The sequence below is a fragment of the Scatophagus argus genome, chromosome 11 (assembly GCF_020382885.2).
Source record: "Scatophagus argus isolate fScaArg1 chromosome 11, fScaArg1.pri, whole genome shotgun sequence".
Taxonomy (NCBI): Eukaryota; Metazoa; Chordata; class Actinopteri; family Scatophagidae; genus Scatophagus; species Scatophagus argus.
In genome coordinates this window covers 4,438,086-4,581,115 of record NC_058503.1, presented here as the reverse complement: position 1 = coordinate 4,581,115, position 143,030 = coordinate 4,438,086, and the positions used below count along the sequence as shown (strand labels likewise).

General features: G+C 40.0%; 5 protein-coding genes across 18 annotated transcripts; 4 read left to right on the top strand and 1 right to left on the bottom strand.

The window, feature by feature from the left end:
• The first annotated feature begins 27,258 nt into the window (after positions 1-27,258).
• Positions 27,259-48,568, top strand: rnf17 (ring finger protein 17). 4 transcript variants are annotated; one of them, XM_046403712.1, is made up of 38 exons: positions 27,259-27,417; positions 28,700-28,815; positions 29,494-29,591; positions 29,811-29,898; positions 30,854-30,940; positions 31,015-31,118; positions 31,309-31,477; positions 31,624-31,700; positions 32,059-32,133; positions 32,370-32,644; positions 32,744-32,830; positions 33,455-33,613; positions 34,003-34,174; positions 34,282-34,423; positions 35,304-35,491; positions 35,658-35,787; positions 35,983-36,145; positions 37,829-37,944; positions 38,022-38,139; positions 38,247-38,364; positions 38,822-39,079; positions 39,565-39,712; positions 39,995-40,107; positions 40,619-40,709; positions 40,976-41,097; positions 41,468-41,666; positions 42,021-42,132; positions 42,680-42,843; positions 43,574-43,693; positions 44,123-44,203; positions 44,323-44,445; positions 44,545-44,598; positions 44,860-44,970; positions 45,146-45,269; positions 45,491-45,626; positions 46,622-46,808; positions 47,735-47,869; positions 48,318-48,568. In XM_046403712.1, the coding sequence occupies exons 1-37, from the start codon at positions 27,348-27,350 to the stop codon at positions 47,828-47,830; spliced, it is 4,791 nt and encodes a 1,596-aa protein (XP_046259668.1). In that variant the 5' UTR covers positions 27,259-27,347; the 3' UTR covers positions 47,831-47,869; positions 48,318-48,568. The 4 variants fall into 4 exon arrangements, with proteins under 4 accessions (XP_046259668.1, XP_046259664.1, XP_046259667.1 ...); XM_046403708.1 differs by lacking the exons at positions 47,735-47,869; positions 48,318-48,568 and having other exon boundaries at positions 38,022-38,146; positions 38,224-38,364; positions 41,468-41,513; positions 41,664-41,666; positions 46,622-46,880; XM_046403711.1 differs by lacking the exons at positions 47,735-47,869; positions 48,318-48,568 and having other exon boundaries at positions 38,022-38,146; positions 38,224-38,364; positions 41,468-41,513; positions 46,622-46,880.
• Positions 48,569-48,726: 158 nt separating this feature from the next.
• cenpj (centromere protein J) lies at positions 48,727-61,356 on the bottom strand. 6 transcript variants are annotated; one of them, XR_006844660.1, is made up of 19 exons: positions 61,119-61,356; positions 60,172-60,581; positions 59,185-59,311; positions 58,214-58,358; positions 57,962-58,055; positions 56,862-57,629; positions 55,797-56,640; positions 55,320-55,452; positions 54,770-54,935; positions 54,247-54,378; positions 53,996-54,133; positions 53,644-53,746; positions 52,693-52,856; positions 52,367-52,456; positions 51,934-52,074; positions 51,465-51,549; positions 51,037-51,099; positions 50,820-50,887; positions 50,678-50,726 (listed from the first exon to the last, which is right to left on the bottom strand). XR_006844660.1 is itself a non-coding variant. In XM_046403714.1 (18 exons), exons 2-18 carry the CDS (start codon positions 60,544-60,546, stop codon positions 50,094-50,096), a joined length of 3,819 nt encoding a protein of 1,272 aa, XP_046259670.1. In that variant the 5' UTR covers positions 60,547-60,602; positions 61,119-61,355; the 3' UTR covers positions 48,727-50,093. The 6 variants fall into 6 exon arrangements, 5 of the variants coding, with proteins under 5 accessions (XP_046259670.1, XP_046259669.1, XP_046259671.1 ...); XM_046403714.1 differs by lacking the exons at positions 50,820-50,887; positions 51,037-51,099 and adding an exon at positions 48,727-50,286 and having other exon boundaries at positions 50,606-50,726; positions 60,172-60,602; positions 61,119-61,355; XM_046403713.1 differs by lacking the exons at positions 50,820-50,887; positions 51,037-51,099 and adding an exon at positions 48,728-50,286 and having other exon boundaries at positions 50,606-50,726; positions 61,119-61,354.
• A 288-nt stretch (positions 61,357-61,644) lies between these two features.
• ttf2 (transcription termination factor, RNA polymerase II) lies at positions 61,645-75,794 on the top strand. 2 transcript variants are annotated; one of them, XM_046403718.1, is made up of 23 exons: positions 61,645-61,762; positions 62,015-62,120; positions 62,549-62,635; positions 62,829-62,898; positions 63,373-64,233; positions 65,118-65,238; positions 65,421-65,603; positions 65,780-65,937; positions 66,972-67,053; positions 67,249-67,365; positions 67,555-67,705; positions 68,170-68,275; positions 68,442-68,626; positions 69,179-69,332; positions 69,549-69,640; positions 70,084-70,169; positions 71,080-71,222; positions 71,357-71,536; positions 72,009-72,067; positions 72,487-72,640; positions 73,050-73,132; positions 73,388-73,462; positions 75,320-75,794. In XM_046403718.1, exons 1-23 carry the CDS (start codon positions 61,735-61,737, stop codon positions 75,462-75,464), a joined length of 3,426 nt encoding a protein of 1,141 aa, XP_046259674.1. In that variant the 5' UTR covers positions 61,645-61,734; the 3' UTR covers positions 75,465-75,794. The 2 variants fall into 2 exon arrangements, with proteins under 2 accessions (XP_046259674.1, XP_046259676.1); XM_046403720.1 differs by lacking the exon at positions 73,050-73,132 and adding an exon at positions 72,958-73,014 and having other exon boundaries at positions 61,709-61,762; positions 75,320-75,393.
• Positions 75,795-77,081: 1,287 nt separating this feature from the next.
• Positions 77,082-105,691, top strand: mphosph8 (M-phase phosphoprotein 8). 4 transcript variants are annotated; one of them, XM_046403515.1, is made up of 14 exons: positions 77,099-77,369; positions 79,329-79,490; positions 83,761-84,786; positions 87,016-87,112; positions 87,995-88,255; positions 88,474-88,596; positions 89,881-89,969; positions 99,230-99,370; positions 99,732-99,818; positions 100,405-100,559; positions 101,084-101,235; positions 101,414-101,538; positions 101,964-102,047; positions 102,698-105,691. In XM_046403515.1, exons 1-14 carry the CDS (start codon positions 77,268-77,270, stop codon positions 102,737-102,739), a joined length of 2,646 nt encoding a protein of 881 aa, XP_046259471.1. In that variant the 5' UTR covers positions 77,099-77,267; the 3' UTR covers positions 102,740-105,691. The 4 variants fall into 4 exon arrangements, with proteins under 4 accessions (XP_046259468.1, XP_046259469.1, XP_046259471.1 ...); XM_046403512.1 differs by lacking the exons at positions 99,230-99,370; positions 99,732-99,818; positions 100,405-100,559; ... (2 more) ...; positions 101,964-102,047; positions 102,698-105,691 and adding exons at positions 92,263-94,645; positions 94,979-98,605 and having other exon boundaries at positions 77,082-77,369; XM_046403513.1 differs by lacking the exons at positions 99,230-99,370; positions 99,732-99,818; positions 100,405-100,559; ... (2 more) ...; positions 101,964-102,047; positions 102,698-105,691 and adding exons at positions 92,263-92,638; positions 94,979-98,605 and having other exon boundaries at positions 77,088-77,369.
• Positions 105,692-112,013: 6,322 nt separating this feature from the next.
• Positions 112,014-142,629, top strand: zmym2 (zinc finger, MYM-type 2). Of its 2 annotated transcripts, none has more exons than XM_046403872.1 (25): positions 112,014-112,136; positions 118,777-119,487; positions 119,924-120,092; positions 121,852-122,006; positions 122,225-122,373; positions 122,619-122,781; positions 125,016-125,228; positions 127,390-127,540; positions 128,426-128,541; positions 128,873-128,998; positions 129,229-129,379; positions 129,720-129,892; positions 129,991-130,156; positions 130,451-130,479; positions 130,787-130,928; positions 131,194-131,315; positions 131,559-131,709; positions 132,046-132,234; positions 133,764-133,897; positions 133,995-134,184; positions 134,297-134,439; positions 135,715-135,829; positions 136,618-136,860; positions 137,066-137,210; positions 138,278-142,629. In XM_046403872.1, the coding sequence occupies exons 2-25, from the start codon at positions 118,792-118,794 to the stop codon at positions 138,513-138,515; spliced, it is 4,269 nt and encodes a 1,422-aa protein (XP_046259828.1). In that variant the 5' UTR covers positions 112,014-112,136; positions 118,777-118,791; the 3' UTR covers positions 138,516-142,629. The 2 variants fall into 2 exon arrangements, with proteins under 2 accessions (XP_046259828.1, XP_046259826.1); XM_046403870.1 differs by lacking the exon at positions 112,014-112,136 and adding an exon at positions 112,189-113,101.
• Positions 142,630-143,030: the final 401 nt, after the last annotated feature.

The window sequence follows — 143,030 nt, the reverse complement described above, 5'->3', positions numbered from 1 at the left end:
AGATTGTTGGGTCAGTTGTTGCAATAACATAGCTAGTGTTAAGTTTGATTCCCACTATGGCCGTCCATATTAAAAAACATATCCATTCACTGGACTGCAAGGCGCCGTGGATAAAAACACCCACAAAATGGCATGCCTTGTGTTATTCATGTTGTGCAATGTTATTACAAAAGACTTGAGGACGGTAAACAAAAGACATTCTTTGGGTTTACGAGACCCGTGGAGGAGAGCTAAAGAGTCAGCGGAGACTAGCGATAGGCCTACTGCAGTCATATTCCTATGATACTTATCTGTTGGACTCCACTGATTTTCTATGCATCAGTGCAGGTTAAAGCCTTTTTGATGTATGCGTTTGAGAGAGAGCCAGGAAGTGAACTGGAACCACAAGAACAGAACATTTGGATAAGGTACAGGTTACAGTTGTGTAAGCATGGTGGGTCAGGTCCCTTCAAAGGGATACCTAGATCAGCATGTGATAGTGCGAGATGATTAATATATTGAAAAGAAAATGAGAATTTTCTGACTGGTCAAAAGTATGTGGACATGTATTGTCAAGTCATGTGCTGTGTGTGTTTTTCTGTTGCGCTGTTTTTGTCATTTTCAATAAATAAATCCTGCTGTCTTCTGTGTCTTGCCATAGCTCATTTCAAAACCAGAATCAAGCTTTATTGACCAAATATGTGTACATGTACAAGGAGAAGAATGTAACAAATAAAACATAACACTGACCAACAACATAATAACTTTAAAAGTCAAGTGCTTCTGCAAATTGTGAACAAATACGAGTGGTGCAAAAAAAAAATAATACTGAATGGTGAAAAATAAAAATGGTACTGTTATGACACAGTCAGTGAAAACTACTGTTCAATGACAAAATACACTGGGAGTCTTTTAAATTACATTTAGTAAGAAATAACACAATATCACAAAATAAAAAAACAAAATTAAAACGGAATTACAAAATGGACAAACAAGTTAGCATAATCAGATATTTCCTGCTCATTTGAAACTGTTTGACTGCTAAAACCCCAACAGACATATTTCTCCAGACACAGAGATACTTACATTTACAAATGAGTGGAAGTTACAATTGATCACTAAAAATGTTATTTTTGTAGTTGTTACCAGTAAAGACAGTTTTACCTTGCTATAGGCCTATGCTGCCAGGGGACACAAACATGATCCACCGAGCAGTTTCCCCACCTTCCCAATACTTCCACCATCTCTACTCCCCCACCTCCTGTCCCCTTGTTTCTGTCCCCTCCTCTCCTTGAATTTTGAAGCCTGATTTGCTAATTTACTAATTTGACTCTTGCTTCAAGCTACTAAGACCTTAAGAAAGATTTAACATTTGCAATGGATTTATTTACAATTAACTGGTGCAACACAATACTGTAAAGCTCGTAGCACACTGTAACATTCATATCATTTTCATACTCATCAAGCTGCTCAGCGACCATTCCTACTCTGTATGATGGCATCTGCATTTCCGGTGTTCCTTTACTGTGAATTCAAGTTCTATAGCATCTACCCCTTTTGGCATCAGGCAATAAATTATCATCTAAATTAGAGAGAGACGGTCACATACGGTACACATAAGTGAGTTGGCTGCCTTTGCTGTGAAGCAACCACTATTTTGGGTCAGTCCTATTTGCCCCGGGGTTTATTTTAGGAGCTGATTTGGTTGTACATTCAGCATGTTTTCAGGTAAAGTCAGGATAACCTGCAGTACTCACCTGCAACTGAGGACTGAATGCAAACACGCTCTCACACACACCCTTTCAATCAGCTCTGGTGGTGCTGCAGCTTTGTAAACAACTTTTTGTATCTTTCTGTGCAAGCCTCATGCAGGTTAGTGTGAGAAGTCTGTTTGTGTTACTTGTGACCACATCTTGGCCTGACCAAGTGTGAATGTATGGCTCACCATTGAGACTCATGGTGACTATGTATATTGGTTTTTATACCAGCACTCATCATAACCAGTAGCAGTGTGTCTTCTCTGATCCCGTTTTCTTTATTTATTGTTTCTTTTAGATCTGATTTATTTAATACAACTAACTCACACATCCTGTACCGGTCAGGGTTATTCTACTGATCTGAAGATAAGTCTAATGTTTTCATCCAGCAACTTCGGTTTAACCCGCCAATATTGTCATATGGTGCTCAGAGCCAGATCCATCTGAAACATTTAGAATTTTAAAACACAATTTCAAGGTTCAGCAGTCTTCACAATGAATATGTTTACTTTGATTGTCTACTTTCCTTTTATTTTACATATTTGTTAGCATGGAACATTTGAATTCATCTGTGGTGTGGCATGTTTCCATTGAAATATTTTAATGTTTAACATTTGCATCAGTTTCTGCTGGCTCAACAGCAAAAAATAATCCAAAATATACTGCACTATTCACATATTAGATAACATTTTACATCATAAGTATGATCATTAATACAGTTGTTGCCTTTTGTGCATCAAATTACTTTTTCTGAACAGAAATGTGGATAGTATATTTTTCTAAATCCTTATTACAACCAAATAAAATTTGCATGTTGATTATTTTCAGGAAGACTGAGAAACTGAGTGAAAACATGTTTAAAACAATTGGGAAAAGTGTAATGCAATAGAACCATGATTAACAGAATTATGGGTGATTAATTCCACTTGTGCTTTTCCTGCTTTGACAATTTCAGTAAGCAAATAAGAAGCAAACTGAAAAGAGGGATGAAAAGAGCATCAGGGAGTTGAGTTAACTGGTCTATAACCAGATGGTGGATGTGGCATTTATTGGAGTTACGGATGTTTCACATTTCCTGAATACTCAACAGAGACAAACCTCAGCCACTGCTTGTTTGAGTTCAAAGAATGGAGAAATCTGTTCAAAATTAAGACCCATTCATTAAATCACTCCTCAAAGCAAAGGTCTTCATCAGTGTCGTAGTCAAGACCACCTAAACCGAGACCAAGTCATGACCAAGACCAGAGAACACTAAAACTATCAAAATTTTATGAGTAAAATCTGCAGTGGTGTCCCAGCTTTCATCTCATGAGTTTGACTTTAAATTACTTTCTTTGGAATAAAACAATTCCATTAACTGCCTGATAACTTTATCTGCCATCATTTGTATCATATTTGCACCTCATAGGAGCTGTAGTCATATGCGTAGGAGTAGGTTGTTACCCTAATTTTTTTTCATTAGAAATTTCTTCATGACATTTCTTTTCAAATCTCAAATATTACAGTAACATTCAGATAATAGACCTTGCTATAAAGCAAACACTATCCTGGTCAGTTTGAAGAAATGTCAATTTGTCCTATATTCTCAGTACTGCAGGTTATTTTTAAGCCAACTCAAAAAATGTCTTTCAAAAACGCATGCGTTTCACTTGGACTTTTTTAAGACTTTGTCCTGACAACGTTTGTCTTTCTCACAGACAATTTTTCAGTCAATTCATGGAGGCTTCTCCATCAGCATCCACTCACCTGCTGCACTGAGTCCTTTTCTCCTGGGCAGCCCAGAACAGCATCATTACAAACATTCATCGCGGTGCACAGCCATTCTGCGTTAATGCAGCCCTGTCAGCCTTTAAACCTATTTATCCACCCCATGCATGTTACTGTACATGTTACATAACTTCAGTAACCCAACATCACATCGTGTTCTGCTTCAGTAAGAGTGTATAGAGACACAAGTTAATTGTCACTGTTCCCAGCATGTTTGATGTACACATGCAGCTATGATGTTCTGTAAAACAGTCTCGCACACACACACACACACACACACACAAAGACATACATAGATGTTGTTCTCTCTGTTGTGTTGCCACTGTACCCACATATACTGTACTGTGTATAATGTATCCATACAGTGAGACAATGCATCAATGCTTATAAAATATGAAGCCAGTAATTGCTGAACAATTAATTGGAGCATGTTTTGTGTAACTAAACACGAAGCACTTTCACCATGCTAAAAACACATTTATGCAACTGCATGCTTTTTCAGTGCCTGTGCTTCTCAGCTGAAAGGATTTGAACTGCCGTTTTTTATCATTACATTGACAACAAGAAGTAATCGCAGATCAATGAATCACAAAATAAAGATTAGCTGCCACTACCAAATACCTTTATGGAATAGTGATTGTGTACAGTGTTTACACCAAGATGCCATTCTGTGTTGGCTTAAAATGGAATTCACATAAAGATGTTTAAAGGCTTAGAATAATATTTAAGGGTTATACATCAGCCTTAATGAGAATATACTGTATATGAACAACTAAACTGCAGTAGGTGTTTATAAAGCAGTCAAAGAGTTTTTCACAGCTGCAGATGCGAACTTCTTAGTGGCTGCTTTTAGAATTGTTTACACAGAGATTTTGATACAGTTGATTTAAATGTTAATGGTGTAATAAGCATGTCAGTGTTCTTTAATGACTGGACACAACCTGGTTGGTGGTCACAAGATTGAGCTTGTTCAAGCACACGCTTTCAAGCATACAGACACACACAGAGCAACTGTGCATGACAGGGCTGCTGTTTGCATGAAGATGAAGGCTGATCAACACATCATTTAGGTGAGACTTTTGGAATCGGCATTAAACCATAAACCATGCAAGAGCAATCTGACTACTCCACCACTTTAGTATTGCACTGCTGCAACGTTTTCAGGCTCATCGTGGGAAGTTTTTAAAAGGGATCAGAGGTGTCATCTTTTTCATTTTACACACAAAAACACAGAGAAAAAAAAAACCACATACCAGATGCTTTTTCAACCCAATTTGTCATACACAGGTTTCCTGCCACAAATCCTTCCTTCTTATACAGAGCAAGAATTTGGATTAAATGTGTGCACCGACACACACAACGTCAGCTACTATTCCTGTACTTTAGTGAAAATATTTTCTAATTGAGAAAACAATGATAATTGCCACAGTTTTTAGTGAAGCGTTTCATTATTGACACCCTGTGGTTTAGAAATAGTTTTACATTCGGAAATGACAGAGTACTTACACAAGCACTACTGACAGCAGCCTTTGTAGGAAGGTCAAGCTACTAAGTCCTCCCTCTCTTTTTACTATGGAGCCATGTTACCTTCTTAACATTTCAAACATTTCTTCAGGCTCTCCCCTAAAGAAATGTTGGAGAATGAGGGTCAGGGCAGTCTCATCCCAAAACAAACAAACTCTCCTGATATCGCTGACCTCTCACCACAAACTGTCTTGAGATTCTCAGACACCTCCGATGTCCTCCCATGACTCTTGTATAACAGCTATTCCATTAATTAGCATCAATTTCGTAACCATTTGCCTTTGGCTTATGAAGCAGTGATCCACCAGGGAAGTCTGGAGGAGGAGGAAAAGGCAACTAAATTATACAAATAGGCATCATTATTATTATTATTTTGAAACCTTTTCTGTTAAAGAATTTTAAAATCCTGCAACTACTACAGTGAATTTTATCCCGCTATTTACATTTCTGTGGGTGTTCGACAAAAAATCCACTTGACTTAATCCAATCTGATGTACTGCAGCTTCTACATGAAGCTGAAGGTACAGACAAAGCTGGGTGGGTCTGTGAAGACAAAAACAACAAGCGGCAGACATTCTTGCTCGAGGGGAAAGCATTGCGTCTTGTAGATGTTGATTAGTGCGAACAGACGTTTTTACAAGCTGAACAGACAGAGTGAGAAGAATGTTCCAAAGTGTTTAGTCATTGTACTCTGCGGGGTTGCACAGTTAAACATGGGTCATCATAATTTGTAACAATAACAAAAATATTAGACATGAACACAGTACAAAGGACTGCGTGAAGTGTACATGTGTGCAAGTCCAGATGAGTCCAGCAGAATACAGTAGTACAATATTATACAATAAATACAGTAGTGCAGTGCAGATAAATATGCAGGCAACCGAATATGAGGTGCAGTGTGTTTAATGTATATGTTGAGCTTTATGAGTAGAGCTGAGTGTGCATGTGATGAAATTCTATTATAAATACACAGCGATATTGTTGTGATTCATTTCTTCATTCTTAAAAACATTAAACTGTAGAGCTTTTGGTAAAGGTTAAGCTTAGGCCGAAGGTCTCCAAGGAAATAATGTAAGTCAATTCCATGTCCTGCAAGTGTGTGTGTGTGTGTGTGTGTGTGTGTGTGTGATGAAATGCATGTTGACATCATTTACACTCAGTAATCTTGCGATGTGTTCCCTTACATGTGTGCTGATAACACACACATGCACACATGCATACACAGACAGAGAGAAGTTGCTGTAGGGTGAGTGTGTCTTCATTAAAACTACTTCACAGGCTGTCAGCATGTATCACTTCATCCACCATCATGACTTTGTTAATGTGGTCCATTTATGTGATCTATCTATCCATCTTGACCCTTTACTGCACAATCCCTTGATATTCTTTAAGAAAATGACCAATAAAGTCACAGTAATTCTGCATTTTTCCACTGGGGAGTTTTTCTTCACTCATATCGATGGTCTAAGGACAGATGTCCCATATGATCCACATACAGAGGGTGACATCATTCTGCATTCAGGACGCCACTACTTACATGTAACCATTAAACATTTTGTTGATAAAGCTGTGTCACACATGCATGTATTTTCCTTCTCATTCAACAAACGCTTTATACCACATATAGACACATACACCCTTCTTCCATTCCGCTATGTTCATCCCTCCATTCATTCCCTCCCTGCCTTTAAGTCTTCCCCTTATCCTCCTTTTGTCATGCTGCTCTTTCAGATGCACCTTGCCACAGGTTTTACTGGCATTACAATTACAGACTAGAACAGTGATTACTTACATTTGCCTGCAAACAAGGCTGTTTCACATGCCTCTCCTAACTGTAATGCTCACCTCCAAAAAGGCTGATCTGGTCAGATTTGACACAGAGGCTGGTGTTTGGGAAATAAAGCATTTTTGCTCCTTCATCCAGCTGTCACATTTGAAGTTAATTACAGGGATATATTTCATAGTTTGACCTAAATTCTATGGTACTCTGTGAAGTTACATTTCATGTTATAACCTAAATTTTGCAGGTAATTGTAGGTATACATTTCACAGTTTAACCTAAATACTCAGTTAATTACAGGGATACATTTCATAATTTGCTTTAACAAGCAGAATATCCACGCAGTAGTCCTCAAATGGTCTCTTGAGCCTACATGTTACAACTATTACAAGAGAGAGAAAATGCCGCAGCTGTTTTACTGTAAGCCCATGAAGCGAGCTTAATTTTCAAAGGCTAAGCAAGTGAGAAAGATTTAAAGAGAAAAGCAATATTATGTCACTAAAAGAATGACAATGCTCCTGTCTCAGATTCTGGTCAGAGCAGCAGAAGTTTTAATGAAGTGACTTTTCTGCTTGACACAGACAGGTTTCGGATTCATATAATTCATGTAATTGTCTAGAATCAAGTGTCATTTCTTTTGATACTAATTCAGTGATCTTTGTCCAGTTAGAATTTATATCAGATTTAGATTTCTCATGAATGAATGTGATATGATTGGGACAGCCATAAATGAATAATTTATAGTTGTTTCTTGCCAGTGAGCGCCTACAGTATGATATTCCCAACTTCCTGTCTCTGCACAGATTTTCCCAGCCAGTCCTGGGATTTAGAGGGCAGTTTTCTGTAACCTCTTGGACTACTGTTTCCAAACTGAGTATGAAAACTCCCAGGGGTCCCTGAGAGGTCCTCATGGAAGCATAGAGCATAATTTCAATTTAAATAATGCCAGAAAAGAGTGGCTGTTTTAAGAGGTCTCCTTTCCAGAACTGGCCCAGTTCTACCTAACACCGTTCTGTATGCTACCTTAATGTTCCCAGATGAGAATTTTACTGAATCTATCTGACCAACATTTTGGCAAGAAAACGTGGGAATCCCTGCCTCAGGATCCACATCACCATTAAAGTGTATAAATGCACGCAGTTGGCAGCCCAGTGGCCCAGTGGCCAAGTGGCCCAGTGTTCTAGTAGCAGATGGACTTTAATATGTTGACTGCTCAGTCAGGAGAGCTTTTTTGGCTGTAATCTCCAATACATTCACACATCAATACACTGTCATTTACTGGCAACCAGAAATAACTCTGCACTAGCCCAACTTGAAAATTAAAGCCATAACAATTAGATTTTATCCATATCTAGAGACCCACATTCCCATGTTTTTACAACAATCAGATGAATTTTATTTATTTAGTTATTTTGAAAAAGACAGTTGTTCTAGCTGCAAAGTGGGGACAAACTTCATGTTATATATGTACAACTAAAGTCTTTGTATTTAGTAGTGCATGATTATGTATAGTATATGAATGTGATGTCATTAAAGTCCCTGTTAGTGTAATGGTCAGGTGTCTCAATACTTTTGTCTTACTTACCTTTTCAACATTAAGGTGGGCAGCAAGCAATCAATATGCAGATTAAGTTGCTGCAGTTGTAGTAGAGGTATTTTTTTTACTATACTTTCATTCTACCTTCTCAAGTTCCTCAGTATATTTTGAGACCTACCCTATTTTGTTTTTAACATCTTAATATCACAATTTATAGTCACAAATTACAGACATTTGTATTATATTTACAGTACATACATAGGAGGATAGGCCATGTTATCAAACTCAACTATCTTTGACTTGTGCACTTATATCTGTAGTCTGATCTGAACACACAGCTGATAGGTACATGGCTTGTTTACATGATGTATTAGAACTGCATAGTAACAGATTCACTATGGACAGAAAGCTTCCATTCCAGTGTCAGATACTCACATGCATTTAGGACATGTGTTCTTTTGACAGTATCTGCAAACATATTCTAGCAGTGTAAGCAGCGAAAGTATCATTAAGCAAATTTATTTTCCAGTTCCAGTTTACCTTGACATATTATGTTATAGTCTTACATGTAATGCAGTCACATAGATTTCAGCAGGCTGTGATATAACCACAGGAAAGCAAACAGTAACGCAGAAATACAGTAATTATGAAGGAAAACAGCAAGTCTTACACTTAAATCCCATAACTGATAAAACAGACAAACCACACAGACACAAAAAAACTGCACATACAAATTTCCCACAGAAGGCTTCCAAGAGGGTGATTGATTTGAACCGGCAACCTTCTTACTTTGAGCTAACACTAATCAGTGAGATTCTGGCCACCTGGTAAGGATGACATAGCTTACTTTTCTTTTTTTAAATTTTACTATGATGGAAAATAATCCACAACAATCCATCTGCTCTTGCCAAAAAGCCCTGCCAAGGAAAGCACTTTTTAAGAAACAAGGTTCTGCAGACTGATTTTCAAATAAAATCTTATTTTAACTGTGTTTAGGGTGACATTTAGGGTTGTTCGTATTACACAAACAGGTTTTTCAGCTGCATTTAGGAAACATTTCTATCCTATTTTAGAAAAGGTTCATTACAGAATTGTTCTAGGAATCATAAGTTAGGATGGCGCAGAAAACAGCAGCAAACATTACTGTTGTTCTGTATGGCAATGACAACATAGATGGGGAACATGAATACTGAAATATTTTGATTAAAAGGCTACTCAGAGTGTAACTGCTGAAGAAGTTAACACTGGACAAGCTAATATCAGTGAGCTGATTTAAGTTTCCCTGACCTCCACCAGCACAAACATAATGCCTCTGAGTCTGAATTATCAGAGTTAAAACTGAATGCCCATCTTTTCTTATCCATTACAGCAGGATAGCTAGCAGGTGACGAGTGGCACAAGAAAGCCCTCTCTAGCCCTCTTTTTTATTCTTTTATTATTTCATAATTAGACAAATAAAAATACAATTACCTCCATGTAAATAATTTGAAACAATAACCACAATGTCAAAGATGCAGATTATGTGTTATTGAAATAATAATGATATTTTTTGTCATTATTATTATTATTATTATCAACCAAAGACACCCCGCCATCAGCTGGTGTTTCTATCATGCTCTGTGGGTGTTAGGTAAGTATTATGTAACTTTGGGTGCTAGTCCTTTAGACCACCACTTATGAAACTTTGACCTGGTGGGTATTTGTGTGTGTGTATGTGTGTGTGTGTCGACAGCACACACAGGTCTGTGCTGTGTTTATCAAACATATGACTCCCCCTGAAAAGGATGTCTGCTCTTTGGGGATTCTACACATTACCTAACTGAAGGTGTTTTTACAACACTTTCTTGGAAAGGAACCACATGACCCTTGAAACTAGATCAGTATGAATTACCTTGATGATGATTTTCACTCCAAAATATCTAGCTATGTTGTTTTTTTTCTTTTTGAAAGAAAAACAAAAAGGAGCTGACACAGTGTATGGACTTTAAGGATAGCCTATGAATGTCTGGATGAGCACACGAAAGAAACAGGTGGCCTTCATATTTATTCTACAATATATGACATAAACTGTGATGACATGCACCACTTTCAGTTGTCCCCAGGCACACATATTTAAATACATATTCAATCTAATACAGTGCCTTGATGTACTCCATGCTTCCTGTTTACATAGCAGCAGGACCAAAGTGACACTGTCACAGGTGAATGGTACAAGGTTCTCTTCTTGTTCTCAAAGTTCTCACAAAAAAAAGTCACTTCAGGACAAATTGTAAGACCAGACTTTGTACCACCTATTCGTAAGAAAATTCACAGCTGAGCTTCAGAAAGATCCTAATATGAAATTGCTGATCTGAACATGAGCACAATTCAGTAAGTCATCCATTCTCTTTTGTTCTAAAAAGGTCATCTCAAGGCACCTACAGCTTATTTTTCCCTTTGACCTAGAACACAGGATCTTATGCTTGGCCCTGTGCCTGTGCATATCCCTGAGCCTTGTTTTCCCCTCAGGAGCATGACAGAGACAGGTATGCATCATCAGTCATCACAAGTTGTTGGCAGGCATAAAGTATGTGGTCATTCACTCTATACCCCAATTATAATAATCAGAAAGGAAGTTTGCTTTCATTTCTTTCCTGGTGGACAAGAAAGCAGACTGGTTCACTGATTTGCTCATTGTTCCCATTAAAACTGGAGAAGCTGCTTTTAGCTGTTATGCTGCAAGTGATTCTGTGATTCTGCTGTATGTAGGCACAACAGTGTTTTTAGCTTAATGCAAATGTTGACAAACTAATATGGTCACAATGTCAATTCTAATATGCTGTTTTCTGTATGCTAGACTGGGATATGGGGGAATGGGAAAAATACCAAATAAGACATCTAAGATAGTGTAATCGATGGGATGTGTAGCCATAATTAACAACAAGTTTAAAAAAAAATGATACTGTCAGATGTTTTAAGGTGCTTTTACTCATTCAACAACCTACTAGATGTCAGATGTTGTCTTGAATATTTCTTAGTTTTTTTCCTTGTAATTTCACCAGGTTTGAGCCATTTATTGTCTCTAGGGTTGCTGTTTTACTGTCTTTTGTAAGCGCTTTGACTGACCTTGCAGAAATGTGCCTTACAAATAAAGCTGCCTTGCCTTCCAATTACAGCAACAAGGGACACAGGAATTGTCTGGTATGGTTTTAACTTGCAAGTCCTACACAACACCAGTGGTATTGTAGTTGGTTTTGGTCCAACTGGAAGCACTGGATGTATCTTCTTCTAAGAAAGATAAAATGAGGGGCTTGTTTATAAGAAAAAAAGCAGAGCATGTGTGTGGTAGAAAAGATGCAACATACAACAGAAAAGAAAAACAAGCAAAGGGAGGAAATGAGGGAAAGAGAGGACAAGCGGGCAAGCAATGCAAGAGGGTAGAGAAAGAAAGGTAGAAAAGTGAGAAAAAAGGGCAGGTGAAAATGATGGAAGGGATAGAGGTGAAGGAAAGAGAGAGGAAAGAAGTTAAAGGGGAAAAAGAGGAGAGATTTGAAAGGAAAAGGTAGTCGGGTTCTATTTTGGATCTGTTTTGATCTCAGGTCAGTTTCAGCCAGCACCAGTCATCCCCGGTTAGTCATCATCCGTCTGGACTCTGGCACTCAGAAAGGCCCGGAAGCAATCTGTGCCGGTCCACTGATCTGTCCACAAAACACCACATCTTCTCCCCCCAAAGTCTGGGCAGCTGTACCAACCAACCCTTAGAAATCTATTTTCACCTCATCCCAAGGTCTACATCCTGTGGAGTTTGCTACACCATCGACTTGCCTTAACATCACAGCACTCTACTGTTTCTCTGACATGGTGCCATGACTCGGCGGAATCCCTGTTCAAAACTGATCTATATCTGATTTACAGCAGAGTTAAGCATTAAACACAGAGGAGGGCCAGCTCAGGAATGCCTATTGTGTGCCTTTTAGTCAGGTGTGTTGTAATACCATGCTATCAACAGTCAGACCCAATTCTTGACATATGTTATCAACAGAGCTCAAAGCCAAAGTCAACTCTTTTTGTGTGTAAAATTCCTGAATGTGCAGCATGCACTAGTCATGATTGCATCATTACTGTACACACAAAACAAAGATCTTCCCAACAATGAAGGACAGAAGAAGAGGTCACATACCATTTTGTCTTTGTTTCAAAAGGCCTGTAAAATATGCAGGGCGTGTATGAGTGAATTTACAGTTCAAGGTTTTATTGTGATCTTAAGGTTAAAATGTGGGATTAAAGAAACGTGAGGGCTCTGGCATCGGAGAATGTGGTCGCACAAGGCACTGATCGGGACAAAGTGTTTATTTTACACACTGTGAAACGGGCCCTGTTCATTGAGCAGCCCCGCTGACCTAGATTTAGCAAGACGGTACGAAAATCTGACGTTTCATTGCACGGGCAGTATTCTCATGTGGCTCCTCATTCCACACAGTAAAGCAAAGTAAAGACACACCAGGAAAAACCCACACTTTGCTCAAATATTTACAGTATGATTCAAGCAGCGACAGCCAGTGCTGAGGAGATTTTATGATAGCAAGTTCAGTGTTTTTCCAAAGGCTCTTTTCCCCCTGTTGTCTTTGCCTGGTAAAGTAAGCCATTCCACTGATGTTACAGTGTTAATTTGACAGGAAGCCTAAGCCTATAGAGCCTTAATACATATTAATACCTTGGACTCATTAAATCTTTCTCTAAACAGTTTTCTTGGCACGTGCAAGATGATATCTGCAACACTTCACATTTTGACACAAGGTTTTAACAAAAGCCCAATAATAGAAGCTACACGTAAGCTGGCCAAGACTAACACAATGACTCCATTTCTAGATCATGTGCACGTGCGAATACTGATGTCATCCTTACTGCATTTCTCCAAAGGTCTCATTGGCTCATACACACTTGTTTCAGTGATTGTCCGCTTATAATCAACTCCTGCTCCTGGTCAAATTATGGATGTGTCCAACACCACCTGTTGCTTTGGTAACACATTGTTTTACAGGATGATGCTGGCGGAATAATCCAGCAGGCGGTGTTGTGCACAGACAGAATTAGTTCCATGTGTGGTTGGCTGTGGCGAGGCTGGAGCGAAGGACAAGTTATTAGTGTCAGTGTAAACAGGGAGGGTGTGGGCCTGTTCTGACTGGCTTGTGCTTCTTCTCAGTCTAATAGATACTGAAGGTTCTGGAAGAAAATAAAGGAAAATTCATAGTGGATTAACTAATGCAAGAATTCCAGCTGATTCTGCACGCTGGATTCCATTAATCCAAAAATAACACAACGCTGCTGTCAAGGCTCCCTATTGCGTGAACATTCAACAACTGTATTCTTCAAGACGTGTTAATCAAGCAGTGTTCAGTCAAACAAAGCATGGCACTCAGTCACTCGCAGGTGAATTTCTCAGGAACAATACCCTCTCTTTGAAAGATATATATAAGATATATATAGGCCATTGTAGCATGGCAGGAATCATTCTGCATAAGTTTTTACAACAGCTGATGGATTGCTTCAACATCAGGGCTCGACATTTGTGCTAGATTATTATTATGTTAAATGGTTCTTAACATTTATTTACAAGTACAAGAAATGTGCACTGGAGTCATAAGAAGAACAGAAAGATCACTTCACTGTTCTCATGGTTCTTAATTCTGTTTAATTAGTGTAAGCTGCCCTTCATTGCTGCCATTGTTTTGTCATGACTGCATTGCACGTTTTGTTTGTACACTGTGTAAACTTCATCAGTTCCAAATCTGAAATCTTAAGTCCCTTCTCTGAATATGTCTACAGAGGTTTTCTTTGAAATAAGAATTCCAGCAGTGCTTTGTAATAAAAAAGGAGCTTAAAAAACTCAACCAATAGGCTAGTTTTACCATCAAAAGCTGCAATATTAAATGTGCATTTGAATGAAACTTTTCAAAGCACTGCATAACATATGGACCAACCCTGAATATAATTTAATATCAAATTTTGTGAACATTTTTATGCATGTGTTTGATTCTCAAAATATTGAATTTCAGTGGAGTATTCCTTTAAGGGCCATGTTGTGTGCATAATGTGAATGAGTTAGGAAGGACCTGACAGGCATTTTATCAAACAGACAGCCTTGTCTGTTTATTTCGTCAAGCATCTTGGTGTTGATTTTTTCATTACACTGATATCCATTTCTCTGAGTCAAATATGCAAGTACACACACGCTTGACTACGCGTGTCTGTTGCACGTGTATGTCAGCACTTGCATTACTGTCATGCAGCAAAGCAATGTGCCTCCTTGTTTGTGTGCTTCAAGCAACAACATAATTCACGTAGGAAACAAGTGTTGAGCCTGAAGCTGGCAGCCCAAGAACTGCACGCTGAAATTAACATGAGGGGACGTCTAGTGGAGTCATGTTAGCGGTTACGCCAGTGCCAGTGGGTGATGAAGGCCCATTTATGGGAACATATGAAACGTGACTGGCAGAGAGCAGCTCTGGGATGGGGGGAAGGAGACCGTTGGGGCAGGAAGGTCAAGTGAGAGCCTGGAGAATTCATAGGCCGAGGAAAAAGAAAAAGAAGAAAAGAAGAAGAGAGCCGATGGCGATGTACAGACTGAAGCGAAAATGAGGAAACATAGAGAAAACCTATTAAATATAAGAAATTTCTTATCATTACCATTAAAGCATACATTAAATCCCCATATTAAATGGCAGCAACATTGAACAATGGAGATACCATGTGTGCTCAGCTCAACTGCCAACACCTCTAAATGACTGTGAGTCTTATGAAAAAGATCAGAGGGTCATCACTGACATCTAGAAGACGTTCCAGCGTTCTTCATTTACAGAATCTCTGTCTCAGGGCTGACAAAACGTTTGACCTCCTTGTCTGGATTTAAAAACTTTGATACCAGATCACAGCACAGGTTAGTTTTAGAAGTACAAGTTCTGAACTGAGAATAGATTAGTTTCTAGTACTGAGCATCTTCCAACTGAAAAGAACAACTGCAGGTCTAATATTTACATTTATTTCAATAAGTGCGTCTGAGGGTGCCATTTTTTTTTTTAGTTGGCTGATCTTGTGTCCATCTATGCAAATTCAAGCTTGCCTGGAGCAACAGCAATGAAATCTAGCTGTTGGTTTTTCTTCAAATAACTAAATATTTTCATGAAATAATGGTGTCATGTCATACTCCAAACAGAGACACACTTCCATTGTTCAGATTTTGTTAGTTAATGACAAAAAAAAGATAACTTAGGGAAAGAAGAGGAAAATAAACAAAAATCAAGTTCTTGTGTGTTTAATTCTGATGACTGATCCAAGCTTGTGACATCTATGCTGCACTACAAATTGCTCCGTGATGCTTTACATGCTATGCATTCCTCTGTGACTAGTGGAAGCACATCTGGTGTTCACACTGCAAAGAGTTCATTCATTGAGAAGAAAATGAACTACGGGCTGTAAGATCCGTGCAACATGTTATTAGAAATGAAGATTTAGAGGAAATAAGTGCACTGTCAAAAATCACAGATGAAATAGTTGCTATTACAAAATGCAACAACTCTTTCCATATTGTGTATATTTCACATCTAAGGCTACAGGTACATCATATTATTCAAGGCCTTTTAATGTTATTAATCATGTCTTGGAAACATTCAAAACAAGCTTCTCTGAATACTTTCATAATGACTGGACTGTGGTTTACAGAGTATGGCCTTGGGAGAGGAGACAGCACTATTTATGATTGTGTAAATGCTAATCTAACGTTTCAGGAAGTCATTCTGTCAGCCCTTCCCTCCAGCTTCCCCAGATTACAGGGCCACGAGTGTGCTGGTGGCACGGCGCCACACTTCACCACCGCATTAACCTTTCGTCACCTCCAAGACATCCACCCAGGTGTTTCTCTGCGGTCACTGTCATGGTTTATTGTGGTTCTGACTGACAAGAGGGCGGTCCGCCTCTCTGTAAGAGGTGTAATTATTGTTGTGGGTTTGGCAGCGGATGGCATTGCTGTCATTGTCTGTCTACAGTGACACAGAGTGAGAGAGAGAGAGAGAGAGAGACAGATAGACAGAGAGAGAGAAGAGGGGTGATAATAGAGACTCACTGTCTGGTAAAATGAAGAGGGAAGAAGAGGAGGAGAGCTGACAAACAAAAGGATGTTTGAGATGACAGCAGAGAACAACAGAATTCCAGTAATATATAGGTGCAGATGTTTGTCTGTCTGTGTGTGTGTGTGTGTGTGTGTGTGTGTGTTTGTACATGTATGTGTGCTCCTCTTTCCAGGAAGCCTTTACCATGGCATTTAATCTCACCTCATCCATCTTTATTCAGTGTCACTGAAGCCTACTGTAAATCCAGAAAACAGTGTTGTTATTTGCAGTTTCACAGCCAGTGCAGTAATTTGCACAGAACACCTTCCAGGCTACAAGAAACTCTTTACTTATTAGTTATATAGCGGAAATGTGGTGATAGAGAGATGGGGAATAGGAAACAAATATTCCAGGTCAGACACACATTTGACGTGTTCATGGTTGTGTCCTTAACACCTACAAAACCATCTTCTTTTCTTAAAAAGTAACCACTTTAAACCAAAAAAGTTCCAAGTGCGCATTATTCAGCTGAAGACTTGACAGACAGCCTTAAGTCAAAAATGAGGACATGAGACTTCACTTGGTCTTGACTGCTATACATGTGATGAAATTCATCTTACAGGTTCGTCACATATCACAGATGTTTCTGATAAACACATTGCGTCTTTTAAGCATATTAATCACTTAAGCAGTGTATATTCTTTAAAATGCATAAAAATGCATAACACTTTAGTTACCACCAGTAATGAAACACTATTATGAAGCATGCAGTATTGCAGAACCATCAATACATAGTTCACTTTTCTCAACACATACAATGTTAACCAATGCTACTGCACATAAGGTACTTCAACTTATAATTCACTATAAGTCACATTATGACTGCTGACATAGTGTATCAGAAAGGATTATCTGATGATTATCTGTGTTTATGAGTGTGGTCATAAAGCATTACGAAAACATTATAATGAATGACTATGAATGCTGCATCTGCTGTGAAATGATTTGGAAGCATCCACCATACAGTATTTGCACGTGTCACTGTGAAGTCATGATAGAAAACTCTGTAATGTCAAGATGAAAAATCAAGCTATTCACCTGAAGGATCATTACCGAGAAGTCTCCTTCACAATTCCTCCCGCACACAATATATCTAATCTCGCCTACTTGGAAGCCAGAAAAAAGTAACTTTAATATCTCTCTTTAGCTGCTCACATACATGACAATTCCAACTTTCCTCTTATTTGTCTCCATAGTCCTGGCTAAAACTTTCTCACTCCTGTATGTGAGTGTTTACTGTAAATCCCACTTTGTTTGAAACAACAGTTTGATGGTTAACAGGGTCTCTGTGCTTTTAGTTCACAGTAAAGCAGATCCAAAGAGACAAATAGTGGTTTTATCAGCATCTTTTATGCACCTGTCAAGCGTTTGACATTTCCAAGCAGTGTTTTGAAGCAGCTCACCACTTTTACCAGGAAAAAAATAGTAACTGCTGATTCCTGCCAATAAGCCCAGGTGTGCGTCTTCTGCCCCAGTTACCAAGAAGGGCAGGTGACCTTGCGGTTGATTCAGAATCATGATGAGTAGGAGTATTCATAACTCATTCTCTGTAGCCAACATTTTCTGCCGCTGCAGTGAAAGCACTGGACTGACATGCGTGCTCCTTCATTTGATGTCTGGCATTCTTGTCACTTAAATCAATTTATATATATTTGAACAGTTGTGAGGTATACTGAAAATCTGCTCAGAATTAGCAAACTAATCACAAGTACTCATATAAATTATTGAGCCAAATTTAAACACGTGTATAGAAATTTTTATCTTTTTTTTATCTTATATCATGTTCTCTGCAGTACAGCTGGATACAGTACTTTAGTCTTGTTTTAAAGTATCTAATAAATAATTGAAATACCTTTTAATTAGGTTTACAGTTATATGAAAATTTGAGGTGAAGAACATGACGAACATGAGCCATGGGACATTTATTCTTTCTTCTTGATTTGGATATCCATTAACTTCCACAAAGAGACTGCTAGTCTTCATGGAGTCCACAAAAATAAATAAATAAATAAATAAATAACACATGCATTAAACAAAGTCATGTTTCACTTAAACAACACAGTGATACTTCAGCACATATAGTGCAAGGAGACTAAACTCTTGCCAAAGTATTTTCTGTTATAAATTCTAGATGTGTCACCCAAACAGCTGTTAATCCATTTGATTTACGGGGGAATAATGAAGAAGAGCAGTTTCTCAGTACTAATGATGATATGTATCCCAGCCAAATCACGTCTTCTGACACGTTACCTCTTGACAAACAGGAAATCTGTTAGGAGTACCATCAGTCACATAGCATGAAGGCTGGATGGAAGGTATGCTGCTCTACTGAACAGAAACAAAACAAAAGAATCACAAAACATAATTTTGTGTCTCAAAGTGAACATAATAATACTTTTGTCCATCAGGAGCTTTTCCAGTAGTGCAGTTATATTCTTCTGCTTGTTTTCTTCAGAAAATATTCTTAATTGCTGTAGTTAACACATCAGTGTTGCATTGCTGGCAGGAATAGTACATAAAATATTATAATAGTAACAATTTTTTAACAAGCAGAGAAGAAAGTTATAAAACTCATACAGGTCAAAGGAGGAAGGTCTGAAGCCCTGACCAACTGTTCCAACAGGTATTGTTTCCCTCTAACAAATCATTGTCTGGCAGACTTTGAGGCTAAGCTGTCTACACAGCAGGCCCCATACTGTTTTGAAGTACTTATACTTTACTAGGGTATTTCCATTTTCTGCTACTTCTACTCCACTATAATTCAGAGACAAATATGGTGCTTTGATCCTTTAGGTAGAATTCACAAGCTATGCAGGAAGCTAAATTGTATCACATACTTAAGTCACCTTTACCAGCTTCAACATTCAAGCCATCAATAATTATAATTAAATAATATATTATTCTTTAATATGCCATTATGCACAACTACTTGAGTAAACATATGAGTAATACTACACTATGTTTTTACTTTTACTTAAGCACGAGATCTGTGTACTTGTTCCACCACTGACTGCAGGCCAAATGATCTCTGAGGCATCCACTAAAGTTTTCTCTTGCACTTGGTACACCAAGTCAGTTCACCCAAAAATGTTCAGATATACAGTATATATTTTAAAAAACAAACAACAACAAAAAAAAAAACAACAACTTTATTATGGGTTTTATTTGCCCACGTTTTGTGAGCTCCAATTCTAATTTGACTATAACAGAAAGTAGCTGAATAATACCACTATAAACTACTGGAAGTAAGTGAGACAATATGTTTTTGCTTGTTTGTTTTTTTACTGTAATAATAAATATAGAAAGCATTTTCATCATAAGGTGGCAAACCAATGGCTGAGGAAATATCATATTCTTATAAAGTATGTTCATATGACAACATAATTCAGCATCTTTGATATGTTTCTTAGCAATATGCTGTTAATATAATATGAAATAATATGAGTGTGTATTTTGCCCTAGTTCTGAAAGAATAGGGTGCTTTTCTTGTATTTGGGTCTTGTGATAAGGTAAATCAGCCAACACTAACTTTGCCTTCTTTCCAACCTTTTCACCCCTCCTATCGCCCACCCAGGAAGACTGAGGCTCTCACGGCCTCAGTTCCACCACAGGGCAGATGACAGGTAAAAAAAAAAGACACACACACACACACACTATCACACTGCATGTTCTATCTCACACTCTATCTCCCTTTCACACGCACACTCCCATGTAGATCTGAACCCTCTATGCTGACCCCCACCTTGCTCTGAGAAATGTGCCATATCAATGCTGAGAAGCAGGTCAAGCATTCTGTAAGTGCAACAAAGTGAGATAATTGCAACATAGATTGGCCTCAGCTTAATATTAACCCCCCCATCACCCAGTCTCCACCCATTTAGACCAAACACACCCGTTTAGACTCAACTCGCGCAGCATCCATAACAACCTGCTTCTCCAAAGACAGCAGCCTCTGGTGTACAAAGTTGAGTGGCTGAGGTAGTGAGTTGATAGTGTTTTTGATGGACAGGTCATGAAATGCGCAGCGACAGAGCGATTAGCGAGCCAGACTAACGAGCTGTCTGATTGGTCTGATCTCCTGCTTTCTCCCACCTTCTTCCAATCCCTCCCTTGATGTGGATCTGTGTGATGTTTGACGGGTAGTAGGTCACAGAGGCAGCAAGGCTGGTCCTACAAATGCACTGGCTTTTAGAGTTACTCCCAACGACTGGTACCTTGTCCTCCGCAGCCGTTACTATTTCAGCCTTCTAAGTATGCCTTTGAACAAAAGGGATGAAGGGTTGAAAGCGCAAGGAACCGTGATCATGTGTATGTGCGAATGAGTGTAAGTGATCGAACGCATGTGAATGTATGTGTAGGTATGGATGGGTGTGTGTGCGTGTGACTGTGTGTGTTTGGGGTGGGGGTGTGACTAAGGGTACAAAGGGTTCACAGAAAGTATCCATGACTTTGGGTTGTTTTTAATGAGGGATTGCTGGGCCTGGAGCCCTCTTTTAAGATTAGCTGTAGGCTGCTAGCACTGGTTTGTTGTGGGATTAAGGCCATGCGCTTTGATGTAGCTACACCAAGTGACCAGAAAAACCAAAACTATTGTACACACTAAAGCAATTAGTACAGGTCTGTAATAGGTCCTACTACACCATCTCACACTTGATTTACATGGATGCAAAGAAGAAACATATATGAAAGAAACGTATTTGGTTGATCTCTACCAGGTGGAGTCTTCCAAAAGACATGCCCTCATTTGGTCTTTTTCAGCTTTTGAATGCATTATCCAAAATCTCAAATAGGTGATCAGTTAAGTTGAAATTTGGAGGGGGCAAAACCCATGTTATTCACATAGCTTTCATCATTGTTAGCAATAACAGTTCATAGCAATGCATTACACAGTATTTTGAACAAACACAAAGCAACAAAGCAACATTTCTACAAATAAAGGTTGCATTGTACTGTGAGTATGTCTGATTCAATAAGACACAAATAAGACTGAATTGCTAATAAACTGTATAAACTGCAGCTTTCACTGGGGTTTTGAATTTTGAGGTTAATGAGGTTCTCCTCATTTTCTCAGTGTAGTTTATGAACACTTGGTTACAGCATATCTATGGATATGTACACAACAGCTGTATCTATACACCAGAGCTTCACTATAAAGACAAAAGTATATACCAGACCGTTACAACAGGGACTTGCATGACATTGCATTCTAAATATATACATAGACAGCTTTGCAGCTATAACAGCTTCATCTTGTCTGGGAAGGCTTTCCACAAGAGTTTGGAGTGTTTCTGTGGAAATTTTTGCCGATTCATTCGGTAGAGCATTTGTGAGGTCAGCCACTGATATTGGAGGAAAAAGCCTGGCTCACAATCTCCATTCCAGCTCATCCCAAAGGCATTGGATGGGGTTGAGATCAGGCCTCTGTGCGGACCAGTCAAGTTCTTCCACACCAAACTCATCCAACCAAGTCTTTGACATGACTGATTCACAGTCATGCTGGGATAGAAAAGGGCCTTCCCCAAAACTGTTGCCACAAAGTTGAAGCATAGCATTGTCCTAAATGTTTTGTTATGCTGAAGCATTAAGATTTCCCTTCACCCCTGAAAAACAACCCCATAAACATGTTTGTCTGGATACGTTTGTCTATATAGTGTACTGTGGAGGAAACACCTGGCAACTGCAAGAACTGTTATTGGTTGGCTGGGTTTTCTACAAGTTGCAGATGCAGATGAAGACTTGGGAAAGTGAAGACAATGAAACAAGTTGAGAAAAGTCTCAGTTATCTTCTCAGTGACACACACCTAGCAAAGCAATTTTCATGCAACACCAATAATTACCATGACCCCTACTCAACTGAAAGAAATGTTGTGAAAATGGTGACTACAAGAAACTATCTCATCATCAGTGATGACACAAAGCAGACCATCCCACCATAGCTCATATCACTAAGTTAAGGAAAGAACATAAACAGTCTAGGGAATATAATTAATACACAATGTGGCCTGATCCTGTACAATATATTATTCAGTGCTACAGTGGTACCACCAAGAGAAGAGCCAGATGCTGAACTATAAATTTAAACATGTGCTAACCTATATCTATCTGTCACAGGACTCCCCTTAACCCCTTACATCAACAGTAAATCTGGCTTTAGCAGGGAAAGAGAACTGTGCTCTTCAACCTGGGATACAATCGTGCTGAGTCAGCATACCAACAAATGAAATTCAAAAGCAACTGAATATCTAAAGTATTTTGGGTGGGATGGTACATGGTAGTCAATATATGGTATTGCAGTACTAAAGCATTACAGTATAAAGATCTTTCTATTTTTCCCATCACCCAGTGTATGTCTCCAAAATCACATCGGTATCTAGAAAAAGAAAAACAGGAAAATATGTTTGGCTTCAACCTTGCTACAGAAGGTCAGACAGAAAAAGAGCTCAGAAAACTGCTATTGAAATGGTCCCTAGCCTTAAGGATGTCAGTTGGAAATCTGGAACCTCTGGATATAATGGGTCCATTTTGATTGTATTGTGAACCAAAAAGCATCCCCCACTCCCAACGTGATCATCATTGCGCATCATGTGTATAGATGTGGCCACTCCATGTAAAAAGAGCAGTCCTGTGTGTGTTTGTGTCAGCTGACCTGGATCTAATTATAACCACTACCATCGAACAGATATTTGCCAAGCAAACGTTGACTTCAGAGATGCAAAGCAAAAAAATAAATAAATAAAAAGTGTATGAGATTAAATGAATCACAATGACTTCCTTTACTGCCAGATGTACTGACACTGTTTTCTTTAGGCTGAAAGCAGATCTCTCACTCCTGGAGTATCATTCTCCTTTGTGTGATGGCAGATCTTTCTTTTACCAGACAAAGAGATGAGGGAAGGTATAAAGCGAATGTCATTTGCAGTCGTCCCTTCCCTCTTCATGCTGGGAACAAATGGCCTGCGGGGGGGGCAACCACTTAAAGCCAGTCCATGAGTCTCCTGGCATCTCCTTGCATTTCTGCTGACCTCTCATTGTTTTTATTTTTCTTTAGTTAGGAACCAACCTGAAAAGGAGGAAGAGGTTATTACCACACCATGCTCACAAAGCTGCAGAAAAAAAATCCATAATGTTTCCTTAGAAAAAAAAATGTTTATGTTGGAGGCTTGTTAACGGAACAAAGTTAACAACTAAAATAAATGGTATTGTTAATATACCTTACAGGTCTGATTGCATTCTGAGAGCTCCCAGGAGACATTTGACATCAGTCCAATAAATTCAATTTTCCTACTGCATATTGGGACACACACACACACACACACAAACACACACACAAATAGATGGCTTCCTATAGACATCATCTGCTGTCACAAGAGCTGACCCACAATCATTGATTAAGGAAATAGTCAGATAACAACAATGAAGCGGATGGATGGTTGTACATGGCCCATGTGAGACAGGAGGAAAAAGTTAATGAGACAACACAGTTTAATTAAGAGCATCATTAATGAGTAAGTGATTTGATAAGGGTTTGGGGGGGGGGGGTATAGGAGGGTTATTATTCCTATGGAAACACGGGAAATCACTCGAGGGTGGGAAGTGACCCACATTTTGGAAGAGCAAAGATGGGGCACAACCCCCATTCCCCTAACAGGCACCCCCACATGCCCCCCTGGGCGGCCCGCTGATTGGTTCATTACCCACAGTAAACATGTCTACCACCCCCCACCATGGTACACACACACACAGACACACCCTGCCCCCTCTTCCAGTCTGTCTATGATCATACTGCCTTTTGAAGACCAATGGCCAGATTCCACCAGTATTCTAATTAGATTCATACATAACTCCACACTCCATCTGCATCAATCTAGTATTCAGGATGGAAGAATAATAAATATTTTTTTGTTTGGCAGAAAGTGTGTAAAATCTCTTCAAAGAACATATATCTCTAGAGCCAATAATTGATGTAAAAATGTTTTCATTGATTAGATTCTTTTACACATGATGTAAATTGTGCCGTAAGAAGACACGTTTTTTCAGCCTGCCTATATTATCAGTTTACAAAGGAAAACCTCAATCATTCCAAATAACATCCACAAAATATACTATGCAGCATACACCATTACATGAAAATGTAAAGTGGATCTAAACTTAAATAAGTGATGCGGGGGAGGGGAGGTTGGCTCCACAGGTTTTTTTCTTGCAGGCATGAACAGAAACTACACAATTTCATTGCAATGTTGAGTCTTAAGTTTTTCAAACATGTACAGTAAAAGATGGTATGTTCTTTCATTTGTTATGCTAAAATGTGCATGTATGAGAATTATTGGCACCATTAGTGATTGTCTGTGTGGTATCTAGTGATTAAAGAAAAGAAGAGGGTGTGTTAGATACATGTGAAGTGATGGACATCCTTGGGCCAATGTGTAAACTGATCTTGGATGTTTTCCTCCTTCCTATTAGCAGACAGGTGTATTTTATGCCTGCAGGCCCTCTGACACCCCACACCATGGTGGTCTACTTTCACCTCTGATCAACACCAAGAGCTGTATTCATTTGGACACTTATGTAGAGGTGGGAGTCATACTGTTAAAACACATGTATTTCAAGTTGTTCTTTGGGGCTGCATCCTGCCAGCTCTAAATGGAAAGACCCCCCTTGATGAGCTGCAATTTCTTTCCCCCCTCCAGGGATCTGGATGGATGCTCTGTAAAGGTTAAGGTTTTGGCTGTGTTGCATACTAGATGATTTACCTTTACCATCTGATGTCTGTGTCTCTCTGCCCTCCATTGGACGTCAGTCCTGCTTACTGCTGCTTCACTGGGTGGTTAGCCATTGTCCTCAGGCAGCGGTACTGCTGGCAGCTGCGCTCAGATGGAAGAGAGGACCGACATGCTGTCGTTAGGTCTGCTGTGGAGCCTTGCACTTGGTTCAATAGGAAACAAAGGTATAAATCATAAAATGCAACATGCAAGAGAAATGTATTTTGTGACAGAGTACAGGGATAAAAAATAATAATAATAATAAGTGAAGTAAGTATTAAATGAGATTTCCTTGCAAACACAAACATCTTCCGAACTGTCCATACCAATAACATGCAATACTTGACCCAGAGACTTCCCAGGGACTTAAAGACAAAAGGATGTCAAACTGGGTTTTCCCCTTCAAGGCACAGATCACCGGTGTGTCTGGCTTAGTCTCTGACACCCCCAAGTGTCCACAGAAAAGACTACACGTCAGTTCTCTTATATGATATTGTTCGTCGTTTTTAACTTGAACTCCAGCAGGTGCTGATGATCACATACATTATTAATGTGTACTTTCAATTTGTAATTATTGGTCAGTTGCTATGCTCAGTTATGGCAGCTGTCCCCTCCATGCTTTGACAAAATGAAAAGTGAGTGTTCAGCATGTCTGAGTGTTCAGTTGTCTTAGTAACTGTTTAGATAATAGAGAAAATGATGTCATTATTGTGGATTTTTTTTCAAACTTTTTTTTTGTTGTTCAACTTCTAATTTAATAAAGTAAGTTTGAACTTTATTTATACATATTTTGTATTGATTTGATATTTGTTATTCAAAATACACTTATAAACACTGAGTGAGATTTTATAATTGGAGCTACTTCTGCTATTGCCAGGGGGCACAAGGCGAGATGTTTAGTAATTTGAAAATGTATAATCTGATAAACGTACACAAAAAATACATTCACATACTGAATCAGATTTTACAATTAATTTAGACATTTTACATTGTCTCACTTGAAGTTAGGGAATACGAAAACTAGTTAGCAAGCCAGCAGAGGAGATAAAATAGTTAATTTAATTTATGAATAAATTCAATAATTTGCCAAATGTAATAGATACGCTGTTGAAATAGACCGCTTAAAGCAATAGAGTAATGGCTTCTGGCTTTTGCCACTCCATATAATTGTGGCATAAATGCAAACTTGACCAAAACAAACTAAACACTGAGACATCAATTTATGAAAACAATACAAGATATTATATTGACTTTTTGTGATCAATAGTTAAATTACACCGAGTTTGAAATTAATTGAGCACAATGAAGAAAACTGAATGATGATGAATGGGTACTTGAAATAATTTGACAGGGCTGTGGGCATTTTAGAATCAGAGTCAGAATCAGAAAGCCTTAATTGCCATTATATAGAAGAAGAAGAAGAAGAAGAAGAATCACTTTATTGACAGTATATGTATTTTTACAAACACACACTGAATTTGTCTTCTGCATTTGACCCATCCTTAGTTGAACACACACATACAACACCCAGCAAATTACATGCAGTGAAACACACAGGAGCAGTGGGCAGCATCAGCGCCCGGGGAGCATATTGGGGGTTAAGTGCCTTGCTCAAGGGCACATCAGCCGGCTAATCACTCCATCACACCCAAATTTTTCCTGCCCGTTCGGTAGGAGATTCGAACCGGTGACCCTCCGATCACAAGCCGCTTCTCCAACCTCCAGACCTTTACTGGTGTTCAGAGCACTGATGGCTCTGGGGAAAAAGTTGTCCCTGAGTCTGTTTGTGCGTGTTTTGTGGGCTCTGTAGCGCCTGCCAGAGGGCAACACGTGTAACAGGTGAACATTAACAAGAACGTTTGGGATGCACTCATCTACAAGGAGAATATTACCTGGCATAGTGAGCTCTGAGAGGCAACGTAAAAATGATACGCTGAATTATCAATACCACAGCGATAATTAAAACACACAATCGATCTTTTAAAGATGCGTTGACTCCTGCCGTTGGACAATGAACGCACCTGTGTTGTCACGTGACCAAGACGAGTTGCTGCGCCCTCCAGTGAGAGGCGGAAAAAAAGCACTTTAACAAAGGCGTTAATGATGGACAGAGACGAAAACAAGAGCGCTGTTGTTTGCAGGTTCTGTGGAGAACCATTCACTCTACCTGGTAGGGTATTTCCATCCCTCTTCAGTGAAACAGCCCGTTTTACCGTGTTTTAGGTTGAATTAAGTTGTGTTTGGCGTTAGCTAAAACAAGCACGCCTGCTAGCTATTGTTAGCAAGACTAGCAGCAGCTAACTAATTTTAGCTAATTTAACAGGTGTGTTGGCAGGTCCTTAAGGTCCTCTTTATATTTTTAGAACCCAAGACTTAAGTGTCTTAAATACAACTAATCATAATATTTTTTAAGGTCAATCTTGGTCAGGTGTCAGGTGTTTTTTGTGGGACGGGATAGCAAATTAACATCAGTTAATTAACCATGACAACGATCCCAAGGGCCTGAAAGTGTCGCGCCAATTGAACGGCAAATGTGTTGCAGATGAACACTTCATTTAATGTCAAGATTTGGTGTAGGAGCAAGCGTGGTATTTAGGCCCTGATTCAAATGATTGATGTCAAGTTACTTGTAAGCAGAACTAACCCTGGTCTGTGAAAAGTTCTGTTAATTGACTGTCAAACCGGATCATTAATGTCAACCTCACCGCCCATTTTTGCCGTCCTCGTACTATTACTGCTGAACTTTTACATTGGCAAGTTCATGAAATATTTGGGGATTTTATTCTTTTCTATCAGTTTGCTGTCATCTAAACAGAACTTTTTATTTTAAAGTGTTGAGGGTGTCAACAATCAACATTTCACGTCAACATCAAACGAATATGTTCGTTATCGATTATGCTGCTCATTATTTTCTGGATTAATCTTTTGTTCTTTAAATTGTAAAAAAAACAAAACAATTAACTAATTAATAAATCGTTGTAGCCTTAAAAACTAGTTTTGTAAACAGTCAAAAGTAGACATAATCATTTTCTAGAGTGTATGCCTGTATGGAGTGGAGTGGATGATTCAGATGATCATAAACTTAAAACCGGGAATTAACAAGGAAATTACCATAATGACAAGACCCGGGTTTTAAAGTAAAACTGTTTTGGTCATTAGAGAACAACAAGTTAAAAAAATAACCTTTTCTTTATGAAAACAAACCATTTGTGTACCATCTGTGCCAAAATGACAGCAAGTAAAAGTCATTGTACATTTTTTAACTCTTTATTGAACATTTGAGTAAAGACAAGATGACATGGTCAGTTCCCTTTTCTGTGCAGGAATCCTTCATGTAGGTTTGAGAATAAATATGCAGGTTAAGTAACCATTCTCTGTGACAACTCTTGCATTCATCATTTACACTGGCATTGCATCATACATGGTTATCTTTATTGGGTTTTCTTTTTCAGAGGAGGATAAAGTTGACAGCAACCTCCCTCGTGTGCTCTTCTGTGGCCACATCTACTGCACATCCTGTCTACTGTCTATTCAATGTGACGATGTTATTAGATGTCCAGAGTGTGAGGTAAAATTACCGGTTTTTGTCCTCTTGCACAGTGCTATAACTCAAGTTTTGACCAAAGCAAATTTTTCCCATTCAGTGGAATGAGTTAATTCAGGATCATTTATAATTTGTGAAAACTTTCTCACACATAGATGCATTTTGAATTCTGGCCTGTTCTCCTAATAATCTGACTATTGTAACTTGTTGATATTTGTCAAGAAATATTTCAAAAAGGTAAAATAGGTGAAACAAGTAAATCACATATTTTCATGTACTGTGGCCTAGTGGTCAGCTTTTGTTAAAAATAAATGTGAAGGTAAGCAGCCTTGTGCTGCGTAGCATTTATTTAGTTTTGTGATGGCAGTAGGAATAGATCACAGTTTGACTAGAAATGCAGCATGTGAAGGGCTGTGGTACCGTTAAGATGCTGAAGGATTTCCCAGAGCTTTAGGAGCATTTTGCATCACACATCTGCCTGCTCTGATAATCTGATTATCTTCTAGTTGTGTATTTTTGGTTTGGCTTGTTGTGTGACCAAACTATGCATAAAATGCAGATCTTCTACTTTCTGGCTGGCATGGTTGGTAATCATCTGGCCTTTTGTTTAATCTTGTCAAATTTGTAATTTTTCTCAAGTTCAAGGCTGCCAATATTGAAGTGGCAGAATGTTAGTAAAAAAACAAAACCCACTGTCTGCAGGTTGAGTCGACTGTTCCTAAAGGTGGGGTTTATGCGCTTCAGGAAGACAGCAGAATCATAGGCCTCATCTACACTGCTAAAATGAATAAGATGAAAAGGTAAAATTCAGTTCTGTATGTTAAGCAGAAACACACTACTTATACAGGTAGTGTGTCAAATCTTTTGAACATCCTTTGCCTCTGGGTCTTTTTGTGCTAGAAACTAAATTAAAGAGTTTGGTTTAGACCTGCTCTATTTGTAAAGTGCCATTAGATAACTTTTGTTGTAATTTGGTGTTATATAAATAAATTGAATTGAATTGTTGTAATCTCCTGCAGCCTCCGGTCTAACAGACCAAAGAGTCACCGAAGGAACAAAGTATCAGCATCGGCAGGCATGAATGCCAATACCGAGAACATGGAGCAGGTATGTGTGGCTGGCTGGTTGGGAATGAAAGTTGTCATATCAGTGTAGTTGGACATTAGGAACCAGTTCCAGTAAAATCATTGAGAAATTCAATTTTTGATTCTGATGATTGGCTCACTCATACTAGTTTCAAATCAACAATGTACTGCCCACACCTACTGTATATCCACCAGGACTATGCTATATGTCTTATTAAATTGTAGCTCTAGTGTTATTGTCAGTTAAAATTCTTAGCAGTTTCTTGATTAGCAGGTGAATAACACAATGTATGTGATTTTCCTGTAACAATCACCTTAATATAACAATGTCTGTGCTACAAAACCCATTACAAGGATTAGAATAAACCCCAAATATTCACGAAAGCAGAAAAGAAAAACAGAGAAAATGTATTAATGCAAAAAATTAACTGCATTGTTCATAACATACCATAGGGTTACACATAAAGCATCCCTTATTTCTCCGAAACCCCATGAAAAGTTCATTCTGTTTGTAGTGTGTGAATACATAAACATGGCTTCCTCTTGTGCTGTCCACACAAACGCAATTGACATTAAAAAACTTATACTGCAAGTGTTCTTGATAACATCCAAAGAGAGAGCTCATTAGGCTTGTTACAACTAGGCCACAAATTCTAATGTCTTGTGTTATCAGGCTACACACTGGCAGGGAAAGTAGCAAATTACATATACCTGTGTCATGTTAAGTCATGTTTGTGTACTTGTATGTTTAAAAATAGGTAATTTTACTTCTATTTAAGTAATTTTATTACAAGTATTGCACTTTGTTACATTGCCGGTCATATCTTGGGCAAGCAGTTAGTGAACAATCAAACAATGTGCAGCTACCAACCCCTATAAATTCTGCCCTTTGCTTAAATTCAGTTGAAAGGAACGACGGGTGTACAGTGAACATAAATTTATTTAGATGAAAATGTTTTCAATTTTGACTTATTCAGCTGGCTGATATCGAGAAGATTGAGAAGGTGGATGAGGCGTTGGCCCAGGCTGCAGAAAATCTTGCCCAACTGGAACACATCCATGAGGTGAAAAACTGCACACACCTAATTGAAAAGGAGATTGTTGTTGCTTATCCTGTGTCTGTGTTTCATCTGTGCAGACTCTGACAACTGGTCTGGCGGAACAGGTGAAGAGGGAGCGAGCTCGGCTCGACATGGAGATCAAGCAAGCTGCTGACAAAGCTTTGCATGCTATTCGAAAGTGGTACGGACATAAACTGTCAAAACATGCATAAATATTTAAAAACTGTATAATGAGCTCCGGTGTTCTGTTGAGCACTGGACTCAAATAGTTTTATTCTCCTGAAAAAACAGACGCTAATATCAGGGTTATGATGTTTGCAAATTCTACAATTCAACTTTTAACCACATGCCTGTAATTTCTTCATCAACAGGAAGGATGTGCAGTTGAATCAACTGACAAAGCTGGAGGCGCGATTCTCCACCAGCCAATCACAGGTGTGTGCTGTCCAGGACAGGATAAAGGCCCTGGAGATTTCCATGCAGATTGCCAGAGAAGTCCGCCGTGTCCCTTTCTTGGAGCAGTACTGCACCCTTGATAAGGTGTCAAATGTTATGGTTATATACCTGCATGCCAGCAGATAGTTCCTAGTGAGCACACAATGCACTGACAGATACTTTAGAACGACCACTAAGTAAATGCTGGCAAACTGTGGCTGTAGCTTCTTGTGTATTTGGGTGTGTGATAGGTTCTGGAGACATTGCAGGCTCCTGTGGATAAACAGTCCTTCAATATGAAATGTATTGCTGTGGGCTCTGGAATGAGGTTTGTCACTTGTCACCCTTATTTTTGTTTGTAGTGTTTTATGTTGAACCTAATCTTCTGTACTGACAAGTGTTATTTCTTCACTGCAACAGTATGTGCTTGATTCAAATTAACATTACGAAGAACATAATACTAACATATAATATGTTCTGTAAAACCTAAACTAGCTTTTCTGTTGCATCAGCTTCTGTATCTGGTGATCAAATTGTGTTTTAATATGAAATAAATTGCCATAATAGAAGAAGCGTTTCAAACACGTGCCTGCGGTGCATGGCGCCTGACTTAAAGTAGTTACAGGCTTTAGCTTATGCTATTGAATTTGGGATGGTTATGTTTATGTGTGGATGTTGTATCCTAGCTGTGTCCTCCAGTCAGAAAGTCTGAACCAGAGTCTGTCATTGTCTCTGAAGATGGAAGTCGGCACCCCAAAGCGGTGAGTCCTTCAATATCTAGTAAGTCATTTGGTTTGATTTAGGCTTGTAGATGGAAGATGCCAAAAGTCCAAACTTTTTTCCTAGCAAAAAAAAAGAAGAAAAAACTCATAACATTTATTTGGAAATATCACATAAAGTATAGTGTGTATATATTTTAAATTAGATTCTCCTGTTATATGGCTCCTCTTGAGGCATCTATGTTTTGAAATCACACCCTCTTACTCTTGCATTTTAGCATTTCCAGGTCTCTAGCTAAAGAGCACCAGTCAGGCAACTTCAGAAGTTCCCCCTGGCAACATGTGGAGTGCAAAAGCATCAGCTGTTCTCCACCCACTTGCAGCAAGCTCCCCACCCCACAAAAACAGAACCAGGAGAGCACTGGAGCTAGCAGAGTGTTGTCACGGGGCTCCACTTCAGGCCCCAGACCTCATTGTAGCTACAGCTTGGTCTCAGACCTTGAAACTCCAGACGTAATTATTGAGGAGATTTTAGATGAAGGACAAGAGAACGGTGTGTGTGGCTTTGTCACAACTGATTTTGTTTTTTTTGATTTTTCAGATCCAGTTAAATTTAATTTAGTCCAGTTAAATACTTTGTGTCTTTTTGCAGCTCTTGCACCCACTGGTCCTGAGCTGGCTAACAACAAATGGAGGGCCCACAGAAGAAGGAAAAATCCATTTGACAAAAAAAGAAATGGTAAGGAGAAGTAACTGTAAAATCATGTAGTTATATTGATGTAGTATGTGAACTTCTTGTGATATTTTGAGACACTGTTGTATCTTGGCAACTTGCTAGTCTTCTTGACAACAGATTAGTCTGTCTGGTGCATATACTGTAATGCTGTAATACTGTAAAAAAAAAAAAAGAAGAAGCAAGAAATAAAGACAGTGAGTACAATTAAGTAAGTTAAAACCATCATTAACCATTAAAAGCACTTACAGGTGAAGTGAATAACAATAATCATCTGTTAACAATGCAACGTTCTGTGGGGAAACCTTGCATTCTGGCAGTCATGTGGATGCTTTTTGACACACACCACCCACCTTAACACTGCAGACCAGAAAGCTTGCTTCCTTAACTACTCTGAGAACTTTTACCCCCTCATCCATAATTTTCTCTTCCCAATTCTTCCTGCTTTGCACCTTTGGCATCTTTTCTGCCCTGCCCCCCTTTTCCTTTCACCTTCCCTGTCATCCTGCTGCTCTTGCTCACGCAATGTCCCTGTTTTTCTCATCCCTCCACTGTCTTATCTCGCTCTTCTGTAATTCTTTCTACCTCTGCTCTCATCTCCCTCTTATTGTCCTTGCTTCTCTGTCCTAGTTACCCAGTGGGTGATTGTAACGCATGTTGTGAATCCAAGTCACTTCTACATCCGTTATGTGGCAGAGAAGAGGGAAAACAAGGCTCTGTCTAAGAAGATCAACCACTTCTGCTGCAGAGATAGTAGTCACTTCACTCCCAGTGACATGGTTGAGACTGGTGTGTGTTTTAAACTTATTTCATATAGTTAAAAAGTTAATGTTATTGTTAAAGGTCAAAGGCATAGTTTTCAGTTAGACAAAAGACTTAGCATTGCACCTGATGATAGATTAATAAGATGGTCAATGTCCACTGATTGATTGCAATGGTTAAGAATTTTGTGATTGGCTGACTAACTGCTTCTGGTTCATGTTGTAAAGATATTTAATTACTGCGATAAATATTTTATTCTTCATGATGACAACACATAAAAGTATTCTACGAATTCCTTTTCACTCATTGTGTTTGAGTTTCCCATCATATAGTATTGAAAATGCATCATACACCATCCCTGTGAGTGAAGTGTTTTTGGCATGAGAATCAGCTTTTGTTTCTCTGCTCCTCTCCAGGCTCCATGATCTTTGTTAAGTGGAAGGAGGGACTCTGGGGCAGGGCCACTGTGGTTGAAGTCTTGCAGAATGGATGTGTGGAGGCAGTGAAAGCCTGCCCCGTAAACCAGCTGGCCACAGTCAGAGTCTTCTTCCTTGACTATGGCCTCACCAAAAGTATCACCATACAGAGGTACAAATGGACAGAGGTTACACATATCAGTGTTTATGGACCGAAGCCCTTTTATAGTGATTTATTATTCTGTTACATCTTCCACTGTTGTCTGATAATTTGTCCAGCATGGACGAGACCACAGAGTCTTCACTGAAGGCTCTGAACAACCAACTGAGGAAGGTGAGCATGGTGGTGAATGGGGAGCTGTGTCACTTTGCTCCTCAAGCTATCAGATGTACACTGAAGGACCTGGTCCCCTATGACCTGGTAAGACCACTGAAATTTAAATAGATATTATATCTGTTCTTGTCCATTTTGACTTTCTTTCTCTGAATAGCGCCATAAAAAACTCGTATGGTGGCCCCCAATTTTCAAATACATTAACATTTGTCCATTGTTTTTTTTTTCTTTTTGTATTTTCATGTTGTAATGCAGGGGTCTCCAACCTTTTTTCCTCTGAGTGCTGCTTTTGCAAAATAAAAATGGTTGAGAGCTACTCATGTTCTGTAACATTTATTCTCATTGCTCATTTCAAACAAACAAACTCAATAAGCTTTCTTTTCCTGAAACATCACAAAAATATTATATTATTATTACTACAAATACAGATATTGTTACTTATTCACTTATTGTTATATGATATGGGGGGGGGGGTCAGGGCCTCCTTTACGACCCCACCATTGGTGGACGGCTTTTTGCGCTCATTAAAAAGTGCGCTACTTTAAACGAAGCATCTGTTGCTGAATTGACCTTCTTCGCTAGTTTAGTGAACAGAGACTGTTGCCATTGTAGCGTTTTCTTCAGCTCCGTTATCTTCGTAGACTGCTACCGGCAGGAAGGTCCTGCGAAGAGTTGCCGTGGACTTTGGTGAAATGGCGCACCACATTACACCTTTTACCGACCGACATGCCGGCAACGCAGATCAGACTGTAATGACACACTTGTCATTAACATTTGTAAAGCAAATTGGAAAAAAATTGTAAAAAAGCGGCAAGCTACTGGTAGCTCGCGAGCGACGCGTTGGAGACCCCTGTTGTAATGTTTTGTCTTTGTTTTTTTCGAAATATTGTGTTTTATGATTGTCAGTATCTGCTTTTTGCAATCACAGTAGTGGTAAGAGTTGCTGTCTGTGTCTGTCTGTGTTCAGACAAAGGGCTGGAGTAAAGCAGCACAGGTTGAGTTCCTCAATGTGGTTGGCCCTGCAGCAGTGGAGATGCGGCTTTTGGGTCAGGACAAAGACTCGTTACTGGTGGATCTGAGGAAAGCCCCCATGGACCAATCAAGTGATGTGCCAATCTCTGTTAGAGAGTACCTTGTATTTGTTGAAGTGGCCAGGTACACAAGCATGTGCAGATTGCTGTGAAAAATTCTGATGATCAAATTAGTATTCATCATGTAAAATGAATAGAGTTTAACTGATTCAAAATTGAATTCTGACTTTCTGATTATCAGGCCCTACACTTGAAATGGCCTAACACTAGCTGTGCTTTTCCATAAAAAGGTTTTATTCTCCGGTGACGCTGGGCAGGAAACCCCTGTTGTACTATCCTCCTGTCTATCCCAAGATCAACACAGAGCTCAATGCTGTGGTGTCCCACGTTAACAACCCTGCTGACTTCTATATCCAGCTGGTACTAAATACGCACATAAACCAGGAGATTTTTTAGAGGAATAATTTTGTGCTTAGAAGAGAAAGTAGAGTATTTTAGTAGAGAAAATAACGCAGTTTTATATAAGTTAACGTGATCCCAGAAAGAAAATTGTTTAGTTTCCTCTTTTTTTCCTTGTCATTTTCCCTTCTTTTTACCTTGTTGATGCCCCCCCAGGTTGATAACATGGAGTCCTTGTTGCTCTCAGCCAAGCTCCAGGATTGTTACAATGCAGCAACAGTGGCTGGACAAGATGACCTCAGTGTCTACTGTCCTGTGATAGGACAAGCCTATGTTGCCCGCTATGAAGACAAGTTGTGGTACAGAGCTCAGGTCATAGGTGAGGGCGTGTATATGTGCATGTTACAGTTTGGATAAATGTCAGTTTAACTAATGTGTATTGCCGTGGTCTAATAGTGACTCAGGCTGTACACACCTCATAAAAGTTTTATCAGAATGTCTGCTGGACATGACAGCTTTTTCACAATTGTGCCACAGTTCTTTCCATGTATGTCTGAAGTGATGTGTGTCTCTCTCTCACTCTGCTCTTTTAATATCCGAGGAAACCATAATAAAGACACTAAAGGTCTGCTTCCTTATGTTATACAGACAAATTGGGCTACTTGTCTGTTTTTACAGCCAGTGTACCAAATGTGTACCCAGCTACAAGCTAGCATGGATCTGCTTGTCAGTGCAGTGGATTGCCCCACCCCTACGTAGCACTAGGGTTGGAAGACCGCAATATCAATATGGTTCTACACTTGGCTCTGGAGAAATAATAAAAAAAAAAATGCTATTTATTATTGTTACTTAAATGTTATGTTCCATATGTTATGTCACCAACTCTGTTTCTGATAAAGACATTTGTCTATGATGCATTTTTGCTATTTTCAGTCCAGAAAAGAGATTTTCTTGTCAGAGACCGAGTGGGTCAACTGTCCCCCACAAATTGTAACACCATGCAACACACACACACACTGGTCTTATTAACATTGTAGTTGTAGTTCATCTGTCATTGCCACAAATCTGTTATGTATGCTAGCAACGTAATGCCTACACACAGTTTACTAAATGCATTGATTAAAAATCATGCATAGCCGGCTAATTGTCATTAACTGGTTCATGAATTCTGTGTGAAATGGTCAGAACATCGTCTGAACTGTCATGTCAGTTTCAGGTCACTCGGAGCAGCAGCAGATTTAGTGATTTGGGTGCTGTAGGCAACAATACCCCTCCCTACTTAGATCTCACTGGAAACTCTGGTGCCTTCTGTTATTGCCCTCTTTATTCCTCTTATCATTGTTTATGAAGTCCAAGGAATTTTTTTTGTTTAATTTGCACATTTAAACATTTTCAACTCACACAGATGCATTTTAGTGTCATCCATGCCCTTTGGGGAAGTATGAATCTAATCACAGATTGTACAATTTGCATTGTATCCTGTCTGAGCAAACAGAAAATAGAAGGCAGGTTTCAGACCTATATGGAAAGACAGCCTTTCTTCAGCTTGAGTGGATTATTTGTTTGAGACAATTACAATTTGGGTTGAATCCCTATAATAGTATGCACAGCTCCAGTTGCATGTGTTGTCAAGAAGCTTGGGGTTTTCCCACCTTTGGCTGTTAGTATAAATTGACATAACTTTTTAATTGACACCTTTTTTTTGTTTGCAGATGACATTTCTTTTCACATCTCAAGTTCTCTATGTTTATAAGATTTCAAGATTTTGTAGCTTTTTTGGAACCCTTTGAGTTTACAGTATCAGTTGAGGAAAAAAGGCCATTTGTGGACAGCCCTTTAAACAGTTAGTTTTGTTAGTGAAACTAGAATTTAAGTATTGTGAATGTCTGCCACTGCACTTAGCAGTGACTTTAAGGTGGATACTTGGTTGGTAAGGTTAAAGTAAGGGTAAATGTTCAGGTTTGGATAAATTGTCAGGAAATGAATGTATATCAGGGTAATGTATGTTCCCTTGAGTGATGTAAACACATCTGTGTGTGTGTGTGTGTGTGTGTGTGTGTAGGTCACCCAGGAAGCAGAAAAGTGGAAGTTCGTTATGTAGACTTTGGCAATGAAAGCATCGTGTCAGTCAGCGACTTGAGGAAGATCAAGGATGAGTTCTTTGCCCTTCCATCCATGGTGAGGACCACATTTGATTAATGAACTGATATTTATTTTCTCGAGGAGTGCTGAGCTAAGTTTCTTCTGCTTTCCAGGCAATCCACTGCTGTTTGTCAGATGTGATTCCTCTTGATGGAGAGACCTGGAGTGATGCCTGCACCAACAGATTCATCAGCTTGGCTCACCAGAAGCTGGTCACTATTGTGGCTTCAGGTAGCATGTGCGTGGCTGTGTGAATATTTCTTTTTTCCCTTATATAACACAACAGGACAATGAAACCCACTGTTTTGTCACCAGTTTTGCTCCCTGTATTCACCCAGAAACCGTCTGCAAGACTGAGCCTGTGCCAGTCAAACTGTTTGAGACTGGACTGAACGGGCCACTAGCCAACATGGCTGAGCTTCTCGTCAAAGAGGACCTGGCCTGCTTCAAAGGGGGGTGAGACTTGTCTGGAGTCTCCTCTGCAACTTGTATCATTGAGAGATAATGAGAAAAGGCCACCGTGAATAATATAATCTAAGTATTTTTCTGCACCTTGAAAGAAGTGGTTATTGCAGTCATATGTGAGCAACCACATCTGAGGACCAAACTGTAAACGGTGAAGTAAGAGCATAATTATTAACTATTGAAGAGGGACGAAATTATTATCTGATTGGTAACTGTAATCTGCCATCCATACTTTTATTTTAGTTTTTCTTAGATCATCTTTTGTCTTGGGTACTACTTTATTACATCATGTTGTCATCTTTATTGTTTCTTTTTTTTTTTCTTGAACTCCTTTTCTCCACCTCCTGCTATCAGTGTACTTCATTGTTGTACATTATCTCAATTTCACCTCTTTTTCTTCACTTGCTGCCCCTCACTACGTCCTCCAATTGTTCCTTCTTTCCAACAGACTTAAATCCATGGATGTCACTCCCCTTGGTGAAGACTCTGCCATATGGGACCCTCCACTAGACCTTGGTTTAGGCATTGAGGTTGTTGATGTTGTCAGCCAAACAATCACCGGAGAGCAGAAAAAGGAGCCTCAGGAGTTTCAGCCTTTGCTGACGCTCCCCGCCCAGCTCAAAGACGTGAAAGTCAGAGTTAGCTTTGTCCATTCACCAAGCAGCTTCTATGTCCAGCTCACCCAGAATGACTCACAGCTCAAAAGGTCAGCAGTAAAACAATTCTAATTAATTACTTTTATTATGTAAAAATGGCAAACATTTACTGGTTCCAGCTTCTCAAATGTGAATATCAGCTCTTTCTCTCAGATTCTCTCTTTCTATGTAAATGTAATGTCTTTGAATTTTTGCAGTGCTAATTGCATAAAATGTAAAAGATACAAGTAATTAGAATGTGTCACCTTGGAATTTGTGATTAGCATTATTTTCTGTTTTTCTGACATTGTATGAACTACAAGGCAAATAAGTTCAACTAATTAATTAATTGATAATGAAAATGATTATTATTTGCTGCCCAGCCTTCCACACTCCAAGCTTGCTTTACTAATATTTTAATTTACAAATGTTTAAACAAGCAAGTATTATTTGTGTTTGCGCACACGTGCAGCAGTGAAATAATAGCAGCTTTTTTTTATACCACTGGCAGTGGTCGTCCCTGCCGTTAATTCTACATCATGCTCCCTGTTTTTAGGGTATGTGAGTTGGTGAAGCAGGAGTGTGCGCTTATGGAGCTGCAAGATGTAGTGTGGAAGGCAGACATGTACTGTGCTGCTCATATTAACGGGGTTTGGGAGAGAGGACAGATCTGCTCTGACGTCACATCCAGCAACACTGCAGAGGTATAAGAAGAGCAGTCTGAATGTAGTGTGTGTTTTATGTTCTATCTTTTTACAGCCATTTTTAGGACATTTTGAGACACTAAGTCAGGGTTTTGATATTTTGATAATACACTTCGATTATTTAAATAATATACCATGTTATATACCTTAGTGCAGTAGAGGATATTAAGCCAAAACATTCATTCATGTAATCATGGCTGAAAGCTTTTTTTTTTTGTTTTTGTCTTTTTTTGAATGGATGATAGTCACTGTGTCGTCTGTCTCTCTGTTGGCCTTTACCAGGTGATGCGCTGTGACCATGGCAACATGGTGAAGGTCCATGTCAGCAGCTTGCGGCTGCTGCCATCTTCCTTGATAGGCTCTTTTGCACTGGAGTGCACTCTCACTGACATCAGGTTACACTCACCCCACACACTGACACACATTACAGTATGTATTTAGGGAGGGGTGTACACCAGTGTCACAGTCACCTCTGGTGCCATGTTGTTCCATTCCATTTTGCAATATTGTTATCGCTGTGATGATCAATAAGACTTAAAATAAAATAAGGCCTTTCCTGTTCTTCAAAATTCATAGTATGGCAGGTAGGGTCTGGTTCCCACAAGAGGGGGTAACCTACCTCGAATATTTCAGACTGGTTCAGTGTTAAACATCTGACACAGAGCAATTAAAGTATTATGCAGGGTTTTCTTCTGTGCTGTGAAAGCAAAAGGTGGAAACAATGCAATCATTTAAAACACAATATATTTCACAGCAGTTGTGGAGGCAGAGTTTGATATGGTGTATGAGTGTGTACTTGCTTCTTTAAAGTTTGTGTTTTGTTTTATGTGAAATGTGTTTTCACACATTTCCACTTTCACACTCTTTCATGGTTCACTTTTTGTCACAATCTGTTCTCTGTTTCAGGCCAGCAGGAGGCCAATCCACCTGGACAGCTACTGCCTGTGATTTAATCTCCTACTACCTGACTGGAGCCTCAGCTCTTATGACCATCAAGGTTTTTCTTTGCTAATGTTCTCATTTGTCCTCCTTTTCCTTTTGCTCAAGTTTGCTGTTCAAATTTCCCTCATCAACATACACTAGTTTGTAAAGATGAATAATTCCTTCAACTTCTTGGATTCAGAGGTGCATTAGCATTTTTAATCTTATTAGTAACTTCACTCTTCAGTCTGTACTCTTTTCCTCTCACTATGCACCTCTTTTCTCTGTTGCTATAGTGACCTACGCACAAGATGTGTCTTCCTTTCCTTTTGTGTTGTCTAGGAGTTGACAAATGAGCGTCCAGTACCCGTCACGCTGTTCTGCTCCAATAAGAAGGGACAGTTTGTCAGCATTGCAGACTTTCTGGTCAACGAGGGCCTCGCCCTCAGGGAAAGAAAACTGAGGTCTGTGTATGAGTGTGTGTCGCATGCACAAAAGTGTGTGTTTCTGTGTGAAGGCCAGCTTTTTATATTCTTCTCCGTAAGTCTTTCTGGTTGACGGTGTCACACATGAGAGTGCAACATTATCTTAAATGTTTTTACTTGTTTTATTTACTGACATAATATTATAGACTGTATCAGTATAAACTTCATGGAAACCATTTTTGCCAGCTTTTTCTGTAGCCACATTTTGTGTGAGATTTTAGAACCATATGATACAATTTTAACAGTCAGTGCATTGTGCCAGTAATCAATGACTGATATTTAGCTTTTGGTTTTAAGCCATTGCAGTTTCTTCAGTTTCATTTCTCTAAGTGTCTGTGTCTTCTTGCAGAGACGCTGTCACTGAAGAACCCAAAGAAATGAATGCACAGTCTCCAGTAAGGGAGGCACAAACTGATGGGTCTGAGGACAACAATAACAACACTTACCCATCTCACCCATCTCTTGTTCCTTTACCTTCCCTGTCCTCCCTCATCTGCACTCCTACCCCTCCAAAACCTGCCCCCCGCACCATTATGTCTGCGCAGATGGTGATAACACACACACACACACACACACACACACACACACACACACACACACACCCTCGGCAGACCATTTCAGTTTACCTGGATTTGTGTAAATGCAATAACACATAAAATCGTCAGCCATAGGTGAATTATTGACAATGTAATGCGGTTTGGCACTTAGCCAAGTTCAGAGCAATACTGACTGTGTGAAACAACTTAAGGAAATGCTAATGCCTTTATCACAAAGTCGATCTTCACTACACTGTAATTTTGCTGTAACTTTTCTTATTCTATATGTTTTTAAAAGGGAAGTAAATGTGGTTTAGAAAAAATATATATTAGCTCTGGTTGTATTCTGTGTTTACATGTTTTCAGGTGAAGACTCAGTTGTACCAACCCCCAGAGCTACCGTGCCTCGGTCACATCCAGATAAGTGTTTGTGCCATCGGAGAGGACGGGCTCATTTACGTCAGAACACAGAATGCAGGTGCGCACAAAAGCACACTGTCGTTGAGCTAATGCTAAGATTAACTCTTTACTTTTAACATTACAAACTTCTTTATTCTCATCTTAAAGTTTTATTATAGAAATAGAAATTTTACTCAAACATAAGCTGTCCTTCATGCAAAACCTGTTTGGAAACTGATATGAAAAGACGGGGAGAGATTAAGGAACTACTGTATGTGTAAAACAAAAGCAACAACTACAGGTTTAAGTGTCCTAGAAACGCCCTCTCCTATAAGCATTAGATTTTACTTTTCTGCTTATTTTAAATTTATAGACTTGAGATTGTATTCTTCTGGACTGCAAAGTATTCAACAGAAAACTTTCAGAAATTTAAAATGGCGTATCAGGGCCCAAACAGCTTTGAATAAAACTTCCAGTGTCTCTTTTTCTTTTTTTTAATTATGTTGTTTTTGGTGTTTCTGTTGAGAGAGGAAAATGACAGATAAAGCTAAGATCCAAGTGAATGCTTGCTCTGTATGTGTGTGTGTGTGTGTGTGTGTGTGTGTTTGGTGTGTGGTGTGTGTCAGAGTGTCAGCTGGAGCAGCTCAGGGAGAGGATTCAGCAGAGCATGAAGACATTGCCCAGACAGAAGCCTTACACCTGGAAGTCGGTCAAGGGCTGCGCTGTCATCGGGCCTGATATGTTGTGGTATCGAGGACAACTGCTGGAGGTCCTGGGAGGACACGTCAAGGTAAGGAGAGAGACAAAGATCGTATAAGGTAGCAAAACAGTTGTAACCAGGTCGTTCTGATTAAACAGTTACTTCAGCCAAAGTTTGCCTGTGCAAATCCTTTATATAAACACTCTGCTGACAGTTGAACACTCAGTCACACTAGACAGCAGTAGAGTAGGTTGTACCACTTTCAAAAAGAGTTTACAGCAATTTCTTTCCAAGTGGAGTCGATAGACCACCAGGGGTACTTGTGTGGGGTCCACGGGGTCCCCAGGAAAAACAAGGAATAATTTTCACAATAATTCCATCCACAAGGTCACAATGTTTGACTGTTTGATTATGGTAAAAAAAAAACATCTACAAGCAAATTCTTGTGAGATGCTGGATCGTGGGACAAATTCTTAACAAATGGTGGTCTGGGGTTTATTTTGTGTTAGTTTAGGGGTTCTTGATGAGAAAGTTTGGGAACTGCTGGTTTAGACAACTTCATTGATAGTTAGCACTGAAGCTAGCAGCAACAGATCTAGAGATGTGTGCCCTTAGTCAGCGTGTTGTTACACAGATTAAATTGCATATTGGTATAATTTACACTGAAATGTCACATCTTCATGGTCATTGTGTGTAAGATGTAATTAAAGAATGTGATCAACGGTTTCAAATGGCTCATCTAATATATGCAATACTCTTAACTCTAGTTTTAACTTAAACCTTTTTACCTTTGTGTGTGTGTGTTTATGTGTGTATTCAGGTACAATATGTGGACTATGGCCTGGCGGAGAACATCCCAGTGGTTCATGTGTACCCCATACTGCTGTGTGAGGATGTTCCTCAGCTCTGTATGCCCTGTCAGCTGCATGATATCAACCCTGTAAGAATCTTTGTGGCATCCGACTTGTTTTTCAGTGAAGGCACCTGTAGCTTTAAAAAAGCACTTGATATTCTCTAAATATAGATTTTAGTAAATGTCCACATAATTACTTGTTTTTGTTTTGTTGGATGATTCATTTTATACAGTATAGTTGATAAAATCCACAATTATTCAAATTATAAAACACTAAAACCACAGTTTCAGTTGAGCTAAAGACTAAATTCATTCACAGTAAATATCTTAAAGGACCATTCCTGTGGGTTTTCACCAAAATAAATCCTACTAGATTCTGGTTGAGATAAAGGTAGTTCAAAAAGCATCTTAGCTGTGAAGAGAATTCCTGCATGAGTTGAAGAGAGAGGGAGAGAAGTCATTTTGCTTAAACATGCAGAACTTTCCCTCAGTGAATTTACATCTCTGTCTCATCAGGTTGGTGGTGAGTGGCAGTGGGATGCCATAGCCTTGTTGAAGGAAACGCTGCTGAACCGTTCTGTGGACATACAAGTCATGGTAGTATTACATTTAAATATATATACATGCATTGTTGTTCTGCACATCGGCTATTATCTATGGTCCACTACTACCCAGAGCACTGCTGGCAACCCTTAGTGTGTCTGTGTGTGTGTCAGGAGCTGCCGACTGACCCCAAGGGACCCCTCACAGTTGAGGTCTTCCTGGATGGGCTAAGCCTCAGCAGGGTCCTGTGTCACCACGAACACGCTTCCATGGATCAGACTGTGTTGGCACAGCAGGTCTGAGTGTGTCTTTGTCTTGGTTTTTGTTGGTTTCTGTTTCTCAACATGAAACGGTTGTGCCATAACGTACTCAGGAATGCCTGTGTTTCCCCGCAGGGACACGCACCAATGCCTCCCACCATTCTGGATGACTGGGACATCGACACTGAAGTATTGTGGCTAGAATGACAGTTTGGAAAATTGATTTTGAAAACCCCTTCCCACTTCAAAGTTATTTGAACCATATTTACAGATATAATTGAAAAGTTATCATCCCATATATCCCCTTAATGGCCAAAAATCACACTGGCCAAAATTGGGTTTTGTTTCTTTTTAGCAGTGAAAGATTTTATGTTGAGAGTCTTGTCTTGCCTCTTCTACAAGTGCTGTGTGAGTAAACTAAAGACTGATGGGGATGCTGTGTGTGTGCAGGGACTGAGGGAACCAGAGGAGCCAATGCTGGGACCCTTTAAAAACCCAAAGCTGCCACAGAAGGGAGAATGCTTTCAAGTCAGGGTCAAACACCTTTTGACCCCCAATGAGGTAGCTACTGACCACAGAGATAACACCTAGCTATTAAAAAAATTCTGTAGATCATTTTGAGCATGCCAGGAGGCATATTTTCACCAAATTCTGTTATGATCAGACCACTGGGATCATCTGATCAAATTGCACCCTGCCCCACAACTGTAGATTAATCTTTGTGTCTGTCCTGCAGCTGTTCCTGTGGCCTTTGGAGGGAACAGCTGATGTAGAGGTGGATGGGGAGACTCTTGATCAGGCTCTGGCCAAAATCAACGCAGACATCAACAGTCTGCCACAACTCACTAACTTCCCTTCTGGTAATATTTCGCTGTTTTCAAATGAAGACTTAGTTCCCATTGCATCAACATAAGCTGGTCTTTGAAAATGGACTATGAATTAAGATTAATTGGAAATGTATGTACTTATTTAAATTAGCGCACTAGTGTTAAGCTTGCCATCAAATGTTTCGGTGGCCTTGCACCTTTCAATGGTCTGCAGAAAGTTTTTTTTTTTTCTCTTCTGATTGTGGGTTTTCCAGACGGCCCGTGTCTGGCAGAGTATAGTGATGGGAAATACTACAGGGCCAAGCTGATCAAGTTCACCAGCGTGGAACCCATCAAGATGATGATCCAACACGTTGACTTTGGCTCCGACGACATTCTGCCCACCAGCAAGTATGACTTTCATTCTCTGCAGGAGTTCACTTTTATTCAAATAGTAGACAGCAGCGGAACTTTACCTTTACCTGAGTACACCATCCTACCTGCTCCGAGTCTGTACTGAGGCACCCCATGGTGGCTCTAGTGGAAAAGTCAGCAGATCAGCAAACTCATTAGACTGCAAACTGTGAATGTGTGCGTCAACACTTGTGCCACTTCATCAATCTTACATTGAGATCATGGATAACCTTAACCAAAGTTTCATGGAAAATCTGACTGCCATTCGTAATTCTGACAGACGTACTGTAAGTAATTCACGGCAAAGTATCAGTTAAACACATGTAGGCTACCTGCAGGTGTGGCATTTACGGAGGCAGAGGCGCAAACCCTTTCTGTTTGGCATTCGTTGACAGCGTACTCAGTGCGTCTCACTGTCAGGGTGCTGACGGTGCGAGTCACGTAGGGGTGCAGCTGCAGAGGGTGTGCATAGCTGCAGGATGAACCGAGTCTCTCTGAGCGCCCAGTTTTGGCTACACACTTAGTTGATCACAGTTTAATTTCTTGTAAATGGTTTGCTCATATTTCAATAGCAAATGTCTATTTCTGTGAAATAACCTTGTTCATATTTGTCCATTTAGACTCAACGGCCACTGTGTTTTTAGTTTTTTCTGTATTTTGTTAAATGGTGTTCTGATCTGAGTTATTTTTGAAAACTAAATGCTGCTGAACAAGTTAAGTCTTGAAAATGACAGGTATTTTTTTTTTTTTTTTTATGGTCCTCTTGTTGGCATACACAAAATATATGAAAACTTTGACCTAGTGGTGGTGAAAGGTAGAGGAAAAGACTGTTAACATTAGCAATAGTCTTTAGGAAAAGACTAGGTTAGCCCCTTTAACTTGATCTGCCATCTTGAGAAAACAGTCGATTGCCATGAACTTGTTTGCTTAAATGACAGTGTGCCAAATACACTCGTGTTGTTCTGATATTCTGTTCTGTCACTTCCTGTCAGGTTGCGTCAGATGCCGGCCAAGCTGCTGAGGTTTCCATTGCAGGCATTCAAAGTAAAAGTCGCCGGCTTCAAGGCTCCTCATGACAACAGGCAGGAAGACGTGCTGTCCTACAGCCCCGCCTGGAGCCTGAAGGCTGCCATGGACATGATCGATCTGTTACACAGCAACATCACAGCTTCTGTTGTGGTAAGAAACATGACAAACAAAATCAAGTTGACCTTGATCAGTAGTTAATTTAAAGCACCCTGTGGAGGAAACAAACAAACTGTTTTGTTACAGACCAAAACACATCATGTGTATCTGAGTCTAATGACAACAAATATCTATAATGAATATAGTAATTGTGTTTCCTTCCTCATGAAATACTTGAAACGTGCACTTCGTCTTTGTCACTGCTCGTGCGTTGCTGCATTTTTGTTGGTATGTTGTCGCCATCTGTAGCTCAGTGCACACCAACTGTATGCAGGTGCATTCCTATGTGCTTCCTTATGCATGACACAAGAATATCAATTAAGGAGCTACATGATGTAATCTTGATTTTTAGTCTTGATGAGATCATGTGAAGCATCCTTTAATGTGAGCTTTGCAGCTGTAACAGCTTCCACTCTTCTGGGAATGCTGGGAGTGTTTCTGTGGGAGGTTTTGCCCATTCATGCAGTAGAGCATTTGTGAGGTCAGGCACTGATGTTGATGTTGTTTCAGTTCATCTCAAAGATGTTGGATGGGGTTGAGATCAGGGCTTCCACACCAGACTCCTCAAACCATGTCTTTATGCAGTTTGATTTGTGCACTGAGGCACATGCTGGAATAGAAAAGGTCTTCCCCAAACTGTTGCCACAAAGTTGGAAGCATAGCATTGTCCAAAATGTCTTGGTATGCTGAAGCATTAAGATTTCCCTTCACTGGAAGTAAGGGGCCGAGCCTCTGAGAAAAACAACCCCATAAAGAGGTGTGCCCAGATACTTTTGTGTTAAGTAATACCGAACATAAGACTAAACTTTTCCAGAGTCGGAGCACAAAACCACAAGTCAAAAGAGTATTGGAGGCAAAAAGCTGTCAGTTAAGTCAAAGCACCTGCACATGCCTCAGTATCTTACCGCCTTCATGTTCAGGCGCAGGAACCAGAGCTCACAGTGCTGCTGTACAACGAGGGAGGAGAGTTGGTCCACCTGGCTTTGGTGAGCCGTGGGCTGGCTGAACTCGAGTGAAGCAGAGACCAACTCCTCAACTCAATGAGTACAGTTCATGTAAGTTGTCAACTTTATTTCAAATGCTATTAAAAACACATTTAGACAGGGTCCTTTGTTTCATGTGGCTATCTGAACAACAACGTTATTTTATTCATTCCTTTACTGTCCTCAGATTTGTCACAAATTACTGTTCATATATCCCATGCATTGTGATTGGATGGCAAAGAGTAAAATAGTTGCTGAGAAATCATGAAAATAATTGTCCAAAACATGATTTGTCACCTTGGACTTTTAATTAATTGTGGTGGAATCTTTTCACTACTTTGACTTTTTATACATGCATACAAAAAAGAAACACTAAATTCATCAAGAAATTGCAGACTTGTAGCCAAATTGGATCAGATAGTAAACGAAAGGAGTGTAAACAATGAATTTTTAAGATGTAAACAACCCTTGACCATATTTGAGCTGCTGTTGATAAATTCTTCATCTCGTCTTTCTCCAGGCGGACGTCTTGTTTTGTGAACATCTTCACTTCATTCTGTTGTGCTGTTTGACTGCTGTTCTTAGTTTTTACACACTGCAGAAAATCAGTAGTCTTTATTTTCAGTGATCCTGAAGAGCAGTGATTTACTTGAACTTTGGCTGTTTTGTTTGATCCAGCTTTGTTGCCTGAGCGCTTTGTTTTCTAGTCATGTGACTTACGTGAGACAGACTTGTTTGTGTGAAGGTTCAGATTAAAGTTTTCCAGCGCGACTCAACCTCCCCACTGTGCTTTAATTGTAAATAAATTCTTAAAGCTGTTGACAGTAAGATATCCAGCCCAGCAGAGTAATGGTAAATGAACTTGCATTTATATAGCACTTTCCACCGCTTGTCACTTTTAGCCATTCACACACACACACACACACACACACACACACACACTTTGATACGCAGGCTATCATGCCGAGTTCTCCTGCAGAGGTACACTTTCACAATAATTAAGAAAACAGATTCATTCAGAAAAAGATTCATGATTCTAAATTTATAAAAAAAAAAGTTAAAATTTATTTTACAAAAAATATATAATCATCTAAGAACATAAATATGCATTTAACATATTTACAAATTAAAACTGATGTAAACACTTAAAACCCAAAGCACTGCACACACAATAAGGATATATTCCTGCTTGACTTTCACACACAGGTGACATTTTGGTTCTGCAGAGCATTTCATAATTTCCAGGACTTTAATGAAAATGTACTTTGTACGTTATTGTTAAATTATTCAGATTTGTAGGACTGAATGAAGTCTGGTGGTAGATCATTAGCCAAAAATGTCCTGGTCATAAACAAAGTGTCTTATTAGACTAAATAAGGGATTTCGCTGCAAAACTTCAGATACCTTTTTTTGACATGAAACATCCTTTGCATCACTGATCCCGCCAACAAAGTTCCTGTTGACAAAACGTGTGTATCCTGAAGTCCAATGACTATGCCTCAAATGTTTGAAACCTGCATTCTTTACAGCAGTAAAGAAAAAAATTACTTTGTTGGCACATTGCTAATCTCCAGGTGGACTGCAAGTTTACAAAAATTCAGTCTGATTCAGCTTCAACACACAAAGTCTCAAGGCTCTCTAATGTCCAGCTAGTGTGAATGTGCTTTACTTCTCATTCAGGAAATAGTGTTTATGATAATGCACGACTGAACATTTAGCTGCTGTTGTTAGTATGTTAGCTATTGCAGCTTGTGTTTACAAGCTTAGCTGCTTTTTGTATCACTATAGAGTAAATTTTGGACAAAGTGTTTGATTGGACATCTACATCACTCTCATTCCTATCCACCCTTTTTTCACAACAGCTAATTTGACAGGGAATGGGAACAGGAAATGCAGATGTACAAATAAAAACTACAAGCCAAAAAAAACAGCTGAATTCCATTTAGGTAAGCTTGCTCCAGGGTTTGGTACTGACCGTGTCATCACAAACACAATCTGTTTGAATACCTGCCCGCCCCTTCAAACTGAGCCAGGAGATATGAAACCACCTTGGCAGGAGCTCATTAAGAGTTCTAACGAGCAGGAGAATCAGCTTGCCCTCTTTCAAATAAATCTCATTTACTGTGGATTGTCAGCTGTAAATTTGGCTCTGATTTTGGCAGCATGCAGAAGTACTAAGAAGTGAGCTGAAATAGAAAAGAACTAAATCCCAACCAGTTAGCCTCTGACCTCCCTGTAGAGCAGGAATCATGGTGTTACTGAAGTTATCCTCAGGATCCTTACAGATACCGTGTTTCTACATCCTGTTGTCCACAATTACATTGCCATCTTTGTCTTTGATCCTGAGCCGTCCGGTGGGGTAGCGCGTTTCCTGCCTGCCATCGGCGTAGACCGTCTTCACGGTTCCGTCTGGATACTCCCTCCTCTTGTATTCGGCCGTGTGGGTCTCCTTCTGGCCTGTGTTGAAATGGATCTCCTTTGTGCCGTCCCTGAGAGAGGCAGCATGCATTCACAGTCACTGTTTTAGTTTCATTTAAGGTGGAGGTAAGTGACATTTCAAAATAGAAACTCATGTCATCAGTCTGAATCAAACGACAGCTCAAATCCGTCTGTCCATCCATCCAAAGAACAGTGCAGCATGTAACACATGCAGAAAAAAGCTGAGAAACAAACATCAGCTTACTTAATTATGGGAAATAATTGTGAGTTACTGCCTTAGTACATCTATACATCATGATAATTTTGGCTGAATGAGAACTCCCAACAACGGGGGCAGTAAGCTGAGCCCCAGCTGCAGTTGTTACTTACGGGTTGACTTGTATGATGGTCCCGTCTGTCAGCACGCTCTCCTCCCTGCCGTTGGGGAACAGGTTCTTGACAGTCTGGTCTGGGAAAATGATTTCCTTGCGGCCATCTGGGAAATGCTTTTCTGAAAAGAAAAGAAAAAGGTGTATAGTGTACATTAAAGTGTAATCAGAACCACAGTGGGTTCAGTCACTGATGTGCAATTTGTGGTTAGCACCTGCCAACTGGATTATTAAAGTGAAATTAAAGGTGCTGCACAGCAGTGAGTCAGGAGTCGGGGCCAGGCTTTTTGACAAGGAAAGAGTAGGAAGAAAAATACAGAAGGGTCTATCAGCAGAACTGACTGGACCAATGAAGTCGTGTCTGTAATTCAGACAGCACACTGCTTGAGTAGATGGAAGATGTTCTGCAGCACCAGGGACTGGACTTACAACCTCATGCAGAGCTGCCCAGATGGAGTGCACATCCGATTCAAATGACCAGCTCATCATTAAGCTCTGCAGAAGCCAGATAACAACCCATTCATTTGAACGAATGAGGGAGATGTCTAAAAAATATAGGAAAGATAAACCTTTAAATGCAGCACTCTTACTAATAGTATTTCTATACTGTGGTACAGCTATTTTTTTTCTTCAATAACATATCTGAGTACCACTGTCACAATTACTCCCTGTTCACTTAAAGGGGGCACTACATGTACCCTCTGAGCACTGAAAAATTATTCACCAAGTAGTGCCCTCAAAAATCAAAGAAGAAGGAAAAAAAAAAAGAGTCGAGTCCATGTCATGGTCCTATGCTAGGGTCGATGGTTTATTAGTGTCTGATATTTCAATTAACTGTGAGAGTGATTGTCTGTTCTCACCAGTCTGGTTGTTGGGGAAGTGCAGGACCTCCATGCCATCTGGGTAGGTGATGTGTGTCGTCTGGGCTTCAGCGTAGTAGTAGATCTGAGCACAAAGAGCAGAGCTGCGTCAAGCGCATCGCGGCGCATGTGCACCCTTATGTTAACAGCTCTGTTTTTCCTACTGTAAGCGCTCCAAGTACACAGAGTCAAATCAGTTGTCAAATGGCTGGCTTTGCAGTCTGTTTAGTTGGGCTGAAAAATGCTAATTGATGTTTTGTTCAGTTTTACTCATGGAGCACATTTGGGTTTAAATCTCAGCAAAGAAGGTAATCCCAGCTGAGCATAGGAGCAGCACAAAGCCATGAAAACTCATCATTGCATCATGCGTCTTTTTATAGGAGCTTGCAATAATTCCTGACTGGTTTTCAAATCTCAACCGAGAAAACCTGACTGGGGAAAGCTATGAGACATGTCAGAAATGTCTCACCACTCTCTGGTCGGCCGTGATCTGTTTGGTGTCTCCGTTGAAAAAGGTGACTTTGACTGTCAGTCCATCTGCTGAAACCTCCTTCCTGGTCCCGTTGGGGAACGTTATAAGGCGGTCACCACCGGTCAGAACCTTCTCTATCTGGGAGGATCACAAGCAGAGCTCCATCAGCACCTTCTAACATCAACAACCACAAACAAACTCTTGTTAAAGATCAAGTAATGTTTCATCAAAGTTGCTGATCTTTGATTGTCAGCTGTTCACAAGCACAGACCACAGATTATCCTTTGAGATCCAAGTTAAGGCCACCTGATAAAAGTATTCCTGCTTGACAGTTTTCCCCAGTGGAGTCTCAGGCTGTTGAAAACATCTTGTCTTTTCTCGAGTTTTCAGGATTTCACACTCAAAATGACCCATCTTTCCACTTTCTCACCTTCCCATCAGGGTGTGTGATAACCTCCTGAGCTGATTGTGGCTCTTCAGCCTCACCGCACTCTGGTTCTTTTGGCAGAGAATCTCTTTTCTGCAATGAGAAAAAAAAACAAAAACTTCTTATTCACAGGTGTAGCGACTGAGCCCTGACAGACAGCCAGCAGCATGTTGAGGCTGCCTCAAATAACACTGAATTAGCTGTTGTTAGTTGCCCAGTACACCCAGTATGCTACATTTTCCCCTCTGTGTTGTCCCTACACAAATAATATGTCATAATGTGTCATCTCTTTTGGTATATGTCAGTAAATATGCTCCAACAGCACTGACCGGAGAGCAGCTGTGTGAGTTTTCTTCGCTTGGCGGTTTGTCCTGATTCTTGCTGGCGGGTGCTGACCTCTCCTCTGTCCTCCTGCTGGGCAGTGAGGAAGAAGAGGAGGATGAGGAAGAGGAGCCTGGCCCTGCTGGCTTCCTCAGGCTGCTCTTTATCCCTGCTGACACATAACAGAAAAATCTTGACCATTCTGAATTATTAAAACACAAGTTTTTAAGTTATGCACAAGACTCATTGCATTGTGCATTGAAGGCTGATGAAATGAATCATGAACTCACTCTGGACTTTCTGCAACTTTGATCAAAGTTTTTTCTTAATTTTATGACATTTTATAGAGTAAACGATTAATTGTGAAATCAGCAGATGAATCGACAAAGAACAAACCTGACATTATCATTTACATTAATAAGGTGGACTTAATAACATAGTTAGCTACATACACAGCTATCAATAGACCAACATTATATTCCGCTGGAGTCGTGTTTGTCTTCACTAACTCCTGAGAGAAACATCAGGTTCTGTAGCTTCTTAATGCCTCATTGCGTCCAACACTTAGTCTCTAAATGTGTCTGCTGTTTGGTGCTGTGCAGGTAGTGAGTTTTCTAGCGCTTTTCGCTAAAGACGGTTGCTCGCTGCAACCAAAGCGGTGAGAGCGAACCAAAACGCTCATCACAAACCGACAGGAACGTCAATACAAAACTCAGTAACATTAAGGAGAACTGCAGTTTGGTGATAACTTTTTGTTGGTTCATCACTACAACATAAGCGTAAGCGAAACAACCAACTGGAGGCTGCTTGGACTACATCCATCATACATTACTTTCAGTCATTACTTATTTCATCCTAAAAACTAAACAGCCTTATGAAGTTGCAGGTCTGCAAAAACCCACATGTCTTCATCTATGTTTGTTCAGCAGTAGAGATCACCATGTGAATGGAAAGCTTACCTGTAGCACCCTGACTGTTATCCTTGGAGCTTCTTATAGTGGTCACAGCAGTGCTATTCTGTGGAGGGATGCTGCTGCTGCTTCCTCTGGAGTCAAGAGGACTCTGAAAAACAGAATTCCCAATGTCAAAAAAAAATATATATCTGAGACAAGGTTCCACACAAGTCTGGAAATTAAAATGGAATCTGGCCAGTGAGAGATTTGGGGTCTGCCAAAGAGACCTGATGCAGATTTACGGCTTTTTCATAATTCCTCCCACACCTTCCAGTCACACGGATTTAAATTTTTTAGTTCAATATATCAGTCCTTTCAGGTAATGTCTAAGCAAAGCAAATAGTTTAAATGCGCTTACAGCAAATTTCACTCCTTTAGTCACAGATGGCACACTGTTTTCTGATATTTTGGGACCGTCTTTCACTTCCTTGTCCTTCTCTGCACTGACGGGGCTCTTCTTCAAGGCACTGAGGCGGAGCTTTTCCAACAAATGAATCTTAAATTAAAAAAAAAAAGACAGCATGCATCAAAACTTAAAACACATACATCTCAGTGCGTATGTGGATTTACAACTCTCGTTAGAAAAAAGCTAAGAGGCCAGGTGGGCACCTCGTCTCGGAGAGCGGCGTTCTCCTGCCTGAGGGAGTCGATCTGTTGCCGCAGCCGGGTGTGTGTGGATGACCAGCGACTCTCCCTCCCCCTCAGCTCTTCCTGCAGGGAGCTTAGCTGCTGCTTCAATGCCTGGCAAAGAGGACAAGGATAGATTCAAAGGGAGTCCCACCTATTTCAACATTTCACACAACATTTTCTTGTGCGGCTGAACGGGTGAGCTGCTTTTTCAACTGGTATTGATTTTGAAACACAGCATGTACAGTAAAAGTACACAGTATTGTACAGTATCATCGAAAGCCAAAATGATTTCATTAATTGTTTGAGAATAGCAAGGTTAATATTCTGACTTATGCCAATACCTTGTAGCAGCAGATATTCAACTGATGGTGAATGGCTCCACATTGCATTCATGTACATGGAACTAAGTTAACAGTTGCACACCCGTCATTTTTTAAAGAAAGTGCATTTAGAGTGAAGTCAACTTAACTATCCTATGGAGCAAGTTTTGTCAGTGTATCACCTGGATTTCCTCTCGTTCCTTCTTGTCGGGCATGGCTCTGGCCACCGCGGCGTGCCTCTCAAACAGTTTGCGTTCCTTCTGCAACTTCCTGTTCTCCTCTTTCTTGTACTCTTCAAACTTGACCAACTCTTCTGCTTTCATCTGTTCAAACTCCAAGCGCTCTTTTCTACAAAAACAACAACAAAGTAATCACACAGGCAAGGAGATATTACACAGCTAATGCTTTGCAAAATGTTGGAATGACTAATTCAGAAATCCTAAAACTTGACTGGAACAAGCCATAAAATTCTGAAAAAAATTTGGATCTTTAAAGACATAATTGATGTTACCACAAAGAAAACTTTAAGAAGTTATCAACAATTTTACTTAATCATCTCACATAAAAAAATATGCAAAATTGACCAAATAAAATGAAGAAAATTACAAAAAAAACTGTAAAACAGTGTCAAGCAGGAAATCAAGACTGATTCTGAATGTAAACCTGTTTTGATAGGTAAGTCAAGGGGTATTAAAACATTAAAACAACATTAAGTGCAGACAGATATATGACCTGAGATTCTCCTGGTTTTTCTCGTTCTCTTGTCTGAGTTTGGTAAGGGCAGCGTTCTCCTTCTTGAATCTCTCAATCTCAATCTCCAGCTCAACCAGTCTCTCCCTCAGCAGTCTAGACTGGACCTGCTGGCCTGAGGAGGAGGACACACACACACACACACACACACACACACAATCTCAAGTCTGTTTCACTCTCTCTGCTGTGGTCAAAATGAACAAAGTGGTTCATATCATAGTCCTTGGAGCTGAATATCTTTAAGCCTTGTGCTGTTAGTCTTATCTAAACAAACACATTAATTGAAAAATAAGAACCATATTGTTCGCCAAAATAAAAATAAGTTGCAAAAAATTGTTGTATGTCTATGGGAAATTTATGTGTGAACAGCAATGAAAATTTGCTTCCTGGCTGAATGTTTACTCAGAATAAAAATACTGATACAGGTTAAATTTAAAAGGCTAGAAGTTTTTGTCTCACCTGTCTCCACCTCTGGCATTTTGGATTCAGGAGATACAGAAGCAGCAGCAGCAGCAGCAGGAGGAGGAGGAGGAGGAAGAGGTGCATTCTGGGCCTTTGGCTTCAGGGAAGGGAACAACTTTGTCATGAGCTGGGAGGCAGGAGGAGGAGGATCTGGCTCCTGATGAGCTGAACCGATACCTGTGCTCTTATCCACCCCCACAATTTTGCTTACTGCTACCTTCCTCAGCAGAGTCCGCTCTGGTGGGGAGATTCCAATGGCTGTTAATTTTGGAAGTCTTGTAATTTCATTGGCTGCACTGACTGCAGTGTCCTCCAGTTCGTTCCATGTGTCGTTGTCATCAAACACAACCCTGTTCTGCTGCCCGTCTTTGTCCTCTATTAAAGTGGACTCGTCGGCATAGCTGAGTACACTGTCGCTCTCCCCATCGTCAACTTGTGTCTCATCTGAAGTGTCCCCATCCTGATAGGACCGCTTGTCGTATGGCGGGTTAGGCTGTGCAGGGAAGCAAAGAGTGCTAGGAAACAAAGGTGGTTCGACCACCACTTCCTGGTCGTCAATTTCAGAGACGCCACAGGATGAAACATCAGAGTTCCTTTGCCTGTCTTCACTCCCACTGTCATGTTCCTCCTCATCCTCAGTGCTCACTTTGTTCTTGACTGTATGGTCTCTTACCAGAAACCCATTAAAGTTCGTGGAACTGCTTTTACATGCCACAACACCACTACTACCAACACTACTGCACCTATGAACTGCACCTCTGGGAGGTGACTTAATGGGAGTGGAAGAGAGCCGTCGTGTGTGGAGCCCCCTGGCAGCCTGCAGTCGGTCCATCTGAAGAACCTACAAGTACAGAACACCGTCTTTAAAGTCCTTAAAGTCAATAGGTGATAACAACAAGACATGTGGGATTTCTTTTTTAAAACTGCAGTAACCGTTTTTTGGCCACCTGGGGGCAGCAGAAAAAAACCAAAAGTGTAGGAGCAGGAATTCATAAATAATCAGATAACACCCTGTATACCTGACTTAAAACACAAAAATCACTAATGAGTTGAATAAAGTACCTTCATAACAAAGGAGGAGTTGGATGAGAAGGACAGCTCCTCAGCTGCTTGCTCCAGCAGCTCAAACTCTCCGAGCTCCACGCTTTCCAACTGCCGGTCGTGCTCCCAACGTTGGAGCTTCTCCTGGAACGACAATTCAAACGAGTCCTGTGGAACTCCATCTCCTCCCTCTGATCCTGTTCCTCCTTCTGCTGATTCCCGTCTTGACCCACAACTTTTCTCTCTAGCTGCATCATTTTCCATCTCCTCTGGCCCTCTTACCATGCCCACCTGTTTGGTTACAGGGTTTGGCTGAGTATTGGTACTTGTAGCCTGAGTTGACAGACCCACACGCCTATTATTCTGCTCCTTTACTTGCCCCAGTTGTTTGGTCTGTCTAACCTCTGGGTCAGTTTGAATCAAGTCTGATATTTCAGTGTTCTGTCTTTGATGACAACCCAAAAACTTTGTCCATGCTGCTTTGTTCTCAGCACTGATGTCCCGGGGTGGGGGACTGAGATCTTTCAGTCTGTTTTCCTTGTTTAGTGTTGCAGTTTTACGCTGGACAGGAAGCCGCTGGACACCATTTGTGCTCCCTCTCTGGAGAGCTGCAGGCTCTGAGTTGCTGCGGGAGATTACTCTGGCCTGGAGTTGTGGTTTGGGGTCCTTCTTCACCTCCAATTTTGGTAACAAGGCTTTGCGATTGTTGGTAAATCTTGTGAGACCCTCGCCTCGCTTCAAAAAAGCCCTCTTGGGAGGGGCTTGTACAGATTCCGCCCCATCTTGGCCCTGTTAAGGTGACGACAAATAACGTCGTTATAATATGAACTGCATTACATTTATTGCATCATTAGCTTAAGATATGAAAGCTTTCTTGAATGCACCAAAATGGAGATGCTGTGTTTGTAACTACAGAGCCATGTGACAGTAACACAATCAGTCTAAACTGAGACTGTTACACACAGTCTGCTATAAATCAAATACATGACTTAGAATTTAATCATTGGTGATCTAAAGAATTTAGACAAAACTCTGATGCTTTGAACTACACTGTCCACTGTGTTTTAGCACTGATTGATGATTTTTAACTTCTTGTATGGAGACTTGTTACATTCTCTGACCTGCTGTTGTTGGGCAAATTTCAGCCTCTGCTCCTCCAGCCTCAGCTGCTCCTCCAACAACTCCTCAAATGTCTTCTTCTGACCCCCAATAGGTCTAGAAGGAGGTGCACACACAAGACCAATGTATGCATACAGACAAGTTTGTCAAGACATACACTTAAACAAAAGACTAAACATAAGGTTGGTCTTGCTTGGTTTATCTCTAAAATCTAATTTTAACACTAACTACAGTACTGGAATCCAGTAATTTACCTGTCTTGGAGGTCTTTATCTTCTGTTCTGTTGTTGTCCTCAGTCAAAGCCACACCATTAGTTTGTATTAACACGTCATCAGGCGCATGGCAAAGGCTCGTATCGACATGCTGTTCCTGATCATCTTGTGTGGAGTTCCACGTGCCTGTGGGAAACACACACTGAAGTGATCTACTTCCACAGCCATGTGGACAATCTGAGGAAAGTAAGCGTAGCCTTTAGCTGGCTGTATTGCTCTGAATGCATATTAGGCTTTAACCAATATGTTTTTGGTTTTTACTGCCAAAACCAGTTTCAATTATTAGTAGTCAAGGAGACTGATAACTTACTTTTGAAACCATCTTACTTACTGTCAAACTTTGGAAAAACCAGTGATTGAATGTACAGTAACTAAGTATATGTTATTCAAGTAATATACCTTTTACAGCTTTAAGGTACTTATACTTCAGTTGAGTATTTCCAATAGCTTTGATTTAGATACCTGATTACACTCTCCAAAACACCTTAATGAAACAAAAACATTTTTTTTTTTTTGCTAAATAACCAGATAACACTTTAACCAGGTTAAAGTGCTATAAAATCAGGATATGGGGACTGGACTTGTGTAATTAACAGATTGTGATCATAGAATTCTTTGGGATCAAAATAAATTTCCTCAGTTTTTTGTGTATTTAAGACCAGGTGATTCATGTTAGAGCAATAAAAAACTCCCTTCTGTATGACAGATGTTTGTATCATTCTACCTATACAGTAAACTTGACATAGCAGAATTGATTGAGTATTTGAAAATATAGTTCTGCAAGTGCCTGGATGAGCACTGATTTGCGTAAAAAGAACAGGCGAGCTGACACAACCATATGGAACTCCAAAACTCATCTGAGATCTGAAATACATTTATTTGATACTTTAAGATACTATTTACAGTGCAGATTCAGATTAACACAAAATATAAATACTGTTCTCTTTTGTACCTCCTGTGCAGTCCTGGGATTCATTCATCATTCCCAGCAACCTTTGCTGCTCCTCCTGTAGGTGAAGCAGCTCCTCCAACTGATGGGCTTTTAGCTGCTCCTGCATGTGCTGCTGCCATTTTCTCAACTGCACAAACACACAATTTTATATTTTAATTAGTGACGTATGTAGCACTAACCCAGAGTGTCTCACAGCATTTTTCAGTAGGTTTAAAGACATTTCAACTACACAGCTGGCTTCAGACTGCTGCATGATTCATAGTGTGTCCTGTACACTGCCACTAATTCCACCTTAGTGTTTTCCATCATGCATATTTATTTGTGGGTGCTCATCACAACTGTACTCTGCACATGCTGATAAGTTACCATATTAACATGCTAACTGGCTTGCATGCACACACCTCCGTCACTATTTGAGTCCTTGCCAACATAAATAGCCTTAGGGGAAGAAATACTAATAATAGCAGGACAAGGCAGAGTGTGTGTGTGTGTGTGTGTGTGTGAGATTGAGATGGAAGGCATTAAGTTATCAGGAAGCAGTAAGATAATCGACACCAAAGTCTACACAAATTCATGTTTTTTGGGGGGGTTTTTTAGAACACAAACAGATATCCTAAGATTAGCAATGAACATGTTGGGCAGAGCGATATACATTTGATTTGATATGCTGAGCTGTTAAAACTATGCATACATATAAATAACTAAGGTGCTCATTCAGCCTCAGTCTTGTCAGTAAAGACCACTATAATTAAAGGACTTTCTCTGGGTATCAACAGAATATATCACAACATCTATTTATATGTGAAAGATCAGCAGTTAAATCTTCAGGCACATGGCCATGCTATTGGATTTCGTAGTGGGAACAGCTGTCAATTTCAGCTAAGATGGTCGGGTATCTCAAATATTAGAGTGGGAGGAATCCGAATGCTAAATTCTTTGTAGTGTTTAATTTGACGACGAGATTATAAAATACAAAAATGGCCTTACCTGTTCTAGTTTCATCGTTACAGGCAGATTTTGTGATTTGCTTGCCATCTCATCCAAACTTTCCAACTCTCCATCTGAATTTCTCAGAGGCACGGAGGACAGATCGTTCACTGGCCTGTCAGTCCCAGTCGTCTCTCCTCCAGCAAATCCATCCACGCCGAGGCAGCTGCTGTCTGCCGAGGCAGGCAGAGGGGCGAAGTCGGAGGCAAAGGAGTCGTCTGGCTTCAGGGACGGGGATCCTACTGCAGAAGTGTGCCGCAAAGAGCCAGCCAAGTCCGAACGGGGGTTAAGGATCACCCCGGCTCTGGTGCTACTTGGCATCCATCGGGCCAAGAAGTCTGCCTGTAAGAACTGAAGCCCGACTGGAGATGACATGATGGCCGCGCCGTCCCAGGCAGGGCTAGCTAATCCTGGATTTGAACGACAGATTACTGTGACAGGTTAAGGGTTAATCACACCGTGAATAAACAGCGCACAACACGCTCTAGATGATGCCCAGATCCAAGAAAACTATATATAGTAACCGATTTACTTTGAAATAACATTAGCTAATTTATAAGTATCTGGCTTCGACTGATTAAACGTTAACGTTACACCTTAGCAGCGATGTCCGTTTTAAATGAGCGTTTGTTTGGCTAGCAACAGCGCACGAAATTAGGCAAAAGATGGGTTATGAAGAAAAAACGACTGAATCTCTGACAGCGTGAGAGCATTTATGACATGGAGCTAACTATACCTATCTCACAAAGTTCGATACTCTTAGTAAGTGTCGGTAGATTTTTCGGTACATTTAAAAGGCACGGCATCTTTTACGCATACTTGGTCGTTGTTAGCAGGTTGCGTTTTACTTGAGATTTTAAAAAAGTTGTTTTATAGGTTTTACATTGCAGTGACAAGGCAGAGGAATTTACTATATTAATAAAAGTGTCACAACACATGTGATTTACCTGTAACATAGACGAAAAGCGGTGTCACTGGAATGAAGTTGTGCGTTATAAAAACATAACAGACAAAAAGTTTCGAAGCCTGCCGCCATATCAAAACAAAGCCCGCGAGAGGTTAACAAGACGACCGATTGGGTGCCGCATTATGGGTAATGTAGTTCAACTGTATTTTAAAAAAAAATATTTCGGTTTCGTTAATTTTATTTAAATTTGTCGTATTTCAGACAATGATAGCTAAAACCTATAAACTGCACGTTATTAGAAAATTAAAAGTCAAACTTATATCGAGTAATATTTTAAAAAATCACAAAACCGAATTCGAATTATATCCGGCTTCCCAAAAATATTTCACAATAAAGGTCAAGTGAAATTTGGCCCTCTGTTACGTTTTAATTTTACATATTAAAGTCCATGTAGCAGGTGCAACTATAAGTTATATTACTATATATGTTGTTATTTGTCTATTTGTGATATAGATTCCAGTGATTTTATTAAAATTATTGAAAGGAACCTTTATACTGATATTTACACACCGGATCTATTTTCTGACAGTCGCTATTGGTCGATACAAAAAATACGGACTTCTAGCAACTGAAACTGAACTAAATGTGTTAGAACCATGGAGAAGATTGTATGTGATGTCCACGGTAAGACAAGTTAATCGTAGTTAACTGTGCCTTAGTACTAGTGTTGAGTTTCAGAAAGTCTTTATGTTTTATTCCCTGGAACACTGTGTGTTATGTGAATGACATGGCACTTTCTTATTGTTGGTGTAATTTTATCAGTAGTCACTGCTTTTGACTTAACCAAACGTATTTTTTCCTATGCGATTCCCTTGCTAAGTTCTAGTGAAGTTTATATGATTTGCAAAATAACTCGCTCTCCTTGTTCCCATACAGGTAGCGTGTGTATGTTAAAAACTGGCGTAAAAGATGGCCCAAGTAAAGACAAAAGCTTCTACGTATGCGTTGATAAGCAAGGCTGTGATTTCAGTCAGCTGGCCAGGTATTCACTTCACTTATGGCAGATATTTCCTCAATGACCGCCTGTGTCTGAGTTTGAAGAGTACGTCAAAGGCGAGGATGAATCCTAGTACCTGCAACAGCAGTCATATGGATTCACATCCTCATGCCTGGGAAAAACCTATCGGTTCCTCAATAAGGATGCCTCAGAAATACTATAGTCTAACCCAGAAGTGTCTAGTATCTCATAGTCGAGATGCATGAGACTATTCTCTTTGCCTATGCATCTGAAACTACAATTTTTTTTGTGTGTGTTTTGCTTCCAAAGTATATACAGCTAACATATGAAAACACTTACCTATATGGCTTTTGTAGCAATGGGCTTGCAGTTATTTAATGGCATAATTGTTCATTTTTGCAACTCACTGGTATCTGCATTGTAACTATTATTATAATCATCATCTACTCCAGCATCTCCCCGTCCCACTGCCTCCATCATGAAGATTCAGTGGTAGAGCTCCAAGCGCTCTCCTACAATCAACAACAGCAGAGCTACAGGTGAGTGTGTAGGTGGATTATTTTAAGGTCCAAACCAGGAAGAAGTTTATTTATTAAGTAATACAACTTACTATGCATATGATGAAGTTTTAACATTTATACTAGGCACTTGAGCAAGATACCTGTCTCTATGCAACTGCACACATGATTGTGGGATTAGACCTCTGACTCTAAGTTTATTTTCTACTTTCAGGTTGTTTTACCGGTGTGTTACAGGGAAAAAATCAGGCCAGAAATGGTGTGGCAACGTGCCTTGGACTGCAGTAAGACAGCACTTGTCACAGATTGACACACATAATCTTATTTATGTGCTTCTAATAGCTTAGTCAGCAACCAGACTAAGAATAGCATTCATTTGCTATAGACAACATTTTCATCTTTTATCATACATGTGGTTTTATCTCCAGCCCTTAGTTATCACACGTTCGTATTTGTAACTTTATGATGAATTCTTATCACAATCCAAAGAAACCAAATACTTTAGTGTCAGGATAAAATTTGTGAAATTACTTCAGATGTCACTGAGCATTATTAAAATAATCAGCTAGACTAGTCAAAGGTGAAAATAGTTATTAGTTGCTGTGCTACATGTTACAGAGATTTAAAAAATGTTTCTAACTAGAAATGATTAGATATGACTTCAAGCTCCACCTCTCAAAGATTGTTTTTAATCACTCTCCTAAAAACTGTCTGCTACCCATTTTTTTTAAAATGCCTGCTGTCTTCCATCATTGCAGCCACAGAAAGAAAAGACAAACCCTCTATTTGACACACAGCTACAGCCCTCTAGCCTGCTGCCTGTCCGAAACCCCTTCAAGGTTCCTGGCAAGACCGACAAGCACTCTGAATGGAGAAGGATACAGTGTGGCAGTGATGAGAAAGACATTGAGGAAAGTCCTAAGGCTGAAGGAAGAGAAAATTATCAAAAAGAAAATACGGAAGGCATAGGTGCAGGAGTGAAAGAAGAGGAGGGAGGAAAGCTGAATTCATCAGACACATACCGAGGTAAACAACTACCACCAGGGATGAAACTGAAGAAGAAGGTTTCAGATGAGGAGCAAAAGAGTCCCAAAGCTAACAGTGTGGAAAAAGTGACAGATAAGGTGAAACACAAGACTAAGGAGAACCTTGCCAAGCCAGAAGAAGCAGGAAAAACGGCTTCTTCCTCAGGTGTCAAGGCTGTTCATCCTGAAAAAATAAATCAAACCTCTACGGATCCTCACAAGGACATAACCCAGAAACTGACCAATGGCACAACCTGTTTGGTGGAACAAACTACAGAAGAGACCGTCTCTAAATCCTCACCCAGTCGTGGCAGTCAAGCTTCAAGAGATTCTGATAATGCCAGGGACCCCACGTCTCACACACCAACACAATCCACAGAGTCCTCTCAAACCAAAAACCACCAAGACAGTGATGATGATGATTTAGTGGTGGTGTCAGTGAAACCTGCTACCCAGAAAACGCCTCCTGTTTCTGCTGTCCAAAAGACCCTGACCACCTTCCCCGGGTTCCAGCTAGCTTCTAAGGTCCCACGTCAGCAGGAAGATCCCAAAGGGCTGCGCAACATGCTCTCTATGCAACTTCAGCAGAAGAAGGTGAGCGACTAACAGTCTAAAGACATGACTGGCCATTCTGAAAGCCATGCATGTCATAGATGCCCCTTTTATGTTACATATTAGAGGTGGACAAATACCATATTATACAAGTACTTGTATACATAACTTCAGCATTTCTCCACTGCAGTTCTTTGTGACCTGCCATCAAAATACGTTTGTGATAAGCTAAAATCAGCTGATAAACTTCACCATGCTGATGGTAAAGATCTATTACAGCCATGTTCTGTCTACTGCAGTATGACGGAATAGTCACTGCAGCAACCAGATATTGAAAAAAATCACTACCCAATTAAGTAAACACGAACAGTAAAATCTCAGAATATTTTGTGCTTACAAGCTAATCGTGTGCTTAAAAGCTAATCATGTTATCTGACAAATCTTTTGGCACGGTTTGCTTCAGTAATCCGCTCACTGAGCAGACAGGTAGCAGCATGTTTAATTCAGTTATCCCATTAAACCAAGTCAAACAGTGGTGTTTCATTTGACCACAGGTCATTTTTTTCTATTATTAAAAATCTGCGAAATAAATTACAAAAAAGGTTTTCATATCGCTGAATATCAGAGAACATATACAGCGATACCAATATGTACCAATAGGTCAGTCGGCTCTGTTCTGAAGCTTTCAAGAGTTCAACTGAAGTATGGGATGTCATTTGACACAAGCTCTGTCACAGAGAATGTGATGCATGCTTCAGAGGTGGAAACAAAGGGTGTTCAGCAGAAGATACGGCAGATTTTTGTGTGCAGTGTGACGTCATGCTGACACATCTGTATACAGTACCTTGTGATATTTTGCTACCTTAGAACACTGTATCCGTTGTATTTGTCCTTCCTCTCACTCCTTGTTTTTCCCTCCTGTTAAGGCCACACTGTCTGTGGTGAATGTTGCAGCCCTGCCCGATAAAGGGGAGAGGCTGAGGACTCAGGTCAAAGAGCTGGAGGAAGCGCTGGAGTCTCTGAGCCTCGCTGCTGCTTCTCAGCCAGGTGACTCACTCACTGTGCATTAGGAATAATGTAAAATAATTTTTAAAGTGTGTTGTTTTCTACTCTGTACTCCACTGTAGAAAATGACATTTTTTAAATTCAGAAATATAAAATAGTTAGATGAGAAGCAGTTGATTAGCAACATCTGACCACTGCAACTGTAATGTACAAATCCCTTTCAGAGTCCCAGCTTAGACGTGATGGTACTGATGCTAGTCCAAGTAGCAGGCAGGTTAACCCATTCAGCCGGCCGGGCGGCACCATCATGCTCCCTGTCCCCCCTGCCCCAGGTCCCTCCCAACTCCAGGCCTCCAGCAGCTCCCTGGGGCTCCAGATGAGCCAGGGATACAGCAAGATGTATGGAGGTAGGCCCAGCAGGGAGGCTGAAGACATATTTGTTTGTAACTCTGTTGGGCTGTGTCAGTTTTGTTAGAAGTTGTAAAACTTGAGTTTGTTGTTCCATCCTATTTTCCCAAACTAACTTTTTTCTTTTATTTTCCACTCATCCATCCTCCTAACTCTCAGTCCTTAATGTTTCCAGCAAACCCACCAGTCCAGGCCTTTTATGGCGGCAGGATGACTGAGGACCGTCTGCTGGCAGTCAAAAATGCCACCTGCGAGGCCATCGACCATCTCCACAAGTCTCTGGAGTCCTGCCCCGATGCTGAGTCTGAGGCTCCAGACCCCAAGGGCATCAAGGTTAGACACTGCTTCAGTCACAGTCTGTTTTTTGTCAGTCATTCTTTCAGAATATCAGACTAATTGTGCATTTATTGTTGCATTCTGAATCAGCTGCCACTGTGGCTGGTGGATTCCAAAATCCCCCCCTTGTACCATGGTCAAAACATGTATTTTGAATTCAGAATTTAAAGTTTTTCAACACTTATAGCCAAAACACTCATTACCATTCCATAAGGTTCCTGTGCAATGGAAACATTTTTCACTACTCCAGTGATGAATCTTGGATACGATTTAGCAACAGGAGGTATTTCTAGTCCACTTAGCTGTCAAAATTGAATTGTAGATATCTGTAATTGGATTGAACAGAGGTCAGTGGTTTGCAAGTTGTAAGTTACAGATATCAGATGCAGATATCTAAAATGAACATTTCCACTAGTGAGACATTGATTATAGATATGTCAGAATTAACATTGCTACTAGTTAAAATTACATTATAGATATGTTGGCTTGACATTCTAACTAGTCAAAAAGCAGTAGTTGATGTCTGGAACTGCTGTTAACACTACTCATTAAATGTTAAAAGGGATGCCATACACCAACTATGTGGACTTCCATGCACAAAGCAACATCCATAAGGAAATGTTTTTTCCAGTTTAGTTTGGAAGAACTTGATGAACTGGAACACTGACTCTGAGCCAGACCCAACATCACTGTTGGACCTCTCTAATGTTGGTATGGCTGAATGTGAGCAAAAACCCTGTTTCAAAATCCGGTGGTAAGCCTAAAACCGGAAGAGGGGAGGCTGTTGTAGCAGCAGATTTATGCTCATGGTTTTGAATAAAAATATTCAGCAATCAAATAAAAGTGTGTCTTTGGGTGTTCTCATGCTTTTGACCAAAGTGTATTTGCTTTCGGTGTTTTTAGAAAGAACTTCTGAGAGTCCCTGATTCCATAGCCAATTGTCAAGTGAATTTCAAGCAAAAAAATTCTATATCCTCCTTTAATAATTATGTTTTTCTGATAATGATGTCCTCTTGTGATTGGTTGGTCAGGTGTCACTTCTGGCCCATCAGAGGAGAGCTTTGACTTGGCTGCTCTGGAGAGAAACCCAGAATCCATGTGGAGGAATTCTGGGTGTGTTCACCATTTATATACATGATCATTATTGCATCATATTACAATGATGACTGATGAGAAATCTTAATAAAATATAGAATATTTTTGAAATTGATTTTGAATGTGTGTTATTTTTTCTTGTCAAAGAATCTTCAAATTCTAATTATCTTCCTCTTTTCTCCTTCTCGTTCTTATGGCTCTTTTTGGATTCAGCGGACGACATGGGCTTGGGGAAGACCCTGACCATGATTTCTCTCATATTGACCAAGAAAAATAAGGAAAAAGAGGAAGATGAAAACAAAGAAGAGAAAAGCTGGATTTCCAAAAATGGTAACTTCAGTCTTTTCTCACTCTTTCAGTTTGGATAATCAAACACAGCAATGCAATCCATATTCGTTCAGTTCATATACTGGATATTATCTCTTGTTTTTTCTGAATTCTGGAGGTGAAATGTATGCATTTAGTATTTAAACTCTGCATGTTTTGATTTGCTTGCTTGTTTGTATGTTGATCATTCAGACTCCAGCCTTGTGGTTTCTAACGGCACTCTGATCATCTGTCCTGCCTCCCTGGTCCATCACTGGAAGCGGGAAATTGACAGACATGTCAAGAAAGCCAAACTGACTGTGTGCCTGTACCACGGTCCCAACCGTGAGAAAAGTGCTAAAGTGTGAGGGAAGCATGCCCACATTAACACATACACCTCACTGTTGTTTTCTCTTTTCTGCACTACTGTCTCTTTAACTAAATGTTCACTTAAATACTATTTTCTTTGGTCTGAGCCAGGAACAAATGAAAGCTTCCTGTGTTGTAGTTTTATAGGCTAAGTGAGGCCTCATTGTGGTGATTAGCTCAGAGTTGTGCTACGGTGTGGGGAGACGTGACTGAAAAACTGTCTGGTCTGCGAACTCTGCCTGTCAGATTTGATTTATAATTAGCTTGGAATGATCATTGTATTAATTACAGGATTTTGCAAAATGAGTTCATTTTATGGTCTCAAGCTGAACTCAGTTCAGCTCAGCTCTAAACTCAAGGAAAACAATATTTAAAGGCTCCAACATCAACTTCCATTCCATTTTTTTTCCAGAGAGTTGTTGAAGCACACTAATTAAATGTTCTCTGTTCATTCCTCAGGCTTGCGGATTATGATGTGGTGGTGACCACATACAGTTTGGTCTCTAAAGAGATCCCAGTGCAGAAGGAGAAGGCTGAGAAACCCAGCAAAGATACTGATGAAGTGGTGAGAAATATGTATTTATGATGCAAAACAACCTTCAGTATTTGTTATCTGCAGTGTTCTAACTGGAGATACATCCTGTAAGATGTGAATGCTGATAATCAATAATCTGCACCAAAACTGAAACACTCATACAAACGTGCACTTCATTTTGTGTTGCTCTCTTCAGCCACCACGATCATCTCCTCTGCTGCGAGTGACTTGGGCCCGGGTGGTTCTGGATGAAGCCCACAACATCAAAAACCCCAAAGTGCAGACCTCCATGGCTGTGTGTCAGCTGAGGGCTCATGCCCGCTGGGCTGTCACTGGCACTCCCATCCAGAACAACCTGCTCGACATGTACTCACTGCTCAAGTAAGATGAGAGTTTTAAAACTCATACATGGTAGAAATGCTTCCTCTGTTTTGTGTGCATGACAGAATGTGGGGCTTCCATCCATCTTCATCTTGAATCCAGGAAAATGTAGCTTTTCCTCACTTAGCAAGTTATGAATAAAGATAAACCACAAGGTGGCACTAAAGATTAAACTCAACTCTACACATTCTGTAAACATTTTGAACAGACAACCATTGATGAGTAAAATAATTCAAGGATTCAAGGAGCTTTGTTGTCATTTCACACATGTAGAAACATGAGGTGGAACGAAATTGTATATAAATATAAAAACAACCAGAATAAAAAAATATAAACAGTGACAGGGATGGCAACAATATTTGCAGCGGTATTATGCAAATGAAACGAGTAGTGCAAAATTCTGTGCAAGATCATTTCTCCAAATAGTGCACTGAAAATGATTTTGATCCTGAAAGCTACTAACGTAACTGCATCTTCACTGCAGTCAAGTGAAGTCAAGATGGTTAATTGAACTGAAATTCTGTTCCTTCACTGTTTGTCTCTGTCTCTCAGGTTTCTGCGTTGTTCTCCATTTGATGAGTACAAACTGTGGAAAGCTCAGGTGGACAACGGTTCCAAGAGAGGCAGAGAAAGACTCAACATCCTGACTAGGAATCTTCTGCTGCGGCGAACCAAAGACGAGCGGGACTCATCAGGAAGACCACTGGTAGGAACGAACACACACATTGGACTTCTGTTCTTACTATCACACTGAGGAAATTCTTATTGTAAGGGCCACAGAATTAGTCTTGATTTTGTCATTAGATGAGAGTATCTGTGTAGTTAGCTGGCTGCAGGTTTGTCGAGACAAACAGATCTGAGGTGAAACGAAAACACACGCTCGCTTTTTATCAATGCTGAAGTGAAACGTTGAATATTTCAGGTGTCTCTTCCTGATCGGACCTGCGAGGTTCATCGACTCAAGCTGTCCCAGGATGAACAGGCTGTGTATGATGTGGTCTTTGCCCAGTCCAGGTAACACAAGAACCTGTCTCATGTTTTCATTTAACAAAAAAGATTTAGGCTTAGGAAGGCTTCTTTTTCTGTCTGCTTCAGCTTTTCTTCCTAAAGGAAGAAAAAAGATATTACAATCTTCCAGCTCCATGTTTTGTTAATATTTAAAATTTTAGGCCTTTGTCATGAATTGTTATTATGCCATGTTTTGTCTGTTTATTTAGTAATGTGTTTTGCCTTTTCAGATATTTCCTGCTTAGCTTTTTTGATGTCTGTGATGTTTTCCATTAATTGAATTGAAAAGTGGATAAGAATTGAATAAAGACTAATTTGTGTTCCTCCTTTAAACTAGACCACCATCAAGGAGACTTGTAACATCTCCGAGGTCTAAATGCGCTAGACCTCTTGGATACATTAAGTGGATGAATTGATGAAAAAGAGTGATGATGTGCTCTTTTCTCCAGATCTACTCTGCAGAACTACCTGAAGAGACATGAAGGAAATGATGTGAACAAGGGAAACTCTTCCCGTTCCAATCCTTTTAACAAAGGTGAGCTATCAGCTGGTTGTTTCATGGTGCTCTACAGGCATGTATGTCATGAACATGGCTTCAGTTAAGCCAGAATTATATTTTCTGCATTCGCAAGGGTCTGATAGCAACCACATTACATAGGTTTTATACATATAGGCTCTGTGCAGGCCTATATGTATTGTTTTTCCCCACAGTCTACAGAATATATCTACACACGTGGACTCCCGGTAGTGGTGGTATATACAGGAAAGATTATCTGACAAGGAAGAATTTAGGAAGAGCAAGCTCAATGAAATAAATACTGATACATTAAAAGATTTACAGCTTGATGTAGCAGCACTGAGCACACACATAAGCAGATGTAAGTTCAAATGCAAAAATCAAAAGAAATAAGCATACAGTAAAATATGGATGAAAGAAATAAGCTCATATAAAGCAGTTGAAATTTTATCAAAAGAATATATAAACATATATAAACACATTTAAGAACAAACAGATATAAGTATAGGAGATAATCACACGTAAGGCAGAGACGATGCCAGTGACAGAACAAGCTCTTGATTGGATAAGGGTGCAAAATATGTGAAAGTGCATACACAGATACGAAAATGGGGCTAAAACAAGCACAATTTAAATATGTAATGACAGTAAAGTTAGATCATAAAATAATAATATGAATAGGAAATACAGCATGAAGTGATGCAATTTAATAAAAAGCAACAAAGGCAAACACTGAGTGTAAGATGTCTTGTGAAAGTGAGTTTCAGGAAATATGCACTCAGAAATTGCTCCCTTTTGTTTGGGAATTTAGAAAGAAATTTTATTTAATAGAAACAAGAATTTTCCCATTTGGGGTGAATCATGTCTGACATTTAGCCTTTTAAGATAAACTTGGTTAGTAATCAGTATTGCTGATTTTACTCCCCAGTGGCCCAAGAATTTGGTATGTCCCAGGCTGATGTTGCTGTGTCGAGTTCCCAGCAGCCCCAACAGGCATCCAGCACTGTCCACATCCTGTCTCTGTTGCTGCGCCTCCGACAGTGCTGCTGTCACCTGTCGCTTCTTAAAAAGGTACACACACACACACTCAAGACTAACCAGTTTTGTCCTCAATCAAAAAGACATTTTCACGCACATAAATGCACACAAAGACAAACCGCATTAAGTACTGATTTCCTTCTTTCTCTCTTTCGCTCTCTGCTCAGACTCTTGACTCGTCGGAGCTGCAGGCTGATGGTATTGTTTTGTCTCTGGAGGAGCAGCTCAATGCTCTGTCTCTCACCTCTAGCCCCTCGCCTTCAGGTCCTGACCCAAAAGACACTGTGGCCCTCAATGGCACCCGATTCCCCTCACAGCTCTTTGAGGAGACCAGTGAGAGCAGCAAGGTTGTGCTCAGCACCCTAACATTACCTCCTGAATCCTGCAGAGTCTTTGATTGCTGATATATTAAGATAGGCCAAGACAGACTGCTCTCTCTGTTCAGAATATGACCATTGTTTTCTTTACCAGAGACAGGGGAAGTGGTTGTATCAGTTTAAGCGCCAGTTAGGATCACGGGTTATTTACAGGGATTTGTTGCTCTCAGTTACTGCTCTTAGTTATTTACATTTACATTACATTATCATCTGTTACTGTGTATTATTAGCATGATCTCACTGTTTTATTTTTTAAATATCACATTTAAAGTCAGTACTGGTATATGTTGCAAGACCCTTAGTCATAAGTTAAAAATCTCTCTTTGCCAAGAGCCCAAGGTAACTTTCCAAGTCTGGTGAGAAAAGTTTTCCTGTATTGCTGCTGTGATTTTATCAAACTTTAACAACAAATTAAGTAATTTTTTTTGTCTCAATTTTCTAGATTTCTGCTATTATCTCTGAGCTGAAGGCAATCAGACAGAAGAGTTCAGATCAGAAAAGGTAAAGTCTCACAGTCACCTCGGATTCTGTCTTTCGTCCAGTTCACAATTAAACACAGAAGTATCTACCTGATAATGTAATAATCTAGATGGTAAAACAGTCTCCCCATGAGGTGCACTCATAAGCTCTTCTGGAGCTCTTGACTATGTGATTTAGTAGATAGAGTTAACCAGTTTTCATGGAAGTTGTGATGTTAAAAAGACTCCCTTTGTTTAGAAACAAAAAGTGATATGTCCATGTCATACATATTTACCTTCCTCACTCATCCCTCTAGATGTAGTCTTTGAAAGGACTATACATTCAGCTACCAACATCTGCTAACCTAATAAGTGGTTAATTACAATTGAAAAATGGAAACCACTTAAATGTTACTATTGTATGTGTAGTTCACATGCTGTCTCCTCTCTGGTAATGTATAGTGTGGTCGTGTCCCAGTGGACCAGCATGCTGCGCATTGTATCTGTTCATCTGCAGCGGATTGGTCTGAGTTATGGTATGATTGATGGGTCTGTCAACCCCAAACAACGCATGGACCTGGTGGAAGAATTCAACACTAACCCTAAAGGACCGCAGGTAAATCTTACCCAGATATCTTGACCTCATCAAGAAAATCCATGACTGAAAAAGGTTACTAGTTTAAAATTAATTAGCAAGTATTTTTAATGCATCAGTGTAATCTTAACAACAATTAAACAAAATGTTCATTAACTCATGGGTGTAGCAGACCTGTATTGTCAGTAGTGATCCGAGTGATTCTTGAATTTCCCTTGGGATCAATAAAGTATCTGTCTATCTATCTGTCTATCCGTTAATAAACACCTGCATATTTTTCCGTATTGTGAAAAGGAAATATGTATTTAACCCCATTGTTTTTGCCACACAACACACAGAATATTTCTGGTGAACCTCCAGAACTGGATTTCAACCAGTGTAACATTAAACATAATGTGAGTAATTAAATATTCCTGGTTCTCCACCAAAGGTGATGCTGGTTTCTCTTTGTGCTGGAGGTGTTGGACTCAATCTCACTGGTGGGAATCACCTCTTTCTCATGGACATGCACTGGTGAGACACACACTGGCATGCACAAAGTGTTTGCTTCCCTCTTCTTGATGTAACTAGTTGTGTATACATTATGTCTTTTGTCTCAGTTACTACTGTTTTTTTTTCCTTTTTATGCACTTGTTGTCAAAGTACCTTTCAAATGAAATTCTATAATAATTAAAAAAAATAATTAAATGGTTGACTACGCTTTAATTGCGCTTCAGCAGCTGCACTCCAGCTGTCTTCTTAACCCTTTCAACTTTTATCTAATGACAGGAACCCAGCTTTGGAGGATCAGGCGTGTGACAGAATCTACAGAGTTGGACAAACTAAAGATGTCACCATCCACAGGTAACGACTCAGGAGGACATTCGATATGTGTGAATCAAAGTGGATCTGATAGTATATGTTTGCGTGTGTGGCTACTATTATTATTTACTGTTACATCATATGGTATTGTTGCAAAAGGACATAAGTGAGTAAGTATCAACTAAAGCAAGCTTCAATTTAATAATCATTTCAATTTGATCTCTGCCTAAACCAGAGATCAAATTATTTTTTGCATGTCATGTAGAGGAATAAAACAACAAACCTGCAGCAGATTCATGGGAAACATTTCCTTTGTTTTGTTCTGAGTGAAGTGGACAGACAACCCTGATTCCAAAAAAGTTGGCAAGCCGTGTAAAACATCAATCAACAGAATGCAGTCATTTGCAAATGAACTGTGTTTACCAGCAACAGTTTTACAAAGTGTTCCAAAGCCCATGTAGTAATATCGTTGATACAGTCTTGAGTCTGACAAAGTGGTGAACCTTACTCCATTCTTGCTTGTTAAAGACTGATCCTTTCAAGGATGTCCCTTTCATACCAAATCTTGACACTATCACCTGTTACCAATGAACCTGTTTACCAGGGGGAATATTGCAAACTGGTGTTATTAGAGCAGTAAACAACTTTCCTAGTCTTTTCTTTTGTTGTCCATGTCCCAACTTGTTCAGAACATGTTACCCACATCAAATATTTACAAAGATCTGTCACATTCTATTTGATGTATGTTTTATACATACATATATTTAATGTCATGTCTATTTTGGAATCAGGGCTGTAGAAAGCCACAATCTTTACTAAACATAATTTGTATACATCCTACTTATTAGTTATTTTTTACTAAAAGTGTGGTGTTTCAGTTTAAATATAATTTTTATTTCTTTCTGAATAAATTATCTATTTTCAATTTTCACTTTCATATATATATTTCAATATTTGAGGTCTTATTTTTTTGGTTGCAGATTTTGTGTTTTCAGCTCATATGTTCCTTTTTTTACAGTTTCAAATCATATTTTTTCAGGTTTCAGGTCTTTTTCACACTTTTATATTTATCTATCTGATATATTTTTTCACTTTTGGGTCTCATTTTTTAAGTGTCAAACTTTTGGCCCAGATCTAGTGTGGGGGGCATCAGCTTCGCGGGGCGTGGAATCATGAGTGATTGCATAACAAACAAGGCTGAGGACTTTCCTCACAGTTCTTCTTCCACTGCCCATTAAAACCCAGTGTACCAAAAGTTGGCTGCAATTCATCTACAGTGCACTCACGAAAGAGTCCTCAATGAACAGGAGTGAATGGAGCTAAGTGGTTAAATAATTATTTACACCTACTCCTAGACCAAAACACCCAGATTTTATTTTTTGCAAATATAGAATCAATTATATGTCAGACCTGAAAAGAAAAAATACTAATGCCTGTAAAAAATGTATTCTGTATTCTAGCATTCTGCTAATGTATGCTGATTGGTCAGTTAAAGATTTACGACTAGCAGCGTTACGTTACTGTAGGGTAACTTCAATTATCATTACGTTAACATAACCACAATAATACAGTTTTGGTTTTGTGTATTATATTTCTTATGAATTTTTCTAATGATAGCTACAGCAGACATTAGAATCTTGGTTAAAATAAAACACAAACACAGACGGCTTGGTTGATGAGTGAAACCAAAATGAGGATGATGTCAAAATCGAAATTTCAACTTTAAATTTCAAATCTTTTTTTTCCCTGAATTAACGAAACTTTGGCCCTGATTTGGCCCCATAGTGATGTACCTTGTTTGTCATTAGTTCTATAATATGGTATATGCTTGTACATATGTATATAAATGCATGTATGTTATTTAATACTTTTTTTGTGTGTGTGTTTGTGTGTTTTCAGGTTTGAGTGTGAAGGCACAGTGGAGGAGAAAATTTCCACGCTGCAGGTGAAGAAGAAAGAGCTGGCCCAGAATGTGCTGTCAGGAACAGGAAGCACCTTGTCTAAACTCTCCCTGGCTGATCTCAGAATCATTTTTGGCGTCTGAGATGGGAGACAACTGAGGATGCTGCACCACACTGTCAGAACCACAGACAGCTGTTCACACACATTCATAATGCAGACTCCAAATATGAAAACCTAGTTAGACCGAGTTAATAAATGACTATATCTAAGCCTACTAGAGAGCTAATTTCTCACCATGTAATGATTCCTTTGTGTGGCCTGTCCTCAGTCATAGTATTTAAATTTCTAGTAGTTGACTCATTAATGGAGTGAAGCAAACTTGTTTTTGCATTTTTGTCATCTGGTGAAGTTATTTTGATGTAAGTGTTGATATGTTTAAATAAATTCAGGTGATTTAAGTTATGAAAGTTAATGTGGCTACTGGAGATATAAAGTAAACTTTAAAGTAAACTGAGAGGAGTTACCAGTTCAAAACACTACGAAACCATGTCAAAATGTACTTTAATTGGCTCAGACATGTTTGGATTTGAGAATTAAGTGAAACTCAGTATTATCAGAGCAAGTCACTGTTGCTGAAAATATGTAATTTTGGACAGATAAGATATATTTTCACACGACGTCTTATTTTGAGTTAGTTTGGTGTGTTTAAAATAACCATTTATGGACGATGACTACATATTTAGTTTCAAATGCGTACATATGTTTCCTATCAGGTGACTGTGTGCCTTGACCATTGTGTGTTTTTTTTTTTTCTTTTATTGAGAAAAAACAATTTATATATCGTTGTCATTCCAACACATAAACATAGATAAAACACCTGGAAATACAAAACACAGAAAACAAAGATGAGGGTGAAAAAATAAATACATAAAATAAAATTTGAAAGAAGAAAAAGCAGACTTCTTTGAGTATATTGGAAGACAACAGTTCTTATTTACTTAAATACTTCTGAATATGTATTGATTGTTGCGATTCCTTTCTTGTTTTTGACAAGTTTAAGGGATGTAAAATACAGATCAACTTCAATTAGGAAAACATTAACTGTTGAAGCTGACTTTTGATATTTGGCTTTATGGATATGGAGTTTTCCTAATAATGTAAAAAAGATTGACAATAAAACACAAGTTTTATCATTATGTTCAAAGTAGGTAAAGACATTTTTCTTCTCTATAGTAAAGTTGTAATGTTTTACCTGCTATAAATTTTCCAAAATCGTTCCAGAATGAAGATCAGTCATAAAAAGGGTATCGATCATTGGATGTTGTCATTGCTCGCTTATGCTCGCTACGTAAAAGGTCAGGGAGGCTTGATGTGATTGGTGCCTTTTAAAAACATCGAAATTTTGACTATCAGTATCTCAAATAACTAGTGGTACTGTAATTCAGCTGTAGGAAATTCGTTTGTTGTTTTTTTTTTTAAAAAAAAAAAAAAACTTTAATCGTTAAACATGCACGCTAGACAAAACTTTAGAGAAAGTTGAAAAATACATAAACGTATGTCAGACACATGTAGCTAAAATAATGTGCCGATGTTTGCTGCCTGTCAACGATTAGTGTCGCATATTTTTGCATTATTTCAGTTAAATGAATAGTTCTGCATAATAACGCACACATTTGTTTTCCTAGTTACAAGCTTCGATCAAAACTACTTTCAATCGCTGAACATCATGAATGTGACTTAGAAATTGTACTATGGAATGCTCGGAGTCGCAAGTGAAGGCAGCGTTGTAAGAGCGGGCGGTAGCTGGTCTGCGCTGCAGAGCCAGAGCAGTAACTACGGCCAGGTACGCTAGCGTTCTGCCTCAGTAAACACGCAGCTAGGGCGGCCTTTCAGAGTGTAGAATCTAAATAGCGAAATTTTAGCAAACTAGCACTGACCCACAGCTATGGAGACTGAGGCTGACAAGGTGGAGCCTGTGGACAGTGAACCAGACGAGGAAGAAGATGTATACGAAGTGGAGAGGATCATTGATATGCGGGTGGAAGAGGTAACGTTAAAGCTAGCTAAATGTAGCCACCGGGCTAGCTTGGCAAACATGGCTGACATTGCTTTCGCTACACTCTCACGACGCATAGCCCACCTCGATGGACTAACACTTTTCGTTAGAGAATGCCTGTCTCCAATGTATTTTAAGTGCATTTTGATGCAGTGAATTGCACTTATGTTAATTAACTATTAATATGCGATTACACATTTGTCGTAGCTCACTGCTCATCCACACAGCATCGTTTTTCTGCACAACTTCTCCTATGATGTCCGCTCCCCTCTCTCCTGTTGGGGCCAAGGACGGACGCTTTGCAAGCTTGATATTGTTTTTATCACGGGTGCTTTTGAACAGCGGTATAGGTAGATAAGGCAAATCCCAGAAGTAATACTAGCCACTTTGTGCATAAAACATAATGGATGATGTATAGTGTCGTGGCGGTAAACAGTGCCGGACAACGTAATTCCCATTGTGAATGTAGTAACTCCTGCTAACGTTACGCTATCATCGTGGCCGCCCAGTTTGAAACTGCAAGAACTGATCTGTGTGTGTGTGTGTTTTATTTAACCTTAAATTGCAAAAATACAGAAATACTACGCTATATAATATTGAACTACCTTGGATATTTGCTTTAAGTTATGCTGTGTCTGTTAACCTGCTAGGTTCGGTTACTTGAATAATTTTTATCTATGGAGATTCTCAGTCATTCAGGTCATGGTCAAGGTTGAATAGTTCCGTTAGGAAACTGGACGTGAAGTTTTTCTAGAAGACGCTTCGCCTCACATCCAAGAAGCTTCTTCAGTTCTAACTGATGGTGGGGAGTACCGGAATATATACTGTGTGTGTGACAAAAGTCACTTGGGAACAAAGGTGCCTCGGGTCCCTCCTATTGAGTGGGCCGTTAGGGTCACCTGGGGGAGTGTTAACGGTCGTAACTGCATCAGAATCCGATTCGTTGTGTGTGTACACATACAAGAAATTTGACTCCGGTTTTATATGTGTGTGTTCAGTTTTATAGTCCCAATTTTTTTAATTCGAGGAATAAATAAGTATGAAATAAATAAGAAAATATAAATAACTTACAGGTGGTGGGGCAGTTTCTGATTGATTATGTCTAGATGTATTGAAACTATATCAACATATTAATAATCAGAAAGAAATCAGACTTTAGACCAAATGTTTCAGCTGTCATTGATTGCAAACAGTTGTACAGTTAGAATGACTTCTTATGCAGTAAAGATTCCTCTCTGATTTCTTCTTACCTTTTCCTTACAAAGTCATGCTTTGTATCAAGATAGTACTGCATTTGCACATTTAAATATTAGCTAGCCCTTCCACCTGAGTGGTTATGGAGGGAGTGCTTTTGTGTGTATGAGTAGATTGTGAGTGTAAGTCTGTTTTTTTCCCTTGAGAGCCAGTGTTTTTACAAGGTTTACATTAAATTAAGTAATCTGTTTTTTTTAAACTCTCAGTTTGATGATTTATGAAATTAAAGCATTAAGAAAAACAGAGTTAACATATGTTAATTTATGGTGAAGAAACATTGTTATGTTTTTATGTATGTGCATTAGTTTGACAAAGATATAGGAAATATTTTCCGAGCAAATTTTTCTTTAGTTAAATGCTCAGGATATGGTCCAAGTCAGTAAATATGTACATCTGCAATGAGTAGTTATCAGTGTTGCATTTTTTGCCTTTTTTTCTAAAATTAACTCTTGCTGTCTTGTGCAATGTATAATCCACTTCGAATACCACTTGTGAATCAAAGAAACAAATGCTATAATTATGAATTTCATCTTGTCTGTCAGTCATGTTTGTATGCAGACAGCCATCACATGGAAATCTTTTGATGCGTGACAAATTCTGTTGCCTGGTCAAATAGTCAGCAGTTAAATTCTGACAGCTACAAGGCACTGTGTCAGGTTGGTGAGTGAACTTATTATCTTTTCTTTCTCTTTTTAGGGTGAAGTGCTCTACAGAGTCCGCTGGAAGAATTACTGCTCTGATGATGACACTTGGGAGCCAGAGGCCCATTTAGAGGACTGTCGCGAGGTCCTCTTAGCTTTTAAGAAGTCCATGGCTGATGCTAAGGCCAAGAAAGAAGCAGAGGCCAAGAAGAGCGTGGTAAGTCTAAGTGTCAGTCAGGTGTACGTAATCCAGCGTTTTCATAAAAACAATAATACTTGTGTAGACACAGTCTATATCCAATATTAACACAGTGTGGTCAGGATAAAATTAGACCAACCATAATTTCAAATCACTGAAGTACAGGTGATCAGATACAGTGGTTAGTGTTTGCTGCTGCCGTATCTAATAAGACAGATGCACTAGTTTGCCATTAGGTTAACTTTAAACAAAGACCCTCTGTTATTACTGATGTTTAACTCAGATCTGTCTTGGGGTAGTTAATATAATGTAAAAATCTATGTAAATATCTGATATTTTATATTTTTTTCTATTTTGTTACTATCTTTCATTTTCGTTTTCTTGGTTTGGGAAAATTGCAAATTGCAGTGTCTGTAAGTAAAACGAATTTCACCTCGGGGATAAATAAAGGAATTCTGATTCTGATAATGATAATGATGAGGTTTGAATATAAGTTTAACCCCGTGAAACAAACAACCCCCGGAACGGGTGGCAGAGCAGGCAAAGATCATTCAAGCCTTTATTAAGCATACAATGCAGTATACACATCCTGCACACCGTTAGAGCAGGAAGGAGCTCAGCTCATTTTCACCTAAACAAACACAATTCCAACACCAAGCGACTAAATGAGCACACACCAAAAAGACAAGAACCTAGCATGCCCCAGAAAACCAGCACTAGAGACGAGCAGCTACATGCTACAAACACAAGCCTCATGTCAACTGAAAAGTTGAAAAAGCTGAAAAAGACTCTGCAGATTGCAACGATATAAGGATGACCACTCTGTCACAGAAACTCACTGAACCAGCAGCCGAAGAAGAGCAAAAAAACAACTTCGCTTTGTACAGTCCAACTCTGAATTCAGTTTTATCTTTGCTGTTTCACCATCATAAATCATTTTCCAGTCCAATACTCCACTCAATTCCTAGAATTACTGTGTGGAGTTGAAATCAGTTTTTGCTGTCTCGGGCCCTTTCTGTTTCTGCACACAAATGAGAGTTTTCCATCTTTTTGTACAGGGAATCTTTGGGTCCTTGCCTTTGAATAATGATTTGAGTGACATGATTTTGGCGAGTACCAACTGATTCTATTGCCTGTGATTTCATAGAGATGTCAAACATCCAAATCGACCAGTGGCTTCCCGAGATATCGCTCTGCGTAAACATGGAGAGTGACCTGCAGGGTCAGCCATTTTTACGCCTGGGAGTGCATACCACACGTAGCGACAGAGTTACTGATATAATTTGGGCTTGTGTTCTAGCTTTTCATTTCGAAAATGGCAGAAGGAAGAAAGAAGGATTTTTTTACAACATCAGACGCGCTGGATATATTGTCGACTGATAGTGGGGCCAGTGTGTTTCCACAAGATTCATCATCTGAAGAGGAGGGCATCCTCCAGCCAGGAAGGGATCCAGACAACAGTGATGTGGAATACATTATACTATCAGAAAGGTATGTAAACACTCATTTATTTGTGGATTAGTTATTGATTTGGTGTGAAATTAGTGCTCTAGCTTCATGTGTTATCCTGCATTTCAGCAAATTTAGTAAATTGACAAATTCAAAACTGGTTCAGACTGATTCATTGAATTCTCCAGTACATGGTGTGTTTATCTACATTTATTGTAGTCTGTAGTAAAATTTTTTGTGTGTCAGTGAAATAATATTTTTTTACTATAAATTATACCTTTAGTAAATTATATATAATTATATTTAACTTAAATATACAAATATAATTGTACATGATTTTACTTATTTATTTATTTTTTTGGCATTTGGCTCCACAGTGATGATAATGATGATGAAGATTATGAGCCATCAAGTAGGCCTACTTGTGGCTCAGCATTTTCCCCACCCCGCCAGCCATTACCAGGGTCATCACTGTCAATACCAGCTTCAAGCGTACAGAGAGGCAGCCCCTTTCTTCGTGGCTCTCCTCACCTGCCTCAGCCGTCTGTGTCATCATCTGTTGAAGGTTCCCCTCCTCCACAGTCCAAAAGGAAAGCAAAAAGGGCAGGTAAAACTGCATCTAAGCGTGGTTGAGGCAGGTCTTCCACTTCAACCACAGAGGAAGACATGAGATGGCACAGCAGAGAAGAAAGAGATGCCAGACCAAACCTACTCCAGTTCACACCATCCAGGATTCCTGGGCCCACAGCTGACCCTAAAACTGCTTGGTCTCCTCTGTCCTTGTTCCAGCTCTTCTTTAGTAGTTCCGTTATCCAGACTATCATTGACAATACCAATGCCAATGCAGCAAAACCATTACAGGCAGGAAAAAAGTTTGTCTGGAAAGCTCTGGCAGTGGACGATTTTTATATCTTCATGGCCGTTCTGATTTTCTGCGGTCTTGTAAGTGTGCATCTCCGATCAGATTACTGGAGAAAAAAATGGCCATATGACTTGTTTCCCGGGTAACAGAATGAGCAGGAACCGTTTTGAAACCATCTTATGGTCACTTTATGGTAATCCTGATGAGGATAAGGAGAATGAACGAAAAAGGGACACAGCAGAATATGACAGGCTTTTCAAAATAAAACCACTCTACACAGAGATTGTGACTGCCTGTAAGGCTCATTTTCATCCACACAAGAACATTTCCATTGATGAAAGGATTGTGGCATCAAAGGCTAGGATCAGCATGAAACAGCACATGAAGGACAAACCCACAAAGTGGGGATATAAACTATTTGTTCTTGTTTACTCCATGACAGGCTACACCTGGAACTTTTTTGTGTACTCTGGGGAGAGTGTGTCCAGCACAAGTTATTCTGTGGTTATGGACCTTATGCCATTCCCTGTTCTTGGTTGTGGCTACACATTGTTTGTGGACAGTTTTTACACCAGCCCTGTTCTCATTCAGGATTTGCTCTCAAATAACATTGGCTGCTGTGGGACGATACGGAGAAACTGCGTTGGTTTTCCACAAATTAATTGTAATGACTTGCCCAAAAACGCTGAGAGGGGAGATCTGCGATGGATCAGACAAAACTTTTTACTTTTTGTAAAGTGGATGGACACCCATGAAGAGGCAATTTGCTCCACTGTGCATGAAGCTTTCAGCGGGATGACAGTCAAACGAAACAGGCATGTGTGTGGCAGATAAAAAATATCCCTGTTCCTGATGCTGTGGTCGATTATAATCAGAACATGGGTGGTGTGGACTTATCCGATGCCCTCCTAGGATATTACAGTGTCCACCACAAGTCTGTGAAGTGGTATAAGACTTTTTTTTCTTTACCATTTCATGGACATTGCAGTTGTGTCAGTCAAGAAGGTACTGTAACAAATGCCAGGAGGATGGCAAACCAAAGGTGAAGACACCTGTTTACTGCTGAATGTGCCTGGTCTCTCTGTGCCTTACTTCAACTAGGAACTGCTTCCAGCAGTGGCATGATACACACTAGTGTTACATGAAAGTACTTTAATGTGCTGTTGCGCCGTTGTAAATAGTTTTTATCACTGTTTTTACCTCACTTTTTTGTTCATTGTTCTGGACATTTTTGTGTTATGATTATAATCATATGTAATGATATTTGCGCTAAAGTGTAATATTGTGTCGGGCAGAAATAAAATTTTACATTTATGCTGTGTGCCATCTAGATTTTTTCTGACCTGGTAACATATATACTTATTTTTGCACTTCTACAATAATCTCATGTGTTACTTTTATTTTGATATATTAGGAAAATTATTCAAATATGCATATTCACTATCATGCCACCGTCACTGAGATATAACCATTTTATATATATAGATAGATATAACTCATTTTTGAGCAGCAGTCACAAAAGAGGCCTACTTAGGAACAGGTTCAAAACTGGGTCCTGGGTTTTTAAATGACCATCAAACTTAAAGGGGTCCTGTGGACTTTTCTTGTCAGTCTTACTCATCAAAAGTCATTGTTTATGTATTTGTTGTGCAATTTCTTCCTCACAAAAAAACCTTTTAAAACCAGCATCTTTTATATGTTTTTTTTTTTTTTTTTAGCTTCTTCTTCGTCTTTGTTTATGCATTTCTGCATGTCTTGAGCGTTACCTGCCACCTGTAAATCAGTGGAATAATGTTACAAGCCTCCAAAGGTACAGTGATAGGTGTTTTGCATCACTCGTGAACCCTCTCAAAGAAAAGCAACACCATAGCGCTCCTAGAGGTCTTAAACCCCACAGGGAACCATTAAGCCAGAATGCCACAAATACATTGTATAATTTTTAAAAATGTGACATTGCTTTTCTTGCTCTCCTTTTAGAAACTGTTGCCTACAAAGAGTGACGTGTTTGATGCCGACTCGGAGAGTGACGGTGACAAAGACCATCCAACTGAGGCACCCTTAAAGAAGAAGAAAAAAACAAAGATCCGGGAAGAGGAACCACCTCCAAAGGAGAAAAAGAAGAAAAAGAAAGACAAACGGAAGGAGGATTTCAGGCCTCTACCAGCACCAGAGACAGATGAAGAAGAAGAGGAAGAAGAAGAGAGACCCCCAACTCCAGCCTCTTCTCCCAAGGAGAAAAAGACTGAATCAAAAAAACGGGTGGTTGACACTGATGAGGAAGAAGATGAACCTGTTCCCTCCAAAAAACACAAGAAGGAAAAGGGAAAGGAGGGAGGAAAGCATAGGAAAGAAAAGGGAGAGGAGGGCAAGAAAAAGAAAGGGAAGAAGGAAAGGAAAATTGAAACTTCTGAAGACGAGGCCGCTGCACCTCTGGAAGATGACCTGAGTGATGGCCCATCAGAGTCCCAGGTGGATGGCATAGTATTAACGGATGCTGCAGCAAATTTAGTCGACAAGGCACAGTTGGATGACAAGTTTAAAAAGAAGGGGAAGTGGGAAGTAAAGCTACAGGGCATTAAGGACCTCATCCATGACAAAAAGAACAGAAAGCTAGACACTACCCCAAAAGAAAGCAATCTCCAAAAACTAAAGAGCCTCACCTCCAAAGGCAAGGACGAGGCTGCCCCACACTCAGACTCAAGTGATAGCTCCACACTACATAAAAAAGCCAAGAGCAAAGGGCAGGAGAGCACATCAACACCATCCAAAGTCCCGTCTTCCTCCGCATCTTCATCGTCTTCATCCTCTGTTGCAACAGCTACCAGCACAAAGGGCAAGGAGGATGAGGTAGGAAAAGAGGAGGTGCTGGGACAGAAGGACGCCACTGGCTCCACTAACCTGTTTGAGAAGTTCCTGTTAAAATGCGAGGCCAAGGATCGCGCCCCTCGCAGGCAGCCAGTACATCAGCTCACATCAGAAAAGAACAGCAGCAAGCCTCCAAAGGTGCAGTATTGGCATTGTTTTGCATGGCATGATATAATATGTTGTAGGTGAGTCACACCAGCATTATTTCAAAAGTGGAAGCTGTTCAGAGACCTGGGAGTAGATGGAGAAAATGTTATAACTGGATTTAAATGAAGAAACTGATGGAATATCAGCACAAATTAAAAGTAATCGTTAAAAGAATCATTAATAACACACAGCAGAGGCCAGCAATGCGCCATTGTCGGCTTTATCCAAAGAAAATAAAAATAAAAAAACACAGACTTGACCCATATGTTTTCTTGTCACTACCACAGTGCTTGTATATTGCAGTATTTTCCCCATAAATAAAAAAAGTGCAATTCACATACTACTTGTTCTATATTCAGGTCAGATTTTGAACATGCTGAAAACCTCACGTACTCTTTCAGTGTACTAAATAGCATGTTGGTAAGGAATTTTGCTGAAGAACAACCAGCTAGTTAATTTAAAGAAAAGTTTAGAATGCCTCACTTACAGTTTTCTGGAGTCGGTAGTACTGCCATAATTTTGTCTGTACTGTGCTGAGTACCCAGTCCTTTGTTTGGAACTCTACACATTCTGTCTCCTTGGTACAGCTCAATTAACTGAATTACAACTGAATCATATTCAATTAGTGACACTAATCTTGGGTGTCCACCTTGAGACAATCAGCACGATTGTAGAGCTCTTCTGTGCTGTCGGGTTGAAGATGTGTGTGAATCTGAAGCATCCATTTTAGGTTTTTGTAGCTTCTTGGCAGTATTTTCCTTATTTGAAACATTGTTTACTGTCATTGCTGCAACATTGTTTTTTTATCAAGTTAAGACAGCATTTTCCAAAATGGAAATTATTCACGGAATCATGTCAATATGGTGATACCTTCTGTTTCACCAAAATAACACTTTTTACCTTTTTATTAAATTCCTTCAAAGTCCTGACTACATGTATCAGTCTGCACAGACATGAATAGAAACAGCAACTTCACTAGTGCACAAAGGCATACAACCCTAAATTTTTACATCCCTGATTATGGTTTGTATAAGCTAACATGAGGGTACACATATCACTTTTTAACTAAAAGTTGAGACACAAATGTGTCTTTTAATCTTTGAAATTATTATTATTTTGAAATCCTGTAAAACATTACAATACACCAAACTCATAATAACTGACGCAGCAGTTACATATAATGTAGTTTTTATGATGAGCTGCTGTGAGAAACAGTCATCAGAGATACAACTCGGCAGTCTTCTGTGTGTTCACAAGAATGTTTCTCTCAGCATAATTACATGCTTCTACATATCGTCACCAAACCACTTTACCTGTATTCCTCTGACCAAAGTCAACCACTCTCAACATCCTTGTTCTAGCTGATCCTTAGGGTTTTTAACTCCAGTTGCTAAAAGTTTAAGTTGTCAAATTTGTTGTTAAGATGTAACATCAAGTCCTTGTTTCCTGGGCCTTTGTTGTTTATCAAGCTGTGTTAGGTACATATATAATAATTTGTGTTCTGTCTTTGCAAGTTTCACATGCCTGCAGCAGGTTTGATTTAGCTCAGTTTTGGTTAAATTTAATATTTGAAAAGACAAAACCTAATCTATTCATGCTAACCATTGCCTTCAGATTAAAATGCATTTATTGTGAAGCAGTGTGAGGAACTGAACTGAACATGTTGGCTTATTACTGTAAAGAAAAATACTGGATTTAATGGGGATCCGTGATATCTACTCCATTTCATAAGGTCAGTATTGGCATGTAGTGCAGCGTCTAGTGTACAATGTAAAAAAAAAAATGTATATATAATATATAAAACACTGCACCAGTAAATCAACAAAACAATACTTTGTCTCTTTGGCTGACCAAAAGCACAGAAAACTTGACCACGTGACCATGAGGTTAACAGTAAGAAGCAGTGACAAGAATGTTAGTCTTGATGAACAGTCACCTGGCTAAAATGGACGTCATTGATGTGGAGGTGGAGACACGTGCAGCGATCACTGGGAATACTGTCATGTGTTTCTGCAGTTTCTTTATTGCTTTTGGTTGTCAAAAGGACTGATGGAATGGAGTGAATACTTTATTTCCATTACAACATATTTTTATGTTTAATGTTTCAAAATGTTTCAAAAGCGAACACTTTTGTCAAATGGTGAATATCTCAATTAGTTTACTGGTTTGACAGAAAACTACAAGATTTTAATATTTTGTTTTTCATTCTCCCAACAATAGCTAGTTGGAAAGATTGAGAAGATCCCCAAGTCAAGCAAAGATTCTCCAACTCAGAAACCAGAGCCCAAGAAGACAGAGAAGATCAAGCAATCAGATGGTATGCATGACACACAGACACAAAAAAAACTTTGTGTCTGTGTTGATGATGTTCTTAGTTTGTACATAGTCACATCAATTCACACTGTCCTCAGTTAAAGAGCAACTGGCTCCTCAACAGGCCAAATCTGGAGCATTTTTTTTTTCAATTTTTTTTTTCTGTTTTTTCATAGCTTTGCGTTCACCACAAAACAAAGAAAAGTTTCTCTGTTGTTGAATGAGACTTTATCAGTGTATGTAAGGCGTTTGTTTCCTCGCCACTGTTGCCAAGTGCTTTCTCAAGGGGGAATGTTGGGCTCTCTGTATTACAATTTAATTAAAGAGTTTGGTGTAGACCTGCTCTAATTGGAACGTGTCATGAGATAACTTTTGTTGTGCATTGGCGCTATGTAAATAAACTGAATTGAATTGAATTGAAATTATTTAAGAGAGAAAGTGACAAAGCTCTTAGGACTTTGTGTGCTTTGCAAGCAGAAGGCAAGGCACAATCCAAACAGAAATGTAGCCTCACAGTGCGACATAGAGATGGCCTGAAGAAGTATGTCATTCAGTGCCATAGATGGCGGTCACAGGAAGGAGGCTTGATGGGTGTTTTCCTGTCACTGATGTTAGCTTCTTTGGACATCAGGACAAGGCAATAACAGACAGGAAATACTGTGTTCTCTCCTTTGACCTGAAGGAGAAAAAAATTATATTGAAGATCCAGTCTTGTAATGTCCCTTTATGTATAATCACAGATCTGCCTCAGACTGGCATGAAGACCAGGAAGATATGACAAGCTGCTGTTTTCTATAGGTGTTATTGATGGCTGTGATGGAGGATGATAGGCCATCTAGGCTCTTATACTCCCAAGAAATATGACAGTCTTTCTGTCCCCCTCTAGTCTCCAAGCCTGGCCAGAGTTACGGCTTCAGCCTGGACAGTGATGAGAGGGAGGGAGAGGAGCCTACGGCAAAGCAGAAGCCTGGTGAGGAACTGCGGGACCGAAAGGAGAGGCCAGAGGAGACACAGCGGCCCAGCTGGGAGAGGAGAACCCCGACAGAAGACAGAAGGAAGAGGAGAGAGGACAGTGAGCCCAGACTCTTCATTGCATGTGATGACAATCAGGACACCCAGGAAACAACAGAGGGCGCTGACAAATCTGGTATATTTCTGATTGTCCAATGGCCACATGCTGATTTTTGCGGCTTTCATATATCAGATTGTCCCATGTTAAATTAAATATTTCCCATTAACACTGAGGTTTGAAATATAAATATTCAGCAAGGCTTTAGGAGAGAATAAGGGGTCCTTTGAATTGCAGTATCCAAGTTTTCAGCCTGCCAACTAATAAAGCACCTCTCTGCATTGTGTATCATACAGACAAGGGCCAAGCCACGTTAAGTCTAGGAATGGACCTCAACCTGGACTGGATGACTCTAGAAGACTTTCAGAAACATCTTAATGGGGAGGATGAGATCCTGTCAGGTCCACCGTTATCACCCAGTGAGTATTTACGTCTGAGATAGTAGGCTGACTGACTACTGCTGCCGTCAGAACTTTCAAACAAGTTGATATGTGTTCTTCTAATCAGTAGAAGAAGCGTCTTTAACTTCTGTAATGTGGCGTCTTTGGGATATGAATAGAATATATGGGCAAGGTATAGTTAAGAGTGTTCTTTAAATGAAACCATGTTTGTGACTTAGTGATTAGGAAACTGTGTGGACCTGTAGAGGACATTTGACTTCCCTCACCAACACTCATTTATCAGGAGGAGGAAAAACAAGAGTGAAATCTAAAGGAAGGGGTCTTTTTGAAATGCAAAGGTTAACAGAGTAACAAATGAGAGTAGCTGACTAACACACACTGACCACCTCTGTGATGAAGAAAATATCTCTGCGTTGGTCGTTGTATGCTTAGTCTATATCTGTGCCCTTTCACCATTTTGGACATGGATGGCTTTCCCCGGAGAAATGTGCAGCAGAGAGGCTGCTCTCCACTGCTGGAGATATTACTTTAATAACTGCGCATTGGAGCGTTCTGTCTTCCCCCCATTTTGTTGTTGTTATACAGGCCGGACACTGTAAGATTCTTTTACTTAAAATCAAGTGTGTGGAAGCATTTTGGCCTCTACAAAATAGAAGGGAAATGGGGCTGGACAAATGCCACACTGTGTGTTATGTCTAAACTAATTTTGGCTCAATTTAAATATGCTACTTTCAAAATGAAGCAAGTTGTGTCAATGAGATAAAAATAAATTATCTATACAAATGAACTTTTGTTGCATCAAGACGCATTAATGCATCATTTTATCATTGTATTTTGTATTTATATTTAATCCAGAACACCCCAGACTGTTCATGTTGTCACGTGGACATCCAAAATGCAACAGCTCAGCCTGACATTGAATAAAAACCTGTTGATAGGAGCTGTGGGTGGAGACAAAAAAAGTAATGCCATCATTGCAGCATATGTTGCTATGCTAACAGCTGGGTTAGAACTTTGTTGTCATTAAAAACAGACAATACAGAGTGTCTCTGTGCTTGAGAATCATGGTCCTACTGCAAGACCCTCTGGCTGTCAGTTGGCTGCCATTAAGATTACAACTAATGAATGTCCAGAATAGGTGCATAATGTTAAATTACATGTTTGTCCTGTGTAGTTTTCTTTATTTTTAAATAAAACTTATATATTCCATATTGTGTGTTTTTTTTAAGTATCTGTGTGTTTGACTGAGAGCTATAATCTATACTTCTAAAATTGAATTTGACTCTGCCTTGTTCCTGTCAGGTGAGTTGCGGGACGCGGTGAAAAGTGGAGATTATATGGCTGTAAAACTGGCACTTAATTCCAAAGAGGACTACAATCTGGACCAAGAGGTATGTTCTGTCCCCTTGAGAATGTTTGGTTTTAGTTCATTTTATGGGGAGAAACACATTCACACAAACCATCCTAAATTTATTGCCTGACTGGTTTTATCTTAGTTTGTTTTGTGTTAATTTTGATTTACATATATTGGGCCTTCAAGACAAAAGTACATTTTACAAACTTAACAACTCGCACCTTGGTTGTCTCCCAGTGTGTGGGTGTGTGTGGTTGTGTGTCGGGCAGCCGGGGGGGTTGAAGTCCGGTATGAAAGTGGTATGAGAAAAGTATGGTTGAATACTTGCTCGACTATGTTTTCTGTATTACAAAAGCGTGAACTGACATTGCATTAAAACTACACATCATTTTGTGAAAGTGGTTGCAAATATTTGAAAAAGATTTAACATAAACAACGGTGGTCAAGAAATTGTTTTTGGTCCAATGTGAAATGTCCCCATATGAGAAATATTTTGACTGTTTAAAGTGCAAATTTTAAACTCGGAGAGTGGGACTTTTTCCAAATGACGAAACCATTAGATTCAAAGTTCATAAAAGTTCATAAAATGCTAATTATCCATATCACTGCCAGATAAATCACTCTGTCAAGTACAGTAAACATTAGAGAAACTGCTGACTAGGGCGACATTACGTACCAGAGAACACTCCATCCATCGCGTTTGAAGGACCTGAATAATTAACCCATGTCGCAGTCAGAGGTGAAAAATGTAGTTTTGGACTTTGCACCAAGGAATCTGTCTCTTCAAGATCTACATCTACACACTTCACTGCTTCTTGCCTACTAATAATTCAACACTTCAAGATGTCTGTCACAACACCAGAGCACCATTGCGTCAACAAGAAGGTAAGAGTGTGACCTAATTTTTCCTTTTTTTTTTCTTTTTTTTTTACGGAAACAAAAATTCAACATTTACAAAGCAATCATAATGTAAATATTCACAAATCATAATGTATTTTTATAATGTAATTTAGTTTGATTACAATTTTCATTTGTATTCCATGATGCAGGATCAATTTTGTCGCAATTAATATATTTAAAAGGTAAACCTGTAATTGAGAATGAAAGGGCCATGCCTCTTTTTTGCATCACAGCTGTATCATTCTTTGTGAGCAGTATATATTAAGGCCAAATGAAAGTTTCCTCTGAAACCGTTATGAGATCTTACTGCCTCCCTCTGTTGTCAGCTGGAGGCTTAGTAACTTCAATTAAGCTAGGTTATTGTATCATCCGTGAATGGTTTAGAATGACACTTTATATGTAATTGTTATTGGTCACTTGGACTTAATATTATGAATTTATCATTAAATATATCCATGATAATATGTGCACATTAGAGACAGTGTTGTCATCTTTTCTTGCAGTGAACAAGCCAGTGGAAGAAGATACGGAACACGTGAAGTAAAAGGACAAGATGAACCCTTTTGAAGCAGGTACATACTGTATATGCTTTTAGAACATGTATCATCATCATGATCATAGCACAGTAACCATGCACCAGTAACCATCATGTATTCAGGATATTTTTTTATCTTAACATCAAAAATTTTAAAGTATTAATAACACCAAAATGAAAAATTGCATTTTGTTATGTAAATGGACAAACACTTAAAGTGTTTCCATGTTTTGCCATCTCTGCCTGTCTGTACCTGGCCTGGTCCTGAACTCTGTTATGTTTTTTTTTTTGCCACATTGAAGATGTGTTAAAACAACACCTTCATAGAACTTACTGTAAAAACACAGCTACGCTTAGCCGAAATACTTTGTTTATGCCAACAAAAGTAGTATAATTATTTGTTCTGACTGCCAGATTTGAATGTAGGTCTAGTGTCAGTGCATATTCTGTCCTCTCCATGTAGCATTTCATCCAACACCCCATGACGACATATATTTGGTTAGACAATTACAATGTCAAAACGCTGCTTGATCCAATAAAGCCATTAACTATTCTTGAATGGGTCACATGTGGTTTTTGTACTGGAGATTTGAAGTTGTCGAGAGCTTTTGATATCAATGTTGGGCTTTAAAAGTGATGTGTGGCCATCACATTGACTTCTGTTTGAATGAGCTTGGATCTTGGTGGGACATTGCCAAGGTGCTGATGTGTTAAAAGCGTGCAAAGGAATTTGCAAAGGCAATAACAAAACTTGATTTTTCACCACCACTTAACAACCAAAATTCAAACTCCCCACCCATTACATTTATTTCCTAATGGGTCCTTGTTCAATCGGTCAACTTATTCATAAGGTATTATTTGGCAATGAGTCTTACATATACTTGTTCTTTTGCAGGCTTGTACTATTGATGAGGCGAAGTCATTTGAAGGAGAGAGAAGCTTGATTGAAGAGAGAAGTTCAAGTGCTCTTAGATTGACATCTAACCTTGGCAGTGCACAAAATGAAGAGAGTACTCCAAGAGTACAAGAGATTGTCCCACAAGATTTGGATGGTCCAAAAGATGGTGAAAAAATGCCAAGGTGCCCTGCAAGTACAAGCACTGAGCAAGTGACAATGAGGGAACATGAAAAGATTCAGAGGGATATAACTGAATCCAAAAACACTGCTTGTGATCCATCTACCAAGCAGGAAAGTCAAGGAAAACAAGACCAGAAGCAAGCGCTGGAAGGCAATGTCAATGACAATGAAGACATGTCAGACAACACAAAAGGTGGTTTATCAAGTAAAATGAGTTTAAACTTTGATAATTCAGATCCAGCCAAAAATGTGGAAGGGATGTTGACAAGGGCCGATGACAAAACAGAACAAAATGGCATAGCTAGCAAACAGTGTTCCTCCGAGGATGCAAATGACTCAAGTAATGAGGCAAAGAATGTGGTGGCAGGTCCGTTGGATACTAACCATCAAGTTCTGTTTGACTCGGGAACAAAGGTGATTGTTAAAACACGATTACGGCACCTAAGGAAAACAGTGGAGAGGAAACAGCCAACACGATCCAGTTTAAGGACCTGTAAGAAAGTGATTGAAATAAAACCTAGCACAAGGGACGATGAGAAAAAAGAGTCATGCAAAAAGCACTTCTGTTTATATTGCAAAATGGCTTTTGCCCAACTTGCCAAGCATTTGGAAAAGAAACATGCAGAGGAAACAGATGTTGCCCATGCAATACACTTTCCCAAAGGTTCTAAAGTCAGACAGAGTTTGCTTGACCAGATTCGTAATAAAGGAGATTATGAGCATAACTGCCAAGTTCTCAAAAGTGGAGAGGGGGAAATTGTCACCAAGAAGCAGGTGAGAAATCCCATATCTGTTCGTGACTTCCTGCCTTGTCAGCACTGCTTCGCTTTTTATCGCAAAACTGATTTATGGAGACATGAGCGATCATGTAAGGTCAGAAAGGGAGACCAAAAATCCTCTGAAAGGACAAAAACAATTGAAGTTCACAGTGCTGCCTCCTGGATGGCTCCTATGTCAGAGTTCTTAACCGAAGGCTGCGAGGAAATCATCCGCATCATGCATCAAGATGACATCTCAAAGCACATTAGGAATGACCCACTTATTTGTAAATATGGCAATGCATTGTCTGCTAAGTATGACCATGACAAGTCTCAGTTTGCTTATATTGCACAAAAGATGAGAGAACTGGGTAGGTTTGTGCTGGCTGTAAATGAGGTTGACAAGAACGTGAAGTACTTGCATGAAGTATGTCTGCCATCCAGATTTGATTTAGCTGTTGAAGGTGCCAAAAAGGTTAGTGGTTTTGATCCCTGTTCCAGCAAGTTTAAAACTGTCTCCCTTGTGTCAAAGATTGGCTACTCCTTGAAACGAGCTGCAGAAATAGCTTTTGGGGAAAGTCGAATGACAGAGGACAGTGAAACTGAAAGTGAAGTGAAAAAGTTCATACAGCTTCTTGATACAAAATGGAGCGAGTGTTTTTCTCGCAAAACTCTTGCATTATCTCTAAAGCAAGAAGTCAAGAAAGTTGAAGTAGACAAATCAACTGTGACAGAGGATTTAATCAAACTCCACAGGTTCATTACAGGTGAAGAAGATGAAGCCAGGAAGGAGCTAAAAGAAAGCCCTAGCTTGTCAACATGGAAAAAGCTCAGCGAGGCCACTCTCGCAGATGTGTGTCTGTTTAACCGAGGGAGAGTAGGAAATATTGGTAGAATGCTCTTGCAGACCTATGTTCACAAAAAGAGTAAGGGAACGTTTATACCGTCTGCAGATCAAATAAGGAAAAGCACAAAATTGGAGCTGGACCTTGGTACCAATTTCACCAGGTTGGAACTAGAAGGTCAATATGGAAGGAACATGCTGGTTCTGCTAACAGAAAGGATGGTTTTATCAGTGGACCTGCTCATTGAAAATAGAGAACAAGCAGGTGTGTCAAAAAATAACCCATACCTGTTTGCAAGGACTGAAGGTCCATCCTTCATTAGAGGATTGGACTGTTTCCGAAGGGCTGCTATGGAATGTGGAGTTAAAAACCCAGATGCACTTTTGTCTTCCTCATTAAGAGAGCAAATTGCGAGCTGCTGGCAGCTAATGAGCCTCAGTGAACAGGAGTTGGATCAAGTGGCCAAACTGGTGGGAAGGAGCAGCCAGGACTGTTACAGGCTCTCAAAAAATGCATCAGAGCTGGAAGAAGTTAGCAAACAACTTCTCAAGATGGATCGAACACTGCCATCAAGTCCATCCAGCACTGCTAGAGATGGTGATTACCTTTTGCTCCTTTGGATACTTTTGCATCAATGTGTTCTTTGATTACAAAGATCGGATGCTAAATAGCCAGTGCTCTCAAAGTATAGTTAACAGTTTGCCTAACAATGGGACAGCAAATGTTCAGACTTGCCAATGTTCTGATCCCTTTTAGGATTTGACAGTTCATGCTTGACCTCTGAATCAGCAGTTGATAAAACTGTCAAGAATTAGCTGTGAAGCCCTGCAGTTAACATTGTTTTATAATTTCAAATTGAAGTACTACTGCATTCTAAGTTCAATGAAGATTGTGTTTCTCTTAATCATGATACACTCTTTATTTTCTTAGGAGTTGCACAGAAGCCTGCTTTGAAGAGAAGACCTTGGAGTGAGAAGGAGCAAGCTGCAGTGAAGCGTTACTTGCATGAGTTTATCACAATGATGAAGGTTCCAGGCAAAAAAGAATGCAATGCTTGCATAGCTGCTGAACCAGACCTTGGTGGAAGATCTTGGACAGATGTCAAGAACTATGTACACAACACACTACAGACAATACGGAGGAGAAATAACCAGCAACACTCTGACGGAAATGTCGGTGAGAGTCCAAAAACTGAAATCCATACCACAAAGAAAGATTTGGAAGACCCAAGCTTTGTTTGTAGTATGACAACAGTACATCCGGATCACCTGACAGAAAGTTCAAATTGCTGTATGACGATGGTACCGCCAACCAGCTTGAGAGAATCGTCAACACCATTCCCCCAAGACATGACTGCGACTTATGCAACCTTGTGTTCTGCTAGTACAAATATGGTGCATAGTCAGCCATTGATTTCTACTTTCACACCATTGAATGCCACTGATACTCAAGTGGTTCCTACATTTACTCCACACAACACTACAAATGCACTAATGCCTCCTTCATACACATCAGAGAACAACATAATTATGCCAATGTCACCTCTTTATACACAGAATACCACAAGTATGCCACCCCCATCTGTGTATACACCACAGGACACTACAACTTCACCAATGATTCCTAATTTTAGCACCCTTAATGTACCAAGCACCTCGTTGGTGCCTACATTCACACCATTGAATACTCCAAGTTCACCAGTGGTCCCTGCATTCTCTACACTAAATAACAGAAGTAGGCCTATTGTCTCTTCATTCACACCCCTAAACCATTCAGGTACACCACCTTACTCCACAAACCCACCTAGGTCCTCCACAACTGCCCAGGTTGTCCCAACAATTCACAGACCCAGTGTTCCTGACAGAACTTTAGTGGTACAGGGAAGTACACCTACGTCTGCTGCAGTCCCTCCAGCTGCCAAGCCTCAAAAGAGAATCAAGAGATTGTGGAGTGAGGAGGAACAGGCAGCAGTGAGACGACAGTTTGGAGACCTCTGTAAACTGGTAAAAGTGCCAGGAAAAAAGGATTGTGATGCATGTTTAGCTGCTGAACCTGCTTTGAACAGCAGAACATGGCGGGAAGTCAAGTATTTTGTACATAACTCGATTCAGTCAATGAAAAGAAGAGGACATCCAGTTGCCTCCAAACAAATCGGAGGACCAGAACCAGAGACTCATAATGCAAACACAGAGTGGGATGGTCCTGTTTATTTGTCCTTGTAAATATTTGTAAAGGGCTTGCGATAAAACGGTAAGAGATCTATGAGATTTCAGATGTGTGTGAGGGCTGTGACTTCAACCTCAAAATATAAGGGACTTAAGAATTCAGCAGACATGAATTGTACTGTCAGTGAACCTTGGTCTCACTAGCAGTGTCAATCTTGACAAAGATTACAAACTGCCCTGCCTTTCTTTTCCTCACACTTTATTAAAAGGTATTTAGAATATTTAGAATAAAGTCACCAGATCAAGCTATTGGTGCGCTATTGCATGAATATACACGAAAGAGGTGGAACTAGGGATGTTAGAACTGCTCAGAAAAAGCAGATATTAATGTTTATTATGTTTAGATTTGCATATACTTATATCAACAGTCAAATACAAAATACTGTCAATTTGTCCAATCATCACAGGTTATCTCTAGAAATGTTCATGTTTTAGATGTGTGATCGTTTGGTAAATGTGAACCTCATTTTACCAGGATTTGAAAGTTGCCACAAAACATTGTCAGTGGCAGTGAGCCGGTCTGGGATCCAAACACAGTTTCACAATTTCAAACACAACATTTGTGAAGATGATGAAAACGATCACTGACTTAGTGGGAATCTCCAAGACTGACTGGGGAAATATCCCACCTTGCTCTGGGCAAAGGTAACCTCAGTGATGGTACATTTCTAGAGGGATTTTTACTTATTTACTTGAAAACTTATCCTTCTGTCTGTATGGTTTTCAGTAGCATTTTTATGAATTTTGATGATCAAAAAAGAAATAGAAAACCAGCAAATCTTTGCAGCCAGTCGCTCCTACCTGTATGTTGACTTGCTTTATATGATTCCCAAACACCTGGTCCAAATGTATTATATTCTTGCTTTAGCAAGTAGCGTGTATTGTAGATGGTCCCTGATAGCCTATGGCAGTAATGGCATACCCTCCTTGCTGATGTTCTAGACTTAGAAGCCCTGTGTGGATACCTCTCACTAAAATATTGAAACATTTTTTTTCCTTCAGGACCCTGTTGATAAATGTTCATTATGCTCATGTTTTTTTTAACAAGCTGCTGAAAAGTTTAGTTGTATTTTTGTATCACCATACAGAAACTTTAGTACTCTATTGTATCTGATGTATTCTAATTTGAGGTAAAATACACTGCATTGGTCTCATTATCTGGATGTTTCTGACATTCATATCCAGTTGCCAAGATCAGATTATTGCCTTATTATTTTTGCTTTATTGCATTTTTCCCCCATACATATGTTTACATCGTACACGTAGCCTAGTAACGATGATCCTCATAAATTTTGTGAGCTGCCAACTTTCTACAAGCAGTTTAGTATTTTTTGTTGTTGTTTTATTTAAGAGTTATACAGACAAGTACATGACAAGTTTAAAAAACAGAAAACAAGCTCAAAAATGGAAATGACAAGCATAAAATCTTGTGGAGTGGATGCTAATAAATTTCAGATATTTTCTAGCATTATCATGTTTAACTGCAGTTTAGTAATGACTAAAAATTACACATTTCATTTTTAGGCTTTATGTCTGCTTTGTACATTTCATTGTAAAATTAAAGTAAACCTAAAGTTTGTTGGAGAACCTACCAATAGTAGGCTGCTGGCCACAGACTTTGTAGCCCAGGCTATACAGGGTTGTCACATTTTAGTCTCAAAAATTGGTAACCACTGTGTTTATTTTGGATTGGATATTCTGCAGAGAGTTGGGACCATCTCTTGTTTGGTAGGTTGATACAGTCATTTTCCCAATTTTCTTTGTGATCAAAAAGAGCAGGAGTTTTGGTTAAGAGTTCCAGACTGCACTGTTTATATATGTCATGAACTAATGTTTTTGTGTTGTCTTCACTTGCAGCTATAATCAACCTGTGTAGAGTAAAGAGAGTTCACCCATTCATACCAAAGCACTTTGTATGAGGCATGCATAAAATCATGATCGTGAGCAGGGATGCAGACCCGGGTCAGATTACCCATGTTGACACCCACAGCAAGCAGGTTTTCCCCAGTGCTGTCTCTTCCTTGTGAAAGGGGTATATCTGTGTTGCATTATGTACAGTAGTTAGGGGTAACACCCCAGATATAGTAGTGCACATGAATCTGTTTGAGGTCTAATGATAAATGATCGTTGAGACACTACCATTTCTGTTTGATGTTGCAGTGCAAAACATTTTTTCCTGTATAGTAAGTATCTTCCTTTCACTGTTGTATTAGCACAACGTACGTGTTACTCTTCATCCTGGTGCAATCATGATGCCTTCAGTTAATGCTACTTATCAAGTATTGTAAGGACTTCTGCTTGTACAATAAAAAGCTTCTTGGCTTCAAAAACGTTTTGTTGTTATGAAAAAGATGTTATTTGTTTAAATAGGGTTGAATGTTAAAGTTTTGACCTTTTCGTCCAACTCATAAGTGCCAAAGGAGACCTTTTAGATGATTTTGCACCATTTACACAGTAAACACAGTTTACATTGTGTCACCTATCCGTTTCTGTTAACTACTAATAGATAAATATTCAAGACAGGCAGATGTCTTTTCAAAATCTCCAAAAACTGACTGAACTTGACTAACGCCACACTGCATTATAACCCTTTATTTAGCTGATGAACTTGAGATGGTACTCGAATTGGCAGTGCTGTGATAAGATGCTGGTTTCCTTAACATCAGGCAAGTATACAGCAGACAAAGTTCAGAACTAATGCTTAATAGTTCAACTTTGTCACAGAGTACAAGGGATGTCTAATCACAAACTCTCCTGCAAATGCAGCACTGTGCCTTTTGAGGTGAGAAAATAACAAAATTCAAAATAACCTTGAGGAAAAGTTAGGTTTAAGTTTTATTGACTGCCCCTCTTCAGATGGAACAAAGTCCAAACCTCAAGTTGACATCCACAGCAGGTCAGTGAGAAGCTGGTTATTTTGTCTGTGATATTTAGCTTTGCATCTGTCTGTCTGCAGGATGTCAGCGGTATGTCCCTGAGCATGCTGGCAGCCGCTGGAGGGCAGGACGACATCCTCAGGTTGCTGATAAAGAAGGGGGCGAGGGTGAATGGACGACAGAAGAACGGCACAACAGCCCTGATGCACGCTGCTGAAAAGGTAACGCAGCCTCTCACCCAAGATGAGGAGTTCTCATATTTTACTATGATGTTGTACACTGTTTTCAAATTGGATGTGTCTGATATTCCCTCGGTTGTCAATGGAGACAAAAAACAACCAAAAAGAGAGTAAATTATTGCACTAAATATAATATAGTTCATATCTGCTCTGTGTTTAAACAAGAAACGGTTTGTTAACACATTAGTTAAAAAGTCTTCAGAAGCTGAAAGTTGCACTACCCCATAGTGGCACTGCAACAAGCCGTCAGTTGATGCGAGTTTTAAGTAGAAAAATAATTGGTGGTGCTCACCGCTTTTGTTTATTTCCTCATATTACTGTTTTTACTTCCTTCTTTTGTCAGAATTTTTTGACAACTGTTGCGATCCTCCTGGAGGCGGGCTCCTATGTCAACGCTCAGACACTAGGTGGAGAGACGGCACTGATGAAGGTAATGTTTAACTCCTGTGTTGGACATAGAGCAATGAAAACAGGCTGAGTTGTCACACAAAACATGGTCTTCCAACTGCTTACATAAAAATTCTTTGTCTGAAATGGATTTTGCAGAAATAAAGTATAATTACCACAGTAAAATCCTTAAAATAATACCTATTCTTTCTCTCCAATTAGTAATTCCAAAATGTATGAATATACAAATATTTTTCATTTCACAAGTTTAACTACTGGATATGAGAGGTCTTCTACCTCACTGTTAAGTCCTTTCTCAGTGTTTACACAATGGAGGCTTCAAGTCTCCATATCACTCTTGTGTGTGTTGAATACTGGACCTGGAACGACTTCCAAACTATTCGTGATGTCACAATTCATGCTCATAGGCTTCACCATTTAAAATCAAATTTTCACTGAGCACAGACAAAGTTTTCGCTTTCAGCAGATGAAGTGTGAAAGCAAAATATTGTCAGACTCTGCACATACATCATGGGGATGAAAAACGCAAAGATTCGGACAGTGGTGATAAAAAGAACACAGGTTTGGTTTGTAAATGTTCTGTCCTCCTGTTGTGTCCTTCGCTTCAGGCATGCAAACGAGGGAACGCTGAGGTAGTGCGCCTCCTGCTGGAGTACGGAGCTGACTGCAACATCTTGTCCAAACACAAGAACACGGCTATGTACTTCGCCAAGCTCAGCAACAATCTGATGGTGTGCGACCTCATCAAGGACCATATCAGCATGTAAGTGCTAACCATGGCTTCCAGCCACACTTTACACTGACAGTGGAGAAAGGATGAAAAGGCACTTAAAAAAAGGCAATTAAAAAATACTTGCCATAGCACAGTGTACACAGCAAATTTCAGTTCTAACACTATGCTGGTGTTTATTTTGTCCCAATCTGTGCAGAGTTAATTTAACACTTCCTAAAGTGTTACTAATACAACTTAGATCCAATGTTACGATAACTCTGTCCAGAGTTAAAAATTAACAACTCTGTGTAACACAGTATGTATAGAAATTCATGCGGATGCGTTGGGAGAGGCGTGGTTTCATCACTGTGTGAGTCGAGTCCCTCGAGTCCCAACCACAGCCCAATGACACCAGCTCTCTTGCACAATTGAGCTAAATTAACTTATAACAGTGTTTCAGTTTTATTTTAACACTTTTGCTTAAAACTGGAAAATTAACTAAGAATTTCTCGTGTTCCTGTCCATCCATCAGTCAGGTATTCTTAATTTTGTTTTTGTCTTGCTTTGTCTCTCAGGCTGTCCAGTGTGGCAGAGGACACCATCCGAGCGTACTTTGAGTCTCGTCTCGTGCTGCTAGAGCCCGTCTTCCCCCTTGCCTGCCACAGGCTTTGTGAGGGACCAGACTTCTCCATGGAGTTTGGCTTCAAGTCACAGCCACAACCAGAAGGTAAAACACAAACTTTCAGTTTGGAGGTCAACGCCTGGTTGTTCAATACACACAGCTTTTAATTTTCCATTGTCGAGCTGATCCTGACATTCAGATGACTTCTAAGACTTTCTCTACCTTTTTATCCTTTTGTCTTTTGTCCTCTGTTTTCTCTTCCTCTCCTTCCCTCCCACTCCAGGTTCAGGCATCCTCCTCTTCATCTTTCACGCTAACTTCCTGAATGAAATCACAGCCAGGCTCTGCGGACCCTGCAGTGTTCACGCCGTGGTGCTCAACGACAAGTTTCAGCTACCCATCTTCCTGGTTGGTTCTTAACAAATACAGCAGACCCTTACACAGAGCTTAGCTATAAGCAAAAGCTAACAAGTAGTTTATCAGAACAGAGTAAATTAAAATAATAACAGATTTCCATTATATCAAACCACATTTTGACACTATTCATGGAGACAGTTTTTCTGTAATAGCTATTCAATAATTACTTCTCTATATAATCGATATTACTCCTCGATATATTCTCTATATAATCATTCTTATATTTAGAAATATTTATTGTTACTGAAGGAGTTTACTATTCACACACAGGATTCAAATTTCTGTCACCTTCAGAATTGATTCACAGGAAAGTATGCATATATAGTACTTCAGCTTTACTGGTAATTTTATGAAGTGGCAATATGCTTCCCCCCCCCCCCCCCCTAATGTTTGCATTTTTGTCTTTAAACGTTTAGGATAGTCACTTCATCTACTCCTTCAGTCCGGTTCCAGGCATCAACAGACTCTTCATTCGTCTAGCAGAGGCACCAACAGCCAAGGTGACGCACATACATTAACATGCGCACATCAACACTCACACCATTTCAAACATGTACGCAAAGCCTCTGCTGCCAATCAGGCTGTCACACAGTCTGTCTAAAAGTTGTTTTGTGCTTTAAGAATTATCAGTCGTAGCCACTTAATGAGGAATAAATAATTTGTCAGTCAGCAGTTTTAGACTGGTAATTTCAAGTTACCAAATTGTTGAGAATGAGGGAGCAAGAACAGAGCAGCACCTTTGACAAGTGAATCAAACATGTCCTCAACTGCTCAAAATGTAAGCACCTCACCTGACTGTATGATGTGTTCTGAAAGGTTTTTAGACAACAATGGAGCTTTGACACAGAGTCATAAGACGTATCAGCACAAACAGACAAAAACACTAGTTAAAAGTGTTCGTCTTGGTCTTTTCATGGAATTTCTTTAGTAAAAGAAGTAAAAGAAATATAGAATATAACCAGCCCTACTCTTTGGCACTCCAGGTTTTTTTCTTATTTATTCCAGATAAAAATAGAATTCATACTCTTTCCTCTGCACCAATGTGAACCCTTTCAAAAACAGACCCCAAAATGAAGCAGATGCAGATCAGTGGTGCTAAGTTTTGTTGTTTTTATGGGTTTTTTTTGTTTTCTTCTTTTTCTTTCCTCAGGTCAAGCTCCTCATCTGTGCGTACAGAGTCCAGCTGCAATGATGCCCCCTCAGATCACGTCACGTCATACCATCAAGTCTGGCCAGCACAGCGAAACGCACCAATACTCATATACATACTGAGCAGCAGCTGAAATGCTCTCTCACTGTCTTCTAAGAGAGGAGGTGTTTGTTGGAACCATGACACTGTGAAGTGAAATTAAAAGCTGGCTTCCTCTGTCATCAGCGTACATTCTCTGAGACTGAAGTTCACTGATGATGTTTGATTGACTAAACCACAGCTGTGTGTTGGCCCTCATACACAGCACGAGTCCGAGGGTCTCTTGAGGTCGGCTAAATCCCTGAATAACCCTCGCGCAGTCCGTCCATTCATTGGTGATGCCATCGCTACGCAACTTCCAGAGGGATGGAGGCAGCCAGAAACAGCCTCCACTCCTGCAATAGTAACCTCTTGAGTCGTGCCTTTCTCCAACTTCAGCCTTCTGTCAGCGTGGACGTGATAGTTGTGTGTGTTGTCTGTAAACTTACCCTGTGTGTGTGCATGAGTGTAGATTGAGTGTTTTTTTTTGGGTGTGTTTGAAGAGCACCAGGAGGGAATTTTTTTTCATCGCTGTTTGTTTCGTATTTTTAGCATTTTTTCTTGAACTGAGCTAATGCTTTTCCACTAATGTTTTTGTTAAGACATTACTTTGTAATGGTTTTAATTCAGTGCATTAACCCGTGTGTCGGCGTTGTCCCCGCGGACGTCTTTGTCATAGTGAGGAAGTCATTTAAAACGTGATGTTTTGGATGTGAGAATCTGGCATTGCTTCACTGATAATGTGTCACAAAACGTTGTCATGTAAATTTCTACCCCCAGATCGAGCTTTAATTTTTGTCACTTTTGCTCACCAGCGTAGACTGATGACATTTTTTGGCTTCACAAAGTCATTGTCCTGTTTGTTTTCGTCTGAGTTTTTACTAGTCTCATCGCGTCACTTTAGAGAGAGAGGTAGAAGTTACAAAAAGAACATCCCCTTTATACAACACTTTCCACAAGTTAGTACACTAGAATGAACTAATTGCAATGTAAGATGTTGTTTTAATGAGTGAAGTTCGTTTTGCCTCCTATGCGCAGAGTTGCTGTTTATATTTTCTGGTCTGTACATATTCACATACTATATATAAATATATACAGGCATCTATACAGTTATAAAGTGGTCATCTGATGACTGATAATGTTTTGTTGCTTTCTTGCCACTGTAGGAGTGGGTTAACTTATTTAGTGTGTACAGTAAAAAGCGCCAATGTTAATTTACTTTTAAGGGCTAAAATGTCTCACCTCAACTGGATGGCCCTGTCACTGAAGGTTAGGTACAGGGTTTTTGAATTGAACAAGCTTCTTAGTCACCTGTGGATCTCTCCAGAATTCAGACATTTTTGCACACACACACTCACACACACACACGTCTATGAACTCAGGGCCTTTAAAGCGTTAGTGAAATGTTTTGTCCTTTTGCAGCAATTAATCATCCACTGCTGCTGTTAGAAAAATTGCTGGGGCCTCGCCACGCAGCCTTAATGTTTACAGTTATCACTTTGTGTTTTCCTGTGTCATTCCTGCCAAAGTTGAAAGGTGAAGAAGGAATATTCCCATTTGTGCTGTTTTTGCTTGCTCAGTGGTACCCATGTAAAACTGACTCCCTTTTAATGCCGTTAATCCATAAATTTGAGCAGCTTGCTTGCTGTTTTTTGTTCTTTCTTGTGTTTTTGTTTGTTTGTTTGTTTGTTTGTTTTCCTCAGTGACAACACACAGAATGTTAGAAAAAGAGTCAGACTATCAAGGTTGGGGCAGGCAGAGACAATCTGAATGTCTGTTTGCATGAAAATATAATTAGCTCTGTTTTTCTTAAGCAGGTGGGTTTGTGTGTACATTCTTTTGCAAAAGTCTCCTGCTTTTCTGTCAGGCGTATAAATGTTCCAAGTCCTCCATCGTACTGGCACTCTGTAACAAGACTTTAGTTTTCAGTTTATCACTCAGTGGAGACCTGCAACACAGTGACGTACAGTATTACCATGTTAAATGGCAGAAGAGCTTAAAATATTGAGCCAAAGCAACATCAAGACTGCCTTTGGATACTTTTTTGTTTTCGTCTTTTAGCCTTTATGTCTTGGTACAGTGTGAGGTGATTTTTTTGGTGAAATCTGGGAAGCTCCACACTTATTGCGATCAGAACCAATCAGAGTGCTGGCAGTGTTGGTCTTTAAACAACAGTCATATAGAATTTGAAAGTCTAGCCTTTGGAGTTGGGATTACTACCTCTGTCCCATCTATGGAATATCTGATAAACCAAAGATGACTTCAAAAGAGACCTTATTAGTGATTTAGTATTTTTTAGCCCGTTTATGACAAGCTTTACAGATCCAGCTAGCCATTTCGCAAATCACTGAGCTGTGTATCATCACATTTGTATGCATTTTTCCTGCTTTCCATGCAGTGGTTGGTTCCCATTTTTTTGGCAAATGTAATGAAAATCAGCAGCAGCCTCAAACACAATCTTGCATCAACCATCAAAAGAAAAAAGAAAAAGCTCAATTACAGAAGCTGATGTTGACTGTGGTGAATTACACATATGTAGTAAGTTTCAAGGGTCTTCTGATTTTCACAATGTTACCGAACCAAATAGAAGTCAGCTAATTTGAAATCATGCCTTCAAAAATTAGGTATTAGTAACGTTTGAAGATTTGTTGATGAGATAATACTCGTGAACAGGCTGTTTTGTGAGAGGAAAGGTTTGCCCTCGTGCTTTGTTTGCCGCTTTGCCACTTCCTGTCACTTCTGTTTTGTCGCATACACCTTTAGTTTGAGTGTGTTGGCACATATTTGGCTCTGAATGTTCCTGCAGGTAGATGAGGGAGAGCGATCTCACTGTTGTTTGTATAGATGCTGCAGCCAGTCGCTGCTTACCCTAAAGATGTGTTTCTGCCCCAAATAAAATGTGTACATATCTTTCCATACTGGTTTCTCTGACATTCATTCATCCAATGGGAAATTTTTAATCCTGTGGAAAATGTGAGGGTGATAAACCAGGTGCTGGTCAAAATAGCAGTTTGGTCAAAGCTGTTTTGGATTGGAGGGGTTGCTCTGTGGCCACTCAAACTAGGAATGTTGTAATTACATGGTCATCGGCAAGTGAAATCCTACCTTTAACAGAGGAGGGTGTTCATCTTCACATGTGGATATAGTTTAGTTTATTAGTTGTGGGGTGTGGTCACTGTTTTACAGAAAGGATGTCTCAGGACAATGGTTCGACTATGCAGGCACCTTGTAGAACATTGAACTCCTACTCCTGCCTTGATGTCTTGAATATGTAATCATTTTTTTGATTATTTCTCACAAGTAAACTTTCCGTTGTCTCTGTAAAATCTATCAAACAGCTTTTACAGACTAGTTTCACTTTAACAATGAAAGTTTGGTACACCACAAGACAAAAACAAACCAAAAATGTGTTGTTCCTGACCATGTTTACTCGTCTGTGGACTGTCATTATTTGAATTTTCACTGATGTTGTCAGTTCAGCTTTGTTTTCATTCTGATGATCTTGTAGTTCTCTTTACATACAAATGCAAATTAATGATGAGCAGATGTAAAACAGTCTGACAGAGACTGTTGGCTGTTCAGACAGAAATGCCATAAGGGTGATGCACTCAAGCTGAGCATCAGACACAGCACAGAAGTCACATCATGTTTTGAACTGAAATCACCGAAATCTTACACCTTGTGTATTCAAGGTGTGGGAAAACATTTTGGATTGAATAGCACCAGATCTGTGAGGTTTGTAACATAGTGTCCTAAGAAAATGCAACTGCTTGTGGGACAGACACTAATGAGGGAGGCCCACCAGGAGACTTATGACAACGTTTAGCTGCTACTTGAAGCTTTACAGCAGAAGGGACGAGAGGAAGCCGTAAATCTACCAGAAGGTGTGTGACAGACTCTGAAACAAAGTGGAAGAAGGTAGAGCTGTCCCTTTTCAGCCGTCTTACTTAAGCTACGTTTGGTGTAACCTGAACACCGCACATCGCTGGACACGCGCCGTCTCCACCGCGAAGCCCTGTGGTGGCAGCATCCCGCCGTGGGGCTGCTTCTACACAACAGGTCCCAGAAGGTTCAAATTAATTCAGTAAAAAAAGAGAAAGCCTGCTGAAGTCTGCAACTGAACCGCAGTTTGGGAGGACAAATATCCAAAGCCATGCAGGAATGACTTCTAATAAATAATGTCACTGAGGTGAAGAGTTCAGATCTCAGTCCAATCCAGAATTCGTGACAGGACTTAGTAACTGCTTAGGAATCAGACTGTGCTTGAACAGTTTTGCAACAAAGAATTCCTTAAGGTTGTAGTGTCTACATGTGCAGAGAGGCAGAGATGTCTCTACTAAATATTGACCTGAGGAGGGCAAAAGCTCAGTATCTGTGTTATGAAAGAAAACACGTCCCGTTTAATATTGTGGGTTCAGGTTTGGCTCTTGTCCTGCTTTATGATGTCATAACAGTCTGACTACAAAATCCAGCCAGTAGCTGCTGTGAAGCTTTGGTTGCATTGCTTGATCTACCACAGCAGATGGAGCAGCCTGGTTTTAGACTTTGTGATGTTATCAAAAGCTCCAGATCAGTTACTAAGTGGACCTGAAGGTGAAATTCTTTTGTCAACTAGCTTAGCTGCACTGGAGAATGTTAGTGAAAAAGGAGAAAAAGACAAACCTTGCGGCTGACAAGGTTATAAAACCCCTCGAGAGGCTTTTAAAAACGTCTCACCTCCCACGGAAAAGAGAAACCAGCTGATGTCTGAACTCAGCTCAGACATGGTGCAAAAACAAACTATCATCACTGAGTAAGAGGACTCACATGACTTCATACGCAAGTATTATCATAAATCAGAATCAGAATTCCTTTATTTATCCCCGAGGGGAAATTTTTTTTTGGAAAAACTTTGCACTTGCAGTTTTCCCAACCAAGAAAGAAAGTGAAAGATATAAAAATAGGATAAACAACAAGATAAGTATAAATCTAAAAAAAATACAGGCATTTACATGTGTAGTAAAAATATAAAAATACAGGTATTTACATGTGTCTGTACATATATACATCATATATATCAATTGTATGTGTGTCCGTCACAGTGCAGAGTTTAACAGTTTGATGGCGAGAGGCAGGAATGATTTCCTGTGTCGCTCTGTGGTGCATCGTGGGAGTAAGAGTCTTTTGCTGAACGAGCTCCTGTAACTGATCGGCACATTGTGGAGAGGGTGAGAGGGAAAGTCCAGTATAGTCCTTATTTTGGACAACATCCTTCTCTCACACACCACTGTCAGAGAGTCCAGTTCCTCTCCCACAACATGGCTGGCCTTCTTGATGATTCTATTGAGTCTGTTAGTGTCCCTCACCCTCAGGCAGCTGCCCCAGCAGGCAACAGCATATGTGATGGCACTGGACACCACCGACTCATAGAACATCCTCAGCATCGTCCTGCAAATGTTGAAGGACCTCAGCCGCCTCAGAGAATAGAGGTGGCTCTGGCCCTTTCTGTAGACCATGTCCACGTTCTTGCACCAGTCCAGTTTGTGGTCCAAGTACACCCCCAAGTATTTGTGCCCAATATACTATACAAATGTATTCTTATTACAGATGTGTTAACCCAGCGATTCCTGCCCAGGGGTACTCGTATGCCAGGGGGTGAGTGGTGAAATTGTAAAGAAGGAAAAAAAAAACAAAAGATAAATTATTGAAATACTCTAAATAACTAAAAGTACTGGATTCACTGTTGAAACTATGCACTAAAGGTAATAAGTAATTGACTGGAACATCCTTGGGTTGCATCCTGCAAATGCAACCCAAACTAACCAGCAGTTCAGTTATATGAAAGTGTTGTAACAACCACTGTTATATCAACTTTAATTTGATTAATACCTAAATAACATCCTGTTTGAGGTTCATTCAAATGCTAACATTTGGAACATTTCTATTGGTCATGAATTCATCACACTCAGTTCTGGAGTTATGTCCAACAAAAACATTGGGGAGCCACTGTATTAACATATAAGCATTGTTTTAATGTTGAAGCTGACTGAGGTAGAGCTTAATTATTCATATACCAGTGGTGATTTAGTCCATAAAAATACATAATATTTCATAGACGTGTCTGCGGATATTCTCATTTATCCTGGTCATAGCTTGACTTGGTTTTGTGTCTTTGAAAGACATATTGCATTTAATTCAGTCTCCTTGAGATATAATTTATAGACTGCTCATGTATGATGTATGTAAGATGATAAAGGTCAAATCTAAAAATATCTAAAAATGTAATAATACAAATATGATAGATGTTAGAAGACATGGAGAAGAATTAGGATAAGATTCAAAGTGCAGGTGCATTTATCAATCCGTACACAAGACCCCTATGGTTCTGACAAAAGATGCTATCAAATGTAGGATTGGATGTTGTGGGAGCCTGGCCCACACTGGGACCAGAAAACACTGGTCTCTGCTGCTCTGATTTTGATCATTCTCTCTTTCTTCTGCCTCCCTCTGTTGGTGTAATATCAGAGCTTGAATAAATGTATTAAGTCACTTTCCACCATTGCAAAAGTGGTGTTGCTTTCAAATTTTCCATCAGTCTCATATAAAATTGAGAAAATATTACAGAAAGGGAAGAATATCAGTTGTTTTATAGTCATCAAAGTCTTAAAATGGAAGTTATACTAAATCAGCACGTCTTGCAAACATGCACTCTGTGCGTGTGTTCTTTATAAACGGAATCCGGAGTCACATTGTATTAGTGAACGTAGAAAAGAAAATACTGCTCAGCAACTGACAGAACCATGTTCTTTTTATCAACGTGATTTTTTAATAAACCAAGCTTACCCCCTATTAAGTGCTTCACTTAATCTGTAGAGTTTAGATACATGTGAGTATACATTGTAGAAACTGAAATCATTTTTCATTCCTGACGTGAATCCGATCAGCACGTTTCTGTGCTGTACGTCACTACTTTGAACGCACCTGATCCGCCATATTTGAAACGTAATCATCAGTCGATTCGATTTTTTTTTTTTTTTTTTTTTTGCCCCCCATCGTAAACATGACGGGTTTGATATGATTTTTATCTTGTGTAATAAGTGGCCCGTGGTATTTTATAGTGAGTTTGTAGTGATCTTATAATACTTGAAGGTGCCTTTATCTCTTTTGACATTAGTATTCTACTTATCCTATAGGGACAAGAAAGGTGTTCCGCATTTCAAAGCGCTCTTCTGGGATTATTAGTCATGTTTTGGGCCGTTCAGTTTCTTCCGTCTGTCTGGATGAAATTCCGTGGGGAAACCTGATGTTACACCGAGAGAGTTTTGAACATGAACTCTCTCAACCCGGATCCCTGCTCCTGATTGGACCCGAGCTGAGTACTTCAATGCAGCTTGTTGTAGCTCTTCGAGATAAGCCTTTTATGATCAATCCGCGTAATTTGTCAGCGGCACTGGGTTCACTTTACACGGGAGATGTGATATGTATCAGAAAGGTTAAATAAGCTTAATGGAGAATTTAATTGCCAACCATGCAACCCCTGATTGCTCCTCCTGCGCTTGCGCAACGAAAAAAAAATAGAAAAAATACGAATGGATACTGTCAGAGAAGATAGAAATGAGTGAGGGCTCACTCTATCTCTACTTCCGGTTACAGTAAACGTGAGCAAGAGGAACTTCCGATTTAAAGGACCATACCAGTGTTTTGGCAAGGTTTCCGCTATACCTCAATACAGGGTTCGGTAGCAAGGAATTACCTGTAGTCGGCATTACGTAAACAAATTACAAAACACTGTAATTAGCGCAGTTTACATTTGAAAAGAAAATCTAAGATTAGATTATAGTTATATTGCCAAGGACCACTTGATTATGTTTTTATTACATTTTTAAAATATGGAAGTTTTAAAATTGTAGAAGTTTTTTTTCCCCAGAGTTTAAAGCAATGCTCTTTTATGTCATGAAAAATGTGGTTGACATACAGTTTCTTAGACAAGTGCTCCACTTTGCAGAAGACATAAAGTAAACATAAACTTCTGGACTTCATCAGCAAGCAACAAAAACTTGCACAAAGAATCAGAAAAAACACAGTACACCTGCAGTTTGTGCCAGTGTGGTGGATCATTTGATTTGGTCCCCTTTAAGTGCTGAATATGCAAAATACATTGTATTGCCACTGAAAATGTTTTGAGATATTTAAAGAGAAAAAAATTATATTTCGGAGTAATCCAAAAGTTTTACATGCATTTTACTCATATGGATTATATTGTCCTACTATTTACAAAAACTGCCACACAGATTGTATTCAGTAGACTAACTGACTACGTACATTTCAAAGTAATCTAATCCAACACATTCTGTACAATTTGAGAAATGTCTCACTTTTAAGCCCTTTGAGACAAAGTGCTTGTAAAAATGGGCTATACAAATAAAGTTGTCTTGTCTTGTCTTTAATGCAGTCATTACTTTCCATTCATTTCCCCTCTGTTACCAGGCATATTAAAAATGAACTTCAAATCATTACAGTGAATGACAAAATTGTAATACTGTTAAACAGTGATGCACTTTGAGTGCAAATGTCTTTGGAAAGTCAGCATAGTATTATCTCACGACAAAATGTAATTTAAATTGACTTAAAATTAACAAAGACTTCACATTCTATTCTATTGAATACACAACTCAAATTTGAAAAATCAGACATTGGATTTTAACATCATAGAAACCTATAGTTTTGTCACCCCTGCACTAGTTTTTCAACTTTGTTGCCTCAAAACAAAACAAAGTCTAGTGATCAGTTATAACTGGTTGTATATTTCCACTGCTCTAATCAGCAAAACCATAGGATATTTTTGTTGCAGTACCCCAGTTTTTTCTCTTTTCTAGTTTTTCTTAACATCCTGACCTCACATCATCTTGCAACCCCATGCGGCTAGTTACCATAGCATAATGACTACCGTTGCCTTCTCTTTATTTTTAATTAATACATAGTCTAGACCTAAACTGCCCTGCTGAATTTGAAAATTCTGTATGTTTTTTTTTCAGTCTGATAACTGAAATGCTCAAAATGGCTGCTGCGCACCAAATGTCATTTGAGATCACACAGTGATAGTTGACTAACCAGACAGTTAGCTTAAAATTAACCAAAATATACTCATATGTATATATACAGCTGGATCAAACAATCAATTTCATTCCATATCCCCCCAATACTGCTGAAACACAAAGCCATGCCCTCATCAGGCTCACAACCGACGTGTTACGGAGTGAGTCATCTTCACATTAGACAACCTTCGGACGGAAAGCGGAAAGTTCTACGTTGTGCGCACGCGCTCCCCGGGATTAATATCAAGGCACAAAAGTGGCGCTACACCGTTCCGAGCTGTACTCCGGTAAGCGAATTTCATAGACGTTTTTTATATTCCAGTTTTACGCCTAATTAGTCAAAGTTTCGGGAACTTGTGCGGGTCGTCAGGTTCATTTCCACAGACTCTCTCAGGAGTCAGGCTGGGGCGAGAAGACACAGTTAGTGAACAATAAACAGTTAATTTTAACAGATTTTCTCGCCTGCTCTATGTGTGCTGTGGCTGCTGCCGCCTCTAGTCTCCAGTATTGTTCAGTTGGCTCCCTAATGGCGGACGGCAGGCAGTGCTGTTTTCCGCTGGGGGAGGAGGAGGGGGGGCAAATTCTATCTGGTTGTAAAAATATTGAGTTTATACCTGTCTTTGGGTCACGGTAACTCCCAAAAGACTCGTGTAATCACGATGCTGGAATTTATTTGAATTGCGTTATTTACCACCGCATGACACAAATGAAAACAGTTCATGTGATTCGTAACGCTAGGGCGCCCCTTGCGGTGGTCGGGTATATTTGCCACTGATTGCGCCAGGGTGGACGTGCAGGGTAACTTTCCAATTAAAACCCCAGCGTCACAGGTATCATAAAAATCGGGATTTTTATTCGGATTCCGGCTGTGCTTTGGTGGCACTGACATGTGTACGATTGAAAAATTACACTGGGCGAGAAGGGGGGTTGTAGTAAAACCACACGCTGCCAGCCATTAGGGCTTGTATTTTGAGTGTCACACTGTCTATCCTGTGCAACATTTGTTTTTTTTATGTATTTGAGGCAAATACGTTGTGTTCATTTTAGTGATATCTTAACTACGGCGCAGTCTGTGTCTGCTTTCCCCTCCTCGATCCGCCGCTAATCCAATGGCTGTTTGCGCCAGGAAGGGCAGGGGTGGGAACGGAACGGAACGGAACACCCTGAACCACGTTTCTTCTGGATCCCAACTTGGAAGCCAACATACCCCCTCATTTACCTGGGTTATTTATGGGAGAGTTGCGCAGCTCAGGTAGTGCTGGTTTTGTTTATTGTTCTTCATTAAAGTTTTGGAGCTGCTCTCCATAGCCAAGTTTGTTAAATATTACTGTTGAAAAGGGAGAAGGGACATAAGATCTCGGATCAGGTCGAGTCATAGTCACCGCGGTAACCGGGTGCCCGGACTGGATTTGGTGCTGTGGTGGTCTTCATGGAGCTGAGCTTCTAGCCAGTGTTAATCAAGGGCACAGCCAGGGGGAATATTGCGGCCCGTGAGAGCTTGCTACGGGTTGTCCTTATGTGGTGTTTTTCTAACATTTCAGAGTAGCGCTCATCAGCTGTGTAGAGCTCAGAACAGTGAGGCTTTAGTTTTGCGTTGAGCTGGCAGGTAACCGGAATGGGCTGCATTTTAGCCCATCAGCTGGCTTGGGGGGGATGTTCTGGTGGCTGCGCATTACGCATCACTTCTCAGTGACATAAGCCTTATATAATAATCTCAGGCGTTTGATTTGAATATGCTGTTAGTCGGTTGTTTTCTGCGCAACTTGCGCTAACAGCCGCATGCCTCCACCTTATGACCTACGGGAAAATGATGTCGATTTGGCTGCGTGCGCAAACTAATAGTGTTGGATAGGTAGAGGAGCACCTATGAAAGGTGACGATGTGGCTAGGGTTGGTCTGGCGCAGCTGTTGAATTTAACTATTTGTATGCTTGAGTATTTTGTTGCGGGGGGGGTGTCTCACTCCAGCCCAACCCACCGCTCTGTCCACCTGGTGTCGACGGGAGCAAGGTTGCATGTCAGAGCTCATTAATGCTGGACCTTCATTTCCCTCACATCCACGTGAATGCAGGCTGGCTCACAGCTCTGCATTGCAGTCTGAACTGAGTCTAGACCAGGCTATTTTTTCCCCTCAGAGCTCTACTGACTTGCTTTGCACAGAGAATCCCTCTGTTGGTGTAATATCAGACCAAAAAGCTGTGATGCATTGTTTTGCAGCTCAGCTTGCGTTTTGGGGAGGTGTTGAACATGGGAAGAAGAGTGCCTTTGGGTCCTCTATTAATACTTTGACACCAGTGAATCCTCTGGTCATAGACAAATGTATTCTAACCCTAACACATGTAGTCTCTAGACTATATCTTCTAAAACATAGGCTTGAGTTATGTTACACTGCACAGTCACTGATTTTGGATATGGGTTTGGAATCCCATCCTGTTTTCCAACAGTCAAGAACAGCTTATTGATCTTGAATGTCATGCTGTTTTGGCTTGTACTTCCTGTCACATGGTTGCTGTGAACAACTCTCTTCCTCTTTCAGCTTCTGTGTTTTACAGCCAAGTAGATCTTAACAATCATTGTAGACACACAAAATGTTTTTAACCTAGGATGGCGAATCCAAGTCATGAATAGTTAATGAATGTGTAACGTTCATCCACTCATAACCTTAGACTTCCTCGTGTGGTTGTTGAAGGGTTTGATATCAAGAATGTCTGTTTGCTGTGGATGAACACTGCTTGCTTGACTTCCATCAATCCTAGTAGGAAAAAAAACGTAGCACAGTGAGCACTGCTCTGGTATGATGCTGTTCCTGAGTTTCGAGCAGTGGGATCTGAATGTGTGCATTGTTTTTATTCAAAAGGACAGACTTTATGAATTTTCACACATACCCGCACTTCAGACAAAGTTTTTCATTTTTAATTTTGTTTGAGTTAATGTGAGGAAGTATAACCCGATAATATTTTAGATGACAGTTTTGATGCAGTCTTTTCCAGTGGTCAGTAGTAGTGGTGTCTGCGAATGGTAACATGGGCTAAGGAGTGGGTTTGAAACAGGTTATGTGCGCATGTTTAAAATGAGTCTTTGTCAAAGGATCCTATTGCTGTTCACATGGGAGTGTAACCTGTCCTTTAAACATTCGGAAGTGCAACACAGTAGCTCTGCTGTAAATATCAGTGTACTACAAACACTAATGTTTGATTTTTGGTGAGTCAGTTGGAGGTGCTGATTCAATTTGATATTTGTCTTGGATTCTGTTCACACCTGGCATTAACATGCATCTGGAGAGACCACTTGTGAATGGATCTCACTTTCCTGTTCTATATGTAAGTAAAGTTGTACATCGCTGGGAGAAAAGACACATGTTTTACACACAGAAAGAATAACTAAATGTACAGCCTTTGCCAAATTTACTAGAAGCCCAAAATAAATAAGAATCTGCTGTACACAGCATTAAATTAATTGTTTACAAAGTTTCTCCTAATTCAACAAAATGCAGCCTGGAGATTTTCCTCATGGGCAATAATGAAGCAACATATATTGGTTATTGTTTTTTTAAACTTTAAAAAGTTTACTGTCAACAAAATGTGGTCTCCTTTCATAAAGTTTGCGAAAATGGTGACAGCAGGTTGCAATACCTAGCTCTTAAATATTGACATAAAATGCACTTTTGACATGGAGCAAACAGGTTAGCACAGCGGTGCAGCAAGAACTGTCACTTTATACAAGTAACAACCTAATGTATTAAATGCCAACATTAAAAGAAGGCACAAATGATTTACAATTTGCCACAGCTGTTAAATAAAATTAAATTACTCACTCAGCAACAAACTACATTTACATTTTCAATGTTTTTTGTATGTTTTCGCAAGAATTTGTAAGTATCAAACATAAATGCTTTTTTGATACTGACTGAAATATGTCCCTAGTATTGAGTATAGGAATAGTCATACTGCTAGTGGCTCCTACTGTTTATTTATTTATTTTCAAAAAGGGCAGTAAACAAAGACATTTCAGCAAGTCTGGAAAGTTGGAAATTTTGGAAGGGTACAGTTTGGAAAATATGGACAGATTAATAGTGCAGATCTCACTCTGAGACATCTGGAGATGCTTACTTTCAGGAATCGTCTCCAGTCATATGAACATGTAACTATCTGACCATTGCATTGAACCTTGTTGGGAGGTCAGGGTCACCTGCCAGCCAGCACAGTACCTTAATGCACTGATTTGGAAAGTCTGGCTTTGTAACCAACATGCTGCCCATTTTACAAAGAAGAAAACCTATAAATGTTTCGTATACTATTTGCCATACAGACATATGGCAAAATCTTATGTTTCTTCATGAAAAAGAAAGTGGAAAGTGAACATTGAAGAAACTCAAATACTCTTCTTCTCAAAGGTATACATATTTTCTCAAAAATTACATACACTATATAGGCAAAAGTACTGGGACACCAGACCATTACACCAATGGGAACTTTAATGACATTGCATTCTAAGATTTGTAGCTATAACAGCTTCCACTCTTCTGGGAAGGCTTTCCACAACATTTTGGATTGTTTCTGTGAGAATTTTTGCTCATTTACGCAGTAGATCATTTGTGAGGTCAGGCACTGATGTTGGACCAAAAGGCAAAGACCTGGCTCACAATCTCTGTTCCAGTTCATCCCAAAGTCAAGTCAAGTTCTTCCACACCAAACTCATCCAGCCATGTCTTTATGGCCTTCAACAAACTGATGCCACAAAGTTGGAAGCATAGCATTGTCCAAAATGTCTTGGTATGCTGAAGCAAGATTTCCCTTCACTGGAGATAAGGGGCAGGGCCTCTGAAAAACAGCCCCATACCACACCTGAACTCAATGATAAAGAGGTGTGTCCCAATACCTTTCTCTATATAGTGTAGCTGTAGTGCTGAAATATTTATTGGATGCACCCCATCATGTTGGGACCAAAATGGCCGCCTCAGTGATGTCAAAGCAGTGACCCAGCTTCCTGTGCTGTGTCTGGTTTTAGGTGTTTTCAGGCTTTTCCTGTTCAGGGTGACTGCTGGGGTGAAGAACATAGCGCTACAAAGATCATTGTCTGCAAAGGGGTGTGTGTGTATGTGTGTGTGTGTGTGTGTGTGTGTGTGTGTGTGTGTGTGTTTGTTTGTGTTTCTGTGCTGCAGCTGTTGGCAGTGACGTGATGTGTGGCTTACAGCCACCCTCACTGCTGTGTAACATGAAAAAGAGATTTTGACAGAAACAGATCAACACAAAGAGTGCAGTCATCTCCCAAATTGCTTTAAATAATATTTAATCAGAATGTAGCAACATATTGGCCTACAGCATATGTCACTGTATTTTTTCTCTTCTGGATTTATAGATATTTCATTTAGTAACACTTCACTGTGAAATGCAGTTTTACTTTGGGCACTACATGTACTGTGAGTAGCCATTAATAAATTCAGTACCACACAGGTTGATAGCAAAACCTTTTAAATATTGTGCGAACTCAACAGCACCCAGATGTAGAGCACAGAGAACAAGTCCCCATGGTGGTGGGCCTTACCGTCGCCACGGCAACCAAGGTGTAGCTTCACCAGTTGCTGGGGGCAACAAGAGAGAAGCTGTTTAGAGCGACGTGCAGGGAGGGAGAGATGTGAAAGACAGCAGGTGAGAGGAGGAGTAGAGTGCTGGATAGTTAGGTAAGGAGGTGCAGAGAACAGGAAGAGAGGAAAAGGAGGACGAGAGGAAGAGACGTGACGGGGAGGAGGAGCAAAGTTGTCCCCGTTGCTGGGCAGGCACATAGCAGTTCCTGAGAGTCTATGTTGAGCCATGAAGACATCGCCTCTACTGTTGCACCACGACTACTGGAGCACAAAGCCCTCCACCATCCACCAGGACTCTGAATATAATTCTGCAAGTAGTGCAACTGTCTTGTCTATTGGAATCATTTTAGATAATTGTCTCAGCAAAAACAAAATAGAAGGCAGAGGTGCCTGAGCTGATTTTGCAACAATTCTCAGTATTTCAGAACTGTAAACTCTTTGAGGAGCTGGCAGGTCTGTACAAAGGTTACATGAATAATTACCAGTAACTGAATTTTAAATTCTACCAATAATTTAATTATAAGAATACTGAGAGTGCTGAGGAAAGTTATTTGCGTCATGGGGTTTTATGTCTCAGAAAAGCTGTGTTTGTTCTTAACTATATAGAAGTATAGTGTTTTGAGCCTTGTTGTACTGACACAAACAAAGATCCCTGAAATGCACCACTGGTCTTGCTCCTTCTGGGATGATCATGTGATTCACATTTGAGTCACACCTGTGGAAGGTATTGAGGGATCCTTGTGTTATCCTTCTCTTCCTTCTATTTTTTGTGGCCCTGCTCTTTTTTCCTTTTAGTGTGCTTTGGTCACCTTGAAAAAGGAAAAAGTTGCCTCATTGAAAGTAAGAGAGCAGTCACATAACCACCATTTTTCGCCACAGCCTCCATTTTGGCAAAGCGTCCAGTTAAATCATAGTTCTAGCTCAGGCTTGGAGGAAGTGGGTTGTAGCTTGAAAGAAGAGGCTCTTAATTGGGACAAACTTAGTTGAAAATGAGATGGATGATTGAAAGGGTCAGTTCAAAGTAAATGATAAAACAAAAGTCAGGGGCTTTTTTTTCTCGTCTTGCACAACTACTCTTTAACCCCGGATGTCATCATGTCAACATCAAGTATGTTTGTGGCTGTAAAGGCTGCAGGTAAGGTTTTTGGTGCTACGGCTACTAATGATGGCATGGAAAACAGAACAGGTGGTAGCTAACAATGACAAGAAGTCTCCACTAGGCATGGAGGGGAAGGGGGGCTCTTGTTGCTAGGGTTACCTGTGCTACCTGCACAGATGTTAAAACCAATCTCTGGTGCTGGCTTCACCTGATTGTCTCCTAACTGCCTTTTGTTGTGCTACCAGGTGGTTGCCTTAGCGATGGACGGGGGCTCAGAACCAAACCCTGTCATGGCAGAAGAGGCAGGGGAGCGGGTGGAGCCCATGGATGCCACTCCTTCCCCCCAGCAACAGACCACGCCCCACTCAGAGGAGGCTGTGGAGGCTGTTTCCATGGTAACAGAAGACAGTGCCACAAAAGAGGGTGGCACTGATGACAATGATGATGATGATGTGGTTCTCGTAGGGGAGGAGGGTCCCCAGCCTTCTGCCACAACCCTTTCCCAAGACACACCCAGCACAGACTGCCTAGAGCCAGCTGCTGCCGTGGCAGCTGTAGACATGTCCACGGCAGTGGTGCCTTCCAGAACCCCTAGTTCTCCCTCGTCTTCCAACACATCTACAGTGGCAGCACCTCCCAAACCTTTAACTACGGCAGCGGAGCCTATTGTCATTGACGACGAGGAGGATTCCGAACAGAAAGACGCTTCCCTTACCTCACCAGCGAACCCTGGAGCCTCCTCTGCATCCCACTCACCAGGTGCACTGAGCAGCACTGAGCCAGATTCAGAGATCAGGATTGCCAGTGTCACCACACTGGGCTCTACTAGCCAAAAAGGAAGCTCCTCCACTTCTACAGTAAATACTCCACCACATCCAGTGGATGTCCAGGCAGACATGAACCTGATGATAACATCAGTGACATCACTGCAGGGTGGGGCAGCAGCTGTCACAGTGGTGAGAATCACCAAAACAGGTTTTATTTACACTTGGCTAAATGACATTGATCTATAATCTGTAATCTCTTTTTAAAGATGTATGTTGAAGAAGTGTTTTTTTTTGGCTTCTAATTGTTCTCAGACAAAGTTGGTTCTTCTGATCTTGTCTGCTGGTAGACATTGTTGAAAGCAGATGTTCTCTTTGGTGTAGCAAGCTAATTCTTGGCAAAGTAGATAATGATAAGTTTGTAATGTCACTACTGAGAACCAGTATTTTATTCCAGTATTTATTCATCCAAGTTACACACCCAGTTGGATGAGGTTGACTCCAATGCTGGTTCTTCAGACTGCAGACCGTACAACCCTTGAGTCTTTGGTTCTTTATCAGCTTGTACTTCATCTTAATGCTTTGTCACAAATGAGGAAAAACTCACCTGAGCGGCTTGTTTGTCTAGGCAGGTGAAGGCCAGGCAGAGGAAAATGGTCTGCAGATCAGCAGTGCGTTCAGCTTGAATCCTGACACCCCACCTGGTCGACCAACAGCCTCATTCAACCCTGGGCGGGGCTCAGGCCCCATGGGCCAGCTGGCACAGAATGGAGACACAGGGACTCACAACAGAGCAGGTAATGAATTTACTGTGTAGCAAGAAGATATTTAATTTGGGATGTTTTCACTTTTAAAATGTTATGATTGGGACGTGATTAAGTGCCATATTTGGCCTTGGCCTGTGTAGTGCATGCAGGCAAACAGAACTTATCAAAAGTTAGAGCTTCCTGTGTGTACACCCCCATTACACTGTTACGTGAAACTAGTCAACAATATCACGTGAGCAGTAGCAGGCCACATGTTTCTGTTCATCATCACATATTTATATTTTTGTTTTGAGGAACCTGCATGTTACTGTGTTGGTGAACTGGTAAACGTGTCCCCATAATAACTCAGAAAGAGAAAGAAGAATTTCCCTCCAGCCATTCCTAAGATATCACGTTCACAAGAATGGGACAGACAATTGGATGGACAACCTGAACACATTATGCGTACATAAAAAAAACATGAAACAAAAATAAATGGGAAAGGTGGCAAATGAGGAAAAAGATTGAGCTGTTGGAATGAATGTAAACAAATTCCAGTGTTCGCCTTAAGAGCTACCGAGTGAACCATCACAAACTTTGATGAACTCCACCTGTGTGCTAAGCAGAGATTTTTGAGTGTAAGTGGTTCAGTATGCTTTATGGAGAGTAGGACCACATCTTGTGAAATCATGCCTTTGAAAGACACAGACGCAGTAAACCTGTTCTTGCCAACTCTTTTCAGCGATACTTGTTTTTAAGATTAGAACACTATGAATTGGGTAATTCCCTCATTGCAGACCTATGGAGAGTGTTCATACAAGGATTAGATTTCTTGTGAGCAGTCAGGCACTTTTGGATTTCACAGTGAAGTAGTCACAAGCCTTTACGGACTTATAAAACAGCAAGTTGATAAGTTGGGTCGTTGGGACTGTGCCTAAGACAGTCTGTCCTGTCTATCTCCACACAAGCTCCAGATGGTGCTGTTGAGTGGTACTTCGTTCTAAAACTGGCTATTTGAGGATTTGTTTTTAATTTTAATTTATTGTTTGTTGTTTTTGGGGTTTTTTTGCCGGATCATAGTTTCATGTTTGCATTTCAGTCAGTTTTGAGCAGCCACACCTGCTGCACTGCATCTTATCCAGGGGTACAGCCACAGAAACAACAAAACAGAATTTGGCTTGAGATGGAACAAGTGTGAACCTGTGTTACTTGAAACTAGATGGATTGGCAGTGATAACAGCAAGTGCAGTTTTGTTTTCCTGGGTGCCAGTGTTGTCAGACTTAACATGCAACAGTTCTCTTTAGTTCATACAATTAAATGTATTATATATCCAAGAGTATGTAGACACCATCACTTGACATGTTTTTGAACAGCTCCCTCCACTCCTCTGCAAAGACTTTCCACAAGACTTTGGAACCATGGCCTCTGATGTCGTCCAAAGCTTGCAAAAAAACACCATAGGCTTTGAGTACACTCAGCTCTCCACAAGAATTTAATAGGTCAAAACATGCAGACATGAGACAAAGAACAGCATTAAACATCAGTGTTTATTTCTTGATTGGTCAGTCAAACTTCAGTCAGTAACTGGTATTAGCCTGTCAAAAAATGTGCCCATAACTGATGGCAGTACCAGAATGAGACAAACTGGTCAAAGAGGGGAATTGATACAGTGTTTCAGTCTTGCTCTGACAAACTGAATCCTGCTGTTAAACTTAGACTCACTGTTTGTTAACCTGGAGAAAACAAAGAGATGCAGGATGGAGACGGCTGTTAATTTATGTACTGTTATTTTCTTCTCCACCCCCCCAGACTCATGGATCTCCCAGTCAGCTTCGGTCCCTCGCAACCAAAAACAGACGGGGGTCGACTCTCCGTCACCTGCCACCTCCCTGCCCAAACCTCCAGGCCAGTCTTCCTCATCTTCCTCCTCCTCAGGCTCCCAACCCCAGCCCAGGACTGTCAAGGTGATCAGTTTTCCCTTTCTGCTCATTGAGGTCTGATGTAGTTCTTTGTGAGCAGGAAGACATGGCCGACAAACTAGATATTTTCTTTTTTTTGCCTCTTTAATTCAGAGTAAGAGGTTCATTTTTCCATGCAACCTTTGTATATTTGTTGGTCATAGATTACCTATTGCCATTGTAAAACTGTCCTATTAAATCATCATTGTGTTTGTTTATCCAAGGTGACCTGTGCTAACTGTAAAAAGCCTCTGAAGAAAGGCCAAACTGCCTACCAGCGTAAAGGCTCCACACACCTGTTCTGCTCCACCACCTGTCTCTCTGCCTTCTCACACAAACCCGCCCCCAAGAAGAGCTGCACCATGTGCAAAAAGTAAGTCACAGCCCGAAGGTGCTTGAACCTACTTAACAGGAGTCATTTTATAGTTTGAATTTAATGTAGGTGTAACAATAAACTAAATCTGCGCTTGAGTTTAAATTAAGACAAGAGTTTTGTTGTTGTTATTTTTTTTAAGTGAAATTACTAGCCAAGGACAACTAGTAATTTCTGAAATAGCAGTGCACATTTTCTGTAGATGTTAATCCATCTGTGCCGTGTGTTGTGGTTGTGTTTTTCAGGGACATCACAAATATGAAGGGTACCATTGTGGCGCAGGTCGACTCCAGTGAGTCTTTCCAAGAGTTCTGCAGTACAGGCTGCCTCGGTGCATATGAGAACAAGCAAAACCCGCCCAAATCTGGCCTCAAAACCAAATGTACTGTCTGCGGCAAGCTCACAGAGGTCCGTCTGCTTGACACACTGAACAACACATACATCTTGTCCATTTGCCATTCTTCTTAACCAGAGCATTGTAGACCATGGAATGAGTAGCACTGGGTAAAAAGTAAGAGGGGAGGGAAACACTGACTTACCAGTGTATTAGTCTACCATATACACGTACAGTATGAAGCTGGCTGTTTTATATGTCTGCATGGCCTCTGGTATACTATAAGTTTTGTCATCTGCCCATGTGGATGAGACTTAGCACTCCAAGTGCACTGACTGCACCAGCATTACAAAAGCAAACTTGACACTTGTCTGGTGCATTGTATGTAAGTTTGTATTCTCCATCCTTGGTCCTATTCTCGTTAAGTGGTTGCAAACACTGTTTTCATTTGTGTTTTACTTTTTCAGCTGAACTACAGCTGTTATATATAGAACTATGTCCACTGTCCATCTGCAACTGTCCACATTGGTGCTGAAGTATAATCAAGGCTACTCTAGGGGTATCTCTATTACTTTGTGCCTCCCTTGGCGTGCACAGAATATTAAAAATGTCAGTGTAATGCAGTCCAGTACATAGGCTCTTGTTAGGCCTGACTGTCTCTTCATTATTGACATCTTTGGCTTAGATGTTTGTTTTAAAAATAATGAGTATTACATGCTCAAATCCTGTTGCATTTTATGTACATAATCTCACCCTCTTCTGTTTTTTGGTCTTTGATTCTTATTTGCTCGTCTTACCGTTTCTTTGCCCCCGTGGCTTCCTCCCGCCTCTGCTTTATTGTCTTCCTCCTCAGGTCACATTTGTGTGCCTTCATTGTTGTCTTGATCACTCCTTCGGTCTTTTCTTTTTTCATCCCTCCATTTCAGTGTGGCTTCTCAGTGCATATTTTCAGCAGGTCTCAGTCTCCATGGCCACCACATGCCAAAACAGTAATCTCACAATTGGAGAATAGTTCCTCCCACCTCACTTTGAAGCTTTAGTTAGTTGGTGGTTGTGTTGAATTAATTTGGTATGTAACATAAAAGATGATCCTCCATTAGTGTAGGATCATCTGAAATAAATGATCTAACCAGGCATTTGGTTACTTATGAGTATGACCTCGTTAAGCTCACACATTAACAGTTAACCAGAAGTACTGCAAGGTTTGTACAAAAATCTGGAAAATACTTAATATTAGCTCTTATGTTGTTAAAGTAAAGAATGTGCTTCAATTATATAAATTACATATCGTCGCTGTCCGACAAAAAAAGGGTATCTTCACTTTTTATGTTTTTGACATTTTACATTGTACAGCATGTCTGCATTCCTCCCTACCAGCTCATTTGTTGGGTATTTATATGACCATCAGTCAAACTGATGTGTGCACGTCAATATCAGATATAGACTATTTGCCCATGATTTATCTAGATTTCAATATAAAATGTGAACCAAAAGCTTTTGTTAGTGTAATGTGTTAAATGGAGCTGTAGAACAGCCTGCAATCAAGTTTGGTGAGACATAAAAATGAGACTGGAAGATCGTAAATAACTGCACGTCATTAGAGCGCATAGTAAATAAAATGCTCCTGGAAAAAACGAATTTTGGAGATACGTTTTTTTTCACGGGGCAGCAACAATATATATGAATGATGTAACTGATTGCTTGATTTTCTCTGGCCTCCACAGCATTTGTAACAACTTCAGATCATTTGCATTATTTATATGTTCATTGTAATTTCTTTGGCATATAAAAGCAACAGCAAAGTCGCCACCCAACTCTGCAAAACATATTAACAACATACGTTACTTGGACAGTATGTCTTCGTATAAATAAGACTACTAGATTTGTCACTTCTGATAGCTTTAGCTTATTCTAACTTCAGTACATCACAGCCTGACATGAGTTGTGTGTGCTGTCTTCCTTGCTAGTTGTCAGAGGTGTCTGATCAATTGAAAAGGCGCTAGTTGGACATGTCCTTCAGTCGCGTTGTCATGCTCAAATTATACTGTATGTCTGACTTGATTAATTTTGTACACCCATGACAACTTTGAAGGACAAGCAAATGTGTGCAAGAGACATCGATCAACTGTTCTTGTCAAGGTCTCCGTTTTTACAGTGTGAAAACAGCTGGTTTCCCACTGAATAGTTTGTTTCTGCTGAGTTAGAACTCCACTAAAGTTAAATGAAGCAAAATATGGTGCAACTTAAAGCTAAATGAAGTTTTAATAATCAGGCTCATTTTGCCACCTCTACATTTTTCTGTCTACAGATTCGACATGAAGTTAGCTTTAAGACTGTGACCCATAAGATCTGCAGCGACACGTGTTTCAACGTTTACCGCAGGGCCAACGGCTTGATCATGAACTGCTGTGAACAATGTGGCGACTACCTGCCCAGCCGAGCGTCAGCCAACCACTTCCTGCTGGTCGATGGCCAACAGAAACGCTTCTGCTGCCAGAACTGCATCAGGGAATACAAGCAGGTACTGTAGGCCCAACCACAGGCTGCAGGTGTGTAGAACTTGCCTGACAGGGGCCTATGTGGTTATTTTATGTCATTCAGCCATAGCTTTACTTCGAGAGACAAAACTGATTTGTGTCAAAGTTTCTGTTAATGTTAATTTAGCTCTGGTGGACCCTCCTCCTCCTCCTCCTTCTTACAGAAAGGAAACTGTGACATGTAAATACAATAAAATAATTAGCCTGGCATTATTAATTACCCTCATAAATGCGTGTGTGTGTGTGTGTGTGTGTATATATATATATATAAACATCAACAGTTGAAGTAACACAAGTTCAAATTCATTCATAACAGGAAGTAAATATCTATGTGAGACTACAAATCAATTAGCAAAAGAGAATTTTTTCACTGAAAACAAAACAGCTGCTGAAATGATGACTCATGTTCCACCTCCTGTTACAGATGGTTTGGTCAGCACTTTTGAAGATGTTTGCTCTTCTTTGAAAATGTTTGCATGTTGGGGTCTACTCTGAATTTTCAGAGTAAAGCTGCTGTCTTGATTTTGCCTGAAGTCAGACTGAACCGACAGCTCCCTTCTGCCTCTGCTCTTACCAATTTTTTGATGGGGTCAATATTTGATTTTTGAAGATTTGATTTCATGAAACAAGTCACTAAAACCATCTTAATATAACTTCATTTTAACTCAATACTCGTATGCGTAGCCATGCCAACATACTGGGTTTGCTGGGGTTTTAAGAATGAAGCTACAGTGTTGGGCGATATTGAGAAGACATGCTGTCTCTGTAAAAGACCACTAAAGGAAAGTATCTTTTCTTTATTGGTCAGCATTGTTGTTATTACTCTTCCTTGGTTCAGTTAGACAGCCTGATAGTGGCGTTAGCCCTGCCCCGGGTACTGATAGGCTTTTTTGTTAGTCCCCCTGCAGTGCTCATTGAATCATTGGCTTTTTTAGAGGAGAAACTGCTCTTTAATGCCCTGATGCCAAATGAAACAACTTGGAAGAGTTGACGGATTCAAAGGTTTGGACTCAGGCAAGTCTTGGTCATGATGACAGTGTCACTGTTTGCCTGCCAAGTTGTGTAGCTAGACTGGAATCTCTGATGAGACATGGGTCACTAAACCTCTGGATCTCTTTAAACCTCTAGCAGTTCTGTTCTGTTGTTCAGTTTTTACTGAACATGTTACGGCGAGATTGTTAATATTTGCAGGAATTATGGGTTGGAATTCCAAACACAACCCTGCTCATTAGGTTAAATAACGAAACATTAGTGTTTGAATGGTCCATGGCTGATGAACAACTCTTTTCTACATCCGACCACCTCAGTTCTCTACATATCTGTAAAAAGTACAACAGAGGCAGTCCAAATTCTGATATGCCTCTCAGTATAAAATGCATTTTTGAAGAACTCAGATCAAAAGTTTTGTATGCTGAGGAAAATGACCTTATTCTCCACAAAGGTGTCATTAAATCTTCCTGGAAATTTGTGAATAAAAGTGAAAATAGTGCCTATGACATCTATTGAAAATTCATTTTATCAAGTAATGCAGTAATCGATATCCAGGGCTGGTGCTGCTACTACCAGTTACCATGACAATGATAGGAGAAAAACTATAATCTGTGTTCGTCTATGGCCAAGCAGTGGGAAGAGGATCACAAAACAAACATACGGACTGTTGGCTACAGTACACAGGAGATTTGTGATGTTTACGTTGCTAATGCTCATATGTCATCGAGGTCTACTTAATAAAAGTCAGAAGTTGCCCTGGATTCCCAAAAAACAAATTAAAATTCCTCGTGTCAAAGAAGAGGATCCATCAGGATTCCCCATAAGAAGTAATAATCAATTTTTATTTCTCTTTGGTGCACTTTTTATGTATCTCTCCACCATCGTGGATGGTATGCTTGGATATTTTATTACAGCGCTTGCTGTTGATGTGTCTGTGTCGACTGTAATGTGAATAAAATGGCTTGAAGTATTTGATAGAATCTTAATTTCTAACTCTTTAGAGGTTTAAGAAACTCAGTTTTTTAGCTGTTACAGCACCTTGTGCATTGAAATGAGCTGACCGATTGCTTTATCAGTCACTTGATATAGTGTTACTGTCTTTACAGAACAGTAAGTTTCTGTTGTTTTGATGTGATGTTTTCCTCTCTGTACCAGGCGCACAGTAAACTTGCAAGCTGCCTGACTTGCAAAACGCTGATCAAGACGGGCGACGTGCTCCACAGTCTCGGAGCTGGCGGCACCATGGGCTCCTATTGCTCTGTCAACTGCATGAACAAGGGTAAACTGGCGTCAACCTCCTTCATCAGTAAGTAACTGCAAAAGGGTGAACCAGCAATCAAAGAGAAATGCACACTTTCCACACTTAGGGATATTTACCAAAATGTTTCTTTCACTTTCGGCCTTATATCGTGTTTGTTATCTTTTTTAAGAACTAATTAAGAACTCCAGATATTGTGCAGAGTAGTTCCCTTAAGCTGTTCAACAGATATTAGCGATACCATTGTATGTTGTCAAAGTTGCGAGTTGCCTCTAGGCTGGATAGCCTACTGTTTGTATTCAGAATTAAATGATTTCCCTGTCTGAATGTATTTAGCATTATATGTTTGTTGGTTTGTCTGTGCTGATGATTGATAATTGATTTGACTGGAAAGCACAGGACAGCTCCCGTTAAGCTGTTTATCCACTCCTCATGATTAATATTCATCCAGGCAAACCAAGTAGCTTTACTAGACATTGAATGCATAAGTAGGATTAACAGTTACTTACATAAAAAGACCTTTTCAAAAGACTGGTGTGTAGGATCTGGTAGCATGTAGCAGTGAGGCTGCAGATTTTAACCAAATTAACACCCCTTGTCTAAGCCTCTACTAATCCATTAAAAACATGACCGGCCCTTTGTAGAGCCAGTCTTTAGTTTGTCCATTCTGGGCTGCTGTAGAAACATGGTGGTACAAAATGGTGGACTCTGTAGAAGCGAACCTGCTTCCTCTGTAGCTATGAAAGGCTCATTCTTAAGTAGCGAAAAACACAATGGGTGTTTAGTTTCAGGTGATGAAATAATGAAAACGATTCTGAATATTATATTAGATTCCTGCTCCTAAATCCTGCACACTGGACTCTTTTTTTAAGTCACAAGTAGAGTAATGAAATTATTTTCACGAGGTCTAATGTTTCATGTCTATGTGTACAGACACAGAGCCCACATGTCACTTCTGTAAGAGGAATTCATTACCACAGTACCAGGCCACGCTGCCAGAGGGAAACATCCTCAACTTCTGCAGCTCACAGTGTGTTACCAAGTTCCAGGTAGGTAGGCTCTGTTGTCATTTCAAATCAGAAGACACAAGCGTGGGGCCTTTTACAAAAATAAAATCATAACTACATTTTACAAAGAAAGTGAGTCATGTCCTGTGGTGTTTCTCAGGATTGTTAAGCAAAATAGTTAAGTGATGTGACTGAATAAAAACACCATACTGTTTTGTCCAGCTCACTACTGTCAGAATGAAGCAGGGCACTGCTCAATGTAAGCATATGTACTAATCCCATGCTGTCTCATGCACCCCCATGTTGGGTATTTATGCACCCCAGTTGAGAGTCTTCAAAAGTGTCATTTGTCCATGTGATGTCTTTTGTGCAGAATGCTACTCTTCAAACAGCCACCAATGGACAGACACCCGTCTCCACCACCAACAACACTGTCCAGCTGAAATGTAACTACTGTCGAGGAGCATTCAGCTTGAAGCCTGAAACTCTGGAATGGGAGGTGAGACCATCCATACCTAATTTTTATACACACATCTCAGTCTGATATCCTGTCTTGTTCCTCTGAGACCAAAGCAGTCTATACAGTTGTTTTACTGGACAGAGAGGGACAGTAAAAGTGTCAAGTCAAACTCTGTGTGTGAGCCGACTTGTTTCAGTTGTAGTAGCACCCTGAACGTGATAATGAATCACACTGGGTATAATACATATATCTAAATGTTTCTGTCTCAGGATAAGGTTTACCAGTTCTGTAGTAAAGCATGCTGTGAGGACTACAAGAAGCTTCACTGCATTGTGACGTTCTGTGAGTACTGCCAGGAGGAGAAGACGCTACACGAGACAGTCAAGTTCTCTGGAGTCAAGAGACCTTTCTGCAGCGAAGGTACTAATCTCCTCTCATCTCCTTTGCTTTCCTCTCCTCTCCTCTCCAGGACACTTAGGGAATTTTCTTGACAGTTTTGAAGTAGTCAGAGAGACTAGAGAGATTATATTCCACAGTGGCTGTTGTTGATTGATTTTCAATGCTCTTTTGTTTCTGGGTATGGCTTTAAATATTCAGCTATTTTTGTTACCATAAAAGCTGCTGGTTTTTAAGCACATTTCTTGTTCGTATACCTAAGGTATTATTGCTTCCAGATGAGACTTCTTTCCACTTTATTCATCATCTATCTTTTTTCTGTCTTCTTTCCTTTTTCTTTTTCTTTCCTCTTTCTTCATTTCAGGTTGTAAGCTGTTATTTAAGCAGGATTTCATCAAGCGGTTGGGTCTGAAGTGTGTCAGCTGTAACCACTGCAACCAGCTCTGTAAGAGAGGTGTGACCCGGCAGCTTGGCGGCATGACCCGGGACTTCTGCAGTGAGACCTGTGCCAAGAAGTTCCATGACTGGTACTACAAGGTCCGATCATACTCAGTGTATCCCTTAATAGATGTGTATACATATACAACGGATACATTTTTGAGAACATCCTGAAAGTGTCCCCTTGTGGCCACTAGGCGGCGAGATGTGACTGCTGTAAGGTGCAGGGGAACCTGACAGAGTCCGTGATGTGGAGAGCAGAAATGAAGCATTTTTGTGACCAGGAGTGTCTGTTGAAGTTCTACTGCCAGCAGAACGAGCCCATCATGGTCACACAGAAAGGCCCCGAGAACACCAGCCTGGGTACGGACCGTGTGTGTGTGTGTGTGTGTGTGTGTGTGTGTGTGTGTGGGCGCGCGTGTGTGTTTCCTTTGGAGAAACTAAGGTCCTACAAATCACTCTCTTAAACACATGCTCACTGTTCCATGTACCTGAAAATACATTTTAAGGGTCAAGTATTAGAGGGATGAATGCATGTTAACTGTAGTTTTAAGACATAAAAAAACATTCAGTCATGCCAGCTTGTGTTACTTTGTGTGTCTCTCAGGATTTCTTCAGTAGTTAAAGATATGATATATTTCATTTTTGTCTTTACAGGGTATGAAATGCAAGGGGCCAAACTTGGGGTAAGTAAGAATGGAAAGGTGTCGGTACCATAAAGTCTGCTTTGATATCACAAAGCATTAGTTGTTGCTTTGTATTAGTTTGTATTAATTTACTTCAAAAGGGTCAGTAAATATACTACGTTATAGTTTTGAATTCATCCACTTGGAAATGTAACCATTTTGTTACACTATCATTTAAAACTAACCCTGTTATGTGTTTTACATTTCCACACAATAATTGTTATGATTTTGAAGGAGCAGGAAGCCACATTTCCATTTGCACTTAACCCAGTACATTTAAGGTTATTTGTCTCTGCGATGTTTTCAGCTGGTGAACCAGGGTACTGTGGCGTATGCTGGTGGAGGTTTGGTGAGAGATGTCAAGAACAAGGCGGTGCTGTGCAAGCCGCTCACCTTGACCAAGGCTACCTACTGCAAGCCGCACATGCAGAGCAAACTTCTACAGACAGGTAAGTGCAGCGTCTTACTTAGAAGCGTGCTACAAATTGAAATAATTCTTTAACCAGATGGACTTGAATCAGAGATGTCAAGTAAATCACATATGATCACAGCTCAGCGCACCATAACACAGATAAAGTTTGCTATAGCGAGGCAATGTAATTGGGACCTTTTTATATTTTGTTTTTGCTGCTTTTTCTTTGAAATAATTACTTTGAGACCCATTAATACACATCCCGATTTGCTTATATAATGTTATGATATCGCTGTCAACAGATGTGGACGATGGTGTGAAGAGGGAGTATGTTCCTGTGCCCATACCTGTGCCCGTCTTCATCCCCATGCCAATGAATATGTATTCCCAGATCACTCCCACTCCAGTCTCTCTGCCTGTACCGGTAAGACATGTTCCTTCATTTACAAACACATATGGATTATCCATGCTCTTGTTAAGGTTTTAACATCCTAATTAAGAAATTTTAAAATCACAGGATGTTTCAGATTGCTCTTTTATTAACAAGTGTACAAACTGAGGTCTAGAGGTGTTCAGAAAAAAATCTCACCCAAGCAAATTAAGGAGATGTTTTCTGATCAAAATTTTCTGATTACTGACCAAAAAGCTTTTGAACCTGTCTGTCCAGGTTCCTGTGCCTGTGTTCCTGCCCACCACCCTGCAGGGGGCAGAGCAGATCATCCAGACCATCAGTGAACTGAAAAACAAAGTGCCCTCTGACCCTCAGGAGAGCGACCTGCTCTCCATGGCTGAGATGATGGCAGAGGACCAGAAGCCAGGTACCCATGTGAGGGATGTCTGGCTTAAAACATTAGAGATCAGAGATGTGATGTTTTTTTGTGTTTTTTTTTATGTTGAGAAGTGGCATCTAGGTGGCATTTTAAAAAAAGAAGCAGGCACAGGGACAACGATCAAGGCTTTGCGTTTGTCATAATGAACCAGCTATATACTTTTTTGTAACTGGGGGTTCAGGAGAACTGGCCCACTTTATGAATTTTTAGACCTTAAACAAAGCTTGTGTCAGTATCAAAACAACAGTCAAACACAACGTTCAGTCAGAAGTGAAGAATGTAGCAAATAAAGACTGTTTGGATCTGGCTGCCTTTGTGTTTCAGATGTGAAGACAGTGAAACTGAAGAGGGAGTGCAGAGCAGAGGAGTCCTCAAGCAGCAGCCCTGAAGAGGAGAAGGAGGAAGCAGAAGAGGAGGAGGAGAAGCAGGAAGTAGAAGAGGAGGAGGAGGAGGAGGAGGAGGAGGAGGAGAAGTACGAACCTGACCTGGACCTGGAGGCAGACTTCCCTCAAGGTAAACACCTATTGTACTTGGAGTTTTAGAAATGTTTTATTATTTTCAGGAACATGATGATAGTATTTGGTATTGACCTTGACCAAGGCTACCTACTGCAAGCCGCACGTGCAGAGCAAACTTCTACAGACAGGTAAGTGCAGCGTCTTACGTAGCGTCTTTCCTCAGCATATGTGCATCTTTTCTTCTCATTCTTTCTGTTTAGTGAAGCAGCTCTTCTGTAACAGCATCTGACTCCATGGGCTTTTAATGCATCAGTACAGTAACTGAGATTCAGATTTCTCCCTCTGCTTATTTCTGGATCTGCTGTCACTACCCATCAGTGTGGAAGGTTTTAGATTTGGTGTGCTGTCCAGAGGAGTATGAAGTCATCAACCAGGCCAAGGCGTTTGTTAAATTTTTATTTTTCTTAATTTGTTGTCATTACCCCACTAGCAGAGAAACTATAATCAAGTGTTATCACAAAGAAATAAACAAGGGTGAAATATTTCTGAAAAAGGTTGTATTTTGTAAATGAACTGGATTTAAAGCATCATAAAGAGCATTCTTTACATTAAAAATAAAGATGGTAACAATTTAAACCCTCATTAAGCATTTGTAAACAGTCTATACATATTTCATGTATTATAAGACTGCTATAGTTCTACTGTACTATACAGCTGTATATCATCATTATCTGTTAATTCAGTAATCCCCACTTATAGGTGTAATAGTAATTAAGAAATACATTATTAAACAATTAGATCTGATTACAGCAACATTCTAGTCTTTTATATACTGGGTATTACATGTTGATATGGTCATTATACTTGATAAAGATGGGGGACTTAAAATGATGAAACAAGAGATTTTATTTATTTTGTAGTGTATAATATCTCACCACTCAGCCAGAGTGAGCTGTCTTCTCTACTGTCCACGAGATGGGCAGTGTTGTGATTTGACTGTTAATTTCTGTCACACACAGTGCATTTACATGCCCTTAAGTAACTGGGTTACAGGTGGCTTTCTCCAGCCTGCTAATTTCTTACTGTCATGTTAACCAGAAATCAGTTTCCATATTTGGAGTAGGGAGTTAGGTAAACTTGATTTCCCAGCCAGGTTTTTCCAGACGAACGCTGATTTCTTGGCCATGTAAACATCTAACAGGATTTATAAACTCTTTCCTCCTTTGCATGTACATGCCAAAGACATCAGGCAGAAAACGATCATCTATTCTCATTTATATGTGTTAAATCCAAACAGATTCATGTTGAGCTCTGTTTTTGTTTCTGTCTTGCATTACACACACAGCAAATAAACATTCAGTGAATATAAATGTGCCCACTGTGCCCCTGAGTCACTGTACTTGAGGATCTGCACTCCAGAATGCTGCAACACTGTCTAGATGTCTTAACAATGAGTCAGTCAACTCAGTGCTGAGTCACGGAACTCTGATGCTAGTGTTACCTGTTTCCCAACCTAACTGCATTTATATTGTCACCATATAAAGAACAAGGAAATAATTCAACACATGTTGTTCCCTGTGTCAGCATCAGACCCTGTTCCGGTTCTGGAGGGAATGGACGAGGACATGGGTTTCTCTTTACCTCCGGTCCTGACAGAAGAAAAGGAGGAGCCAGAGGAGCCAGTGGAGTCAGCACCTCGACCACAGCCCAGGAGACAAGTATGCACGCAGACACGCATATGCATGAAACAATTTGAATATTTAACAGTGGCCAACTTAAGTTTACTGTGCAGTAATTGGCATGTTTGTGTTGCAGGGGAACAAGAGGCAGGCAGTAGAAGAGAGGTCAGATCTAGCTTCATCCTCTTCTTCCTGTCCAGACAGACAGTCAGAAGGACGATGGCTGCCTCTCAAAGCTCGCTATGGCATCCATGCCTGGAAACGCTGGGTGCTGTCTGCTTCAGACCAATCAGGTGACACCAAAGTAAAGGGCAGCTCCAAACCAGGTGACAGTCCATATGTTTTACTTCGCTGTAAATGAATGGTTGATTGTCATATTTGAAAACATGCCTGAAATGTTTGCTAACAGCAGTCGGTGTCTGTTCTCGTCTCCTGCAGCCCGAACTAAAAGTAACCTGTTGTCGCTGAGTTCAGAGGAGCTGAATGTGGCTCTGTCCCGGTTTGTCAGGGAGGTCTGCAGGCCTAACGGAGAGCACTATTCACCTGACAGCATCCTCTACCTCTGTCTCGGGATCCAGCAGGTTGGTACCAAGCCAGAGAATCAAAACCAGACAATGCCAGCACCTCTCCAGCAAGCCATAAGTAACCAGGAAAATGAGTTAGAGTTTAGAATTTATGGAATTTAGGTGAAGGCACAGAAAAGTGGAAAACCATGCATATAAAACTCAGTTAAAAGTATCTATCTAGACCCTTCTGCACAGTCATGAGCTTGATGACAGTGTGGGCAGGAGTGTTTGTGAATTATCACAATTGTTAGTCTAATTGTGATGAAAAGGTCCTTTGTTTTGTTTTTTTTATTCTTCCTGTAATTATGCTGCGAGAACACACTGAGGACCAGGAGCCCTTTTTTGTGGCCAGTGTATACTTTGTAAATATAAGAATGGGACAGCCTGCTGTATACCATGTGATCACACTTCTCCAACTCGAGGACGACCCTCTGTTGCTTGTCCCTCCTTTTGTTTCTCCTCTCATTTCCTGTTATTTCGCTACTGTCTGTCAGTTTTTGTGGTATGATAATTTATATCATTATAGCAGTATGATACAAATTTTCTTTTTCATCTTTGCTTACCAGCTAAAAACATTTTTTAAATAATATCAAATAACCCAGATATTTTAGATTGTAGTAAAACAATATACATCTTTTCTTTTTGTTCTAAACTTTCATCTGTAGTCATTTTAGAGGAAGGAACTAAAGTTAGAGGGAGTGTTTCCAGGGGACAGTTAGTAGTGGTGCACAGGTTCCCCTCCTCCTCCTTCTCCTCTTACATGTGAGCAGCAGCACAGCATGGCTGCAGAGTGGTGTGCACGATGGTCCAAAGTCCTCTGGAATGCGGTTTTTCTGACAGAAAAATGTAAGACTGACTTTGTGTGTCTGTAAGAACTAACAAAGCTTTAAAGATTTTATTAGTTTGTGTAAAGTTTAATCGGGTAATATGGCTTAAAACTTCTGCTGGGCCTGCTGTAATTTACTGGTGGACTTCCCTCCATTTTTAACAATGTCCTTTCAGTAAGCTAATTTGTGGCTTTTTGCAGAATTGAAGACATGTGGTGCTCATATCTTTTAGCAGCAAGAAAAAAAAAACTTTTTGTCCCACAAGAGTCTGAATTTTCATATTTGTGTGTCCAGTGATTAGAAATCTTTGCTGTTCACATCCTGAAAAACAGTGATGATCATTTAAATATGAGGACACTGAAGTTTTGATCTCTGTGGGCAGCTATAGAGAGTGCAACTTGATTAGTTAAACCTGTGTTTGTTTGTTTGTTTTTTGTAAATGCAATTTTTTATATGTTTGAAGCATCTCCATGCCAAAGGCCGGAAGGATGACCTGTTTAGTGACCCCTGCTACCAACAGTTTGGAGAGGAGCTTAACAAGGTCCTGAAGGACTGGCAGCCCAGTGTGCTTCCTGATGGTGAGTATCGGTCTGATATGATCAGCTCCAAATGGCCGTTGCATTGAATTTTTTAAGACTTTTTTTTTTTTCAATTTACAACTTTACAAAAAAACTTTACTTTACAAATTTGACTTACTGGGTTCAGAGAGGGACTCTCATATATATCAGTGTACTGGATGCAACCCAGACAGCACAACAGGGAGTTGATTACAAAGCTTAGAAAGTAAATATCATTGATGATAATGGAGGCACTGGAGAAGGTTGCAAGATGCGAGATGCTGCAGTGTGTTTGAATGTATGCTTGTTAGCACCAGCTAGTGGCTGTTCAACTGTAGTGCTGCTGTCTGCTATGAGCAGTGTCCTGTGATTATAACTCTTCTGCTGTTCACATCCTGACATGTTGTGATTGTACTATAATGTTATATGAGGACACTGTGTCAACACTAATTTGTGCAGCAAATGGTTTACTGTCTACTCAACAAGTGGCAATCAGGCCGATAATATTTTTTCATAATACTTTTACTGTTATATGTTATGTTATAATTTATCTTCAGTTAAAACTGAGTTTGCATTAAAGCTCACATTAATTGAGTGTCTAATTTTAAATAGCTACATGTCATCAAAGTCTGCAGAAGGATGCCCTGATCCTGACAGATGTCCTGAATGAATGAAATGAATGAAAATAGAGTAAGGTCTTATATATTCCTATAGCCTCCTCTTCAGCTTGGGTGCTTAACAGTGAGTTTCAGGCTAAGGGTGGTTCATTTCCTGGAATGCATTTTAAACTGCTCTGCTGCCCTCTCCAGGCTCGCTGTGGGGTCGAGTGGAGGAGCAGAGCCTGTGGAGCAGTCGGCAGCTCGGGGAGCAGAGTCCCGCCGCTCTGCTGCGCTCTCTGGTTTACCTGAACACCAAATACTTTGGCCTGCGCACCGTGGAGCAGCATCTCCGCCTCTCCTTCGCCAACGTCTACGGCCCAGACACCATCCATCCTGTCACCAAGGAGACCACCGTCTGCATCCGCGTGCCTTCCATCTCTCAGGATCATAACGGTGAGACCCGCGACGTGTGCATACCGGAACATTTTTATCACTTTTACTCAGTTGTTCTGTATGTGTTTATCTCTTTTGAACAAAGGCAGCAATATAACATATAACATATACAACTCCAGATTAGGGATTCAAATCTTGCTCAGAGTGTTAGACACATTATCTGGGGAATGTCTAAAACGCTCCTTCTTTGTCTTCTGATCATCAGAGCAAACAGAGTCTAGGAAGAGGAAGCGTAAGTTGGACGATGGCGACCAGGACTATGAACCAGACGACGACTCGGGAGGCTCCACTGTACGGTGCCCAGTTAAGAAGCATGAGTGTCACCTGTACGACCTCTACAGAGCTAAATGGTGGGTTCACTTTCTTTACCGATGTAGCTGAGCACTTAATCTATAATAACAATACTTACCCTTTATACTTTTGTTGAGTTACTTAGTCTGTAAATGACCTTAAAGGAAATCCTTTACTCTTTACAAAAATTACAATTTAGTTTTTTTCACATTGCTTGTTCTGTGCAGCCAACCGTACAGACTGAAACAACAGCTTGCACTGATAGATGCCAAAATCTTTTGAGAAGATGAAATCAGTTTTGATTTTTGCATAATAAATGATTTTTTTTTCACTCTAACGAGTTAATCTGCACTCTGTTTCATCACTTATTAAAAGCTGACATAAACCTATTGTCAGCTTCTAGAATCATACTTGATGATGCTTTGACATTCATTTCATCACTTATTGTCTGTAGAAAGTTTGGTTTAGGGAATGTGTTTTTTAGTTGCTTCATTTTGCATCTCTAATTCGGTTAACCAGTTGGATTTATTTATTCCTGAGTCCTGTGATTATAACTCACTGCTGTTCACATCCTGAAACCCAGTGTTGACTAATGAAAGATGAGGACTTCACCATAAAATAATTCCAGTTGTCAAAAGTTTCTCTTAATTATTCAAGAGGAAAATCAGAACAAGAGGTTCATTTTTCTCTTTCTCTTTCTCTCTCCCTCTCTCTTCCCCACCTCCGTGTTTTCCTTTGTTCTTTTATTCACATTTTCTCCCTGCTTGTTTATGGACTTTCAATCCTTTCTGTGTTGTCACCTTCTTTCCCTCTCTTCGGATTCCTTCTTACTTTGTTCCTCTAAACCTCGGAATCCATCTTCTTCCCACATTGATTTTCTTTTTCTTATACAATGCTTTCTATTGTTTGTGTCTCTTATTTTCCCTTCATCTGATACCCCTCCTTTTTATCCCTTTTTTTTCTTCTTTTTCCCTCCCCTTCACCCTCTCACACCCTTCTTGATGCTTCCTCTTATCAACCCTTTGGTCTCTCTTCACTTTTTTACGCTTTCCCTCCCTCCCTCCCTGCTTCCCTCCCTCCTTCCTTCCCTCCCTCCCTCCCTCCCTCCTTCCTTCCCTCCCTCCAGCCCGTCATCGTTGCGGGAGCGTCTAGATGTGTTCTACGTTCAGCCGGATCTGGCATGCAGCCTCGATGGCCCGTTGTGGTTCAGCTCCACACCGCTGGAGCGACGGATGCTAGAGAGCCTCCTCACCAGAGTCCTCCTGGTCAGGGACATTTACACAGACAAACAACATTTGGAAGAAGGGGAGGAGGAGGAGGAGGAGGAGGAAGAGAACAGCAGTGAAGCTGTCGGGGGAGAATAGCAGTTGCTTTGCGACTTTTGTTAGTAGAGTCTGAACAGTCAGCAGAGGATAGCTAGTGTGTGTGCTCCTCCCCTGTCTTATCGTCTAGTTCTCCTTCCCCTCCTCGCGGACTTACTGTTTCCTCCTGGTGAGGGGCATCCATAGTAGGGGACTTGAGAAAGGATGATGAAAGAGACAATGAAGAGCACGCAGAAACTTTTGCTGCTTGATTCACAAACGGTAAAGGATGAATCCAGGATCCCTCCAGTCATAAACCAGAAGAGGAGGACGGGCACAAATGTGTCCTGATGTGATTTGACCTAGTTCACATTCATAGGAGGATAAGGAGGAAGACATGGAGGAGGAGATGGAGCTGTAATTTGTTACCTTTGGGGAAAACAAAGCAAAATCAGGTAGAAAGCAAAGTACAATAATGGTTATCATTTTATTTTTGAAAATTTTAAGGGTTTCACGTGTTGATAGTGCTCAGACAAGCAGCGTGAAAATATTAAAACATTTAACAAGACGGAATCATGCTTTGATAAAGATTATCTGCAGCCATCAGGAGGCTACAACCAGAATCAGACAGAGGAGAAGGGACAGGATGTCAGTTATTTCACGGCCTCCTCGCCATCACTCTTGGGGTCAAGAGAGTAACTAAAGTTTTACAGAGAGAATTGATTAGTGAGGGAGAAGACAACGCGTCTGGGTGAAACCAGAACTAATACTCAGATGAGTAGCAGGAGGCAGCGTGGGGCTGACACTGTATGAAGTTAGAAGTTTGAAATTCCCAGCCAATAGCTGAAATTCGATGTTTGATGCAATGATTCATCTTGTAAGAATAAACTGAAACAGGGCTAGTAAAATGAATTTTTTGGGGGCCAACATTCACTCTTGTATGTACTTCAGCAGCTAATTGTGCTACTGAAAGTGCTACTCTATATTTGAAATTTGTCTTCTAATGGATGATTAAACACAAAATATTCTGTAGCACTGTGACTGGTGGACCGCTTTGGGTCTCTTACGTCCTTGACCCGACCATCAGTGATGTTTATAATGTACTGCTGTCCAGCACTACTTCACTGATGGGGGTCTGAACATTTCTGCTGTTAGATGGGAGCAAAGGTGTCATTTTCTTTATTTAACAAATACTTGGTTTAGTGAATTTAAGGCTTAGATTTAAAGTCGAGCGGCATGATGTAGATTAAAAAAAAATCATGCTGTGTTTATTTTGACAGATATTACAAATGTGATGCAATTCACAATAAAGAGGACTGATCTTTTTTTTTTTTCACCACAATTTCCATTTTCACTGGGGAAAAAAAAAAGCTAAAAAAATCACAATGTGACATTTGTTGAGGTCTGTACCAAACAGCTACATTTTCTATTTAGACAGTAAGAACTGTAGGCCATTGAGTCTCTGCAGCACTACAGTACTTCATCACAATGCTCTTTTGTCAAAATTGCAGCTTCCATCATTTTGATATTGCACCTGGGCATAATGCAATTTTGATAATATTTAGATTACTTGTTCTGCCCTAATATAAAGTCATAACATCCGTACATCTGTCAGTTTGTTGGACCTCTGCTCAGGTTAATTGCTGGCCTTGTTAAGCTGCATTCAGACTGGATTTTGCTCTGTGTTTTGACTAAAAAGTAAATGGGACAGGAAAAAGGCATGTGTAAGGCTGGAATCTGCAACAGCTAGTGTTGGCTAGCATGCTAACAAAAGCAAATTCAATTCATTCAATCATTTTTCTTTAACGATGGACGCTTCCTGTTCCTGTGTGCCCTCCAGCAGGCTGCGTTGACATCGCAGGCAGGGTTTACCTTCTGCTGCATTTGATCAAACGGTTTATACTCCATTTTCATTACATTATCACGCTACTACAAACTGCAGTGTCGCTCCTAAGCACTCTTTAGTTTGTGATATCTCTTGATCAGCATTTATTTTTTACCTGCGTCAGAAACGTGACAGTACGCCCTTTTTTTCAGGGCACATGTAGGGCAGTTTCATAAGATGGACTTTAATATGGCTGTGTCTTTGTGAGCTCACCAAACTCTGTACCGATAAGAAGGAGTTTTAAATCTTCCCGCCTTAATAGGTTCAACGTTAGGTTCAAGGAGACGTAAAGTAATCAGGTGACATAACCTGTATGGATGTACAGGACCTGTAAGGAATTGGGCTTAATTATATTTTGATGATTGGCAGTGTTTTTAAATGAGCTCTGGCAACATCAAAGTCCAATGAGTACATAATGGAAACCTGTAGTTTAATAAATTTTGCCACATAGGGTAAAAATGTAACATGTCTGGAAGGCAGCACGAGACCAGCAGCCTCTTCCTCACAGCTGGGGCGATCTACCGTGTCACACATCTCCATTAACTGGGCTGCTTTCTTTCCATCCCATCATCCCGCTCACTGCTCTTCCTCCTGCCAGTACTGCTCTCAGGCAAAACACTTGCACCACAGGGGACTTCAGCTCAGAAGAGCAGAAGTCAGGACTGATCCCAGGACAGTAAAAGAGGACTGACTCTAAACCTTGTGTTATCTCATTGGACAGACCTGACTCGCTGTGGTGTCTGGTAAAAAGACGACCCACCGACATGCTGCACTTCTTCAAGTGGCGCTGGGGGAACATTCATTCATGCAATGTAGCATTATGTATGTACGAAGCCCAGACTGGGTTTACTTTGAAGTGTAAATATCTCTGAAACAAGGCGGTTATTTGAGACGGAGTCGACACAGAGGGACACTGTGTAGTTCAGGGGAAGGAAAAACTCCCAGCCAAACCTTCAGCTTGAAACCCGCCTCCCAAGAAGCCTTTTTAAAAAGACTTTATATTTATTTCTCTTTTTATCAGTTTGACTGTGTCCTCTTTATGTTGGGATCAGATTGTTATTGCCATTTCCTTCTCAACCACTCGCTGAAAACCTGCTGCAGTCCTGTGTGCTCGCCTCTCTCTTGTCCATTGAAGGGTATCCTACAGGAACGGGCAAAACACGAAGGACACTGATTATTCAGAACTCAACAGACTGTTTTTGAATTTTTCCTTTCTGTTGTCGTCGTATCCGTGTTTGTATTTTCCTGGCATTTCTCATTTCTTCTTAGTCTCCTTTAAACTGAAATATTGATTTAGCTTGGAAACTGAGCACTGCTTAATAAGTGTCTGTTTCTTCTTCCCAGCTACTTTTGAGTGCTAGCCCTTCAAAGTAAAAGCTTGTAATATACAGTAAATTGGAAATTTAATTTTCATCAACTTAAGTCATGTTTTCTTTCAGAGTTGCACAGTCCCTTTCAGTTTCTTTAGTTTTTTTTAATATATGTGGTTAAAGTCCCATTTTTTTACCTTTTATTTGAATTTGCTTTCTGTATTAATAAATTGGAGAAAGTGTCATCAAAATTAGGTAAAGGTTTGTGAAGATTTTTGTTTTCTGCTTCTGCCATCATTAATTAACTTTAATTTAAATAGGGAAAATACTCAGAGTTGTGAAGCTGGATGCATTTTACACCAAACATGTATGTTTCCACAATCTGTTCTCAAAATATAAGGAACAACCTAGAGATGTTGAGTTTGGCCCACCATGAACACAATGTCTCAGATTTCTCACTGAGTAAAAAGCGAACACGTCTTCTCTGCATGATCCACATCACCGCTCCTCCTGACTGCAGTGACTGCGTAACAAGGTCAGGGAATATACTTTCAGAGTTCTGTTTTATCTAATAAGCAGGTGTTTCTGTTATCTTGTACACCTGACTGTGCATTTAATGATCTAGAACTGCAGTGTAACATTTCAGGAATTAATGTAGAACATTGGTCTGGATTTCTGACACCAGGTCAGTGTCACCAGCCCAAAATCCAAACCTTTAAACTTGGAACTTTACAAAAAAACAAAAACTGACACAGGATCAGAGGACCCTGGCTGATTTTCCTGCTGGACTCAGAGGCAGTGGCCAAACCTGCCACAGGTTTGGACCTACAATAGTCGCTGTGGCTGGCTTTAATGCCTAATGTGAATGTGCCTATCTGTATATACTGAAAGTGAGTGATTGTGACTTGAATCTGATGCTATGTATGTGGGCTGATCTGCTGATACGGTCATGTTAAATAAATGGTTTCATTTTCTAACCAGACTCCTTCACAGAGTGCTTTTATTGGCCAGTGTGCAAAACAGTGACTTAATATTAAAGGGTCATTTCACCACTGAGAAGTTTAATGCGCTGAGATTTTGAGATCATCTCACTGCTTGTGACCCAATATAATGGAGATGAACTGTATCTATCTGTGCTGCTCTAAGCATTAAAACACTGTTCTCGTTACAGGGAAAACTGAGGTCTGTATATTATCCAGAGTAACTGAGACATTGTCTCTGCTTAGACAAATGACAAATGAAAAAGTATTAAAGTAGGAAAAAAAAAATAAAGTATGTGGTTGCGTGTTGTGAGCCAGGCCTTTTGGTCCAACATCAGTGTCTGACCTCACAGATGCTCTACTGCATGAATGCGCAAAAGTTTCAATAGAAAGACTCTGTATT

What these genes read in the sequence shown, in the direction of transcription:
- rnf17 (XM_046403712.1), top strand. Translation starts at nt 27,348, where the DNA reads ATGATGGACAGAGACGAAAACAAGAGCGCTGTTGTTTGCAGGTTCTGT. An exon ending in TGCACTCTCACTGACATCAG is followed by an intron (nt 40,108 to 40,618) that starts GTTACACTCACC and finishes TCTCTGTTTCAG; the next exon opens with GCCAGCAGGAGGCCAATCCA. An exon ending in CTCAGGGAAAGAAAACTGAG is followed by an intron (nt 41,098 to 41,467) that starts GTCTGTGTATGA and finishes GTCTTCTTGCAG; the next exon opens with AGACGCTGTCACTGAAGAAC.
- cenpj (XM_046403714.1), bottom strand. Translation starts at nt 60,546, where the DNA reads ATGTCATCTCCAGTCGGGCTTCAGTTCTTACAGGCAGACTTCTTGGCC. An exon ending in CTAAAGGAGTGAAATTTGCT is followed by an intron (nt 53,747 to 53,995) that starts GTAAGCGCATTT and finishes TCTGTTTTTCAG; the next exon opens with AGTCCTCTTGACTCCAGAGG. An exon ending in TCACGGCCGACCAGAGAGTG is followed by an intron (nt 51,550 to 51,933) that starts GTGAGACATTTC and finishes CTTTGTGCTCAG; the next exon opens with ATCTACTACTACGCTGAAGC.
- ttf2 (XM_046403718.1), top strand. Translation starts at nt 61,735, where the DNA reads ATGGAGAAGATTGTATGTGATGTCCACG. An exon ending in TCCATGTGGAGGAATTCTGG is followed by an intron (nt 67,054 to 67,248) that starts GTGTGTTCACCA and finishes TTTTGGATTCAG; the next exon opens with CGGACGACATGGGCTTGGGG. An exon ending in CTAACCCTAAAGGACCGCAG is followed by an intron (nt 72,641 to 73,049) that starts GTAAATCTTACC and finishes TCTCCACCAAAG; the next exon opens with GTGATGCTGGTTTCTCTTTG.
- mphosph8 (XM_046403512.1), top strand. Translation starts at nt 77,268, where the DNA reads ATGGAGACTGAGGCTGACAAGGTGGAGCCTGTGGACAGTGAACCAGAC. An exon ending in AGGTCCACCGTTATCACCCA is followed by an intron (nt 88,597 to 89,880) that starts GTGAGTATTTAC and finishes TGTTCCTGTCAG; the next exon opens with GTGAGTTGCGGGACGCGGTG. An exon ending in ACTACAATCTGGACCAAGAG is followed by an intron (nt 89,970 to 92,262) that starts GTATGTTCTGTC and finishes GTTCTTTTGCAG; the next exon opens with GCTTGTACTATTGATGAGGC.
- zmym2 (XM_046403872.1), top strand. Translation starts at nt 118,792, where the DNA reads ATGGACGGGGGCTCAGAACCAAACCCTGTCATGGCAGAAGAGGCAGGG. An exon ending in TGCAAGGGGCCAAACTTGGG is followed by an intron (nt 130,480 to 130,786) that starts GTAAGTAAGAAT and finishes CGATGTTTTCAG; the next exon opens with CTGGTGAACCAGGGTACTGT. An exon ending in GACCACAGCCCAGGAGACAA is followed by an intron (nt 133,898 to 133,994) that starts GTATGCACGCAG and finishes TTTGTGTTGCAG; the next exon opens with GGGAACAAGAGGCAGGCAGT.